Here is a 144,179-nt window from a genome sequence, read left to right on the forward strand (position 1 = left end):
TAGGCTTTGTGGTGATGCGTTTGCTTCTGCGTCCCCCATGCTCCAGGAAGCCCTCATCTACGCTGTGTGTGACCCTAATAAACCCATTTGTTCATCAAGCTAGACTGGAATGGAATTCTCTCTATGGCCTACAGCAGGGCCCCCCGACTTGAGTAGATGTGGGGTCGGGGAACTATGGGGCCTCAGGGAGCAGGCCCAGAGCAAGAGGAGGATGGAGGAATATCCAAACCCTAGAAATCCATCCTGAGATCAGTGGTAGCCAGGTTAAACTTCCTTTCCCCTTATCAGGCCACGTCCAGCAGCACTTGAAATTCTCCTTATGTAAAAGAGGCATTCCCAGCACCTTAGCCCTGGCCAATGATGTGCGCTCACCCTGAAAGCCTCTACCCATTGCCCAAAGGCTGGACTAGCCTTGTTTCCCCCCAGTTAAAGCAGCTTGGCAGTGAACCCAGGTGGGAAGGACTAGTGTACGTTTGCTCACAGCTCCCTGGGAAGCCGTGCAGCTCCTCTCAGGTGACCCAGGAACTTCTACATGTTCCCAGGAGAAGCCAGCTCTGAGCAGCTGGCCCAACAAGAAAAAAACCAAACCACTTCTAAGGCAGGTGGTGGTGAGTTCATGTGGCTGGGTTTTAAAACCTGTTGTGGAGCCTGAGCACAGAGCCATGGCTAGCGACTGGACAGTTGTCTAGTTGGATGGCTGTTCGTCCGTTTATGTCCTGGAGGAGTGGTGAGGAGGTCATTTGAGAGTCACAGCCTTGGGAACACTTGGTGGAGAACTGAGGTACACTGGGAAGGGTCCCCAGATAGGGCAAGTCCCCAAACAGTACAGGAGCCCAGTCCCCCTCCATGCCCAACAGAACGAATGAACCTGTAGTCAAGGTTTTTCCACCATGATGAAATAGCCTCTCTGAAAGAAAGGCTCCTGCCCACTGACCTTCCCTGCCCCTCCAGCAGGGATGGCCATCTAGACCAGAACCCACCCAAACCCACCCACCCAGGAGCCCCAGGAACCTCTTCCATAAGGGTAGCCTTCACTGCTCAGGATAAAGGGAAAGTGACCAGAAGGTGCCCTCAAGCCCTTAGCCAGCTGTGACCTCCCAGTCCCTGCTCTGCTTACACTCTTCCCCCATTCTGAGTAGACAACTGTCCAGTCCCCTGCCTCTGTGCCTTTCATCCCCAGCCACTGCTCTGTGCACAAGCCCCACAGCATGTCTTAAAAGCCAACATTTTTCTTTGTCCCCCAAACTCCCAACATTTATCCTTGGTTATATGGACCTAATAAAGGCAACTAGACCTGGGGGGGGAGGGGGTCAGGCTGGGACTAGGAGGGGTCAGGCTGGGACTAGGGGGGGTCAGGCTGGGACTAGGGGGGGTCAGGCTGGGACTAGGGGGGGTCAGGCTGGGACTAGGGGGGGTCAGGCTGGGACTAGGGGTGTCAGGCTGGGACTAGGAGGGGTCAGGCTGGGACTAGGGGGGGTCAGGCTGGGACTATTTCCCCTAGAAAGCTGTGTCCATGGGGCTGGTCCTGAACTGACACTACGATGGGACAGAGGTGTCATTCCATATTCTCAGACGTGCACCCTTGGATCCTTTCTCCTCCCTGGCTGTCCCCGTTCCTGCAGAGAGAAGTGTCATGCTTGACCCTGCACAGCTGAGAGAATGAGGGAACACTTACTCTGTGAGCAGGACTCTCTGCTGTCCAGACAGACACGAAGCATGTCTGTCAAGTTGTGAACATGAAGCTTGCATTTTGCCATCATCTTCCTTACCGTCAGGTGGGGGCCCAGTCACGTAGGCATGTGATCTATGTACCACGTCTCAATTCAGCCTTAAAAGCTTAAATGTCTTTCTGCCAGGGAGTTCCTGGGAATCCACTGATGCCCTGCCCCATGAAGCCTACTTTACATCACCTGTAGATCCTGGGAACCGGGCAGGTGCAAGGTGTGGCTCAGAATGTGAGAAAATAAATTCTCTCCCCAATCCTTGACAGTCAGAAAGGCAGGAGGGGCCAGACTGCATGTACCAGACAGCTGTCAGAACTTTGCCTTGGAGCTAGGAAAGGAACAAGGACCAAATCTGGGGGGTGGGGCTTGGTAAGCATGTCACCTGGCTGGACGTAACAGGATTGCCGGCTCTGTCTTCACAGTGAGCAAGCTGGCATGGAGAAGATAAATGGCTTACCCGAGACTCAGCGAGGGGCTGAGTCTAAAGGCTCCCCTTTGGCCTACCCACACAGGAATGGACTGAGATGAATGGGGTTCTGGGAACGAGCTGCAAGAGCTGTCTGTACAGGCAGAGGCAAGCCACAGAAAGGATGGCCCCATCTCCTGGGGTGGGGGGAAGTGCCTTGGGTCATGATCTCCATGTACTGGCTGAGGATGGACCTGTTAGACCTTCTGTGTACTCTCTGACCCGTGAGCAGCTCCAGCTCCTTCATTAGGAGATAGGCCATGTTCTCATGAAGCACCTCAGGATGGATGTGCTGACGGGCCCTGCCTAGCAGACATCATGAATCAGAAGTGGCTTCCGATGCCCCATAATGAATTCAGCAGAGAGTCCGCATGCCGGGAACGGTCTCCACTTCCCTTTCTAAAAGGATGGCTTGGTGTGCGTGCCTCCTGTGACTGGTGTTGTGTGGTCCAGCTGTCCCTTCTTGTCACTGTGGGTAATTGTGGATGAGAGGGTTAAGATGGCCCAGGAAGCCTAGAGGACACTTTGTGGCATGCCACTTTGTTGCCCTGGGCTTTAGTTTTACCAAACACTTGGAACTACAAAGTATAGGGATCTGGGACATAGTGACACAGACACAGCCCTTTAAGTCCAAACACACAGATGGTCATTTTCATCATATGCCTCACAGGCAGGTACATGCTCACTTAACCAAGGGCTTAATAGGGGTAATCTTACTACACAATACTCTACTTCCCTTTTTAAAATTTAGCTCCTCGTAGAAATAGGGCATTTTGGGTGGAGGGAATCATGCTAAAATAATGCATAAGACATAACAGGGAACCATTTTGTGGGTACCCAAGAAATAAACAGCCATGTTTTCACCTCATAAGCAAAAATAACACATTTAAGACTTAACATGGAATCCTTGTGGGCACCTGAGGGATAAGCAGTTGCAGTTTTAACTTGTGGCCGAGCGAGCAAGCAGCTGAAGGAAGGTGATAAGGAGAACACAGCAAATAGGGCTGGGTGCAGAGGAGAGCATAAGGCTGAGCCTTGGGGAGGTGGGCTGGAAAAGGGAGGTGGAAGGGAGGGGAGAGGAGGGGAGGGAAAGGGAGGGGAGGAAAGAGGGGGGGACTTCCCCTGCTTTCTGCCTTCTGCACCCCCCCCCCGCTTGTCCTATGAACTTCAAAGACCCAACTAAGTGTGATCACTTCTAGGGCTTGCAATATTCCAATGTTTCTCAGTTGGCATCTGTCAATCACCCACAGTAGTAACTGGTGTCCAAGTCTCACCACCTGGACTGTCCAGCTCCTATTCTCATGCCTGTTGTCCACTTCCATTCATGAGCATTAGCGGGGCTTGGGAAGGACAGTTGGGTCTCGGCAGCAGAGGCCCTGTGAGCCCCGGAAGGCTATTCTCACTGGTGTCCTCTTACCCCAAATTTCCCACCAAAGGAAAACCAGTCACATAACCCATAGCAACGCCAGCTTCCCAGTCTGCTTAGCGGGTCCCAGGGGCACCTGTGTCACCGCTCCAGGGCTGCACTCTTAACTGGGTAGGTGTAGAGTTGTGATACATTTCAGCATGTGGCAAAAGTGTCTTGAGAAAGTGTTTTTATCATTTATACAAAAAAACATAATTTAGGTTGGGTGAGGGCATGCATAGAAAAGCTACAGCTTGTAAAACTCGAATCTGGTACATCAGTGCCAAGAGCAAAACTCCAGGCCACCCACCGAGCACAGTCCCACAGCAGGAGGTGGCTGCTTCAGTGAGGGGTAGGAGGCCATCAGACTCCAGAAAATGTAAACAGCATATTGTCAACATAATTTACTACAGGTCTCTGCAGTGTATATAAAACGTCTTTGTGCAGTGGCTTACAAATAGCTTCTCCTTTAAAAAAAAAAAAAAGAAACAAACCAATAGTTCTCTACTTCATGCATGGATAGTCTTCTTACCCCATCTCTGTCTTCAACATGAACGCAGAGACACCATTGTTTGAAACAAATATGAAAACTGGCTACAGAAACACCACAATGAGAGAGGGTGTGGTCATATAGTGTCCTGGGACATGCCTAGCACAGTGGAGATGCTCATAAATGTGACACTGGAGAGGACAGATGTCAGGAGTCTCTCTTGAGTACTCTGATCTCGGAGGACCAAAGCCTCAACAGACAATATGCAGTGAAGCCTTCTAGCCACTTGAGGGCGCCATCACCATCTATCCGACAACACATGTCCATAGACCCAGCCACAGAGAGGTCCTGAGGGTTTTGGATTTTTCTTTTTTTCTTTTTTTTTTTTTTTTCCTGTTTTTTGTTTTTTCTTTTCTTTGTTTGTTTTCATAGAAAGCTCAGAGTTTAACCTTTGATTGCATACCCCAGCCCTGCAGAAAATACACGCAAAAAACGGTTGTTAAAATACTGACATAGATTTCTTTGCTCCTTGCAAACGTCCTGCGGTTGCTTTGCATATTTACTTGAGTTTTCTGCTGCTACAGAGCTGATCTGAAATCTTAATCCAGGCCAGCCCTCTGGCGTCAATCTTCCCTCATTGACTCAGCCTAAAACTCAGGAGTCAGCAACTACCCACCAAGAGCCCACACCCATGAATCGAAGGAACAGAACAAAAGACATTCTTTCTTCGTGACTGAGCCAATTTGGTCCCTCTGATGTGTTCGTGCAGCAAAAGTGAGAATCAGCAGGGCAGGCACAGGAGGATTAAGGTGGCGCTGCCTGGACACTTCTCAGAGAACAAGAGGGCCAGGAGAGAAGAGGAAAGATTGTCAGGCTACATCTTGCCTCCTGCCCTCTGCTCAGCACACGGCCCACACCTAGCAGACCTCTTGGAAGGATCCATAACAGCCTGGCCCAATGACCTGGAAGTCCTGCAGCCTTTGTGTTGTCTGTTTATTCTCAGGACAAGGCTTTGCAGAAATCACTCTTTAAATTTACTTCCACAATCTTGGGTACCTTTTTCCAAGGGGCTCTCTCTTGGGACTCAGAGTGCAAATTCCCCAGAGAAGATGTGGCCACTGAAGGATGGGGAAGAGAGGGTTCACAAGATGCTCAGAGTGACAAAAGGGAGGATTTACAATTGATGAGGCTCCAGGGCAGCTAAGCATCTGGCTTAACTGAGTGGAGGCAGTGGAGTTTGGATTTGGGGGATGAAAATTAAAAGCCACCAGTACAACCAAACAACACAAACACACACACACACACACACGCGCGCACACACACACACACACACACACACACACGCACGCACACATGCACTCTAACAAAGGAAAGTGACAGCTCCTGTTCTGAGTTGTCTGTTGAAAGCAGGGGGACAACAAGAATGGCAAAGGGCTGTGCCGGGTCCTATCCGAGGACAATTATCCCCATGGCACTGAGATTCGGGAAGCGCTGCCATGGATAAGGATGCCCTCACCGTCTCCGAGGAAAGGCTCACTGGAAGAAAGACAGAGGGAAGCCCTCCTCCCACCTCTCGACACCAGGCTCTAAGACGCCCTCCCACCGCTCTCCCACCGCTCCACTCTGCTAAGCTCAGTGTAGCAGCTCAGCACACTCCACCGGGCCTGTGCACAGGGGCCACTTTGGCCATAATGTTCCCTCCACTCAGGGCAGCCCCTTCAGGCTTCACTAGACATGTCCCCTTGAAAATTTGGCAAAGCACCTACAGAAGAAAGCTACCTGCCCAGGGGTAAGTCAAGAGACCAAGCTAGCCAAAGTCAAGCCAACAACCACCCACCCCCCTCATCCCCAGTCATTGCCTTTGATCAGGGCAACCCTCAGAAACTGGGTGCCGCCTGGAGCCCTTGACCCATCCTCCAAGTTGGCTCGTTTATTTTTTATTTTTTTGGCAATGATGGGACTGAGCCTTTTTGCCTCCCTGACGGACTGGTTGGCTGGCCACCATCTACTCCTAATGGGGTTCTGCAGGGTTTCTTCTGCACATGTGCAGTCAGTCTTTTGAAGCAAAATTCAATGCTTTCATCTTGACTATAAAGTGGTTCCAACAACTCCGGCTGAGGGAAGAGATAAGATACAAATTGGGCCCACACTACACATATTTTTCAAGTCTTGCTAAGAAAGTAAAAAAAAAAAAAGAAAAAAATGTTTGGGTATATTTTGATCCACGGGTGGCATTTTCAAATGTGCAAAAACAAAAACGTCTTGGAAGAGATTCCTTGTTACTATGAAGGCGTCTTCCTCTTGCTTATCAGTTGTGAGAGAAACTCTTCCACAACATTATGGGATCCAAACGGAGAGGACCCAAGGGGCTTAAAAGAGTACATTACACAGCACAGGAAACCCCGTAGCACCGATCTGAGAACGTGAGTTAGACTGGCGAGTAGATGCGGCACCTGGAGCTACGCACTAAGTTACCAAAACCAAAAACTAGGAACCTAGGACGTTGGCATCATGACACCTGGGTGTGATCAGCTAACCAGGGCCGCCGCCCAGAGGCAACCATCACCTCGACCGGAAGCTTCCAACAAGTTCCAGGTCTGACTGGTTCCTGCAGAGAAACTGCAGAGTTCAGGTGCTGTCGCCTGTCCAATCACAGAGCACGAAGCAATGAGGAAAAGCCCAGAGGGCTCCCCTGACCCGACCCTGCCATGGGCAACGTCTGCTGAGGGTGGGCAGCCTCTTTAGTCTATGGCTCCCGGGTGGATGCTGAGCACCGGAGGCTCCAGGCAAGTCGGGGAGTAGTTCAGGTGCGGCTCCTTGATCCACAACAGGGGCACCCCGTTCTTCCCCTCTGAGTTCTTGCTGGAGTTCCGGCTTTTGAAACGCACCAGCAGAATGGTGATGATGAGGATGCCAAAGATGGGGAAAGGGTAGAAGAAGACAAAGTAGAAGAGGGCATCGTTGGAGCAGATGAGCGACTGCAGGGTTGAACCTGGAAGGCAGCAAGGAACCATGAGGTGAAGCCTGGACTCTGTGTGCCTGCTCCCTGCTCCTGAGAGCTCTCCTGACCTGACTAAACTACCCCAGACACCCTCCTAGTCCTCCCCTGCCACCAGTGACTGGGAGACTTCTGCCTTGCTCTTTTTCTCATGGCACGCCAACCAATCATCTGACTCCTAAGTTCAGATGATGTAGTGCCCCCATTCCCACTGAGACCCATAACTTAGTCTGCTGGGAAAGCCATACACTGAAGTTGAGCTTATTGATTGTGAATGTGTAGGTGTCTAGGGTGGTGAAGAAGCTCACTCCCATTCCTTCTTACCCTCCTACGTGGTAAGAGGGTAGCTGGCATGTCCTTCTGTGCCTAGTGCTACTTAGACTTCCATCTCAGGGAATCTAGCACACTCCTTTCCTGCCTGCTTCAGGGACTGGCTGTCCTAGAAAAGGCACTTGCTGAACATTATCAACTCCCACTCTGTTGTGGACCACTGACAGTGTCTAGTGTCTGTGGCTCCGCAGGGTGGACTTACAGCTGGGTAGAGAAGAGAATCAAGCCTGGAGCCCTGATAGCAGCTCAGCACTGCTCGCTCATGTTAGCCTTGGCCTCTCAGTGATCCCTGTGTTGGTGAAGCTTAGTTACCCTAAGCGCCTCAGCGTGGGTCCACAGGTCAAGTGTGGCCTCAACACTCTCCCTCTCATTTCTGACACTGAATGCACATTCCATTCAGGTTTTCTCCATCCTCCTTCCCATTGTACTGGGGTACACCATCATGATGACGGAAAGGCAGCATACAGTTTACTCTTATGGTTTGCTAATGTATATCAAATTACTGATGGCCAACCACTTTCAACCCATAAAAATTTCAATTTCACTTAACATGGTGGAAAGGAGGTGGTACGGGCAAAAAAGGGAGCTGAGTAGCCCAACCCTCAGGAAGAGATGATGAGGTAGGGCATAGCAGCCTGACCCTCATGCTGAGATGATGAGGTAGGGCATTTTGACTAGAAAGAGGTCGGTGTCTGCATTCTGGGCCGATTCTACTAGAGCAGACACCATTTTGGGCCTGATCTACTCTACATTTTGACAGACGGCCAATCAAAAGAGACCTCCAGTCCACGGTTCAGAGTGAAAGCTCCTCACCAGATGGGAACTGAATTCGGGACCATTCGGAGGCAACAGGTTGCTCTTGCAGCTTCCAAACTCCCCCAGCTCTGGCCTCCTAGGCTGGTCCCAGTAACAAGGAAAATCTACTGCAGTTGCCACTAAGTAAAAGTGACCCAGAAACATGAGGGAAAGCATGAATAACAGGCTTTACCCCTTTTCTCCCTCATTCAAGTCCAGAAACACTTCAAGGCAGACTGGCTTGGCATTCTAATGTAAAACAAAGACACACTAAGCAAGACTTGCAAAATGAAATCTCACTGAAGTGGACTCAGGTCAGGTTGATCACAAGCGCCATATGGAATCTCTCATCACTTCAACTCCTGGCCCTGTTTTTTAGGCGTGGGTCAGCTATGTGGGTTAGTGTGTCAAATTCTACGTTTCAACCCCTGCTAACAAATGCCTACTGAAGTTAGGAAAACTCCATACTGACCCACAACCAAGCTCTACATATACATTACAGACACCACAGGGACAATGGTGACACCCTCTTCTGTAACTGGGGAAACTCACTTGTGTCCAGAACCCGGATGCCAATGGGGGCAGACTCCTCCTCTGTCAGCCGGTACCATTCCTTCTGAGGGCTGGGTAGCCACTCCTCCACATGGCACGAGTAGTTGCCTGTGTCTTGGGGGCTCGCCTCGAGCACAGTGAGCCGGTACAGCAGGGGCGAGAGCCTCTGGAACCGCAGCCTGCCCTCCCAAGGACTGCCTTCGGGACCAAAGACAGCATCAGGTCCCACGCTCAGCAGGACTGTCCTCTCTGTGGGATCTTCAGAGTCCTCTTCTTGCGATATCTCCTCCTCCTCCTCCTCCTCCTCCTCCTCCTGCTCATCAATGCCAAGGCTGCCTCTTTTCCCTCCACCTTTACTCCTTAGGGAATACCAGGCCACAGCAAAGCGGGAGTCCTGGCTCGATCGAGACAGGATGCTGCAGTCCAGTTGGAAAGCTGCCTTCTCAGTTACGGTGGCATTGGGGACCACTGTGTCCACCTGGAGGGCAGCATCTGGGGAGGGACAAGGAACAGAGAAGGGAGAAGGAGCTATTCATTTCCTCAGAACAAAAAAAAAAAAAAAAGAGCTTACCACACTGGGCTGAGAGCCTGAGTTCAAGGTGCCCAGGACCTGTGTCAGTAAGCCAGGCACCCCCCGTTCGCAGGAGGAAGGGGTATGCTGGAGAAATGGCTCCACACTTAGGAACACTTGTTGACCTTGCAGAGGACTGGTGCCGTTTCCAGTATCTAAATAGTGACCTAAAACCACCCTTAACTCCACTTTCTGCTGACGTCTGCAGGTACCAGGCACGTGGTAAACATACACACACACACCTCATACATGTAAAATAAAATTTAAAAATTTAAATATACCTTTAATCCCAGAACTTGGGAGGCAAAAGCAACCAAATCTCTGTAAGTTCAAGGCCAGCCTAGTCTAAAGAATTCCAGGACAGCCAGGGCTACACAGTGAGCCCTTGACTTACCACCCCCATAAATAAATTATTAAATAAATTATTAAATAAACAAGAGAGGGAGGGTGGGAGGGAAGAAAGATGGAGGGTAGATCTAGCCTATATACAGGATCTCAGGCTTGGAGCCTCATTGGGATCACACAGGTGGCAAGATGGCAGACGCTTGTGTCCACCCAGTTTCCTTATCAGCTGTGAAAAAATTCCCTTCAGGATTCATTTTAGGAAGACTAAACATCAGTCTAACTGGTAGGGACCTAGCTGGTTCTCCATAAATGTCTGTGTCCTCCCATTCCGCGAGACATGGGGTTTTAGGGGGCTACCCCGGTGATCTATCAAACAAGTGGAGTGGGAGTTGTGCCTTTCTCTGCACTTCCACAGGAAGGCAAACAGCAGCCTCCGGGCAAGCTTTAAAGCAGCAAGCAGCAGCAGCAAGACAGCCAAGTATATACACAGAAAATGATAATTCGGGGGGTGGGGGGAGGTCTCCTCCAGCATGGCCAAGTACAGGTGAAGGTGACTGACGCCCTTTTCCCACAATAGAGGTGGATGAATGGGACACAGCACAGCTGTGACCATAATGTGTCATCAAGGACAAGAGCAGCTCAGACTCGGTGGCCCGAGGAGAAGAACTTGCAACAGTATAAGGACAGAGAGACTGAACACCCAGAGGACACGGGGCAAAGCATTCACACTGACAGGCCACAAGTTCAATTCTGCTCCACGGCCTTTCTACTGGGATAAGGACCAGTGGTGCTGTGATGTTGCAGGAGACACGGGGACTCTGCTCAGCTTAGCCCTAATTATATGTTAAACGTAACAATAATTGCACCCAGTAATTATCTGCATTTTGCACACTTTAGGAACAGCAACAGAGGAACAAAAGGCCACATGGAAAAGTCATTAGTGCCAATAGAATTACCCGGAGCAGAGTGGGGGCTAGAGGTAGGGCCACTTTCTACTTAAACAATCCACTCTTTCCCACTGAAAACCCAGCGACCCAACTTCCCAGCACACAGCTACTGCTTCAAGACTTCCGTCACACCAGCCACACGTCCGACCAGAATGTATGCTTTAAAAAGAAAATGTTCTTGGGACCTAGAATAACTAATTGCTGGCTTTTATTCTAATTAAGAAACCTAATCACCTGAGGACAAAGCCAGATGTACAATTTTCCATTCATAGGGCAAACATGGTGAGAGAATTTAGAATGCAAATGTTCATATGCTTAACTGCAAATAATTTCTTAAGTAAACTCATTGTATTCAGGTCTGTGATAATTAACCCTTATTGACTATATTTGGAATCACCGAGGAGACAGATTGTTGAGCATGTCTGTGAGGGATTTTCAGAGAAGGATCCAGAGAAGACCCACTTACCTGGGATGTGGGCAGCACCACCCTATGGGCTGGGGCCCCAGACTGAACAGAAGGCAGAGAAGGAGAAAGCCACTAAGCGCCAGCATACACGTTCCTCTGCTTCTTACTGGATTCAGCACAGCCTGCTGCCTCACACTGTCAAATCCAGCCCTTCCTCCCTTAAGCTGGGTCGGGTCTTTGGTCACTGTAGTGAGATAAGTGCCCAATACAAGCATCCAAAATACTCTTAGCATGGAAACACCGAAGGCTAGGGCCTTACCAGGTCTCATGACTGTGACGGCTGTCTGTCCGGCTGTGTCCTCAGCCCTTTTATACCACACACCACTGGGGCTGGGCAGCCACTCCTCTACTCGGCAGCTGTAGGTCCCGCTGTCCTGTACCGCCACATTCTGGATGAAGAGCCTGTACACGCCGGAGGACGGGCTCTCTGCGTGCAGCCGCCCCTTCAGGTTATTTTTGGCAGCCTGTTCGCCATAGTGGAAGGTAGCATCTCGGCTCAGGTGGGCCACCACTTCTCGCTCTGGGTGGTTGGGCTTCCATACAAACCACTCCACCAGGAGCTGGGAGGCCACGCTGGTGCGGTTCAGGACCACACACTCCAGCTGTATCTGCCGGGTCTCCAGAACAGACAGGCTCCCCTGGACTTGGCTGAGCTTCAGGCGGCTGTCTGAACAGGGAGGAAAAAGACACTGTGGCAAGACAGCAAGCAGTGGGCAGCACCCTGGAGAGGGCAGCTGAACAGGTGCCCATGGAGCACAGGCAAGCGACTCAGATGTTTCTCAATGTTTCAGATGTTTCCCTGCGTGTGTTGAATACTGGGCCATGTGGGAGCCTAGTAACAGCTGTCTCTTGTTCAGATCCCTTGGGGGTTCAGATGTTGGGGGTGGGTGGACATAAGCAATGAAAGACTAACGACATAGCCTTTGCAGCATGTGTCTGATAGATGAGGTCCCTATCAAGAGAAGGGGTGGGTGAGGGCAGAGTGCCAGCTCCTCTCCCAGCAGGGATAAAGCTGAGGGTGAACCAGGGTCTTGCAAATGCCAGGCATGTACTGTACTACTAAAGTATCACTGCGGTGGTTTGAATGAGAAAGGCCCTCATGGGGTCATCTATTTCAATGCTTGGTTCCCAGTTGGTAGAACTATTTGAGAAGGATTAGGAGGTGTGGCCTTGCTGGAGGAGTTGTGTCACTGGGGGTGGGCTTTGGGGTTTCAAAAGCCTACACCATTCTCTGTCTGTCTTTCTTTGTCTCTGTGTCTGTCTGTCTCTATGTCTATCTGTCTCTCCCTCCCTCCCTCCCCACTTCCTGGGGTCTGTGGATCAGATGCAAGCTCTCAGCTACTGCTCCAGCTCTCTGCCTGCCTGCCGCCATGCTCCCCACCTTGATGGTCATGGATTCGCCCTCTGAACCTATAAGGAAGCCCCTAATCAAACACTTTCTTTTATAAGTTGTCTGGGTTACGGTGTCCGTTCACAGCAATAGAACAGGAAGCAGTACAATCACCAACGCTTTTCAAACTGTGTTTTGAGACAAGGTTTCACTATACTGCCCAGCCTAGCCTTGAGCTTCTGTAGCCTGGCAGGCCTTGAAATTGTGATTCCCCTCCCTCAGCTCTCTGATGACCAAGGACTACAGGCCCTCACCACCAGACCTGGGCTAGGAGAAACTTCTAAGTCTCACCATATGATAACTGGACCGTGCAGACCAGAACCACAGAGGAGCTGCCAAGGAAAACACAGTTTAGTATGCGTCAGCACTGTGCCTCCGAATTGCTTCCTTTTCGAGGTGGAGGGGGAACAATGTGACATCAGTGAAGACAGGACAGTACTGATGGGGTTGGTAGAACTAAACACCTGTGGACAAGGTTTCCCTCTGTGGCAGAAGCGTCACGAACCATAGCTCTTGCTGTAGCATGCCTGCAACACTGCAGAGGCCCCAATGAACCTCTCTAGGCCAGTAGATGGTAACAGCCACGATACTGTAAACATATAGAAGAACACAGCATCCCCGAGAGACTCGCGGGGCATGCTCACTCTCGCCACACTCCAGTGCTGTCTGCATGGTTCCTACTGCATAGAAGATCACTTGCAAATAAAAGGCTGAAAGCAAAACGAAGAAGGAAACCTATTTTCCAAGTTTGGCCAAAATACACATGTAAGCTGTTAGCTCTGGCACTGTCTCGGGTATCTGTGTGTCTGTGTGTGTGTGTCATTGTGGACCCCTCCCATTGCTTGCAATGGCTCAGTAATAAGTGCTTTTTCACCAGGAAAAGGGGAAAGGGGAACAAGAAACAGAAAAAGAAAGAGAAAGATGCAAACCATAAAATCAACTGAAAAAAGTCCAAGCTGTCACAGTGAGCGTCTTATGAGTTTTCTGTGCTAAAATTCACTACAGAAGAGATGTGGCCACGCTCGAGACAGGGATCCTTATGGCCTTCGGCACTGTCTCACTTAGGACCACAGCAGCCTCAGACGGGGAACCACCCCCCCCAAGAAAAACCAAGGGAGGAAAGGAAGAGAGCAGAGAAGAGACCTTGGAGGTGAGATCAGAGCACCAAGAACAGCGTTATCCTAATGGAGACAAACTGGCGTGGAAGGCAGAGGCAGAGTGAGGCAGAGAGCATGGTGGGCCAGAACACAGTCCTCAGCTCTCAGAAGGCCCGAGGCAGCACAGACTGCAACCCCAGCTTCTTGGGGGCTGAGGCAGGGGCATCTCAAGGTCAAGGCCTGCCTGGATCATGTGGTGAGTTGAGAGCAGCCTGAGGTTTGTAATGTGGCCCCGGTAGGCAGTCGGTGCCCCAGTCATGGTGACAGCCACAGGAAGCCCCTCAGACGAGTACCTCCTGCTCTACGCAGGAGGCATGGTTATCAGAAAATGTTGCTGTGTGGCAGAGGGGATCCTAGAACACGGAGTGAATAGAAGGAAATAGTGTCCTCTCACCCAGCATGGGTCTGGCTACATCTGGATTTCTGTCCCTCGTCCCATGGCTTTGCTGGGAGTCTGGTGAAGAAACAAAATCCCTGTACTCACTGAGGAAGCTTCATCTAGTGTAAGAGACAGGCAATGAATATATGTGTGAGTGATTTTGCGTGTGTGTGTGTGTGTGTGTGTGTGTGTGTGAGTGTGTGTATGATTGTGAGTGTGTGTTTGAATAGACAAATAACACATGGTAGCCGATAAGTGGGTTTTAAGAATAAACATGAAGAAGTGCTTCGTAATTATTTACATATGAATAAGTAAATGGACAGGATGGGGGCGGGCTATGTTTTGCAAAGGCAATGGGAAGAATAACCAGTGACGGGTGTTATTTAAGTCGGAAGGACCTGGGAATGACTGAGGACGGTGGAGGAACATGAGTATCTCTGTATGTTCCTCGCTGAAATAAGGCCCTGGGTTGCTTTTTTTTTTTTTAAAAAAACAAACACCATGAATTCATTCAGCACCCAGTACTTTCTAAGGATGCCATGCCAGCAGCTGCTGACATAAAAACACTCTCTGACCATACCATGCTTATAAGTACTGCAGAAGACATGCAGATAATTACCATACTGCGTTTATAAGGGGACTCTCCCTACAAAGATAGAGAAGAAATCAGAACAGGCTTCCTGGAAGTGGTGCTGAGTAAAGTCTTGGTGATGCAAGGAGGACAGGAGAAATGGCACAAGGGGCTCATCACAGGCACGGGGGACCACAGAAGCAAATGGGATTGTGTTCCTGCCCCTTAAGGAAGCACAGATGTGTACAATACACACAGGACACATGAAGGAAGAAGGTGGACAGTGCAGTGAAGGCCACCCTACAAGAATTCAGAAGCCATGTTAACTTAAGAGCAGAAGGTGGGAGGGGCACAGCCTTTCTATACTAGGGATGAAATAAGCAGGTTTGTCATGTATTGTTCTGGGGGCTGGAGTTCCGGGAGGAAGCTAGCCAGGGCTGTCAACCGCAGAACAGAGGCTTGCAGATCAGCTAGCGGTCCTGGATGTCATCTGCACTTTGGAGGCCTCAGCTGCCCTCGGAAGCTCACTGAAGATGCTCCCATGAGAGAGGTGACAATGGTGCTGAGCCTCGTGAGTATCAGGACCACGGCAGGTCCAGTAACAGGCCTGCAGGGCACCAGAGTTGACAGTTGACGCACCTGCAACCATATTCACATTATCTCTGTGGCAGTCTGTGTGTGTGCGCCTGAGTGCGTACATGCATGTGGGGTGTGGTGTGTGTGTGTGTGTGTGTGTGTGTGTGTGTGTACAGAGCTCTCCAAGCCCTAGAGTTTGTAAGAAACCCACGACGGCCACACCTTCCATTCTCACCTGGCTGCTTCACAGTGACCTCTGTGCGCCCTGAAACCTCCTCGGCCAGCTTGTACCAGGCATAGTTGGGACTCAGCAGCCACTCCTCCACGTGGCAGTAGTAGCTACCGCTGTCGCTGACCTCGGCTCGCTGCACAGTGAGGCTGAACAGGCCCCCCGACACATGCCTCTCGAACTGCAGCCGGCCTCGCAGGCCTTCCTCCTCGGCGTAGGTCCCGTACTCGAAGGCCGAGCTGTGCGTGGTTTTGAGGATGAGCTTGCCGTCCGCGTCTGAGGGTTTGTGAACATACCACAGCACGGCGAAGTGCGAGTTCGGGCTGGTCTGGGACTTGACTGAGCAGTTCAGCTGAATTGGCCAGTTTTCCACCAAGGTGAGGGTTCTCTTCGACTTGCTCACCTGGAGCTTTGTCACTGTGAAGGGAAGGAGTGACATAAGAGTCTGGGTCTGTCCCCAAGCTCACTTCTAGGCTGGAAGACTCAAGCTGTCCAGCAGGGAACAGAGCGTCAATGAGCATCCCCCAAAACCCATCCCCCAGTGTTAGATACCCACACCAACTGGCCATCTGTCACATCCAATGCCCTGTCCACTCTCCCTGTGCCACTGCCTGCACCCAGTCAAGACACCAATCTGCCCAGAGCTTGACCTTGTTTAAAATGTTCAACGGCTCCCCACTGTCTGTGCAATCTAAATAAGAATTCATTTGGCCAGCAAGAAGCCCCTCAGAGCCTGGCCCTTGCTCAACTGTCTTGGCTCATCTCCTAGGACTTGCCCTCTGCTCCTCTGCTCCTCTGCTCCTCCGACCTACACACTTTACCCTGAACCCTGGCCACGGTCCCCATTGTTCTGTCTTCTCTGCCACCTCCCTGCCAGACCCTGCTCTCCACTCAATCTCTGTCTGTCTCCCATTCCTCCCTTGGTGTTCTCTGACACCTGGCTCCTCCCTGTCTCTCCTCTCCCTTAGACCCTGAGCTCCCAGGAACAGAGATGAAGCTTTTCCATGCAGGCAGCTGATATTTCCCATCATCCCCTGCTTAGGGGACACCCCGAGAGTGGGACAGCCGCAGCCTCACCGTGCTCACTGCCAGCAGAATTTCTCACTCCTATACTGCAGAGCCTAGCCCAGTGCCCAGGCTTTGGAAAGCAGCAAAGGTCCCTCTCGGTGTTTGCTCCGATATGGAGATGTGGGAGCAGGCAGGTACAGGAGGCCAGTCCAGGTCCTGAAGCAGTGAGGGCAGTGATGGACAGAGCAGAGCCAGCACCAGCTCCCTCCCCTTTCTATCGCAGTCCATAAGCAACAGGGATGGCCAACTCCAGATAATGATAATAGAGAGCAAACTCCATAGGCTGCTGGGCTTGTAACAGAGCAGATGCTCATCTTTGAGTTGCCAAGAAGCCAAACCCAAGTAAAATGCATGTTGTTGGAGATTACTGGAGAATCTTCCCCTATATCATTATACTTCCCTGTGTTCCCTACTAACCAGAGAAGAAAGGAGAAGGCAATTCTCTTAATGAGCTGGTATTGAGAACAGCAGTCCACCCCCGCCTCCTCTCTTCATATCTTAATTCTGAGCCACCTTGCCAGCTGAGGAAAACCCAGGGTATGGTACAGGTCCCAGAGCGAGGGCTTCTGCCAATTGGCCAGGCCCACCTCCAGGCCCTGCTGAGTGAGAGCCCTTGCTTCCTTAAGACTGGATGGAGTCTGCCGCTGGATGTGCAGAAACTATCCAGGTGTATGACTGGGCCCCTGGTTGTACCCTGAGCTTCTGGCCAGTTAGCTGGCCTGCTTTGTTAAAGGCTTGCAGGGCTGAGACTCATGTGTAAGGAAGGAGAGCATTTGACAGCCACAGACTGCTCCTCGGTGTGCCCAGTAGCACACAGACGAACGTTCAGGATGGTTTTAAAGCTTTAGGGAGAAGGCATAACAGGGTCCCACAGTCAACACCATTACTACAAAAGCACCTCTGAGGACCTGTCTCGTGTTGCTGAGGCAGACTTTCCCCTCATGGAGGACCTTAGAATTCACACACAGACCTCTAGCCACAGAGAACACATCACATCAGATCAGCCATGGCCCATGCTACGTTTCCATCTGTTTGTACCAGCCAGTCTCTCCACTTTCCAGCTTCTTTAACCACAAGGACCGTCAGGGCACACTGGGAATCCTAGAGGCTGGACTGGCCCTGGCCTGCTGGTCAGCTTTCCTGAGCGGACTCCTGTGAGCCTGAAGCGACCTGTTCCCTTTTCATCCCGTTCCAACCCAATGCTCCACCTGCAAACGGGATCTCAGTCAGTCCAGACGGCACCTCCGGAATCATCTGGTGCTCGGCCAGATGAACTGGGTTGTTCTGTGTAGAGTAGAAAGAGCTTTAAAATGTATTATTAATTGGGGCCAGATTATTTTTTGCAACTGTTACTAAGGAAACCTCAATTGCTATAGTAACTGCATATGTTAAACTGGGATGCTATGACTCAACTTCTATTCAGTCACATGGTTAAAGAGCCACAAGCCAAGGAGGAGAAATATTTCAAAGCATTTCCAGTTTCTTCTTCTTCTATCTCTTTTTTAGCCATCCCATGTCAAAATATTATGAAGTATTGGGAAGCCTGAGAGAGAGGTACTTTTGAAATCTGACATGTAGGCAGGGGGTCAGCTCTTACTATAAGCTCTGCATTTCCTCTCCTATGGGGGGCAGGGGGTAAGGGAGGACACACCAGGGAGGCAGGAGGCCCCACAGCTCATTAGGAAGCACTCACAAGCCTGTCTCAGCATTGCCCTGGGCAAGGTACATCTGTGAGCTTCAGCTCCCTCCCCCTTAGGAGAACCTGGACTTTCCTAAAGACCAGTGTTTTCATCTGCAAACCAGAACGGACCAGAACGGCAAAGTGTGGATCTAATGCCCCCAGAGTGCCCTGCAGACCAAATGCATTAGCTCCAGAGGAGTTTAGTGGGAGGCTGAGTGGACCCTGAACAACAGTTCAGTTTGAGCTCTTCTCAATCCCTTTAGGTTTGTATTTGTGGTCCCGAGTTCAAAGCTCACAATAGGTGAGACATTGACAAACATGGTGGCACTCAACTTCTTCCTTTTTCTTTTCTTTTTTTCTTTTTGTTTTTCAAAACAGGGTTTCTCTGTGTAACAATCCCTGGATGTCCAAGACTTGCTTTGTAGACTGGGCTAGCCTTGAACTCACAGAGACCTGTCTACCTCTGCCTCCCGAGTGTTCATACTTGACACAACTAAACTTTTTATAATTCATTTTTATATTTACTTTATATCCCAATCACAGCCACCCTTCCCCCCCCCCCCAAACTTTTTAAAAGTATTGTAGACATAGCCATCAAGATGGCTCAGAGGATAAGGTGTTTGCTGCCATGCCTGGAGACCTGAGTTCAAACCTAAGGACCCAAGGAAGGAGAGAGCTGACTCCCAACAGTTGCCCTCCAACCCCCACATGTGTGCTATGTCACATACCTACTTCCTCCATACCATACATACACAAAATAAATAAATCAAATAGAATAAAATATATTCTAGGTCAGCAGAAACAGCTCAGCGGTTAAGAGCACTGGCTGTTCTTCCAGAAGGTCTAAGTTCAATTGCCAGCAGCCACATGGAGGCTCACAATTGTCTGTAACTGCAGGTCCAGGGTATCCAATAAATACCCTCTTGTGACACCAGACACACAAAGTATACAGACATACATGCAAGCAAAACACCCACATATATATAAAGTATTAAGCCGGGCGTGGTGGCGCACGCCTTTAATCCCAGCACTCGGGAGGCAGAGGCAGGCGGATTTCTGAGTTCTAGGCCAGCCTGGTCTACCGAGTGAGTTCCAGGACAGCCAGGGCTATACAGAGAAACCCTGTCTTGAAAAAACCAAAAAAAAAAAAAGTATTAATAAAAAACCAAATAGGGGCTGGTGAGATGGCTCAGTGGGTAAGAGCACCCGACTGCTCTTCCAAACGTCCGGAGTTCAAATCCCAGCAACCACATGGTGGCTCACAACCATCCGTAACGAGATCTGACTCCCTCTTCTGGAGTGTCTGAAGACAGCTACAGTGTACTTACATATAATCAATAAATAAATCTTTAAAAAAAATAATAAAAAATAAAAAACCAAATAATCCTAAGCAGTATGGATTAGTAGCATGAGATGCACTGGGTGAATTTCTCAGAGGCAGACTCTCAGACCTACTGCATCACCATCTCCATTAGAACAGGCTCTGTGGAGATCCAGACTTCCCTTCCACCAGGGAAGCCCTGGGTGTGGCTGCTGCTCAGCACACAAACTTGGAGAGTCAATGAATGCAGAGGAGAAAGTACGCAAAGATACGCAAAGGTAGGCTTGGTCAATCCCCTCCCTCGTGCAGCAGGAGGCAGGAGGAGGGCCAGGCAGGCTAGACGGCAATGCTGGCCCGTGTAGTCCATGGACACTGCAGCATCTGCCTTCTCAGAAGCTCCCATCATTTGAGGGAATGCCCTTTCTTGCTGCAGCTGGACAGTTAGTTCTCTGCCCAGGCTTTGGATCAAAGCTAAGACAATCAGTCAGTCTGGTAAAGGCTGCTCTGCTATGAGGCAGAAGTGGGCTACATGGAGGAAAGACAGTGGGATGAGGGGCTCAGCAGCAGAGAGCAGCAGCTGCTTCCCTAGCCCACCTACCTATCCTCTGGATGGGTTTATGTGTGCACCGCTCATGCAGAAGGCACTTACTCTTTCAGTAAATGATTCTCCTTAAACTCAGCCATAACTGCCTTACATCAAAGGCCACTTTTAAAAGGACTCCTCGTTTTGCAAATGCCTGGGCAAAAGAACTATGAACCAATCATTGCTAATCACATTAACTAATAGGTGATTGAATTAAAAACCCAATTAATCTTTTAAAAGAGGGGTCATTAATTCCGACTGTGATAAAAGAGAGAGGACCTTGCAAAAAGCTGTGATCCCTGAGCTGGGCTCTGAAAAATGAATGAGCTGGGGTCCAACAGATGAAGAACAAAAGGAAGAGATCACCCAGTGCAGGCAACAAGGTCAGATTCTCAGGTGTGGTGGATGCTGTCAGAAAGGGAAGTGGCCAAGACTGGGGGCGGGACCAGTTCTTAACTTTGCCCACTGTGGCTCTTAGGGAATATATGGTGGATGGCACAGCTACCTGGCAAGTTAGAATTATACTGGGTCAAACATGGGGGTAAGAGATGACTCCCAGTGACCTGTGGGTTTGAGAGCCTGCAGGCTCTTGTGTGTGGTCGATTCAGTGCAGGAGAGCAAGGGAAGAGCAGAAGAGCGTCGAGGAGAGATCAGGAAAGAATGAAGAGAAGGAAGGGAGACTCTTAAACATCTAACAGGAATGTCAGGGGTGGAGGAAGCCAGCGGCTGGGGCAGATAAGATCTTTCAAGTTCAAGGAATCAGGCCAACCAGAAGACTAGGGGACAACGGGGAGCTCTGGGGACACCCCTCACTCAAAATGCACACATACATGCGTGTACACTCTGGGAAGCAAGCAGAAAAATGTACCCATCACTCACGAAGTCACTGCACTTGAAGTGCCCATGTTCCTGTTCTTCTCCCTCTGCATGGCCAGGACCTATCTACCCAGTCCCTAATAAGCTCTTCCCCAGACCGCAGCCTGAAGACAAGTCTTCCAGCCTCGGTCTCAGCCAGGGAGATCTTTCTAAAGGGCAAGCAAGAGAGTGGTCACTTCCAAGCTGAGAGCCTGTCCCTGGGACCTCTGTTCTCCCTCCACAGGGCAGACAATGCCCCCATCCCCGTCCCCCTCAAATACAACCCCACATCATCGCAGGAATCCAGAGGCAGAAGGTCTTTTGATTTTTACATTGGTTTAGGGAGTAGGAGGTAGGTAGTGTCTCAAATCCTTTCCAATAAAGCTTTGTCCTGTGTCCTCTGTGACTTTCAAATAACCTTCATGAGAATTGTGCCTTTGAGCCTGGAGTCTACTTCGCTTTTCTAGTAAACACAGCACTCTTTCTTCTTTTTTTCCTTCTTCCTGTTTTTAATATATAGGGCCAACTAGGAGAGACCTTGTCTTTATCTACTTCAGTCACTCTTTGAAAAGGCTGTCACTCTGCAGTTGGGGGCAGCAGTCACAGCCCTTCCAGCCATGACTGAGTCCCTTGTCACTGTCCTAGCCAGGTGTGGTGGCACACGTCTATAATTCTAGAGCTTGGGAGTCTGAGGCAGGGAGACTGTGGGTTTGAGGCCAACAAAACCAAATGAAAATAAAAAAACAAAAAGTGCGCCAGGTGGGTGGGAGAGTTGATGGTGTTTAAAGATTATGTGACTAGAAATGTTGCATTCGGTTTTATTTAATTTCAGGATAGTAAAGACACACTGTCATTTAATCTGCCATTTAAAACTGAGTACACAGGCTGGAGAGGCAGCTCAGCACCTGAGAGTGTGAATTTTCAGTTCCCAGCATGGGTCGGGCAGCTCACAACCACCCCAGTTCCAGTCTGACGCCATCCTCTAGACTCTCCAAGTACCTGTATTCCTATGTGCACACACACAGACATACACACATAGCTAAAAATAGAAAGAAATACTTTTTTAAAAAGGTATATTAGCCTCACATGACCAAAGCCCAATTCCCCAGCTTAGGGGGCTCTGTCTTATCTTCTACCATACGTGCTTCACACATATTAACTATATGTTCCTCACTACTCCTATCAAGTAAATATTACTCCCAATTTCACAAAGATTCTTTCTCAGTCACAGAGCCAGTGATCTGGTAGACTTGGACTCCCACCAGGCCATGTGGCTCACCCTCACCTTTAACAAAAATGAACCGGGCCCTCCTGGCTCACACACATCCATTCCCAGTGTTGGTTCAACCTCCATTCTGGAAGGTCTAAACCCTTTCCCATCCACAGTCCACGGTGAAGTCCTGTGTGCCACACCCACACCTGCAGTGACACACCCACACCTACCATGCCAGCAGGTGCTCAAACATGCCACAGGGGCAGGGGCAGGTGGCAGAGGGAAATTGGCAAGGGTTGGGAAGTAAAAGAGCGAACTGAGAGAAGCCCAGGCACACCCTACCCTGCCCAACCTGTCTGCAGACAGAGCAGTGACCCTAACTGACTGCCGCCAGTAACTGACATTGGGCAGCCACCTGCAGCCACCATGGCAACGAGGCTAAAGCATGAATGGAGGGCTGAGACCTTCTCTAAGGGCTTGTTCACTCAGGCTTGCCCAGCCCTGCATAGACACCAGGCAGGCAGAAGCTGTGTGGGTTGGAAGGAGAACCCAGGCTGCCCAGGGAGAATGCAGGGCCACTTCTCTGGTCAGGACAGCCCATGCTCACATACCCAAGACTCTTGGCTAGCCCAATCTGCCAGGTCAGCAGAGAACATGAAGCAAACAGATTTGGCAACATGCAGAGGGCATTAAATATTCATCCCGACTGCCCATCAGTCTGATCCCAGCAGAACACACCCACTGACAAGCAGCCTTCTACCACCGGACGCTGCCTGCCTGGAGGCTTGTTTATTGCTTTGTCAATTTTAATGCACAATATTTAATAGCTAGACCGAGGGATAGTCATAAACATTTGCAAAGTGAGTGCTGACATTTCCCTTACTGCTTCTGTATTTAGCCATATGAAATTGGAGGGTGTTTTTTGGAACTGAAGAAAATCAGAAGGAAGCAAGATGATGCTTCACAACTAAAAGAAAAAACTGAACGAGAATGGAGCACATCAAACTGGCCAAGTCTTGCCTCAGTGCTCCATGGGGTAATAGTATGGGGTAGGACCAGACTAAATCAAGGACAGAAAGGGAGGCTATGGGGATCCTAGGATCCATAGCATGCTTATGGATTGGAAGTAGCCAATGATAAATCCACGGCAAGTCACTTCTGACGGCAAGGCGCCCACGCCAGCTAACCAGAGAGCTTAATGGAGAGAACAGTCACGCTGCAGTCCCCACCAGTGGCTCTGGCAGGAAGCAGTCTGGGTACAGGCTGCACAGAATGGAACGGAACGGGGACCAAGGCCTTCTTTGCAGCAGTGGAAGCCGATGGTAAATGGTCTGAGCTAGTCACCGGTGCCTGGGCTCCCTGGTGATTCTCCTCAGATAAGAAAATTCACTAAGATATTCGTTAGGGGCAGAGGCGTCTCTTTGGAAGATGCTAAACCAGGCTTGGAGAGGCAGGCTCCACAGGGAGGGTAGGACTAAGGAGGCTTGCCCTGCTTTTCCCTGGTCCTAGAGCCACCTTGTGGCAGAAGTTAAAAGAAATAAAGGAACCCAAAAGAGGTAGATACTTGGTTTCATCTTTAACAACTTATGCCTCAACGAAGCTCCAAATGCTTTGTGGCCTTAATGCTACAAAACCAAGACTCAGGGAACCCAGACCACAAACCAGAGTGTCCACTCAAGGAAAATACCTGGTGCCTGGCACCCCAGGAGGAGAATGCTTGCTTGCATACACAAAGCCCTTCATTCCATCTCTCTCTCTCTCTCTCTCTCTCTCTCTCTCTCTCTCTCTCTCTCTCTCCACACACACACACACACTCTCTCTCTCTCTCTAACATGCTCACATATATGTATGCATGCATGCATATACACACTGTACCATAGGTTACCAGGGAGAGAAGAAAGCATAAGTCAGTAAAACTTTGGCTCACTGTCTACAGAGTATATAATAAAATTTAGCTCTGGAGCCAGACTGCCTGTTTGGACTTGAATCCTGGCTCTGCCACTCATCGTGAATCATTGGGCAACTTATTCACCCTGGGTGGCAGAGTCCCCATCTGTAAGCAGCGTCAGGCACCACACACCCATTGACCCTGCATGGATTAAGGAAGAATCAAGTTAAGTTATCAGAAGGAAGGCGTTTACAATGCAGACAGCCACACATTGCTACTGTTATGTTAAATCCTACCACAGCTGAGGCTCCGGCACACCAGGGACCTGCAAGGGAAAACATGCTCCATAAGGGATGTCATGGGTTGAATGCAGAAGGAAAAAGATGAGATTACACGGTTTCAAAAAGAAAGGCAAAGTCTCCCCACCTACCAGCACTTTTCATCAAAGCATGCCTGGGTTTGAATCCCAATCTCCCACTCACCGCTGATGGTGGTGGAGTTGGGGGGCGCTGTTTGACTGTTTACTATCAGGTGATAGCTACATTCCTTCTACTTGGGGTTGCTGCAAAGACTTAGGGAGATAACACACTCCAAGAACCCAACACTGTCTCCAGCGTTCAGTCTCCCTTCCCCCAGACGAAAGCACCTGCACTAGCCGTGCATTTTAGAGAAAGCTCTTTGGAACATATTCGGTTTTGAGTGCATAAATAATTAGCACAAGACAGAGAGTAACACTTAGGGAGTGCACTCTCCCTTGTGCCTCAGCCGTGCTGGGAGTCAAACAGCTTTCCTTTGCTCTTCCCATTTACCAAGACCCAGGACATGTGTTACTGGCCACTTATAAGAGCAGGCCTTGAGATGGCTACTGCCAGGCCTCTCACCACAGGAAAGACAATACAACATCTCACTCCCTTAAGGTCCCCCAAACAAACCAGAATCCAATTCTACCGAAGTTTGCCTGGAAGAGCCAATGGTTTTATTTGGCTTACTGACAGAGAAATAGGCAAGGTGTCAATAGCAACAACATGACCTTGGAGTAGCCACATGGGAAGATCTGCACCTAGCAGGGATGGTGGCTTTTACCACAGCAATGTAAATGGAGTCCACTCTCCTAAGTCTTTTGGCCACGTATATACTCTACACTGTTCATGGACCACTTGTAATTAATGCCCAACTGTAATACAACTAGCTGCCGGGGGGGGGGGGGGATTCTCAGGGGTCCTGACCCCTCCCTCCTTCAGTGAGAGAAAGTCAACAGCCAACAAGCTCTGGTGTGATGATCATTTGCAAGCAGGCCCAGCAGCCTCCGGAAGGCAGCAGCAGATGCTCAAAGTCCCCAGTGCTAACCTCTACTCATACTCACGACCCAGTGAAACCGCACATAGTCTCAAAGTCAGGGGGACGCTCAGGCAGATGCTGTTGCTGGATTCAGCCTTCTCAATGGCAGTCCAAGTTTGCAAAGTGGGACCTGCCCCTCCCTAGACCCCTCCATTCCCTGAGCATGAGACAGGAAGACAGTCCTAACTCTGCAGTATGAAAGCCAATAAGATGATGGAAAGGGCAGAGGTAAAAATCAAAGGAATCTGGGCTCTAACCTCGGTTTGGGCTCTGCCATTTAACTAGCCTTTGTCAAGGCTCACGGTGCCTGAAATTGTCATCATGAATTTGAGTCAGGATCCAAACAAGGAGCACCTTAATGAACTAGCTGTGCACGTGTGCTTCAGGGCTCCAGCCTTCGATTCGGAGTGGTAACAGAGACAAGCAAACAGTAGGGACTTATTCAGCAGGGCAATGACAAGCAAGGTCTAGGGGTCATGCACGGTCTCTGCTACCTTCCCAAGCTGTAAAACCATGTGACAGGTACCTTGAGTGACAGGCAACAGAAATGCAGTTACCATCCCAAGGATCGACTCCATGAGGCAGCCGGCGGGGCGCTGCATCTTCCCCAAGTGCTAACATAAAATGGGGTCTCCATTTAACCCCCCATTAACCCGAACACCCACTTAAGAACAGCCTCTTCTCCAGCATCCTGTTGGCCCAATTCAGCTCTAATTGGCCAGATAAGAGTCTCAACATTTATAAATCCCATTTGTTCCCAATGTGGTACAGAAAAGGCTTCTGTGACAGGGTCAGGCGAGGGGAAGGATGACCTCAGACACTGCTGAGAACTTCCCTGTCAGTGGCCCTCGGAAGCAACCAGGCTGGGCACTAATCACTGCTGCTAGGATAGGAGGAAGGGTGAAAAATGGGTGGGTCAGAAAGACAGGAGAAACAAAAACAAAACAAAACACTCTCTGTAAGGCTCAATCAACACGCTGGCTGATGAAGGTGTCTGAAGGAACCTCCACTGCAGACTGGTCCCCAAATTAGCACCTTCTGGACCACTCAGCTTCCACAAGAAAAAGAGATTCCAACTCAGCCCACATGATAGGATCTGAGGCAGGCAAAGACTGGCCCCATGTATCCTCCAAAGACCAGCCTTGTGACCTAAGGCTACCCTTTAATTCTTCCAGGGAATGTGAATTCTAATCAAATAGCTGATCTTGCCCATGGAGGTCAAAGACACAACAAATGCAACTGTTTGTCCTTTCTCCTCTGAGTTCCTTTATCTAAACAAGAGACAGAACAACTCAAGGTGCTGTGTGATCTCTAATTGAAGTCTCCTTAGAGTTGTTGTTGGCACACTTGAGTGGGTGGGTGGGGTGCACATGGCTGATCGAATGGGGGATTCTGGGTAATGAGACTATACCAATGCCGAATTCCCTGTGACAATGGTGTTGTGGTTGGGTGGGACAATGTCCTATTCGTAGGGTCATTAGCTAGAGCGTTTATGAATGCCCTCATCAGAGTCCTCCACGTACTCAGAAAGGCAAAAGAGGAAAGGTGAATATCCAAGCAGGGAGAAAACACAGGCAGTGAGACATGAATGCAGGGGATATGAATTTCTCAGAGTTGGAAAACAGAAGGTGGGCCAGGGCTCAGGTTCTCCTGATTTTTCTTTCTTTCTTTACATCACCCAGTCATGCAAGCATATACCCTTCATGTCTTACCATGCCACATAAGCAGACATGGCTCATGTATCATGGAAGAACAGGCTCTCATATTATACTGTGTCAGGTAAGAATAAGCACTTGTATCTCGTGTCATATAAACACACATGTCTCATAACACATAAGCATGCATCCTTGCATGCCTCCTTGTGTCCTACGAGCGTACATCCCTGTGTCTAATGAGATCACATAAGCAGATATCCTCAAGTCTCTCTGTGTCATTTAAGAACACATCCTATGTCTCCCAGTACACAGGCATGCATCCCCACAGGCCTACTGGATCGTGTAAGTACACACCCATGTGCCTTGCTATGCTGTGCAGACACACATGGGCCCTGAGAGGCCCTGGAGCCTGAGCTGAGCACCCACCTGGCTGCAGCACCCGAATCTCCAGCAGATTGGACGTCCTCTCCGCCAGCCTTGTCCACGTATTGTTGTAATTCCTTCGCCACAGCTCTGCCACGCACTGGTACTTGCCTGCCTCTGTGTCACTGGCCCGGCTGATGCTCAGGCGGACATTGTTGCTGGACTCAGCCTTCTCAATGGCAGTCCGAGTTCGGAAAGTGGATGACTTGTCCCCCCACTGAACCCCTCCATCTCGCGTGAAGGTCACCAGGTCATGGAACTCCACTGTGCCCACTGGCTGGAACCTCCATGTCACAGACACGGGGACTCTGGCCGGGTAGTGGGGTTTGATGATGCACTGCAAGTCAAAGGAGTCACTGTAGGTGACCCCTGGTGTCCGGGAGATAGCTGTGACCGCAAAGCCGGTTTCTGTAGGGAGAGCAGAGACATGAACCAGGGACAGCATCTGGCATTTCTGGGACAGTGTGCTATCAAATATGGGCCTACTGGCAAAGCCAGCAGTCAGAGCAGAGGCTGGCCAGTTCTTAAGCCTTCTTGTCACAAAGAAGCTATTACTTTGGGTATTGTGTTGAGGCCCAACACAACAGTTCCTAAGACTTCACGGATCCAGGCTCTGAATAACCCAGGTCCGCTCCTTCCCATGAGACCTGAGATCCTGTGTGGGTTTACAGTACATCCTGCTCCAGGGTAAGCTGCTCTGTCTTACACCAGAACCTCTCTCCTAGCAATCCCAGAATTCTGTGCAAAAACAAGAGGAAAAAACAAGTTCCAAAAAGCCAAGTTCCTTCACTGCATGCACCCAACACCCAGATGCCTGTCCCTGGTCTTCTAGCGCATGGCATCCTGAAACAGGCAGGTAGGGACGCTGCCAGCCCCTCCTCAAATTCCCCAACAAAATCCGGGTTCAGATAGGTTTTAAGGGACATACAACAGGAAAGCCTAGTCTTTAGCGGATGGGTACCTGGGGTGAGGCATTCCCCTTAACCTCAGAGCCCTGAAGTCTCAGTGAGAATAGTCCTTACTGACTGGGGAGCGAGCGTTCTGACCTCTGATTCACAGCCCCTTCAGTGTGGATGAGCACACTGGCTATGATCATAAAAGTAATGGTGGCTGGGATGTGCGAATGCTACATGCCAAACCTAGTGTTGGAGGCTCTGCTTTCATCCCCTCTTACTAAGTCAACACTTGTAGGTCAGGCAGGCTTGTTATCCCTTTTGCAGGGCGCCGCAGAGAAGGCAAATAACTGCCTGATATTAAGTATAGAAAATGGTAGAGTCAGGCTACAGACCTATCCCTGTGCACCTCCCTCTAGGACCCACCTGGGGATGCTTTACCCAGGGAAACCATCAGTGTGGTTAAAGGCATCAACTCCCCAGCCGAGACACCTCCTAGTTCTATGACACTAAGCCAGTGGTCCTTCACCTTCCTAACGCGGCAACTCCTTAATACAATTCCTCATGTTGTGGTGTTCCCAACCCTAAAGTTATTTTGTTGCTACTTTGTAACTGTAATTTTGCTACTGTTATGAAACACAATATAACTATCTGACACACAAGATATCAGATTATGTGACCTCTGTGGGAGTCATGAGTCACAGGTTGAGAATCACTGTATCAAGCAAATGCTCCAAGTCCACTCTGCCTGTGTCTTCCTTTCTGTAAAGAGTTCTTGTGAAGGTTAAATGAGCGTGTATGTAGTCTAGAAAGTACATAGTTTGTTTAAGAAACAAAGAGGACAAAACATTTTAAACTCCACAGGAAAAACACAAGGCACAGAATCTTCTGTATTTCCCACGGGAATTATTAGAGAATAAGTTGGCACATTTTGCTGAACTCTCTGGATCTTCAACTCAAAAACAATGAAGAGAGAGAGAGCAGCCCTGTGTGGCCGTGATGGTCAGTAGTGTGTGGTACACGTGCCAAACGTTTGGTACAGATCAGGGACCGCAGGGACAGGCCCTGCACTGGGTATTCCTGACTTTACATAAGTGGACACAGACCAGAGTGCACATGGCCAAGGTGTCCCTCCACAGTCACAGTCTGTGGCCTATTAGTTCATCCACATACCTGTCACCGCTGAGGGGATCCATGCCTAATAGAAGCAATCCAGAAACTCGTGAGTGTTCATTGCTTACTGTAGACAATAGACTAGGACTAGTGAGACAACCTTGCTCCTAGTTCCAGAGGCAATGGAGAGGGGGGTCAGGTGAGCAGAGCTAGCCTCAGGGTCCCAGAGGAGTGCTACGCAGCACGTCCTGACTGTGGAAGTTGCCAGGCATGCATGGAATTTAAGAATACGCCAAGGACAGATAATCTGAAACCGTAAAATTACTTCCAGGGAAACAACCCCGAATCACCCTTCCCTGGGTACCCCTAACCTCCCAGGATGGGGAAAAACCATATGCAGCGTATCCCAGAGCCATTTCCCAAGTTCCCCTGCCTGGGTCCACAGCAGCGCCGAGCACAGGCACAGGGACTATGTTCAACTCTGGAGGGAGTTTCTAGGAACGGGAATCTGAGCTGCCTAATGCCTACACAAGGCAAGCCCTTCCTTGGCACTAAGCTTTCAGGAAGCAGATATAATCGCAATGACGTGGGGAGGATACAGAGGCTGCATCTGGGTTTACATGACGCCATGTCCGTCCCAAGTCCTCAACAGCAAGCCAGACTAACCAAATGGGTGCCATAATGGAATACCAGGGGTCCGGAGCTGTTTTCTTACCGTTTGCATGTTTGTTCTTCTTTGTTTTTACTGCATGCCTTGCTTGGGGGCGACACCTTGTTACCCTGAAAAGCTCAAGGATTTAACAGTGGCGTGAGACTTCCCCCTTTGTGAAGTAGCTGGAGGGAAGCCCTGGCATGGGGTGGGGGGTTAAACAGCACTCGGATCATGTTTTTACCACCATGCATTTGAAAACAGACGTTTGGGAATTAAGCAAAAGCAACCCAATCTTGGAAGGGAGAACACTGATGAGGTCTAGGGCAGATCTACCTTGGGCTGCCATCTTTATTAGGCAGGCGACAGCACCGCCAGCCCTATCTGAGGGAAGGTGGTGACAGAGTCTGGGCGAATGGAGACTGACAAAGCTTCCTGACAAATAGAAGGCTTGACATAATAAGTTATCTTCCCAGCAAAGTAGCAGGCTGGTCTTTTAAAATGTAATGGGCTGATTGCATCTGGCAGATAACAGGAGCAGAAACCTCTTTGGATAGCCTGTGAGCAGCAAATCTAACATTACTTGGTTTTAGCAAACCTCAAGGTATCTTCACTCCCTGGCAAATGAGGAAAGGTTTTTCTTAAGTGGGGGCTTTACAGAGGAGGAGATAAAAACACAGGCCTAAACGGAACAACCGAGCTCAGTGCTAAGAGTCAGGTAGGCGTGGGCCAAATGCTGTATCATTGGCAATGAGATCTCCATCCTGTTCAGCCACACTTTTGCAGGGCTGAGCTGTGAGCAGCTGGGCAAGACACCCTGTGAACTGGAGAGACTTGTCCCTGTACCCAGTCACTCCCCTCTTCCAGGCCAATGCTGTCCCAGCCATGCTCCTGCTGGTTGGTGGTAACAGCTCCCCAATGTCACTAGTTCCCTGTGCTCCACCACCTGCTGTTAGTTCCCCTGAAACCCTGCGCATATTACCATAGAGTCCCTTCAGAGAAACCCTCTGGAAGATACTATCATCTCCAATCAGAATTTGTCTTTTTGCTGTGTGTGTGTGTGTGTGTGTGTATAATGCACATATATGTATATGAATGTTTGTAGGTGCATGTTTGCACGTGCATATATGTGCATGCGTAGGCCCAAGTCTGTCATCTTTTTATTCTTCCACCTTACTTGCTGCGGCAGGGTCTCTCAATCAAACTCAGAGCTCACTGGTGTGGCTGGTCCTGACAGCTAGCTTGCTCTAAAGAGCCCATGTCTGCCTCTGAGACTGGAATTACAGGCATGACGCCAAGCCTACTCAACATTTTACTTGGGTCCTGTGAACCTCACGGCCAGATCCTCATGCTTGCCCAGTAAGCGCTTTAGCCACTGATGGCTCCCCAGACCCTCCAACCAGAACGCTGATGAGATAGGAAGGAGTCCGACAGGAAAATTTCTGCCACAGTCCTACTGCTCACTCACCAAGGGCTGTGATAGAGACCAGGGTACTGGCGCGGCGCTCTCCCACAATCTGCCACTCTCCATCTACGGCCCGAACCCACTCCGTCACGTGGCACTCATACTGGCCCTCATCTTCCTTCCTGCTGTTGAAGATGCCCAGGCTGAAGGAGTTGGGCTGCACCTGCTCCATCTGGATGCCTCCATAGCTGCTGCGCTCCCAGTATGCTGAGCCAGGCTGCAAGGTGCCGTCCCGGTCTAGCCACATGACATTGCTGCGGCGGTTCTGCCTATCCACGAGCTGCCAGATGACCGAGAAGCGGGCCTGCAGCCTGCCCACTGTGCGGACAGTACAGGAGAAGTGCAGGTCCTCACCCTCAAGGACGACACTGGCATTGCTGGCCACCTCCACGGAGATGCTGCTTTCTGGGGAGAAGAGAGAGGGCCACACTGGGGGTTTACCGTCTCCAGGATGCAGGAAGAAGAGTGCAAACCGAATCCCATGATTCTGACAGTGAAGCTCAAAGGACTCAAAAACTCTGATTTGTTTTGAACCACAACTTGCTGTTGTAAGGTCTGGCTGGTTGGAACTGGGCACTGCTCCCTAGATCTGGTAGCTGAGAATACCCTTTGCTTTGGGTAGTGGGTTGGGATAATGAGGTACTAAGGCCTAAAAGTAAATCAGAAACAGAATATGATACAATGACATGGTGTTTATGACAAAAAATTATTTATGGGTGACCTGCTCATCGGCAGCTCAGGGCTTCTGGCTTGGAGTTTCAGCGTGAGGAACTCCCAAACCCTACTGCCCCTCAATCTTCTACCACTTGAAGCTACAAGAGTCAAACCAAAGCTATACGCATCCTCAGCGTGCCATTTGAATCCTTCAGAGAATTATTAGGAAGTAGAAAAAAAAATGTCAGGAAGTATTCAGAAGACGGTGTGTGTGTGTGTGTGTGTGTGTGTGTGTGTGTGTGTGTGTGTGTGTAAAATGGGGCACAGATGGTCTAGTCTCACAGAGTGTGTGGAGAGCAGTTTCATGCTTTCGTTAATAGAGAAGCATGAGCCATGGCCAGTGGCTCACTGTCCAGTGCTCTCCTCTGAGACCCACTCAGCCTGGGGCACCTCTGCTCTCTACCCTGACAGTCTGCCAAACAAAGGTGGGGGTAAGAACTCCACTCCCTCCCTAGCTCAGTCTAGCCTTTGCCATGCCTTTGGATAGCTGATCTCAGTTGAGGGGATAATCTAAACTCTACAAGCCTCAGCTTTTTCTTCTGGAGGATGCTATTTTTAACCCACAAAAGATTAAACAGCAAACGAGACAATGCATACAGATTGTGCAGGACACAGTATGTGTTTAAAATGTGGTATCCACAGTCATGACTGATTTATCATACTTCGGGATATTTCGGCTCTCACAAACAGCATGGCTAACACTTTCTTAATTATGCATATGTTATTCTGTATAATTACCTATATTGAGTTCAATGAGTTCATAAGAATTAACACAATACATAGTGTCATAATCAATTTGGATCCAATTTTCTAGGCAACATTCACAATTGATTAAGTCAAGCCCCAGATCGAGAAGCGCACCCGATTACTGCAGCGTTCGGATCTACTTTATTCTTCTCCCCCTTAATTGTCCCCCACAGGCAGAAACAGCAAAGATGAGCACAGGGCTTCAGCACCTAGCCTTCGTCATAGAGAGCAATGCTGCGCTTGTTTCACAGGAACGGGGTCTGGACAAGATGGGCACAGCAATCTTCAGGACAGCCTGCCCAGGACAAGGCTCTTGTAGAGCCACTGCCCATGGCAGAAATGGTCTGCAGCTTGGCTGTACTGCCTCCCGACTGCGGGATTTTGGTATTCTTATTAGCGGAGCCTTCAATTTATCATGTGCAAAGTTGAGATCCTGCTAGTGCCTCCTTAGGGTCGTGACACCGAGGGGATGAGGCAGGAAGGCGGAGCAGTACTGAGGGCTGAACCGAAGGCTTCCGGAATGCTCTGCAGAGAGACATTCTACCGCTGAGTCCAGCCTGTGCTCGCCATCATACTCAGTATCCTTCCTCACTGATTTTACCTCAAGCTGAGAGATTCAGAAGGCAATTTTAGCACCGAGGAAGCAAACCTTTCCGTCTGTCTTACACAGACGAGTGGCCTGCAGGACATCAGTCATGTGCCCTCCTGTCACAACAGCAGACTCTTATGGACATTCTAGATGGCTATTTGGAGAAAGCCTGGAAAACCTAGGAAGAACGGAAACCCTCTGGCAGCCGAAGCATGGACAAACAGAGACCTGGTGCTGTGTAGCCCACTGTAACTATTTACACAGGTTCCCAGGCTTGTAAAAAGGTAGCCTACAAGGTCATCTCCTCCAGACTGAATGAAGACTGGGACAGAACTAATGAAAACCTGAGTGTGTGTTCACAAATGAAATTTCCAATCAGGAGGCTGCTGGCGGGGTCCAGGCTAAGCACAGAGCAGCGGGTTCGGAGTTAGAGCGAGTGTTCCCTAATGCAATTGCCGAGCTCAACCACAAAGTGAAAAACCGGATCAGACACTTCCTTGCGTGTGCTCTGACGTCTCCATTCATAAGATGGATGCAACACTGGCTTGTACAGGATTGCAGGATTGGGAGCAGAGAGATCATCTATGCAGAAGCACTTTGGGTTCTTAGGAGGAAAGGTGCCATTAAAATCCAGGGCGTTATCACCATTACCATTGATTGTTGTTCTTCAGTAGACTTACCCAAGTGGCCTTGGGGCAGGATCTGGTGCTGCTGGGGGACTTTAACTACCCAGTTATCTGCTGGAAAAGCAATATAGCAGGCCACAGATCATCAAACAAGTTCTCGGAAGGGCTGGGGGAAATCTTTTAGTACAAAAGATACAGGAAGCAAACAGTGTGGCTGCCCCTCATGCCATCCTTCTTAAACAACGAGGAATTAGTCTCAAGGTACAGAGTCTGTGATTATGGCAGGCACAGGAAAATAGTATAAAGTGGGCATTCAATCCAGTAGTTTCAACTAGACAGATACTTAGCAAGCACCTACTCTATGCAAAGCATCATGCATTGCGAGGAAAGCACAAGAAAGAGTTGAAGGTTACTCGAGTATATGTGAGTGTGTGTGTGTGTGTGTGTGTGTGTTCGTTCAAAATATAATAAGCATGACAGAAAACAAGCCTCCTCTATTTTAGACTTCAACAACAGAGAAACATTTCAAATAAATAAATGTGTAAATAAAAATGTAAAGAAACCAATGACAAGGCTAAGAGGAGGCACAGTCCTGGGAGCTGAGGAAAGGTTAAAGGTTAGTTCTTACACTGGACCATCTTATTTAAAATCAGAGCATTGTAAGTTTTGATTAACTTTCTGCTAAAAATAGAACTGTGAGAGAAAGAAGATTAATAAGTTAATCTTAACACTATGGATATTTAAACACGGCATGCATACACACTGTTCATCTCTGAAGTCCCAGAAAAGGGTTCCACCCATCCAGACACTGCATTGCCCATGGAGGCTGAGTCCCTGGAACAGCCTTGAGAGGTCCAAGCTCTCCTAGCACATCCCAGGAAGACATAGAGCCCATCCACTGACTGATGTATGTGTGTGTTAGGATGAACCTAACGCTGTGTGCACCCACTGACTTTTAACAATGCAATTTCAGTACAGAAGAGACAATTAGGGAAAGGCCTGCATTGATACCTGGAAGAACCCAGATGGCAAAGCCTTCTTAATAATGCAGTTGATGATGTTCAAGTCCTCCCATAAGAGTTGAGCTCTCCTTAAGTAAGATTTCAAGGCAGGCCTCTGCCCACTTCTGGGATTTAATTCTCCCAAAGGTGCAAATGACTTCCTGGTCTTACTCCTAACTGAGCTGGCAAGGCTGATGTCTTACACCAGCTTGAGCTGCTTGAGCTCAAGTATGGGTACCCTCTGCAGCCCAAGACATGCCCCTGCTGCTCTGCAGACCTGGCATGGATGGAGGGGGTGGAGAGGCCTCCTCTCTGGTCAGCTTAACCCCCAAATTCTGCCCCTTCTGCCTATACCTAGTCTCTCTCCCACTTTTCCACGATGTCACTAGTCACCACACCAGAAACTAGTAAGTGGCGCGCTTCTACTTACTGAGGGGGAGCACGACGATGGGGATGTTCTTGGGCCGCTTGCTCTCCTTGTCTATGAACTCGCCAGTGACAGTCTTCTCCCGCTCAGTCACCCTGCAGTTATATTTGCCACTGTCTTCCTGGCGGAGGTGGTATATCTTCAGCACAAAGACACCATCACTCTCTTTGGCCACCTTAAGCTGTCCCTTGGCTTCGCGGTGGGCAAATTCACTGTTGAGGACTGGCACAGCATTAGGCCCCATGGTGGCAATGAGTGAGCTGTTGAAGGCCCAGGAGACAGCAAAGTACCGGTCGGGAATGTTCTGAGCCTCTAGGATACATCTGAACTCCACCGGCTCACCCACCGTGTGCAGCCTCTTATCTGTTTCCAGACGCACGGTGAACTCTTTGTCTGGGAACACAAACAAACTGGATGCATTCTGGGCAAATAAGAGCTGCAACCTACCAAACTGCTTCAGGAAATCCTATTCCCCTGACCTTCCTGACAGTAACTACAGTGAAGACTCCGTATTCATCTTGAGAGAAAATCCAACTTTAGCCAAGGATATCTGAGTCCAAGCCAACCCATTAAATACCAGAATACCAGCCAAATCCAGGCTGTTTATTTTTGCTTAGCACTCGCACTGTTAGACCAACAGGGATCTGTCAGGAGGCACTCACAGTGGAAGTGAGGAACAGGAAGAGGAATTAAGACTAGGAGGAAGTGGCCTCATCTCTCCCTGCTGTGTGGGAGGCTTCAGCTCCTAACTCCTTCCAGTTCTAGCTATGTTCCTTGCAGAGAATATGGAGAGGAAACAATCACATCACAGTGGTGTGTGAACTTTCTTGACATTCATTAACCTCAACCACAACAGCCCTTCCTCTGTGGCCATTCCAGGCTATCACTATCACCTTTGGATCCATGCCTCGGCCATCCACAACCCATCCATCACACACTTCAAGCACGTAAGAGTAATCTTTTCCTGTGGAAACTGATCATGTGAGCCAAGCACGCACTTCTCCGCTCCAATCCAGCTCAGTGTCTATCCTTTATCTCCTCGTGCCTTTTCTTTATCTCCTCCATCCCACACAAGCCAGTCGCTTGAGCCAGATGTTTTTTTCTTGCCAGTGAACTAGCTCCTCCCTGTATCACCCAAACTTCCTGACAGATCAAAGCCCTCTCAGCCAGGGGTCAGGGAACCACGATGACTTCCAAACAGCTGGCCTCCTCCATCACCTCTCTCTCCTTCTGCCTCTGGCACCCAGTCTCACCTCCCAGGCCACCACCACAGCCTGGCCAAATGAGTTCTTTACAACCCTTTCTCTTGACTGCTAACCCAACCTTTCTCACCAACTTCCACATGTCCCCCTCCTCCACATCTCTGAGCTCTTCCTCCTAAATTACCCACTCAGGTGGCTAATCCCTGACTAAAGGGATTCCCTCCAGTGTGCATATTGAAAGTTCTTCAGGAGGTGTAAGGAGAGGGGCCTCCTTTATTTCATGTAAAACTTTCACTGCTCAATAGGGCAACTATCTGGCTGAAGCAAGAGAGGAGCTCACAGGTTCTCGCCTTTTCCCACTGGTACACACACATACACACACACACACACACACACACACACGAGTGAGCAAGTACACTCATCCACGTGTACCTCTCAGGCACACCCCCACAGACCTCCTAAAGCGCCAAGAAGAGACTCCTGGCCCACAGAGTCCAGCTCATGTTCTACCTCCCAGCTCCCAGCTGCAAGTGCCCTTCTTTCTCTACTGCTCAACCAAGAACCCACCATCAAGTCACGTGACTTTCTTCTGCCCACCAGCTTCTGAATGTCTGACGCCCTTCCCCACTTCCTGTGGCTGTCTGCTCAACCTTGACACAGCTCCAGTCTACTGAGGAACTAGAATTCCTAGATCTGTTGTAATAGCCATCTTATCCAGAGAAAACATAGAGCAAAAACAGCCTTCAGTATTCACACAGCACTTAGCACCTTAAGTGCACAGAGTGATGCCGTGCATCTTGGCATCCCCGAATGCCTCGCACGACACCTTCAGTGCTGTAAAGACTAATGTCTATTAAAATAAACATGAAGAAACAGACTCCAAGGTGGAGTTGCAACTCCTCAGTCTGAACTGGAACACACAGTGAAGCTATCAACATTTTTTCACTTCCATTAGAGTTTTCCTTTCTTAGCTCAGTCTGGATACATTTACAGGGCAAATTCAAATGTCCTAATTCCAAATTGGTAAGATTAAAATAAAGAAGATTAGCTGATGCAACCTAATTTAAAAGCATTAAGACTGGAAATTAGGCCCAGACTTTTTTGACACTGATCTTAAAACCAACCAGTAAGGAAACCGATAAACAGGAACTAAAGCCTCTTGGGTAAATTTCTTAATATTAGAAGATTCAGAAGCCAGTAAGAGCTCTGAGTCCTAAGTGTGGATCAAGACTGCCCTCTCACCATGATCCAATCTTCTTTTGCTCTCACATCCATTAGGTGTCCGGAGGATCCTATAAGCCCTGCCCCCTTCAGAGCTGTGTCAGATAAAATGTAGACAGGTGAAGAAAGACCAGGGATTACTTCAGACACAGCTTCCCAGCCTCGCCCAGGAGTCTCTGAACAGGGACTTCAGGGGTGTGTTCCAAAGTTTACTATTTGGTGACTCTGAAGCATTGTCTCAAATGTCAGAGTACCATGCACAGACCAAGGCAACTGACCACCAGGACAAGGAGGACAAGAGACAGGCAGGTTCTGACAGGAGTACTACCGCCTATAACATAAAAGCTTCATTCTCCTCATCAGAGAAGAGAAAAAGCCCTCCACAGCCACCTCGGTAACTGTATTATGACTGCCCTCCAACCAAGTCAGACCCACAGCTTAGCCTGAGAACCTGCCCAAGCTCAGCCAATGTCATCAACAACTGCTGTCAGTTCAAAATTGGAACCCTGTAGGCACAAGAACTAGGGGCGAACATAGAGTCACAGGAGACATCAAAAGAAGCTGTGGGGAGTGCAGTGTGCCAGGCCACCAAACTAAATAACCAAGGTGGGGTAGAAAACCCGGATTGGGATTAAAATTTTCTACAACCACCACCATTACCTCAGCTCTAAACATACTATTCTTTCCCCCTTGGGAAACCTACCCAGGTCTTCCCTTGACAAAGTGTCCATAGCAGGACCTAATACTCCACACTGGCCACATGGCACACACTCTGGGGTCACACCACAGGGTACTCTGCATCCAGCATGCTCACCCACAATGTGTGGATGCCATTGTGACTTGCCTTACAGACATGACAATGTGTGTTAAAGCACTTCAGAAGCCTTGTTTAAAATGGCAGAAATATTAATATAAAAATAATGGTGCGCTAACATCTCCTTAGCGCACTGTCTCATGCGTCCAACAGAAAACGCTCATCATCTCAAATGTCCTCTGTAACTGACACATCATCACACGGGTGGCATCCATGGCTAACAGGAATAAGAACCCAGAGTCATGAGACCAAGATTTTCTATAAAATCACTCACTTTAAAAATTTTTTAAACAACGATGTACTCTTTTTATGTGTGTTTTGCCTGCTGGTGTGCATCACATGTGTGCTCGGAGATCAAAAGAGAGCAAAGGAGACCCTGGTACTGAAGTTAGGAATAGTTGTGTGGACCACCACGTAGGAGCTAGGACTTGAACCTGGGTCCTCTGCAAGAGCAACAAATGCTCTTGACCACTAAACTATCTCTGCAGTCCCTTTTTTATTTTATTTTTGAAAAAAATCTCTCATTAAAAAAAGTTTTATTCAAGATAAAATACGACACCATCTAGTAGAGCAAACATGGCAATGAGCAGAGGCCAGTATGGGCAGCTGTCTGCAGCTCGTTGGAAGCTGGGTCTATGTGCCTGTTTTCTTCAGCCTAGGCTACAACTATCTCTAACCTCACTCAAAACCCTACCATATTGCTATGGTCATCAAACAAGGCATCCCCACAACCTCCTAGCATCTGACTCCCCACCAGGTAAAGGACAAGAAGCTGAGGGACACTGACCAGTGGGCTGGACGTTGACCACTGCACCCTCGGAGCGCTTCCTGGTCATGGCGTACCAAGAGCCATCTGGATCCTGGATCCACTCCGCAGCCTCGCAGTAGAACTCGCCCTGGTCGGAAGGCTGCAGGTGGAAGATGGTGAGGCGGAAGGTGCTTCTCCCCAGCTTGTCCAGCCGCACCTCGCCCAGGCTCTGCCTCTGGGCATATTCGCTGCTAGAGTGCAGGATGAAGTCTCGGCTCAGCGAAATGACCTCCACAGGGTTCTCGCCACCCTTCTGCCGCAGCCAGGATACTGAGAGATGGGTGTGCTGGATGGTCTCAGTGGCCACTTCGCAGCTGAGCTCCAGGGGATCCTGTTCCACTTTGTGCAGAGTCTGGGGGACAGCCGTGGTCTGCAGAGAATCTGGGATCACTGTAACATAGAATGTTCCCACGGAGGAAGGTTACGGTGCTATAGAATCTGAGACTCACTCCACACAGAAGCCACTGTTAACGCCACAACAGGGGCAGCCTCTGACAATTGATCCAGGGCCACACATAACCCCAAAAGGCATATAAACCTAAGTATACTCTTCTGTTGTGGTAGCTAAGAGAGTATTTTTTGGCACTGACACTTGCTTGGGATTTTAATGACGCTCAGAGCAAAGGTGGATTTTATTTTGAAAATGTATGAGAAGAGCTCTCTGAGAATACTGTGTAAGAACAACTGTTGACATCTAATAAGATTCCTTGTTGGGTATCACTTTGAGATAGCTCAACCTCACTTCTGACCCAGGAATGGCTCCTGAGGGGTGGAGTCCAGGGAATTACATCCCAAAACAGGGACGCTTGTTTGTTGATTACGTCACATTAAAATAAGTCTTTGCATAGTGGTGGATGCTCTAAGAAGAAATATTCCAGTGCCTGTCTACCCGAAGAACAGAACAGGCCTGCTGAAAAAGCTTTCGCTCATTAAACTCCTATCTACCGACAAGGAAATTAAAGAACACACTGTACATGGGCAGCTTCAGTCACAAGCTACTGTCTGTCTCTGTTCCCAAAAAGAGCCATTACCGCTGTCTGACAAACCGCCTGGGTGGTTCACTAAAATCACCTGTGATACCTCAAAATGGTCCTACCCCCTGCTTCTTGTCTCTCCCCTCTGAGCATCTGGAACTCACTGTGTGTTATCTGAGCAGACACTCCCCTGAGATTCCCCTCACTCACATTACTGCACTCCTGTAACGATCCTCCTGTCCCTGTGTGTCTACTGTCGCCTCACGCTGGGAGTTTTGCCCTTGCTAGGGTGTTGCCTCTCTTCCTGCTGGTCTCACCCACTTTCCCTTCCAAGTCACATCTTCAAATTATCACCCACAAATGTCCTTGTCACAGGGTAGTCCCTGCCTCAGCCTTCTGGATGCTGGGATTATAGGCATGAAGCCATCACACCTGGATCTTGCCTTGATAAATTCATTTTGCCTTTCACCAGCAAAGGTCTGCTTAACCACTGTGGTGATTGATGTTTGCACAAGAACTTTCCATGTGTCAGCCTTAGCCATCCAGGGTTCACAAGTGTACATAGGATTCAGGGTCACTCATGCTCCCTCATGCGGGTTTCTAAGGTATCTGGGGAATCATATTGATAGGCAACAAAAGCACATGGTAACATGAGGGACTCGGGCCTGACACTGGCCATGTGGAGGCAGAGTCACTTACCCACTAGGTTCATCTTGGCACTGTAACTCCCAAAGTAGCGCTCATCGGTGTTGGGGGTGTGACATTCATACTCGCCGGCATCCCGGGCTTGCAGGTCTGTGATGTGAAGTAAGGCTGAGTTGCCCTGGATCCTCTCCACGTAGATCTTCCCACCGCGGACTCGTTGGGTGTAGATGGCGTACGGGAAGGAAGAGTCCACCGTGCTAATGATCTGTACTTCACGCTCAGGAGCAGAGGGCAGGTAGATGGACCACTGGAAGTTCTGCTCAGAGGGACCCTGGTAACCACTCACGTTGCACCAGATGGTGATGTGGGAGCTCTCTGTGCGGTACAAGGGCCCTTCCTGGACGGTGACCTGTCGCTGCGCTGACACCACACCTAAGGGGAGACAGACACAGCAACCTGCTTACTTTTCTGACTGAATGCAAAACAGACAGCAGTCCCCAGAGGATTTGTTATTTGTGTGACATGATGGCAGTATAAGTAGGTTACTGGCCCTTTCCAAGGCACTTTGTGATTTATAAATATTAATTAAAACAGCGTGGTAAAGCTCTGTGTCTAATTTGCATATATGGGAATTTGATCGCGCAAGGACATGGCTCTGTTACTTATTCAACACTGACCCTTGTGAATTTCATTTGGGCTCGCTGTCATTTATACGGCAGCTTTATATCTATTTATTAATGCTGTTTATAAACTTTTTAATAAAATGAACAGGAAAAGTTGAGTCCTTGGCACAAATCCAGGCAAAAACAAATAAAAGCAGCCGCCTTGTAATCTGGCTGAAATTAAACATTTCTCCCATGATTAGCAGGGTTGGCCCAAGAAAGCCATTGAATCTTTTTATTGGGGCAGGGCTTGGGAGGGGTACTGTATTTTATTTCCATCCTATCCTAAGGAGCACCTCCTTTTTCCCTGTAGAAAGAGAGGCAAGCAGATCCTGCCACGGCTGCCAGTTTCCAAGGAGTGACCAGGAGTGGGAAGGCGTGCAGAGTCCCACCAGCTGACAAAGCAGAGAGGGACAGTGCGCAGGAAGATCTGAAACAAGGTCTCCTTCTGCTTACCCTCCCCACGTCCCTCCCGCTGCATCCTCTTGCAAGGGCAAAAATTAAATACGGAGATCCAAGTTTCTCATCCCATGTCATTTTCAACGCTTCTTTGGGCAAGGTCTAAGTGTGTCTCACAAGGGTTCATACACACATACACATACATATTCAAATCCTCCATCCCTGGCTTCCTGCCTCACCATAAGACGGCACCTTTTCCTGCCAGGATAGCATCTGCCTTGTAGTGACAAAGTCAAGGAGGCCCTCACCATAAGCAGAACACAAGGGCCAACCAACATTCTTTGGCCTTTACCTGTGGGCTAAGAAACAAAAACCCTCCTTTTAAAATAAAACACTCCACTTTAGGTACTTTGTTACAGCAATAGAAAACAGATTTGGGAATCAACACAGCACTGACTACCCCTATGCCACTCAAACATGGGCGAGACATCTCTCTGTTTGTTGGGTGTGGCAGATACCAGGGACAGCCACGCATGGCAGAAAGAGCATCTGAAGCTTGTCTTCTTCATACAGATCTGTCTCCAGACCTTGGCCTCATCTTACAGAAAGGACTTCAGAGAGGACCACTTGGTAATGCTGGCTTTGTTATCCACCAACTGAAACCTTGGATAAGTGACAGGGACTATGAGCCTCAGTGTCCCCAAGTGCAAGAGAGAAAAGATTGAATAAGATGTCTATAAAGGCCCTGACTTGGGGACTAAGACACAATTAGTACACAATAAAAAGATGCCATGTCTCAAACAGGCTAAGGCAGCCGATCCTGGTCAGTAACTGTTCAGGGGCGTGGCAGTAGCCTCCTGGGAGTGCCACATCTTGGCTGATCACATCTCTCCCCTTGCTGGGAAGGTGCAGACAGGTGCAGCTAGTTTAGCAGACTCAATCAGTGAGCTCCAGGCTCAGTAAGAGGTCCTGTCTCAAAGGCGTTAAAGCTGAAAGCAATCAAGGAAGACATTCAAGGAAGAATCCTGGCCTCAAGTGTATATACACACATGCACACTTGCATGTGTATCTACATACACACAGAGAGAGGGGAGGAAGAGGGAGAGAGACAGACAGAGAGAGAGAGAGACAGAGACAGAGAGAGAGACAGAGACAGAAAGAGAGGTCAGCCTTACAATGTCGACCACCCAGGTTCCCAAATGAATGGACACATCTAAGTGAAAGCTCTCAACAGTTTTAAGCCCGCAGTTTTGAGGATTTCACAAAGTGCCATTCTCCTCTTGTCCAAAGAAAACAGCTGGCCCCCATCTGATGCAATCTGATAATGAGCTTAACCACAGTGCATTCAGCTCACAGATCTTACACAAGCATGGATCCTATACCACACACACACACAGGAAAAACAGTCTTGAGTGGCCTAGATGAGCCAGGGCAGCTGGGTCAGAGCAACTCATGCAGGCCAGAAGCAGATGACAACCAGTCCTGATGAATAAACAAACTGTCCGCTCTTAGCCACAGCCAGCCATACCTGTTGGTTGGTTAACTATCACTGTCATTTCCCTCCCACCCTACAAATGGCTCTTCATCCCTGAAAAACAGGGCTGTTCTTAGAAAGTGGGTCTTTGTTTGTTTTCTTTTCCAGACAGGGTCTTGTTATACACAAGTGTTGGTTTTGAACCTCTGGCAATCCTCCTGGCTCAGGCTCTCAAATGCTGGGACTCCAGGCATGCACCACCATATGCAACAGCGAGTGCAGCTTGACACAGAGATAAAGTGAATTTATTTTCAACAGACCAATTCTCCTTTCACATCAAACTCTTCAATGTCCCGGGAAGTCTCTGCAATGCTAATTTCTGCTGCCTTCAAACAGACCAGGTCCCCAACTTTGCCCACGGCAGTTGCTGGACCACCTCCCTTAGTCTACAGCAGTAGGGTCCTCCCTGTGAGGGCTGTTTCTTTAAAAAAATAACCATTATAACTTCAGACATTCTGTACCCTTCGGGTTGCTCTTTAATAGGCAAATGCCACTTCTGCAGTGAGAAAAGACCCAGTCTCATCTGTAGAAAGGACTAGAAGGTAAACCCTGGGCCACAGGACAGGTAATTTTATTTCCCTTTTTATACTGCACTCCTCTGCAAGGCGTGTGAACCAAAGCTTTACTCCAAAATACAAACGACGCCTAACTGCTGTATAAAACTTCTTCTATAGCTACTAGTATAGTATAAAAAGCATTTGCATGCAATCCATGTATGCATATATATGCAATATACATATGCTTCACTTATATAGACACTTAGTCCATGCCCTAAGACCTGAGCTCCTAACTCCCTTGCACTATGAATGACAAGACGCTCCTGTATCCTGTGAACCTCGACATCAGAATTTGTGCTAATGAGATGACTCAAGGTAGCTCTTTAGCATTGCCAAAGTTGGCCATGAATTGCAGGTTGGGAATTTCAGCTCCAACGCAGACCTACAGGAACAGGAAAGGGGCTGGACACTACGTCTGGTCACCAATAGCCACTGATTCAATGATGCATGCCCATGTAACAAAACCGTACTCAGAAACCTTCAGTGATGGCCAAGCACGGTGTTATACACCTTTAATCCCAGCACTCCCAGAAGCAGAGGCAGAGGCAGAAATAGGAGAACCTCTGATTTTGAGGCCCAGCCTGGCCTACACAGCTGGTTCCAGGCAAGTCAGGGCTATACAGTGATACCACCTTAAAAAAAAAAAAAAACTAAGAAGAGGAGAAAAAGAACCCCTCAGTGGTAGATAAGGATGCCTTCCAGGTTCATAAACACAACGTGCCAGGAGGGTGGTGCCCAAGGCAGGCACAAAGGCCCTGCACTGGGGGCTCCATACTTTGCCTGACATCCTGAGTTCAGCTGACTTGTGGGGAAATAGGAAATGCAGAAACCATGCACTTAGCTTCTGAGGGTGGATCTGCCTGCTTTCCCAGACCACATAGTCTGTGTGAGGACATCAAAGCAGCCAGATGGGGGCCATCTGAGGCTTGGTGCCACTAGCTGACACTAACCTGTTAGCAGTGGACAGAGCCACCAAGAGTAGATCTTCCAACCCTAGTCAATCTTTCCCATGCCAGCTGGCCTTGAGAAGATCTGGGCTGTTGCTTCCTGAGGGCCTCCAAGCCTGAAATACTACTAAATTCGTGAGTCACAGAGGCACCCCACCCATACCCCACCACTGCTCTGAAATGTCAACATTTGTTGTTATTAGTTAGAGCTAACTCATCCTGAGGCTATACATACATACATACATACATACATATCCTCCTTCCAAGCCTAAGATTAAATGTATGACTGCATCATATGCATAGTTATATATTCTAGGAGGAAAGCCTATGTATTTCAAAAGACCCTCAAAAGAACTACTCAAGGCCCCAGAGAGCCATGGCCTCTGGGCAGGTGAAGTTATCTGTCTCAGCTGCTATCAGTCACCTAATTAGCTTCGCTATGTTAAAGTCCTAGTGAGCCTGGCTCAGGGTGACATGATTCAGCTAGTTCATGACCAGGGAGCAGCCAACACACCTCGCATTCATTTCTTGAAACATGACTTAGGATTCAGAGACATACACCTCTTCTTACAGAATCCATTGTTTTATGTTCAAGATGTATGACTGAGCACGACTCAAACAAGTAGGCCATGGGAACATGGCTCTCAAGTGACAGCTGTATCAGCGAAATGTTTGCAGTACAACTGGAGCGCCAGCCCCACTCTTAAATCCTTTTCCACGTGTGACTCAGGCACACTGACAGACCAGACTACCTAGAATATGGGAACAGGGTTCAGGTAATGGCTCAGCCAGCAGAGTGCTTGCCACTAAGTGTGAGGACTCAATTTTAATCCTCAGAACACACATTGAAAACAAAATGGAAAAAAATCTGAGTTCAAGGCCAGCCTGGTCTACTGAGTAAGTTCCAGGACAGCCAGGGCTACACAGAAAAATCCTGTCTTGAAAAAAAAAAAAAAAACAAAAACAAACAAACAAACAGAAGGCTGGCTGTGGGAATGCCCACTTTATTATTATTTTTTGTTTGTTTGATTGGTTGTTTTTTCGAGACAGGGTTTCTCTCTGTAGCCCTAGCTGTCCTGGAACTTACTCTGTAGACCAGGCTGGCCTTAAACTCAGAAATCTACCTGCCTCTGCCTCCCGAGTGCTGTGATTAAAGGCGTGTGCCACCACTGCCCTGGCAAGGGAATGCCCACTTTAAACCCCAGCTCTGGGGGTAGAGATGGGCAGATCGCTGGGCCTTGCTGGCCAGGCAGTCTAGCCTACTTGGTGAGCTATAAGCCAGTAAGAGACTCTATCTCAAAAAAACCACAGCTGATGGGGGTCAGAGAGCTAGCTCAGTAATAAGAGCCCTGGCTGCTCTCTAGAGGATTTGAGTTCAATTCCCAGCATCCACATGACGGCTCACAACCATCTGTTAATTCTAGTTCCAAGGAATCCAAAAACCTCTTCTGACATCCGCAGACACCAGGCACCCACATGGTGCACAGACACCCATAGACATAAAATAGAATTTAAAATAAAAAACAAAACAGTTGGTGGTGCTTGTGGAACAACACCGGAGGTTAACTTCTGACATCCAGGTGTGTGCATACACACACATGCACACACATACCTGCACATACATACATACATACATGTATAGAAATAGAACATGGGCATGATGTACCAGTTTCCTGGGGAACCCTGGAGAACAAATAATACTTGAAAACCAACAAATGAGTATTTTAAAATTTCATCTCCTACCAATATGACATATTGATCTAAAAATGGGTCTCGTGAAAGCTCTAAGTATAGAAGTATTAAAGGGAACATAACGTTTCACTTCGGGTTAAAGATGCAAAAGATACACAGAGCATATGTACATAGTGAGAATGTGTTGGAGCCCTGTCCCTGCAAAGTAACGAGGCACTCACAACACTGTACTGAGCGGCCGAGTGGTGAGGGCAGGGCTGCCTCTCTCCTGTTACAAGATCAGCGACGTCTCCTGTTCTCCATTTTCTTGTTTCCCCTCAGTTTTTAGATTAGCACCAAGTACATGGCACTTGAAGATGAAGATGAATGAGGCCGGTGAAGGGCCTGCCCTCACAGCTCTCCGAGAATCACCTCACCTGGACTCCTCCTCGATTGAATGAGGTTGATGTCATTACAGCCACACTTACCCGAGGAGGAAATGGCCTTCAAGGTTAAGTAACTTTCTCCATGACACCGAACATGACTAATGGCTTTCCCCGGCGCCGTGGCTTGGTGAATCTCCGAGATAAGTGATAAATTGTCCATCTGCCCCTTAGCCTAGCTTGCTCTAAAGGAAATGGTGGGGCACTCAGAGAGCCCGAAGTGTCCAGGGGAACCTAAACCAGGCCAGCTTCAAGACATACAGTCTCCGGATAGCAAAGGGCACAAAGGGTGTTAAAACCAACACATCGGTGACTGCAACGGGGAGTGGTCTCAACTGTGAGCCTTAGCCAAGGCTCCGGAAGTGTGTCAGACCCCTTCCAGGTCAGGGCACAGGCAGACACACTTGTGTCAGCTGGCCACATAGAGCCCTGGACAGTATGTGACACTGTTCTACATATTCTGCACTGATGACTTGACCTTCACAGCAAGTTCTGAGTTACACACACTTGGTGCTGGGACAGTGCAGAGGCAGAGCCTGCAGCAAGGACTGACTGGAGGGTGAGCCAAGTGGGGCTAGAGGCACCTGCACTAACCAGGCTCTAGATATGATGGGTGTGTGTGTGTGTGTGTGTGTGTGTGTGTGTGTGCAAGGATAGCCGAGGATCACTGTGTAATGCCACAGGCACATGGACCTGTATGCGTCTCACAACTGTCCCTTCAGAAGAAAACATGAGCAGAGGAGGTGAGAAAAGAGGGTACTGGGATTAGGGGTGGTCCTCCCTAGCTAAGGCCTCAGCCACACCTACTATGCTTATCCCAAACTTTCCAATCCACCAACTCTGCTGTAAGCTGCTGAGTCTTGGAGTGCTTTGTTACGCAGCAAAGCTAACCAGTGCAGAGGCTCCCCTCTCCCTCACTGTGGTTTCAGAGCCGATCATGCGACAGGCACTAAGGCACAAATGTGAGGGAAGGATAAATAAGATGGTTTCACCTAAGTTGGTATTCCCAATAGAAATGACAGCGACTACTATACTATACTATATGATTGGCAGTGGGGTACCAGGTGAAATCCCTCCAGCCTTGTCCAAAAAGCTTCCTAGAAGCTGGGGGGTAAGGGTGTATCTGGACTATGTCTCAAAGGATGTGGGGTGGAACTTGACACAGGACAGCATCACTGCTGTTCCAGGCTGAGCAGGAAGCCAGCCTAGATCTCTCCTGTGACTTCAGGGCACTTCCATTTCAGTTAGGAGAGGGCACTGAGGGACATATTAATAATCTTCCTCCAGGACCAGGGAGTTGAGGGAGGTAAACAGGGAGACGGATTGGATTCATATTTCTAAATCATTGCTCTAGGGGCAACTGGAAGACAGAGCAGAGGGCAAGGCTTTAGAAACAAGGATACCAAATTAAGGGTAGAAAGAACCAACAGGAGGCCTACCTACTGAGAGACTCAAGGGCAAGAGTATCACCCATTCATCTTTTCAGTCTTTAAAAAAAAAAAGTGAATCTCCTCCAGTAGGTACCCAAAATAGAAATGGCCTAGAGATGATTAATAAATGTTAAATTATTAATGCCACCTCTAAGAAGGTGTAACCATCAATGATTCACTTTGCCCCAGATGACTTTATGTCCCTGACACCTGCACTGCCCAGTGACCCAGCACACGGCCAGTCCACACGGACACTCAGCTCCTGTTTATGGGCTGGGTGGGTCTCTGCTCCCAGTGCTGAAGCTGCTAAACCACAGCCTGGAACCACTGGAGACACCGAGCTCCTTATTCTGTGCTGAACACCAGCTCCACTTGGAGTTTTTGTTTTTAATCAGGGTCTCACGAACTCTTCTGATTATAATACCAATTCCCTCTTCATCTCCTCAGACTGTCACCAATGAACCCAGGGGCGACTCACTCAGACTTTTGATAAAGGGTTGTGTGCATATAACCAGCAAAAACATACAGTCTTGTTCAAAACTTTTACACAACTATTATCCTTTAGAGTCTGAAGAGATGGCTCAGCCGTTAAGAGCACACGTTGTTCTTGAAGAGGACCCCAGATGAACTGCTATCATCCATGTGGTAGCTCGCAATCGGCCATGACTACAGGTCACGGGGATCCAGCACCCTCTTCTGACTGCCAAAGGCACTAGACATTCATGTGGTGCACAAAAACACATGAATAAAATAAATAAAATAAATCTTAAAGCATTAAAAAATATATACTTTATATTGATGTATATTTCTTTACATAGCTATATACCATACCATCAAAGGGTCATCTCCATTTGATGGATATTTGGATCATATATATGCATGCATGTATTTTTTTCTTAGTACTGACAAATTCCTTTTTATGTTCCTTGTCTTTTCCACATCTGAATTGATATGATTCCTTCACTTCTGTCTCAGTGACCATTTAGCGTGTGTTCCAGTAAAAGGACTTGGCTGCTCAGGCTTGCTTCCGGAGGTCCTCGCTTTTTCCTCCCGTGACGGGCTCAGCATCATATTGCCCAAAGACCACTCTGCCTGTCCGCTTGGCTCCTGAAGAGGTAGGGGAACAGAGTCCTACTTCCCCTCATCCCTCTCCTTCTCTCCCCATTACACCCATGCTAAAGATGACATAAAAGAAGCTTCTAGAAGGATGGGCAGCAGTGGGCAATTGGCAGCCTGTCTTAAAACCTAATGCCCACGGCCACAGGGCAGATACTTCTCTCGACCCCACTCGGAGTCAAAGCAGCTGTCAATCACAGCATTTGTGTCTGGATGTAAGTATCTGAATGCTTTCCATTTTCTAGACTGGAGGAAATTAAAGGAAGGATCAGATTCCTTGCCTGTAAATGCTCAACTTATAATTACCTTACCCACTCTTTCTCTGTCTGGTCTCAGAAATGACAGAAATAGGCAGGGTTTAGGCTGCTTGCTGCAAAGGGCAGCCTCCTGGCACCACGGTCTGGGCATAAGTGGACCACAGGCTTAGTGAGAGTTCCTGTAAAGGACTACTGCAGAAAACCAGTGCAGGCCAGGCTCCCCATCATAATGCATCCGTAACGCCTGCTACCACTATTTAGGGCCCTGGACACCAACCCCCCCCCCATCAGTCTCCCCAGATTCTCCATCCTGGCAGAGTGGCTGCATGTCTCTGCATCTTCACTGGCCCTAACACCTCACCCACATGAGGAGGCTCAGCAAAACTAACTCCACTTCATCTTCTGGCACTGTGGCATTTAGTCCTTCCTGTTGTCCTCCCAAAAGATGCATGCCCTTGGAGCATGATGCTCAATGTGGCCTCTAAAGGAGGCTGCCAGGCTTGGCCCAGGCTGAACACAAGCTGGGGTGCTTCCCGAGGTAGGAGGGAGGCAGCAGAACAAGAAGGGCTTCTCCCATGGCCTGCAAAACAAGGCCTGGCTATGAAGGAGTTACCACTGCTCTGAGAAACTCAGTCCGCTGTATCCATCAACATGTTGTCTTCACTCTGTCCCCCAGTACATAGGTAGTGGAGTTAGAAAACTGGGTATACAGCCCTCGAGGAGTAAAAGGTTTTCAGTAGGAATGGTCGGAGAATCGGACGGAGTCTTTCCTACTCCAGGAAGCCCCTCTATCTTTCAACCCTCCCACCCCACCCTCGTGCAAACCTCCAGTGCTCTCCTCACGCCATGCCAGGCTCTGGGGGTGTCCCAGGAGTCAGGTGGAGTGAGCAGGGATGAGCCCATACTGATGACTCCCGAGTGTCGGAGGTGAGTGAGGAGCACGGAGGGCAGACAGCAGGCCGTGCATGTGAACCGATGCACGGCAGGTTTTCAGAGCAGCCAAAAGGATCAATGTCACTTGTCAGCTGGGCGAGGAAGGAGAACTGCACCCCTGCCCATCCAAGGGTCTGTCACCTTGTCCCCCTGATGTAGGAGGCACAGCTTAGAGAAAGCATTGGGGGAACCAGACTTGTTAAACACTCAGGGCTATTTGCTTCAAATTCCTGCCACCCAGCCACCCAGAAGGCTGGAGTGGATGTCTGTCACCTGACAACCTGGTGATCTTTCGGCTGTTCTATGGAGCCAGCCTTCCTGAATCTTCCCGAGCCTTGTCTTGGCCCTGAGTTTTGTCTTTCAGTGAGAGCCCTCTTGTGAGAAGAGGCCTCGTGCACTCTGCTTTCTCCATCAAGAGAATCCAGCCTTATGTTCGTTATAAATCCTTCCTCCTCAGGCCCTTACCCCGAGCAAGGTTTACCAATCAACAGAACACATTCTTACAGTAGAGGTGAGTCACACGGGTACTTTGCTGACTTTGCTGGGGAGTTTCTATGTTGCTATACCTAAACATGAGTTGTGCTAATTGTCATGTGGAAACCTCCTTGCAAGGTTTTACTGCGCTTAAATGTGTCAAAAGAATAGACCGTGAGGTGAGATTCTGGAAGTTTTGACGCACGTCTGCTAACGTGGTGCTGACCCAAGTTTCATTCTTCACGCCATGCTGCTAGGTTCCCTGCAGGACTGGTAGCCTTCACCTGGCCAGAGTCTGAGCTCCAGGGGCTCAGCTTACGCCATTGTCATTAGCCACCATTGCTGATCTCAGTGCACGTGTGAACGTGTGTGTGTGTGTGATGTATGTGGGCAGGTGCACTATGGCCCATGTGTGGAAGTCATGCGGCAACTTTGTGAATCTGTTCTCTCCTCCACTGTGGGTACCAGGTCCCCAAGCTCGTGCAGCAAGCGCCTCAACCCCCTGAGCCATCTCAATGGCTCAGTTTTGGGGTTCCCCCAGCCTTTTCTTTCAAAATACTCCTCAATATCATGGGTTTGGATCCATTTATGGCATGGATTCGTTCTACCCAGGTTGAGCTATGTGTGGTCAGATGGGCACCTGGAGTCTGTCATCCAGACTTAACTGCCTAGGGCAGTGACTTAAGCATGGGTCAGGTCCCTGAAACACATCCAGCATTTTCCTGAGAGCAGTCTCTGCACTCAACTAAAAATGAATAGCTGTGAGCACCGGGCCCCTGGGGGATTCCCCTTCCCCCACCCCCACCCCCACGCACCTGTTGCTTGTGGCAACAGTCATCATTCCTCTTTCCCTCCATCCCTGGTGTTCACTTTTGGTGGTCCAGACTGATGCACACTGCCCTCACTTGTGGGAAGCCCTGGGATTGTACAAGTCAAGGAGGGCACGCTGAGTCTGACTCCACAGAGAGAGTGACCTCTGGGGCCCACCTGGCTTGTTCTTCTGAGGAACAAACATTAGTCTGCATCACAGACACACAAAGTAACCCTGGGGCAGAGAGAAATTCTGCAGCAATCCAAATAGGAGAGAATGGGGTGAGGATGGGTGGGTGTGGCAGACTGTACCGTGGGAGGAACTCACTAAAAAAGAGTGGTGGTGGTGGAGGAGGAGGAGGAGGAGGAGGAGGAGGTCGTCCATTAAGAAACAAGAGATCAGACAGGCTTGGTGGTGGCCAGCACTTGCTTGGCAGACTGAGGCAGAAGGATCAAGAACTTGAGGCCAGCCTGGGCTGTATAAGTGAGACCTTGTCTCAACTCCTTAGAATAACAACAACAACAAAAAAGCAAACCAAAACCGTATTGAGTAAATCACAGCATCTCCTCACTAGCGAAGTATTATCTGGCCATTGAAAAATCACAGAAAAGATACCTGGGGAGTTAGCTCTGAAGTAGAGTGCTTTGCAGAGATGTGTTGGAAGGCTCAGAGGGGATCAACATGGAATTGAAAGTTTACTAACTCAAAAAATAAGGAGTTCTCAAGAAAATGAATGAGCTCAGTCCCCCCACCAATCCCTCAAAAAAGTCATAGAGAAAAACATAAACACCTAAAACTGCTTTAAAGCATGTTGCCAGGGAAAAGGGAAAAGAAGTTATAAAAGTAAGCTGAAAGTAATTTCCCCGAAGAAAACTACTCCCCCACCTTCCACGTGCACGGGGACCAATGGGCTTCTCTGCCACTGGAGGAGAAAGGGGGGTGGGGGGTGGGGCTGCACTCCTTCCCTGCACTGTGTGTTCTAATTCCATACCATGCCAGCTTGGTCGCCTGATGATCACAGCAACGGATCAGGCCAATTTCTCAAATCACCTGCTTTGCAGAGCCCACAAAAGGAGTCAGAAGGCAGTTATTTTGATGCAGACCACTCTGAGGTTTGTGTAAATGTGACAGGAATTGTGACGGAAGGCGAGAGGTGGGAACTAGGAACAGAGATAGGAAGAAAAGGATGTCCGGACCCAGCAAGGCCATCCCAGTAAGCCGGACAAGCTGGGCACGTGAGTGGGCGTCAGCGGCCCTCGGCTGCAAATTCTAGCTGCTGCCTAGAAGGACAGATGTGACCTCATTTACTTAAAATTTTAAGCCCAGTCTCTTTCCTGAAAACTCCTTATTTTCTGAGTTATTAAACTTTCAATTCCATGTTGATCCCCTCTGAGCATTCTAAAACATCTCTGTTGTTGACATCTCCCAGTCGGATGCCTCCAGACAGCATTAACAGATGCCAGAGCCCAGATTCAGATCACCCTTCCAGGACAGAGAGAGAATATCCGACTAGAAGATGCGCCTCACCCCCTTGCCCAGCGGTGGTGGTACACGCCTTTAATCCCAACACTTGGGAGGCAGAGGCAGGCTGATTTCTGAGTTCGAGGCCAGCCTGGTCTACAGAGTGAGTTCCAGGACAACCAGGGCTACAGAGAGAAACACTGTCTCAAAAAAAAAGAAAAAAAGAAAACCAAACTAATAAAAACCAAACCAGGGCTGGTGAGATGGCTCAGTGGGTAAGAGCACCCGACTGCTCTTCCGAAGGTCCAGAGTTCAAATCCCAGCAACCACATGGTGGCTCACAACCACCGGAGGTGGGATCTGATGCCCTCTTCTGGTGTGTCTGAAGACAGCTACAGTGTACTTACATATAGTAAATAAATAAATATTAAAAAAAAAAAAACCAAAAAAAAAAAAAAAAAAAAAGAATATGCCCCCACCGCCTCCCCCCATCCTGCAATCCTGAGAAGGCAGAAGCTGGAGCATTTATGAGCGGGCTTCCTCTGACAGGCCAAGGATGGGACACACACCACAGGGCTCTTTCTAAACTCCTGCAACAACAGAGTTCACAGGATTTGAGCTGTGAATGAACATCTACAGAACACAGATGACCCAGCAGTGAGGGTTCAAAACCTCCACCCACCATGATGTAGATTCGGCTCCCCAACGTGCACCCTCCTATTTCAGAGTAGCTTAAGCCTTCTCTAGAAGACACAAAAGGCTGGAGAAGCGGTTATCTGAAGCAAGCCACTCTTGCCAGGGTTCTGTCTGTTTTTGGTGCTGGGAGTGGGGCTTGTTTTTGGTTTTGTTTTTTGTTTCTTTCTTTCTTTTTTTTTTTTTTTTTTTTTTGAGATAGGATATAAACCAGACTGGCCTCCAGCTCACAGAAATCAGCCTGCCTCAGTAGCCGTGCTCCTGAGTGTTACCCTGAAAGGAGTGAGCCCTGCGGCTACATCCTAAAAGCCTGAATAGGGAAATGAGGGAACAAATAAAAGACAAATTCAGATACAGCAAAACTGAGATAGGCTGGGTGTGGCGCTCTGTGGGAGACACACCAGCAGCGACTCAAACTGGTTTAACTCTGAATTGAGTGAACCGATTTCTACAGCGAGTAGGAGGCAGGATTAGCTAATCTCGGTAGGGGGTGTCTGCAAGGGCAAATCTCAGGTTGTAAACATCCCAGAGGAAGAAACTGCAGGGAAATTTTCTGTAAACAAGGTCAGTAGGTCAGTAGCTGTCCTGGGACCAGAAGGCGGCTTTGCCATGGGTCTGGGGCATTGGGGACAGGGAGGGGGTCGGGGGGAGGTCCTTCCCATGGCTGTGCTCAGGTCCGGTCCAAACACATCCTTTCAAGATTTCACCCACTTTCTAGAGGCATGCCCGCCTCGCCCAGCTAAGGTTTTCCCTAGGACAAACGGCCTGAGGAGCTATCATTCTAGGCACCATCCAAATTATCCTAGCACTTCCGTGCCTCCTCACGGAAACTCAGTAAGTATTGTGTGGAAAGTGTGTGGCTCCACTTTACAGACTGAAGGGACTCTAGCCAGCCCAGCATGCCAAACATGGCTCTCCCCAGTCCCTCTGTGTGGTGATTTGGATATGCTTGGCCCAGGGAGTGGCACTATTTGGAGGTGTGGCCTTGTTGGAGTAGGCGTGGCCTTGTTGGAGGAAGTGTGTCACTGTGGGCATAGGCTTTGAAACCCTAGTCCCAGCTGCCTAGAAGCCAGTCTTGTGTTTACCTCCTGAGCCATGCTTGCCTGGATGCTGCCATGCTCCCACCTTGATGATAATGGACTAAACCTCTGAACCTGTAAGCCAGCCCTAATTAAATATTGTCCCTTATAAGAGTTGCCTTGGGCCGGGTGTGGTGGCGCACGCCTTTAATCCCAGCACTCGGGAGGCAGAGGCAGGCGGATTTCTGAGTTCGAGGCCAGCCTGGTCTACAAAGTGAGCTCCAGGAAGCCAGGGCTATACAGAGAAACCCTGTCTCGAAAAACCAAAAAAAAAAAAAAAAAAAAAGAGTTGCCTTGGTCATGGTGTCTCTTCACAGCAATGAAACTTTAAGATACTCTGTCAGGCTAAAAACCATTAGATAACATTCCTAAAGCTAGCTGCCAAGGCCTACTGCCTTATTTAACCACCTCCTTTTCCTGCGGCTGCCGATCAAGGTCCAGCTATTAAAGGATTAAAGTCCAGCAATTAAAGACCCCTTTGGCAGCCCTAATTAACAGGCCCAATTAAAAGAAAATACCTCATCCAAACACGGGGTTCCCCCTTTACCTTTATAAACTTGTCACTTGCCTATGGGCCACGGCTGAATCCAGATTGCTGTGTGAGCCCTCCCCCACTCCCACAAATACTTAGTGCCTCTTCCCTGCTGAACAAGATGCTATGTGGTCAAACTACAAGACCATCTCCTCAGTCTAGGAAGGAGAAAAGGTATATAAATGGTGCTTTGAAGAACACATCTTTGACTAAGTGAGGAGTCCTTCCCCAAAAGGGTGCAGAGTCAAAAAAAAAAAAAAAAAAAAAGCCCGCAGAGGGGGTGGGGTAAGTAGGAAGGGGCAGAGTCAAAAAGGCCTCACAGAAGGGTTGCTATTTCCACAGGGGGACACAGGATCTCAAGGTAGCCTAGAGATAACGGAGCCACACTGTGGACCTGGAGGTACAGAGAACAATGGCTTGTATTGTTGAGTGCAGGTATACACAGGCTTAAAGGAAAACCATGAAGCAGCAGGGCACAGCAGCCAGATCTAGGGGCCCAGGACGCTGGCTGCTGAGCTGCAGCCTGTGCACAGGAGAGGCCAACTGAGGAGGAACTCAGGGGGTGAGGGGCACTTCAAAGGAATGATCAAGTCTAGAGTTGCTGGGGTCTCAGAGCAGTCAGGGCTGGAATGGGGGGGGGGTAGGGGGAGTGAGCAGTCTGCAGGGGAGATGTGACAGAAGTGTGGTCAGGAGGCAGGAGTCATAGGGATGTCTTGAGAGCCTTCGGGAACTCCTCCCAGGTTTTGAGTGACTGCTGCAGGGAAGAGATCCACCCGGCCTTGTGGCTCTAAAAACCATCATCTGCAGTCAGCGCTCAGCAAGGCAGAAGGAGAAGAGACAACAGTCACAGAGCTGACAGGAGGGCAAGCACTCTGACAGCAGGTGCCTTCACAGGCCACAATAACCTGCCCATCGACTGCAGGAGGATGCCAGAAGACAGTCAATTCAAGGCCACTTTAAAATACCTGCCATCCAGCCCCTCACGGTCCCTACCAGCTGCATACCCTGAAGCTCCCACAGAGCTTGGCTGGCCACAAAGGTCAAGACAGAGGAAGAGTCAGTCACCAAGGCAGGGCCTGTTCCTGGAAAGCAGTGGACTCCAAATTTACACATTCAACCAAGAAAGTGCTCACTGAGAGGAGGCATTCAGGCTGGAAAATAACCCTGGCAGGAGGGAGGGGGTGGCCTCAGTGGCAGGCCATGCGCTTACTCTAGGGGAGAGGACTGAATTCCATCTCCAGCAACATATACACACCATGCCAAACGGGGCGAGGGAGACAAAACAATCCCACGAATGACTGACAGCTGTAAAGGCTGACACTCTGACGGGGCTGCACGTCTGAAATGCCTTTTTTTTTTTTTTTTTGAGAACCAAAACTCAGAACCCCCAGAGGACTCCCACTCTCTCTGCTGCTGATGGGAAGAAGAAAAGGAGCTCTTTTGTGTACAGCAAGGTAAGATAGGGATCTGAGGAGGGGGCCAGCATCCCGTGGTGACGGCAACAAGGCAGACTGCTATCACTGCTATCGGGCAGTGCGCGAGAGATAGCATTTAAGCAGCGTCTCCAGCACCAGCTCCAACATAACTGCCACCTAAGGCTTCAGCATTCATAATGAGCAGCCCGGGGGCGGGGTGGGGGTGGGGCAGCACAGACCCACAGAGCAGTGAATGGGTATGTGCATCCGAAGGGTAAGTTCAATTCTCCTCTCAGTCCTTTCTCCAGACTTAGGAGAGACACCAAAGAAAGTCTGGCTCTAGCAGGTAAAAAAAAAAAAGAGAGAGATTATGCCCATTAATTGTTGCTGACCTTGTCTGGCAGGATTAGCTGGCCATACCTGTACAGCCACAGGGCTCAACCCCAGTGCATGGAGGAAGCAGGCCAAGCCCAGGAAAATGAAAGGCCACCCGTGAGGGACAGCCAAGGCCACAGAAAGAAGCGGCTTTGGAGAAGTTCACAAGTGTGTTTACTGGGTATTTGATTTACCTGCCAAGGCAAAATTCCAGGAGAGAGAGAGCCTGGGACCCGTGTAGAGTTTACGGCTGCTGCAGTCCCTGCCAGGCTCATTGTAAAGTAATGAATTTTGTGGACGCTTGCAGAGAAAAATAGCTTCAAATGCTATGGATCGATGGTGAGCACTGCAGAAACACAGCTCTCTGCTTCCTCGAGCTACTTTTGGGTATTGCCCAGAGTTCAATGGCGATCTGTCCTTTGAAGGCCAGCTAAGAAGTCAGCCCCAGGCCTAGGCAGGGCACACAGTCCCACAATCCAGCTACTGTGGATGCCCAAGGCGCAAGCATTCCTCTCATAGCTGAATTGAGCGTTTCCCTCCTCTTCCAGGATATTGGTTGGGGGAGGAGCCTCACAGAAAGTCACAATCTACCACATACTATTCCACCAGGGTTCCTTTGAGTGTGAGGACATTGTGTGTTGCAGGGGTGGAGATGTGACATTATAAGTTACTTTCTAGGGATGAATTCTCTATATACCATTAAAAAAAAAATAAAGGAACATAGATAATCCTTAAAAATCTCATCTGAGCTCCAAGACTGTGTGAATTCCAAGAACTGTGCAATTCAAAGCACCTGTGTTTCCTAACTTACTCCTCTCTGCCAGAAAAAGACTCTCCCTTACGTGACGGGAGGGGGACGTGCCGACTCATGGTCTCGGGATCAAAACAACTCGGAGAAACCACAGAAAGCCAGATGAAGAACAGCGTGGAAGGCTCTGACTGGAGTTAGAAGCAGCAGCACTTAAAACTGCAGGTTTGGGAACGGCTGGACAGAATCCAGAGCTGAGATATCCCTGAGCCTGCAGTCTCTGCCTTCTCTGAAGATGGGTAGCCTGGTCTGGAGGGGATGCCTATGGCCCTGGCAAGGCTTCCATGCTAGGGGGGGCTGAAGCCAAAGGCTCAAGATGGGCTCAGCTCAGGTGTGGGCAGTTGACGAAAGAGTTAACACTGGTGGGGGGCATACACAGAACCCAGATGTGGGGAGCGTTCAGACCGGCATGAGAAGCTGACTTAATCCAGACCTGATTACATTTTGTTTTTGTTTTTTGGGTTGTTTGTTTGCTTGTTTGTTTTGTCTTTTGAGGCAGGGTCCCACTACACTGCTCCTTGGAACACACTGTGAACCTGGCTGGCCTTAATCTCAGAGAGATCCACCTATCTCTGCCTCCCACGTGATGGGGTAAAAGGCTTGTGTCACCCCCACCCAGCTTTCTTACACTCCTTTTAGGTAAGAACACATGTGTGCATGCATTGCCTACTCAAAAATACATGAATAAAAATTCCAGCTAAAGTAAACCAGGGAGAGGGTAAAAAACGGGCAAAAATAATTTTAAACCTTTTCTAATAAAATACTGCTTAAAAAAAACGTTGGGTAACAAAAAGACAAAAACAAAAAAGAAAGAAAAGAAAAGGAAAGAAAAGAAGAGAAGAGAAGAGAAGAGAAAAGAAAAGAAAAGAAAAGAAAAGAAAAGAAAAGAAAAGAAAAAAGAAAAGGAACTAGAGGTTGAGGGGGTGACTGGAGCAAGCATAGAAAACAAGAGCACTGGCCGACCCAGCCCGCCTCACTTGCCCACATCAAACACCCACATCTACCCTGGCTTGTGCCCAGGATGCCTCCTGATTTCCCTCCATCCCCCACACAGCCCGGGTCGTCTGCTGCTTTCCTGTCTCCTGGCACCACCAAGCCTCGGCCAATGCCTTGCACTTTCCTCCACTTCTACCATGCAATGAGGCAGCTCCCCTGGTCACACCATTTTCCCACCTAAGCCAAGGGCTTGCTTCTCAAGGAGCCTGCTTCTTCACCCAGCTGACTGGTGACAGACACTGATTCCTGGCCAGCCAGAGAGGTGGGCCCCGTGTAGTCTGCCGAGCTAGGATCCTAGCAGAAGTCACACACTGGGACTTCAAGTCTAGATATACAGCTACACGATTTCTGCAGGCAATCTAGGATGCTCATCTGGAGCCCGGAACTACCATGCATACTCAGGCTCTAAAGAAGCCTGAGCCAGCCCCGGACTCCTGTTCCCAGGGTCCCCAGATCTGTCTGCAACCTGAGCCAGAACCAGCTCATGAAAGCCACTAAGGCTTAAGGCCTTAATCCCAGCACTTGGGAGGCAGAGGCAGGTGGGTTTCTGAGGCCAGCCTGGTCTACAGAGTGAGTTCCAGGACAGCCAGGGCTACACAGAGAAACCCTGTGTTGAAAAACAAAACAAAACAAAAGGTAACTGAGAAGGTCTTCCTTCTGCCTCTAAGCAGGGGATGCTCCATCACTCATTCTGTCTTACTGGACTCAAGACCTAGAGACACAGCTCCAGACACTAGATAAATTCTCTACCACAGCTTGCTCTGCCTACGACAGTCCTTCCTCGCGGCTTCCCCTTGCTCTCTTTCAAGCCCCCCGGATTCAGTTAAGTTCTCCCCTCCCTGACCTCACTTAAGAATTGGCCCTACCTCTACTCATTCCTAACACCTGGTAGCCAGCCCTGCCCATCCTTCTCCCTCTGTCACAGCCTGGCTACCTCCCCGGGCACCTGCACCTGGGGCTGTCTCAGCCGTCTTCCAGAACATCACCCTTTCCAACTCCCCACACACACAGAGAAAAAAAAAAAGACTTTTTTATTTCCCACCCACAGTGTTCCAGAAAGGACTTAAGGCAACGGCTCACACATCAAGAATGCTCCTCTTCGAACACTATAATGCCCATCGTTTGGGAGCATTGAGCTATAGAGCCATCATTGCAAGCATTAAATGAATACCTGCCCATGGAGTCTTTGGCCTGCATCCACAACAGGATAGGGAACCCAAAGCACTAGAAGTCCTTCGCCTGGGACAAGGCCTGTTCTCCATGCTTTGGGTAGTTAACCATTTAAAGCCCTTCTGTTTACTCTGCTAGGAAACTGCCTGCACTTCCTCCCCTAGGAAGTCCTCCAGAGCTGTGAGTCCACACTACACTGAAATTTCTCCCCATACCTACTCACTGTGTTGAAGAAGGCCACCACCACACAGAGCCTTATCTTACCTCATCCCATGTCCCCCTCCGTGCCCCAGGAGGTCAGTGCCCAATAGAAATGCTTTTAGGATGAATCACCAGCCTTTCTCCTGCAGCCCCAAGCCCAGTTACACCAGCAGTACAAACAACAGCACTCCCTGTCCCAGGTCCTCCCTGCAGGCAACCTATCAAACCACACCCTGTCCAGTCCCCAGAGCCCAGTCCCTGGGAAGGAGCCCTCCCCCAGCTAGCTCTACCTTTCTCTGTGTCGCAAGTCTACCCTGCTATCCACATGTCATGATCGCTTCTTTCCCATTAAGGCTTCAAACAAGAGCAAAGGCCAGAGACTTCTGAGCTCAGGTGCTATGTATGAAGAAAGGCACTTAAGTCACTAATAAAATAAGGGTGATATATAGTAGCATGTTGGATCTAAAGGCTAGAAATACTGGCACTAGATCCCCAGTCCCTAGGGTGTAATGTCCCATATAATAAGACCTCAAAAAAAAAAAAATCAGTTGGTTGAATGAATGAATGAATGAATGAATGAACGAACGAGTAGTCATCCTGCTTCAGAGAGGATGGGGTCTGCCCTGCCCCTCCGCACCAAGCACCACGGCAATCACCAGCAAGCCCACGAGGGGACAGCAGGTACGTGTTGCTGGCAACCCAGCACCCTCCCCTGATCAGCCCTGATTTCTCACCACCCACCCCTTCCATGATCCAAATGCAGGATTCCATGGGAGGGTCTGGACAGCATCCAGAACTATTTATCTTCCAGGCTTTAAAACAAAGTGTGACAAATGGCGCTGCAGATCTACTGGGCCATGGTACAGAGCAGATGGAACCACACAATTTACACTGCTAGCTCAAATTCTATCTAATACTCTTTCAAATTAGGGCATTTTATCTAGAAATTTTATAAAAAGCATTGTTTGGGGGTAGGATTACGCTTGTAAGTTTGCCAGCAGCCCTCACTGACCAGAGAGTTCCCTCAATCTCCTTTATGTCCCCTGACCAAAAAGCCTAAGTGCGAAGAAGGATGGGTTTCTATGGTGCAGAGTTGTAAAGTAACCCCACCCCCCCCCACACACACACCCCAACCACCCCACAGCCACAAGCTTGATTGTCCTGTCTGTATAGGCATCTCTCCATGAAAGGGAGGTCTCTACTGACAACAGCCCAGACGAGGGGCTCTTCTTCCTTTGGGACAGGGGACATTGCTCAGTGGTAAAGAACTTGGTTAGCATATGTAAGACCCACGCCAGGTTCCAGCCAGGGAAAGGAAGGAGGAGGGAAAAGAAAGGGAAAGAAGAGGGGAAGAATGGGTAGGAGGGAAGAGGAGAGGAAGGGAGGGAGTAGAAGGTGGGAGAGGGGGAAAAGAGGTAAGAGGAAAGAATGGGGGAGGAGAGAGGAGGGGGGGGGGCGGAGAGGGGAATAGCAGAAGAGAGGGAAAGAAAAGTCCTCTTTTGAGCCAACACCAACAGGGCTCTGAGGTCTTGGATCCAGGACAAGCTCAACCTCATGTATCTATTCCGTGGGTAGCAGCTGAGTGGGTCCTCCAACAGGCTGCTGGCACCAGTACAAACACTCCAGGACATCATGGGCACAGTCTGCTCTTACGGGCCAGCCCCACTCCCCACCTCTTACAAACAGGCTCCAGCCTGTCGATGGCCCTCTGTGTGTTTTCAGAACTGCGTGCTGTTTCTCTCCAGATCTGACCAGGATGGAGCCAGCAGACCCAGGGACACAAGATGGCATTGTTTGGGGACTTCATTGCACAGGCGATGCCTGCCAAGTAACACCCCCCCCCCCACTATCCCATCAGTCTCCACCGCACACAAGTGTGTATCTGGATTCAGAATCCAATAGACCCAAACTGTCTACCAATCTGAACAGCAGCTGCCCTTCTTGCTTTAGAACCATACAGATAAGGGCTGGGCATATGGCCTGGTGTAGAGCGCTCAACTAACATGGTGAGACTCTGGATTTAATTCCTAAGACCATGAAGGCCAACAGACACAGACACTTTCATCAAACTTCCTAGGAAAATGCAGTTAAGAGTAAACTCCCTCGACACCAAGACAGGATTCTGAAACCCTCTTTCTCTGCTGTATTCAAGGTCTTTCTGAATTTTGGAGGTAGTCCGCACTGGCTCCATCAATCCATCCCACCAATCACGACCAGGCAGGTCCAGTGTGGGAGGGGCTAAACACCAAGTACAAACTTCTTATCTGGATACCCGAGGCTTAATTAGTATCTCGTGTAGCCCAGGCTGGCCAGAAACTCATGATAAAGCTGCAGATAATCCTGCCACCTGAGCCTCTAGGTAGCTGGGATGAATTTGATTTTCTGGCCCCACTCCACCTCTGCTGCCCGACTCCCACTACCCCCTCCAGACACTATTCTGTGACCTGGTGAGCGGAAAGCCATCACCCCCAAGCCCACCATTTATAAATCATAGCTCTAGTTTTTCCGTATACTGTCATTTGTGGGCAACCCCCCCCCCAAAAAAAAAACAAAAAAAAAAAAAAACAAGAAGGAAGAGAAAGGAAGAGACAAACTACAGAAGGAAGAGGGGACAGAAGAAGGGACAACCGGGAAGACAGCAACCGGCTCTGACAGGCCAGGCCCTCCACTAAGGGCCTCCACTTACACGCGACTGCATTCAGCTCCACTTCAGCCACACATGGAGATACCACAAGTCCAGCCAGGCCGGCATATCTGCCCAGGGTCCCACAGAGCATGTGCAGCCTGAGCCATTCCACCCATGTGGCTTCCCAGGGAAGTCCCAGGAAAGGAGACAAGCGTGGGATTTAGGACAAAAGCAGAGCTGGTGCCAGTGTACGGTGGGAGGGAGGCTCACCCAGGAGACACCTTGGCCAGAGTCTGGAGTAAGTGAGCAGGCAGGTCTCACAGCCCAGGAGCAGGTACCAGGGAGCACCATTCCCTTCTACATGATCGGTCAGAACCCTTGTGGAGCTGAGGATAACAGTTCAACCACTAAGACGGGATGTGGGGTACGCTGGAAGTGGGTGAACACGGGAAGCAGCAGAGGTGAGCAGACAGCCAGGAAGTCCTGTTGGTGAGCAGCTAGAGACAGATCAGATCCTCTACCGGGTAACATCTATTCAACCCTTCCTTCTCACCCGTCTAGAGCCTACTGTTCCCCAGCAAGGCTCAGTTTAGTCCCATTTCTTCCACACCCATCCTCCCTACTTGTGTGCAAACCACAGGTGTGGAGACAGGTGTGAGCCAACTGTAGGTGACAGACGGAAGCCGCTTTTCAGATCCGACTCGCAGAAGCCTGGAGCACTCCTGGCTCAGCCTTCTGCCTCCACTGTTCCTACCTTCTCCAGGAGGAAAGGTGAAAACCCGGCAACAAGGCTTCCCCAGATCACCAGGCTGTGTAACTCTGCTTTCTCCACCCCTTGATGCAGACGGCTAGGAAATACCTGGAGGCACGGGCCTCTAGGACCTCAAAGCCACGAGTTATCCTTGGGTGATAAGGAAATATGCTTCCTCAGGATCAGAAAACCAAAAGATGCTGCGTTATCTGACCTCAGTCTAGAGAGTAGCCCCAGAAGACACAGTGCCCCTTCCCCATCCCCCTTTTTGGAGATAAGGGTCCCCTACATTGCTTATTTTGATCAGGCTGGTCTTAAATTTACAACTGTCCTACCTCAGCCTCCCTCAATAGCTGAGACTACTATAGGCACATGCACCCTACCCATCCAGCAGCCATCTCAAGCCATTTATTTTAAATTCTTTATTATGTACGTATGTGGGTGGGTGCGTGTATGTAGGTGCATGTAGCACATGTCACAGAACATGGTGTCAGAGGACACTCACAGGAGTCAGCTCACTCCTTCAATCAACTGGGTCCTGGGAATCAGACTCTAGATTATCAGCCTTACCCAGTGGGCCATCTCTCCAGCCTTTATTTTCGAGTCAGGGTTTTGCTACGTTGCCCAGACTGGCCTGAAACTTCTTCCTCTACCTCTGAGTAGCCGGGACTACAGACAAGCACCACTATGCTTGGCTTACTTTTTCAATAGGGAAGATTTTAAACATTCACAAAGTATAAATATCAAATACCCACGCCATCCATGGTATGCCAAATCCTAACATTTTGCTCTCTTTGCTCTAGGCCAGTGGTTCTCAATCTTCCTCATGCTGCAACCCTTAATACAGTCCATATTCTGGTGACCCCCAACCATAAAATTATTTCATTAGCACTTCATATATCTGATATGCAGGCAGTCTTAGCTGACCCCTGTGAAAGAATCATTCGTCCCCCAAAGGGGTTATGACCCACAGGTTGGGAATCGCTGCTCTAAGCTTTGTCTCCAGGAGGGAAAAACACTGTAGATTCGGCTCAGGTTGCTGTTTTGCCAGTTTTCCAACCCTGTCGGTCCCGCCTGCCCCGGAGCAGCCATAGTTATCAGTCTTGCACACTTACACTTTCACTGCACAGTTGTAAACAAGGCAGAGCTTTGCATGTCTTAAAACCGGCCTTAAAACTGTCAAAAAATGGCATCACTCTGCAGGTACCAATCTGCATCATTCTTTTTTGACTTGAGGAAGCATTTTCTACAGTAATCGTGTTGACACAGGTCAAAGCATTTGTTTCAATTGCTGTGTGTCAGAGCCTGCTATACTAACAGTGGGTGCTGCCCAGTGAACTCATTTTCCAGCCGATGAACTTTCATCTGGCCCGAGACTTACCAGTGCAATCTTGAGTCTTCTAACTGTCCCCGAGGGAACCTCTCGCCCCCACCAGGCACCGTTCAGATCTCTGCAACTATGCTGCCCTGATTTATAGTCCCCAGACAGCATTCCAGTGTTCTGAACTTGTGTCTTCCGCAACTCCAACTATTGTTTGACATTTCCACTGATCTAGCGGGATTGAAAGGTTACCTTCTTGTTACTCTGAAAATGAATTTTTAAGTGGAAAAATAAATTCCTAATACATTCAGCTTAACAGACGAGAGTTTTGAACAGTTCATGGGAATACACTAGCAGACCTTGTATTTTCTTGAACATCATGAGGGGTGGGGGCGCGCATGTAAAGCAAGTTGAGCCACGAGCTGACAACTGTGAGAAGCCGTGACATGGAGTTTCATTATCTTTTGGTACCCATTTGACATTTTCCACAGTAGTAAAGGAAGGAGAGCTGTGATATACCTGCCCAGACTGTCCAGAGAAGGCAGTGGGAGGCAGACATGTCTACAAGTAGAGGTGGTGTCTGCAGGTGAGGCTAAAGGGCGGGAAAGGGAGGCCAGGAGAGGTTGGTGAGTTGTGTTATTTTCATTCAGAAGTTACCAACGCTAGCAAACTCACATTCCTGGTGTCCCTGTATAACCTGGCAACATTCAGCAAAAGGTTTAGAGATGTTATAAAACCCCTGAAGCTGGAGAGATGGCTCAGTGGTTAAGAGCATGCGCTGTTCTTAAGTTCAGTTTCTAGCATCCACATTAGAAAACCCACAACTACATCTCTACCAACTCTGACACCTCTGCCCTCTATGGACACCTGCACTCTTATGCACAAGCGCACACACACACACACATACACATACACACAGAGTTAAAAGTAAAATGAATTTGAAAACTAAATAAATCTTTTCTTTAAAAAAAAAAATCACTAAAGCCAGGGACTGTGACATACACTGTCAGAGACAGACACAGGCAGATCTCTCTAAGTTCAAGCAAGCATAGTCTACATAGTAGAATCCTGAAGAAAGAAAGAAGGAAGGAAGGAAGGAAGGAAGGAAGGAAGGAAGAAAGAAAGAAAGAAAGAAAGAAAGAAAGAAAGAAAGAAAGAAAGAAAGAAAGAAAGAGAAGGAACTCAAATTCTTAGCACTAAAATGTTTTATTTGAAATACAGACCATTTAATTTTGTTTTTATATTCTGCATTTAAAAAAACCCACCTGTCTGAATTATTATCTGAAACAGAGGCCAGAGAAATGTCTCCACATGTGAAATCGCTTGCCACATGAGCCTAGCAACCCAAGCACAATCCCCAGAGCCCACAGTGTGCTGGGGAGCAGCTGCAATCCCAGCACTCAGGGCAGAGGTGGGACAAGCACCTGGAAGTCGCAGGCCAGCGACACACAAACAGCAGAACCAGGGGGCCAGGAAGAACCCATTATCGAAACCTGTCCTCTAACCTCCACATCTGCACACAAGTCTGGAAAAGCACGAGGATGCACACACACATTTATAGATACAAAACTCTTCATCTTGGGGGAGGGACATTTGAGTTGGCTGTGTTCTGGGAGGAGGGTAAGCCTCGGGTTGGCAAGGATAAGAGGTCTAGCGATCATCTTCCAAATGGAACTGCAATGATGGTCAAGAACACCAGAATTCTGAAGCCTAATGAAAGGGGTCCAGGAGCTGGAGTTGGTCAGGACTCCCAGGAGGAGCTGGGGGACATCAAACAGAACAGCAGAGCCAGGTGAGTCACATCAGTGACCCAGGACTGGGAAGAGAGGCTGAGGCAGGAAGACTATGAATTTCAGGCCATCCTGGGCCACAAAGTGAGATCCTATCTAAAATAACAACCAGAGTGGGATTCAAAACATTTGCCCTGGAAGGAAACAAAAGTTCTTCTTGCATCAGTAAGTAGCACACTGGCTCAACGAGGCAAGAAGTTACACAAGGAAAAAGCCCTAACGTAATTTGAGCCCATGGACTGGAACAGGGAACACGGAGACCATCAGCTGGTATCCAGAAGCCAGGGCCCTGGCATGCAGTGGGCACGGCTCAGGGCTGCTCTGCAGAAGGGCTTCTGCGGCAGTGCCGTCCATCACTTCCCTGTGCTAGACCCTGGGAGCCCCGGGAGCAGATGTCAGCAGGGCCGTCGTCAGGGCCGTTCGCCTAGACCCTATGAACAAAACTGCTGAGTAACATCTTTCTTGGGTGCCTCTGTCCAGTGTGGTCTGACAGCATCTCCCTACCTGGACCCTCTCTGTCCCAAAGTGGGCAGTCCTCCCAACCCCACTTCTGCCCCTGAAGCAATTATCTACTAATCACAGGGACTTCCCACCCAAGAGGTTGCTAGAGGAGGCAGCACCTCTCTGTAGCTTTACTCCCTGGTGCAATGAGATCATTTGATTCTATTCTCTCATCTTAGAGAAAAGGAACTGTGAGCCCAACCTCTGCAAGGTCCCCTTGCCCCTCCTAACTCCCAAGAGGGCCCAGGAACCTAGGTTTCCAGTCTCTGCTCTCAAGACCCATCTAGAAACCTCTCCTTTATGTGACATCACATCCATTTCTCCCAAATACTTCCAGGCCACTGGCATTTCCACACCTTCCTATGCTCAAAGGCAAGAAGGAAGCCAGCCTGCCAAAATCAATCCTGGGCACACGGTCCTCTTGGATGGACAGGCACAGGGACCAATGGGTCGCAGGAAGAGACAGTAGGTGGCTTTCTGAGTGCTGCCTTTGCCTCCAGTTAATAAGCACATGCTCAGAGACAGGGCCACCTCTAGATGTCACACTGTCACATAGGTTAAAATGCTTCTGCTGTGACACACGCTCTCTCCCCTTGTGAGACTAAATAGCACTTCTATCCATGGTAAGGAAGGCAAAGTCTGGAAAGGCCAGGTCAACCCACAGTTGCTGGTACTGGCAGGAATAGGGGCCAGGAAGAGCTTTCAATCTCAGATCTTCATCCCAGCAGGCAGGCACACTCACTTGCCTGCCTCTGTCTTTCTTAAACATGCATTAGCTTGGTGAGGCTGCTTCCAGACGCACAGACTGCAGGATGACCTCCACAGCAGGCACACTGGCCTGGCTGCAACAACAGTCCTTTAGAAAACAAGATTTGTGCTTTACTTCACTGGGACCTCGGGAATCAGAGAAAGCCTAATTATCAGTGGCTCCCCTCAGGAAGTGCTGCCTCAAATAAGAAAAGAAGAAAAAAAAAAGTAAATCCAACCACATGTTCCTAGGTCCCCTCTCCTTTTCAGACTCCACACCAAGCAGAGCTGTAACCTGATAGCGCCCTGTCTAGTTTTGGCTCTTTCAAAACACAAGGGACCTAGCAGGAAAGCAATGCAGGAAACTACAGTCTGGTTGCCAGTCAAGAGGAGCCCTGGACAGGGAGAGCCAGGCCTGAAATGGGCCATAAAGCAGGGACAGCCCTTCACAGCCTGCACACCAGCAATCAGCATGCGCAGGCACACAGCTATAGAGGTGCTAAAGCAGTGTCCCCGCATCTCATAGCTTCTTCGCTCAGATGTCTGTAACTCCATCTCTGGCCAGGAGCCAGCATCTTAGGTGCCCACAAAAACATGGGAAGTGAGCCACACAGCACAGATTGTTCCAGTGTCCACAGAGTACAAGTGGGTCCCCATCTGAGCAACTCCACCAGTGAATCTTAGTGACAGCCAAGGCCATAACAGAGATGAAAGCCACCAGCGGGAGGGGGTAGCCTTTGGGGAAAGCAGCCCTGTACTAGTTAAGGGTTTCCTGAAGGATACATCTCCACCATCGACTGGCTCCCTGGGACTTAACACTCTCCCTAATACCCTATGGTAAAAGGGAGGCTCACAGCACAGGGACACTCATCAGCCAGGGACACTGTAATGTTAACAGGTGAGGCTCTGGGTTCTAAGTCAGATTTCAGGTTCTTTCCTTATAGGACTGATGAACGTGTGGGTTGGCATGGCCACTTTGGAAAACAGCCTGGATATTCCCTATCAAGTTAAGCATAAAGTTACTGAATGGCAGCAATCACACCCCCAGGCATTTACCCAAGAAAAACAAAAACCTAGGTCCACTCAAACACCCAAGTGTCACAACAGCTTCCCTCTTAATAGCCACAAACTAGAAGCAACACAAATGTCCAGTTGCTTCTGGTTGGAAAACATGTGGCCCAGAAGCCATGGACTTGGGAAATCCCTGGACTCAGGGAAGCCATGGATGTTGGGAAACCAAGGACACATGGAAGTCAGAAGACACACAGAAGTGCTGCTTGCTGGGGTGTGAGTGACAGGGACAGCACAAAGCAGCAGTTTGGTGGCGACAGCCCGACCCCTCTACTCAGGGTCAACCACTTGGCCTCAGCATCTCATTTCCTGGACCCTTAACGAGGGGTTGTGCACATGCCCTGCCCTGCCCTACCCCAAGTGCAGCACAAAGTTCCCTTCATAACTCGCTGTGACCTGCAGCTTGCCCCCCCTTGTTCCATTTGACCCCTGCAGCTGCAGCATGGGACACAGGCTTCAGCAGTTCCGTCATCTCCCACAGGCATCAGTGCAAACAGAGTACTCCTTGGTCTAGCCTTGAGTGGAATGCCTTTTTATCCAGGCTTTGTGGGAGATGAGCCCCACACAGAACAGCTCTAGACACTTCAAGGAACTTGAAAACCTGAGGACACACGAGGTCACACACGGCAAGCAGCAGAGCTCACGCCTCTTAGCACAACACGACTTAACCATCAAGACCACGGCAGCGCTTGGCTCACCGACGGGAAGACAAATTTCCTCAATTAACTGAAAGAGAGCTGGAACCAGTGTTGAAGCACATTCCAGGTGTCCCAGATGGCCAGAGGCAGAAGTGAGTGAATTGTCATCAGAAGATGGAACTCAGCAAAGATGTGAAAGACCGCTGAGAGAACATGCCTGAGGCCACCGCCACCAGCCAGGACAGCCTGCGGGTGGGCCTGCCTGCCTGCCCATTACCTGCCTATACCGCACCTCTAACTCAGGGCAGAGCGACCCCACCCACCTCCCAGTGATCAATCACGGACTTTCCCCAGATCACCTCTACTAAGTGCTCTACCACTGCCCTACACTCAAGAGGGCAATGCTGGTTCCAGCCTCACACACAGCCTAGGACATGAGGGATCAGCCCTGTTCAGGGTACAGGGAGAATGGCAAACAAAAGAAATCCCTGCCACCATGCCAAAGGACATGACTGCCAGGAGGCTGAAAAGACAAAGAAGGGTAGAAGTAGAAATGTTCAAATGGCAAGTGCACACTGAAGGGCAACAGAGACTCAGGCAGTGAGGCCCTAACCAGGATGCTTCAGTGCCACCTAGACGCTGCCTGCACTCACCTGTCACATTCCATACTGGCAAGCACTCAGTGGCCACCAAATATGGGCCCTGCCTTCTGGAGTGCGGTCACAATGGCCTTATCAAAGTCTGAAACGAGAAAGAAATCCCAAGGAAGGTAGCAATATGATCAAAGGTCACATCTTTATGGCTTGAGACTATGTACTAGGGCATAAATCCAAGCTCCAAATAGCCATTGCATGCTGAAGACAACCTGTGGCTCATCAGCTGAGCAGGGTGGCAACCCTGGCCTGGCCAACACTCATGGTGCCTACCACCAACTAGGGCAGGAGCTGTGCGGAGGAGCCTGTGCAGCAGGCCCCAGGCCAAGTGCTTTCTCCGAGGAATCCAGCTAACTCTCATCAACGCTCACATCTCCTCGTTTACTGGCTAGGAAAAGGGGCTCAGTGATTTGCCCAAAGTCATGCTGCTGTCTCTAAATGTTTGCTGAATGCTGGATGGGTGGATGACTAGAAAGACAGACAGACAACTTAAAGACTAGGTGGGCTGATCATATTGCCCTATTCCAAGGATTAAACCTAGATGTGGGCTGTCAGAAAAAAGAAGAGAGCTCAGGGCATAACGTATGAGTGGCTGCCAGGGAGCAAGATGGCCTTGACAAACACTTGTGATGCTCTGGGTTCTGGGAGAGCAGGGGGAACAGCGCTCCATTAGGAAGACAGACAGTGTTGGGCCCATCTTTCCATTTTTCAACTCCAGTGTGCAATGCATCTGTCTCCCTGGCCTTTGGGTGCTTCTGGAGTCAACAACGGGAGCTCCCAGAGCCAAGAAGGAGAAGGAGAGGGGCTCGCTGCCTCTGCCTCTGCCTTGGCTTTGTTTAGAGAAAGAGCCCAGACTCCCCCACATGCACTGGGGCACTCGCTTGCTGCCTGATGAAAACCAGATGCCAAGTGTCCCCCACCCCCACCCCAGCACTCACGGGGCCCTGTGCTTTTAGGAAAGTAATGGGAGCCAGACAGCAGACAGATTACACCTTAACTAGGTGTGGAGTGCAAGCTGACAGACAGCACCTAGCTCTGGGCTCCAGACCCTCTAACAAAGGGTGCCTTTTGGATGCTTGCAAAGCCGGGAAATACAAGATGTGAGTGAAAATTCAGCCTCGCTGGGACTAGTGCTTTTTCCTAAAGCTGCACACTTCACTGCCTGGCAAGCCTGTTATGGTTACCAACAGACACCAGTCACCACCAGTCACCCTGCAAGGCACTTGACTTTCTACTGACCCATGGAGACAGCAGCTGGGTCACTCATGAACAAGGATCCCCTCCCTGCATAGCTGAAGGGACCTGAAGCCAGGACGAAAACCTGCTGTTCAAGACATTGAGAATCCCAAGGATAAAATGAAGTTGGCCTGGAAGCTCTACTCCTTTGCTGCAGAGCCCTGAGGAAATCCAGGCTGTGGTAAACAACCACAGCCTGAAGACCACGTGCCACTCAGACCCTGCACCAACCACTGCCAATAGTGTCCTCTACGGGTCAGCGTGTCTACAGATCCATGGTTTGTCATGTCACAGTAGCTCCTGGCCTCTCATTCAGAGTCTAGTTCATTGTTTCACTGAATTCAAGGTCTCTTTACTTGGATCTCAAAGCCCCAGTGGCAAAAACCAAATACCATCTCCCTAAAATCCACCGCCTCCAAATTTCCATTGCATGCCATTTTCCAAGTCATTACACGCACGCCCCCAGAGTCAGCTTGCAGATCTCACTGGCCCTCAGCCGCCAAGCCGCTGTTCCATGGCTGCTCTATTCCTTTACAGTCTTCCTGAGGTACCTTCACCACCACCCTCTTTCCCTACACCGCCCAACTCAGAACTCACCCCTACAAATGAATGCTTCCACTGGCCACTTAGCTTTGCCCCCCTCCCCTTCCAGTCAGTCTAGTTCACAGCTCCTTAATCCTATTCCCACCCCAGGGTCCCTGCTCACTCCCCTCTCCCCTGCCCAAGGGCCCACAACACTTCATGTAGAAATCAAACGTCTAAGTCTACATGCTCGATCTGAGGTACTGTAGAATCCTGATGATGAAATCGAGACCTAATGCCGCTGGTCCGTGCCCCTTCCACATCCACGCCTGTCTCGACGGGTCTGCTCATGCTAGCCCCCTCCTCAGATGCCCCCTTCTCTCCTCTTCCACACAAATCCTAATCCCTCTTCAGAACCCACTCCAGATGCAATCTCCTCGCTCCTGTGTACCCCGTCAGTCAGCGCATTTTCCGCTTCTCTTTCCGGCTTACTGCAGGGCTGAGCACTTGCTCCAAACAATATGCTTTTTGATGACAATCTGAATGGCACTGTTTTATGAAAAGAAATCCCATTTCATGCTCACTCAGGGAGTGTCTGATATAGGTTGCCTCCAACTATGAGCAGTCAAAAATATCAACTCGTGTGATAAACACGGAGAACAGAAAGTATGGAGGCTGGACCACTCGGTCTGAGACCTCAGTCAAGCACCAGAATTCCGCGCAGTTTCTTCTCTGCCCATCTTGACAAGCTTGCCTCCCTCCTGGTGACAAAACAGCTGCCTCATCTCCAAGCATCTAGTGGGAGGAGCTTTCCCCTTCCCTATGATTCCTGTGAGAAAACGTTTTTCCCAGAATCCCTCAGCAGACTTCTCAAGTCCCGTTGGCCAGCTTCATTGGCCCGAATCTGAGGGATGCACTGCTGTGGCTTGCTCAGATGGGTCAGCCCTTACTCCAGAGCTTGAAGGAGGATCATCTTTCTTGGAGTGGTATGCAGGCAGAGGCAGCATCCAAACCAAATTAGGGCCCACCAGCAGGAAGAGAAGCAAAGAGAAGAGCTGTTACATGAACAATCAGTTGTCCCTGGACCAGTAGAGGCCAGGTCATACATCTGCGTTTCCCCTCATGCTGCAGCCCCATCCTGTGCTGGCACGGGAGGACGCTCAGCAAATAACTGTGGGCTTGAGCAGAACTCAAAATTACCCCGTGTGTGTCAGAAAATGCTGAGCACCATAGCATAGTGGTACAATTGGACATTTGTGTACAGAAACCACAAAGACAGCCATGAAATCCTAACAGATGCAAAGACGTTTTCATAAGAGAAGGTTGGGGTAGCTCTGATCCAACTCTAGCCTGGGCCCAACTCCCAGTTCTACAGATAGGAACTGGGACCCTGGCCAGAAGCTGGGCTTCCAACAGGCCCAGCTGGGCTTTTTCCCTCAGTTCAACTCTTGCCTCTGATGGACCAGTGGGCCCCAAACCAGCCCATAACTCACCACACAGAAGCTCCAGGCTCAAAGGAGGCTCACAAGGAGGAATGTGAATGTCCATCAAACACCTGAGCATCTTGTGGAAACCTGTGGCTCTCCTAACTGTGACAGATGGTTGAGACAATCAACGTGAAGAAAGAAAGGCTCCTTTGAGCTCCAGATTTCAGATGTCATAGCTGGTTGGTCCTTCTGCTTCCTCCAGGCTTGTGGAAAGGCACAATACCATGACAGGGAGCAAAGGTAGAACCAAGGGGCCAGCCTCATGGGGCTACGAAATAACCGCAGGAAGAGCATGGCTCCGAAGACCTAACTTTCTCCCATTAAGCCACGCCCCCTACAAGGTCCCATGGCTTCCCAGTATTATCAAAGGCTAGAGACCCAATCTTTGTATCACCTGGGCCTTTGAGGGACAGCCAAGATTGAAATCACAGCTCTGTGGCCACACCAATCTGCCGGAACACACACAAGCACAGGAGTGCTGTCCTTCTCTTTTCTCTGCCCAGGCCTTCCAGCGCAAACTTCCTGCATGCTCTCCCAGATTCTCTGGCTACTGACAGCACCCCAGACCTCAAATACACATGTCCCCACGTGGGGCTATAAGGGACCTAAAAACTTCATGGGAAACACATAGGAAGAAGCAAGGCTCTCCAGCATCTCTTCTTGCCCGCATTTCTCCAAGCTGCATCAACAGACGACATACGCTAGCTACTTGAGGTGTAGAGGATCCTTTCTAAATACTGTAGCTGACAGTTCCCTGGCTAAAGAGAGTTGCAGGAAATACTAAGCTGTAAACCAGCAGGCCTGTGCAGCCCACAGCCCACAGCCCACAGCCTGCATGAGTATGGCCCAGCACAACATCACAAACTCATTCAAAGCATTATTAAACTTGACTGCGCCATTTTCTGGCATCGCTTTTGTAAATGACAAGGTCACGTTGCAATATCTAAAGGTTGGACACACCTGGATCATGCATTCAGCCTTCAATACATATTAACTGAGCAAGTACTAGGTTGAACCCCATGGCCCGGCTGATACTTGGCTTCTTTCCTGACCTTTGAAACTGGTAACATCACATGGTTCATCATAATATCACCCCGGTGCCAGGCAAGATCGAGAACCTTGAAATGCTACAAGAAGTAACAGATACAGTCTCTGAAAGAATAAGGGTGTACAGCCTAGTGTTAAACCATTAATTACAAAAGTCACCGACAGTATACTGGGTTACTGGATCCTCAGTGTCACCAATGGCAAGTGCACCAGTCATCTATAAATGGCATCCTGTGGACTGCCTGCTAGGGCTGCAGAGGCTGGCACTGACGGCTGAGTCCCCTCCATATGCATGCACACTGCCAAGCACACAGAACACTCAACACATGCACCAAATGTATAATATCAGGACCGACATATATGGGTGCATGGAAGCATTTGGAAGGGAAAACGAACCTAATCTTTAGGAGACAAGGACTGGAGGCATCACTAACATGAAATCTCTGATGCTGCCGACATGCCTGAGTTACGTCTTCACAATACAGATCTTACCACAGCATACAAACTACCCGCACCCGGGAGTTTCACGGGGACTATTTAAAATACTTAGGAGAACAAACGGTTCTCAGGCACAATCTAGTATCACAGAAACTCCATTTGCATCAACAATGGGTCTGCTAATTGCAAATCATTCCTCCTTCTCTCCTATAGCGGGTCCCCCAAGGATCTTTATTTGGCACTCCATTAGCCTAGTCTGAGTTACAATATTTACTTACAAGTAATAACGGTGAATTTCTTGAAAAATATTTGGTAATTCAGGCATTTCACTAATTTGAACTAATCTTCCTCATTAGTCTCAATTGGTAGGGATTCAATCATTCTACCAAGAGAAATGACTGGGGCTGGCTGCCCTCGGGCGGGGTCCTGGCCACCAAATTCTTTCAAAGAATACCTGTGGTAGTGGGAACGTGAGCTCACATTCAAAGTGGGTGGAAACAGAAAATCAATACCCGACAACTTAAAGAGCCACCGTGATCCAATTTGGTCCAGCACACAGCATCTGTGTGAAGTGACATCCAAACCATAAAAGCAAAGCACATGGAAATGTCAGATCCTGCCCTCTGATGTTTGATCAACCCAATCTCATTTGTGGGCAGTGGGCCTCTCGTGTACTTAGCTGCATCTTCTCTGGAAGCCCGCTCCAGACACACACTGCAGAACCATGAGTGAGCTTCACTCCAGTTTGGCTTCTTACTGTTCTGGATACCGGTATGGGGGGTTTAGAAGCACACTGGTCACATTCATGGGGCATCCTGAACTCTCTTGGCATGGCAAATGAATATTAGGCCTTGTCCCTGTGCCAGTGACACTCAAAAACCTGACGCTAGACAGAAAGACACCCGGCCTTTCCAAAGAATGCCAGGCCCTATCCATCCTCCTCTGCAGAGCCCTTACAAATCTCCCAGATGCAGGCAGGATGCTCATGGGCTGGGAAGATTACGTTCTGAATGTCTTAAGAGATTAGTTACTTAAAATCCTCTCCGTGACTTCAGTCATCCTTGCCACAGATCACGGAGTAAAAGCCTCCTTGATTAAAGCCAATGCCTACGCACTGGCAGAAGGGAAAATATGCACAAGAAAACCAGAGTCGGATTCCTGATGGGCACAGGACCAGCTCCAGGATGGGAGCTGAATAACAGGGACAGGGAGGCATGCATAGGAACCGTACATTCAGCAACAACCCCAGGCTCCTGTATTCCTTTCCTTTCCCCTGAAACAGAGATATCAGAGATGGAATCTGGATTTATTCCCAAATGAGGCCCTGTTCTCCCCAAAACTCCTCCATGGTGGGGCTAAGAGTGGAAAGGCAGTTTATCTGGTGTGGGGTTTTAAGTACAACAAAGCCGATGTGCAGAGATGATGTTAGGGGAATTTTCCAGGTCTCCTTCCATCCCTTCCCTCTCCTCCCTCAAGACCACCACCAGCCTTTCCTTCAGCTCTAGGATAATTTACCCCTATAATTAAGAGGACTGCACAGGAGATCTGCCAGGATTCTTCGGAAGTAAATTCAAGTCTAGGGACACATTAGTTCTGGGTTTACCTTCTCCTTCCCATAAGGCCACTGTTCTAGTTTATTCCCAGAGAGGCACAGAGGACAAGCCAGGCTGGGTCCTCAGAATGGGACCTTGTTTTTTCTTCATAACAAAATACCACAAGACAGCCTTCAAGACTGTCCAGTGTACATGTTTTCGTTCTTAAACACTAGAAGACAATACAAAACGGTCCAGCAAATCATCTCTAAGCAGAGTCCAAAAGGGGCTTTCTAGTTTGGGGGTAAGCCTGGAACAGATGCATAATATCCCAACCCCCAGCCAACAACATAACAAGTGTATGTGCCTCTGTCCAGCAGAATTCCCACTGCCAAAGAAAGCCAATGAGGAAAACCAGAAAGGCCTCAGGCAAGCACTGCTCACAGCAAGAAAGCAGACCTGGCACACAGGGTCTCAGGGGCAGCAGCTGCCTATGTTGGGCCACAGCCATGTCCACCAGGCATAGTTTAAACAGCTTGAACTTTCAGACTTAAGAGATTCCTGGAGAAGAGAGAAGTCCCTGGCTACCCTGGAGTCCAACAGGAACATAGGAAAAGTGCAGAGGCACGCCTTCTCAGAGTTGCCACCAAGGCTGTAAGTATGCCCAGCAAGGATAGAGCCCAACAGTGGTGTGGCTGTTCTGACACAAGTCCCATGGCAGACTGGGAGAGATGGAAGATGCAGAAAAGGAACCAACCCTACCACCAAAACTCTAAGACCTGGAGAAAGCCGGGTGTGGGTGCGGTCTCCCATTTAATGCATGCCTCTTTTCTACTTCTCTTTAATCCTGGTTTCCTAGGAATTCCGAGACAAGGGGGAAACTCCCAGTTCCCACAAGGAAGATGGCACTCCTGACAGTCAATAAAAAGTCAGTCTCCCCTACCCCCATGGAAAAGTTAGGGGAAGGGCTGAAGGAGCTGAAGGGGATTACAACTCCATAGGAAGAGCAACAGTATCAATCAGCCCGGCCCCTCAGAGTTCCCAGGGATTAAACCACCAACCAAAGAGTGTACATGGTCTGATCCATGGCTCCAGATACATATGTAGCAAAGAACTGCCTCATGTGGCATCAGTGGGAGGGGAGCAGCTTGATCCTATGGAGGCTTGATGGCCCAGAGAAGGGGGATGCTAGAGGAGTGAGGTGGGAGTGGGTGGTGGGTGGGGTAGTACCCTCTTAGAGGCAAATGGGAGGGGGGGGGTGGTTCATGGAGAGGAGACTGGAAGGTGAGTAACATTTAAAATGTAAACAAATAAAATGATTAATAAAAAAAGAGTCAGTCCCCACACCAGACAGCATCCCAGCCAAGATAACAATACCCATATCTAGACAGCATCCCCAAGAGTCAGTAACAACAGTCAGTCCCTATATCCAAACAGCATCCCCAGCAGGCAACAGGAAGAGTTTACATACCCAGGGCTCAAGATAGTTGCAAACTTTCAACAGGAAGAATTTCCCCTGTATGTCTATTATTTCCATCTCCCAACATTCAGCAATATTCTAAATCCTTTCCCTAAAGGTCTCGGTCATGGCTGCCCTGGGTATTGGTAATCCATGACCATTAAAAAGCTGAGGGGCAAAAACCACCAAGCAAACAGGAAGTAAGGATGTCAACGTGACAGCCAAAGAGCAGGCTTACTTTAGGGATGGAGATGGAGGGGGAGGGGAAGGAGGGGAGGTGGGGAGGTGGAAAGATAGACTGTGTTGCATCAGAGTGTTTTAAATTAATCCCCCTATTTATTAACGATTAAAAATACTTATCAGGTGACCACTGAAAATGTTCTTCATGGTGCTAACTTTATTTCTGTAGCACTGGAGACAAAGGGGGCAATGAACACTTGGAGCAGACACTCAAACGTCTGCTGGGTGAGTGGATAAAAGGGTTCAGGGAGTCTTAAAGTAGATTCGAACACAAAGGGGCTCCTCCGGTGGTCTCGGGAAGGTGACAGAAGGTCAGACTCTGATGCTTAAGACGTTCCACTAGGATATGTGAATCCGACCACCATCCAGTGCTCCAAAACAGCAGCTATTTTTAAGGCAGTGGAAAGGTGAGCCAGGCTCTGCAAAGTCATACCGGTGAGCCTGAGAAGTAACCCAGGCTCTGAGGCAGAGAAGAGAATGTCGCAGCAGCAGCAGCAGCAGCAGCAGCAGCAGCAGCAGCAGCAGCAGCAGCCACACTGCAGGCAGCAGCGGGAAGATGAGCCTTTAGTGCAGGGTCATCCACCACCCCTAGCTTGGAGGCCAGTTGCCTTCACTGCGAGTTGGGGGAGTCATGTGGAAATGGAAAACTCAGGGTTTTTTTTCCAGCTCACAAACAAACAAGAACATTTGACTGAGTCAGACACAAACCTCAGTGTTTACTGCTGTCTCCTTAAATTCTCAACGCGTTTCGCTTTAATCTTAACGTTATTTCAACATTATGACAAACTGGTCAGTAAAACACGAAAGTACTTAATTTGTCAAATTTATGTGTTTTTCAGAGAAAATATTCAGGATAAACAAGTCGATTATTCTCATTAACTTACACTAACGTTTAAGGCCAGTGTTTTTCTTCTGACTCTTGGCTGCCTGATGACGGGGAGACGAAATTATTCCATTGTATAGCTACTGAATGAGTTCATGATTCCCCAATGACTTTACAAATTACAGCTTCAGCTAGCTATAAAATAAGCAAATCATTTCTGATATGACTATAAAATTAAGCCTGAAAAAAAAAAAGAACTGAGGTAAATCACCCCTTTAAAATCATGTTGTAGAACAGAACACTCTGTACGGTTCCATTTATGTCAGAAAAATGTGCACTTGAGTATACACACAGAAGTGTTTGAGAGACTATATACTATCATAAGGAAGATATATCAAAACCAATAAGGGGTGTGGGACAAAGACTGCAATGTGCACATTTTTTAATTTCTATTTCTCCTTTTTCTCTTTCGGTGTTAGGGATGGCGCTCAGCCACCCCCAAGGAAAGCAGGTGCTATACCCCCGGGCCAGCCCCCAGCCTCCACTTCCTATCTTACAACAGAGTTATATTCTTAAAAAACAAAGGCCTCAAAATTAAAAAATAATAAAGTAAATATACGCTATCATCTAAATTAAAACCAGTATCTCATCTTCTTACTTTTATACAATACTCTAGCCTACAGCATTTTATTAACTGTTTTAAATTATGGCGTAATTCAAACCAAATGCTCTGTTAAAAAAAAAAAAAAAACAATACAACAACAAAAAAAACCTCTACATTTCCTGTGGGTGGATCCTAGCTAAGAGACTGACATTTCACTCTCTGAAAGTCTCTTTCCCTTTCTCTCCTTGCCTCCCCTTTGGACGGATGGAACAGTCACGCATATTTACGGAGTCGACTCCGCTGTTTTGATTGCACAATGTGTACATTCTCTAGAAGTCTTTTAGCAAACAGTGGGAGAGTCCTCAGGGCTGGGCTGGGCTGGGCTGGGCAGGGCAAGAGCAGCCTGACCTGAAGCACCAGGTGATAACTCAGCTGTCTGCTCCTCTCCCTCTCTCCATGGAAAGTACTTCCTGGCTAAGTCAATTGAGGTCAGTAACACACATAAGGGATTCACGCTATTGACTTACCCCAGGTCCTAGAGGCCTCAAGCGACACTGTGGTCAGGTTGGCCACCTTTAAGGTGATTTCAAAATACTTGAGAGTGCCGCCACTCTAAGACCAGGGCCAAGGTGCCAACACTCCCATATACAGGTGCATGTAGACTTTAGCCATCTTTGCTGCCCACAGCAAAGGCCTAACAGCAGGATCATATGAAAGTGAGCTACCACCAGGCAATGGTGGCGCACGCCTTTAATTCTGGCACTTGGGAGGCAGAGGCAGGCAGATTTCTGAGTTCAAGGCCAGCCTAGTCTACAGAAAAAGAAAAAAAGAAAAAAGAAAAAGAAAAAGAAAGTGAGCTACCCTACTGATTATCACATAGGAAAGGTACACTAATTATTACTGAATAGACATTGTCTCTGCGAAAAAAGATGTCAGAATGGGCAGCTCTCAGGAATGAAGGAACGGCAGAAAACAGGACCCTTGAGAAATACGGAGTTTGGAAGCCTGCTCTAGACTCAGGTCCTGCAGAGAACAGAGGTCACCACACACAGGCAGTGGCAGTGCACAACACTCTGAAGTCTCAGATAATGATGCTATAGGCAAACACTGATCTGTATGCAAATAAGACCAACCTAAGCCAGCCCTGGACACAGCATCAGAAAATCCCCACTAAAAGAACACAGAGCCAGCATCACTTTGGGATTTTTTTTTCCTATTTCAGTAAAGAGTGTTCATTTATATGAGCACCTGCAGACAAATGGGGCAACACAAGACACTACCTTCTTTGAATTCCCAGTTCTGTGGCTGCTTTTATTCTGATTATCCAGTGATGAACACAGACTCAGGGGCAGGCAGGTACCTTCCCTTCTACCTCTGGACTCCTCTACCTCTGGCGACCACCTTGGAAATAACTCCCTGACCACTTCTCTCAGTGATCCAATAGGATTCCCACTGACAACTTTCTGGTCTCTTCCACCTGCCTTTGACCCCAAAACCCGGTTTCCATACCGACCGTCTGCTCCAGTTCTTACTAACTGGCACCACCAGGACCTGGCTCTCTGACAGTCTTCCCTGCCCTCCTAGAAGTTCCCACAATCCTGCCAGAAATGTCCCTCCCCGAAAATGTCTACAGTGTAAGCTGTTTCAGAAAATATTTCCAGATGGAACAAGGACCAGCTTTCTCTAGCATCTTCCTCTCCTGAAAAAAGTCTCTTTGCTGCTCCTGCAACCACACCAGCCTTGCTTCCCCGCCCCCAACGCAAGCCACCCACCCTCTAAGAGTGTGTGATGTCAGGATTGGCCAGTCTATTTGCCAATCAATTTACCATTTCTCTGGTGGCCTTTGACCAGTGGTTCTCAACCTGTGAGTGGAGACCTGTCTGGGTCACATGTCAGATATCCTGTACATCATAATAACAGCAAAGTTACAGCTATGAAGTGGCAATGAAAATAAGTTTATGGATAGAGGGTCAACATGACATGAGGGACTGTATTAAAGGCATTTTAATATAATAACAGCGTTAGGAAAGTTGAGAACCAGTGCCTTGGATTATCATGTCCTAGAGAACTGGGCATGCTCAGCGAAGCCTCGCCTGGATGCTGGAGAAGACACTATCCCGTGAGCTTAATTAAAGGGCTGGCCAGAAACTTCGCCTGAACTCTCATTATTATAAAACCTATTAGAAAGCTTTTTTAGAATGTACCTGACCACCTTCAAGCCAGGTAGAGTTAATATAATTCAATCTTCGATTTAGGATCTTGCAGGGTCCCAGGCTCATCATTCTCTCCTGTTACTATAATTACGGATGCAGATTGTACGAGAGACTAGGTGGACAATTGCTTGGAGACTAAACTGTATAGTACGTCTCTAGCTTGTGAGTTTTGCCCTCCTGAAGGCAGAATTAAGGAAAACAAGCTCCACTTTGGGGTAAAGGGGGGGTCCTCTGCTAAGATCTCTGTTAAGTACCTGCCTCTGTGATTCACAATTAGTCACTTAAAGGGTTCTTGGTGAGGGAATTTGGCAACATGTGATTTCCAACAACTACACGCTTGATTTTTATGTAACTGTTCATTTCTCTGAAAATCAGGGGGGCATTCACACACAGGTGTCCTAAATTTCCTTAAATTGAAAAATCAACGTTTTATGAGGAATTGCTGTGTCTCACTGTGAAGCCACAAAGAAACAGGTGTCTGCTTGTGGCAAATGCTGAACTCCCAAAGGAAGCTAAAACCGTGGGCCTGGGAGTGATGCCCAGGAGGGATGCCTGGGAGCAGCCCAGTTCTCACCTGGCTCCCCCACCCCCACCCCCCTCAGTGAGAGCAGGCTGGGCTCTGGATTCTAAGTCCAAATCCCAAATTCATTCCAAACTACAACCATGCTCCTCCTAGCTTCATCCAACCTAAACCGGAAGCTTCCACTTCAACCTCAGGTCTCTGGGTCATCATCAGCCCCTAAACCGTCACCCCCATCATTCAATATTGTTAACTGCTCGCTCCTGTCCACCCCTCCACACCGTGCCCATTCTAAACACGGGGAAAAGGCCCTGCATTAGAGAGACTTTGAAAATCAAGGAGGCATTCATATGCAGGTGATCTAAATTTCCTGAAACTGCATAGCCAACATTTAGGAATTAGATTATCCAGGCATCTCCCCCAACCAGCACTACATAGCTCTGCTGGGCTTGCTTTTGTGCCCTGCCAGCCTGCAGGGAGAATTCAGAGTGTATGTAAACCTGAAGTGGGGCAAATCGTATCTTTATTCACACTAGCCTCTAAGTGAACTTTAACAATCCCTTTGATTGCCCCAGTTTTCTAATGTTTCTAGAATCAGTGGTTTCTCCAAGTACAAATCACATACTTTCAAACTCAGTGAAGTAGATACACCCCCAAAATACCAAACACTGTCACCATACCAACACTGATGCATATTAGACCCGCTGTTAGGGGTTGTTAGTTTAATAGCAGGCATGCTACTATATCACAGTTCTTTTTAAATATTTCGATAGCTCTCTTTAAATATAACTGATTTCCTTGGGGTCGGGTGAGACTGCCCAAAGGATTCTCACAGAACAGAAAAGAGCCAGCAGTCATGTTTGGTAGATTGTAGGCTTGAGTGCCACAGTCCAAAACACATGGGTTCAAATCCAGACCCTGCCAACTTCCAGCTCTTTTTAGAGCAAAATTACTTCCTCTCTCCCTCAACTTTGAATTTCCTCAGTGTAAGCATGCCAGCTAATGGGAAAACGGTATTTACTTTGCGAGGGCTGGGAACGTAGCTCAGTGGTACTCAAAGCACCTTGGGTGTCCCAGGTGTCCCTGGAATCTATCCCTAGCATTGCAAAGCTAACCAAACAAAAGCGTGCATATTTACCTTGCGAACCCACTGACCACAATTAACTGCACCCCTACTTACTTGGTGGCAGGCACAAGACAGTTCTGGCACTGGTGTACAGACACCATCCTTAAGCACTTTCTACAGAAAGCCACTGTACTGGAAGTGTTGGCTCAGAACACCCTATAAACACAGGACTCACTTCAAACGTCACAAATGCTCCTTGTAATTATATGCTAGCTTATGTTGCTTCCTCAGCAACAACTGTTGGTTCGTCTAGCTCATGTCTTCCCAATAAGGCTCCTTATTGGCCAGAGCCTGGGCCTCATTCACAGAAGGTACTGCTTGTTTAAGAAAAGAATGCAGGACTTGATACTGACAGTCCTGGCTTCAATACTCTACTCTGCCACTTACAAGCTTGTGGCTATAGTAGAGCTGATATTTGTCAGGCAAAACCTGCACTCCCTTTAAAGCAATACAACCCCATGTTAGAAGCATGGCCCTAGCACTTAGAATGAACATGCTTCCCAGCCATCCTTGCAGTTAAGTATAGCCATTATGTTCAAGTTCAAGCCAATGAGAATATAAGCAGAAATGCACATACCTTCCAGGAAGTATCCTTAATATACAAATTTCATCATGAATCCTTCATTAATCCTTTCTTCCCTCCCGATGGCTGGAGCCAGAATGGCCATTTTGGACCCTGAGGTAATACTAGGAATAAATGCCATGCACAGGAAACAAGCCAGAAGGAGCCTGGGGCCCAAATACTGTGCAATACATTAGCCTGGCCAGCAATCCATCTTAGGGAAGTTAAATCTTCTTGGACTTCAGGATCGCCATCTATAAAAGGATGGAAATGTAAGGTGCCTATTGCCTAGGGTTGCTCTGGAGACTGAATGATGGGCTTGGTTCATAATAAGGGCTGGAGTTCAGAGAGCAGATATTACCACTGCTATAGAAATAACTGCAGCTCTGCTGCAGTGGACACTCTAGCAAAGGGGGCAGAACACAGCCCTGGGTATAGAGAGGTGACTCAACCATTTTACAGTCTAAAGATGCTATTGTTTGGATCTTAAATGACCCTTATACAGCCAAAGGTTTGGAGCATGGGGTGGTCATATTGGGAGAAGATGGCACCTTTCAGAGACAGGGCTTAGTGGGAAGTCTTGGGGTCACTGAGAACAGGCCCTTAGAAGTACAGTATAGCCCAGCTCCTTCCCCTCCTTTTCATTCCTCAACAAGGAGTTGCCTGTTTTTGCCTGCCCCTCCCCCAAAACTGCTCCACCATCATGATGCTCTGCCCAAAAGCAACAACCGAGAGAGAGCCCAAATGAACCTGTTCTGAGTTAGTTCTGTCAGATGTTTTGTTATAGCGATGGAAAGCAGACTAGCACAAGAGGCAAGCTAGCCAGTCCTGGCAAGAATTCCTTCCTCCAGCACCGTCATCATATAGTCTTAAGAAGCAAAGCGTCCCACCTTTTCAACAGTGTTAGGCCCCAGTAGTGCTGGTTCATCCATTAATCACGCTGCCCATCCCAGCTACCTACTCCCAATGATGTAAACCCCCTCCTCTGTCATCTGCTTCCTCCTTCTCCTCTGCCTTTGATCACCTTGATCCTGCCTCTGAGTCCATGCCTATCAAGACATCAAAGTTTCCTTCCATCTCTTGTGGAAGCACCCTCTGCTCTCTGCCTAATCACTGGAAGTGATAACTTGATCCCATCCTGTTCAATCACGAGGCTTCCCGAACTCTATAAACAAGTGTGTGGGTTCACTGGAGAAGAACACAAACGCCTACTAACCATCCAGAGGCTCTCCTCTGCGGATTGTCTTGTTTGCAACATCTGCACTGGTCTGGGAGTGTGTGTCTTCATGGTACACAAAATCGAACCATGCTTTCTGCGTTTACAGCCTACATGCATCTTTCCGGAGTGGTTTCTTCCTATTCAAAGGGACACAGCTCCTACCTTCTTCTCTCATGCTGCTGCCATCTTTCCATGTCACAGTTACTCACATGGCTTCATCCAGGCACAGACACGGTGCCATTCACCCCAGCTCACACTCAGATGATCTCTCTCTCTCTCTCTCTCTCTCTGTGTCTGTCTCTCTCTCTCTCTCTGTCTCTCTGTCTCTCTCTCTGTCTGTCTGTCTCTCTCTCTCTCTCTGTCTCTCTCTCTCTCTCTCTCTCTCTCTCTCCTGCCCCTCTGACTCCATCCATTCCAGCCAGTGAAGACTCTGCTGTTCACCAGCCCAGGCCTAAGATGGCTTTGGAATGGAAATGAGGAGGTCGTAGCAGCCAATGGATGAGCTTGGAGGAGCCACCTGGGACTCCAAAGGATAGGAGACTCAGCAGTCAGGAGAATAGGGACAAAGACTTGAATCATTAGTGTCCTAAACAGGCAATAAAAGCCTGTTTTATTGAACCAAACTCCAGACACTGGCAGAGTGGAAGGGAGCAGAAACGCACAAGCCTGCCGGTCACATACATCTCACAGATTCACCCAGTGGCCCTCCTCCCAGGGTCACAAGATTTTCTACCTCGGATTTGCAGTCTCTGGAAGGTCATTTCCTCTACCTGTCTTCTTTCCACGCCACTTAGACCGACTCAACTTTTAAACAGTTTTATTCCAGGTATGTGATCCACATAGGTTCAAAACCTTGGATTCTTTATTACTGTTTCAAACTCACACTAGGCATTAATTCACATCACACAGCAGGAATGCTAACTACATGAATCAGACCATGCCAGGAGGCTACCAGACCGGAGTGTGTTTTTGTTCTCTCACCAAACGTGCTGTGCTTCTTCCAGGTTAAGACTACGAGGACAAGGCAGGCCTCCCAAACCATGCAGTCAGCTCTCAGATGATTGGCCGGGAGCTTGAGAGTCCCTCAGAGGGGCTCAGAATGGGGTAGGCATTAGTGTGCCTGTCCAGGGTTCCAAATCTCTCCACTGTCACACAGATCTGGCCTTCTGCCCCAGGAACCCTTTCCAGTCACCTGGAGACTTAGCTTCCTCCAGGGCCTCTCTGGGGTGGGTGGGATGGGGTAGAGAGAGGGAAAATGACTGCATTCACTGGATGCCAGGGTCCCAGCTCCCCTCCACAGAGGGACCTGGAGAGGGGACAGCAGGGAGACCAGCAGGCAGCATCACATTTCCTCAACAGCCAAAAAGGGAAAGAAAGAAAGAAAGAAAGAAAGAAAGAAAGAAAGAAAGAAAGAAAGAAAAGAAACAAAAGGCACAAATGTCATAGTTCCCTGTCTTCCCATTGGTGGCTCCTTCTGCCCAGAGCCCCACCCTCAATCACACAGCCAAGCCTGGGGAAGTGCGGTGCGGGGGTGGGGCTTTCCCAGTTTGTGTCCTTTTCAATCTCCATGAATCACCAACTGCTGATTCAAGCTGAGACACTGTGACAAATACTGTACAACACATATAAATATAGTCTCATAAAGAGGCTGGCCAAGAGAAGCCTGGCTCCTAACTTCCTTCACCTGAGCACACAGGAGACATGGAGATTCTGTCACCTAACAGGACAAACCGACTAACCGCACAGCCAGCCACACATGTGTGCCTGTGCACATGTGCTGGGCCGGGAAGGGCTGCCACTAATGAACTCACAATCCAGGGAATTTGGTTTCACCGCTCTGAGGTGGTCGCCAGAATATCAAGATTTTTTTTTTTTTAAGATGCCTTAAAGATACCAACTTATGCCTAAGTGTGAGCACCTCCGAATGAGCACTGATTGGAGTTTCAAACATGTTGTGAAGCAATCAAGATTTTTTTTTCTTTTTTAGGATACTTTACATCCCTTAAATGCAGACTTGGGATGTCTTACTGGGACTCACATGTGAATCAAGATGAAGCTGAGATGGGAATTCAAGACTAAAGTCCATCCTCATTCCGGACGCCAGTTAACTTTTATAAGGGTGCAGATAATTCAGAGGCAACTTCACGGATAAATCCTGTAAGTGCAAGAAACCTAGAATGGAGAAGCAAGCGACCAGCTGCAGGAACTTCTCTGAATGCAGAGAAGGGAGGGGGTGTGTCCATTCTTGAGGACTGAGGTGAGAAGGCACCAGGTGCCAGCTATGAAGTTTAGGAGACACCAGAGCATTGGAAAATACATAGTGGAGATTGCTCAACATCATACCAGGGGATGGCGGCCTGCAGAGAGGACTGGGGTCTCACTTCTGAGACCACGGTTTCTCCCTCCTACTCTGAGACTTCAGCCTTCTTTCTCTGAGGGCATGAAAACCAATCCTAACACAACCCCTGGCCAGGCAGCACCCTGCCTTCAGCTTCACCTCCCACAAGGACTATGAGCTGGGCTTCCTTGGTGAGGAGACACAGAACCAGTGTCTTCAATACACACTTAGCCTACAGACTTCTTAGGGAAAACAAAGCAGCCCTTCAGCCCCCATCCCACCCACTCCCACCTTTCCCCTCCAAAAACAACAACAACAAAAAAGCACCATTATTCATGAAAGCACCATTCCCAACACAGTAAGAATTATGTTGTAACTTCCCTGGGACCTATGCAGACACACACAAAAGTAAAGACACTGGAAGCCCTCAATCCACACACCAACCCTAAGCCACAGCCTTGCAAGTGAGAGGCTTTACCCAAAAGCCCAGGACAGCTTAAAGACAACCAGTATGCCACCGTTCTTGATGGGTCAGAAACAAACAGACCCTCTTGGTACTTTAAGCCACTCTGTCACACTCTGGCTAACCCCCTCTGCCTCCCGAAATGCTGTGTTGATGGGAGAGAACCACAAGGAATTAGCAATGAGATCGGGTTAAACTTTCACAGCTATAGAACTGATAAGCAGTCACTTACCCAGCACAGCCAGACAGCTCAACACTGGGAAAAAGCACTTCATGTTGGCGGCGGCGGCAGCAGGAAAAGGACACAGCACAGGGCACCGTGCTTTTCCCACCGCCTAATCTCTCATTACTGCCAATCCACTTATAGCTCCAGGGAACAGTTTGGAAACAGAACTTCACGGGGAAAATGAGAGCCAGTCAAAGACAGAGTAGTCAGAAGGAGGGAGTTGGGGGCAGGGGAGGGGAGTGGCGTATGCAATAGAGTCCTCTATGCCTAAGGCAGGGTCCAGAGCAATTCCGAAGGCGCTCAAGGTTTCTGCCACATTGTATATGCCTCGCAGTCTCCACCGGAACTATGGATTCTGGTGGATTAATCCTCGAGGAAAACGGGAGGAAAGGGTCTGAGAAAATCCTTTCATGCGCTGATTATACAGAAATGTCCTTGGCTTCGCAGTGAAGGTGTCTGAGATCGCTCATTCGGATCCCCCAAAGGGAACCAAGCAGGTTTTGTCAAAACCCAAGACAGCCAAAACACCCTGATTGGTAAAGACATTTCGGATTTCTTCATCAAAAAGTCCATCTCCATCCATGGTGAGAGGTCACAGTGCCGTCACCTGCCCCAGAACCTCCCAGGGCACACGAAGTAAGCTGGCATTTGGTAGCTCGAGAGTGGTCCCACAAAAGCCCGCAGATTCCTAAAACAAACACAACAGACATTTATCTAAGGCCAACACAACCGCCGCAAAACCGAGAGAGGCCAAAGCACCCGACTGGCCAGCCGAGCCACCTGGGTCCCTTCCCTGGGCGAGGGCAGCCCATGTGTGCATCCTGACCTTGTACAAATCTTACCTTCCGTGCCCCACGCCTCAGTTTCCCCGCCCAGAGCAGGGCAATTATGATTGTTCTCAAAACACTTTCACCAAATGCCTCTCACTCGCGGGCTTTTCCCATCGCGGTCTACGGAGCGGGGCGCGGCGGGCAGCCCCACCCTCGGCAGCGCGGGTCGCCACGGGGCTGGCGCGGGGCCGCGACTCGGGGCGCCGGCCGTGGGAGCCGGGGCGCGCCGCGTCCCAGGTGGCCCGCTATTGTTTTACCTCCCCGGCGGTTGAGTCTGAGACACTGGCAAAGAAAAAGGTCCGAGAAAGGGGCTCAGGGCTCCGCTTGCCGCAAGCTGAGCCCGCCCGGCGCGATCCGGCTCCGACGGAGAAAGGGGCTTGGGCCCGGGGCGGGACGCCGATCGCCACGCCACAGTCCCCGCGCCCCCGACCCGGATCCGCGCCCGCCCGCGCTCACCTCGCCCGGGGCCCCGCAGCTCCCAGCAACCGAACGCTCACCCGTTCTGTGTCCCGCACGCCTCCCAAGACGCACGGCTTCCTCCTCGCCTCCCGCAGCGGCTCAGGCCGTCCTGCTCCCGCCCCGCCCCAGGCCCCGCCCTCCAGCTCCGGCCTGGCCCGCAGCTCCCCGCGAGGCGAGCAAGGGCGAAGGCGGTGGCCTCACGGGGACACGCCCCCGGAACGCCCCGCCCACCAACCCGGCGCTCTCTGGCTGCACCCGAACGCAGCTGCGGACCACCTGGGATGAGCTGATGGGAAGTTAACCCGGGGTTCGCGCCCCAAGGGCCCTTCCCAAAGCCCAGGCTCCCGGGGGCGCGTCCTTCGCCCGGTAAACAATAGCAAAACGCTTCGCTGGAGACTTGAGTCTATTTCTATAACAAACCTCCACATTGTGCTTCACTCTAACATAATCTGGACCCCAGAGACAGCCTGGGTTCATAGCCTTAGCTTCTGTGTTGCTTAACCTCTCTGGGCCTCAGTCTGCTCATCTGTCACAAAGAGTAAATAAGCTCTGCTTAATAGGGTTATGTGAGGTGTCCACGTCATACTTGTAAAGCACTTAGCGGAATGCCTCATATGTCAAAAGCACTCAGTTACAAATGAACTGTCATTAGTTTCTTAACAGTGCTATCCATGCAAGTGGCACCATACTTACTCAACATTACCAAACACAAGGTGCTAAAAACGACTCGTTACAGGAGCAGGTTGGATCGTACTGCCCTTGCAGACTTGTGATCTACGTGGGAACACTAACAGTAGGCCATACGTAAATGGTGTGGAATGAACCCATTCCAACCCTGTGTTCCTGGGTGAAGTGCTGGGCAGGGTAAGGTCCAGGAAGCCTTGTCCTAGAGAAAACGGAGTATAAAACCACGGAACAAGGGAGGAGGGGTACAGAGGACAATGATAGGCCCTGGAAACATAACTTTATATGCCCAGAGAAGAAAGACTCAGTACCTATGAGAAAAAGCCCTGTGGGGCCCTAACTAGACTGGAGGGAAGACTGACAGGAAGAGTTATAACAAAAAATTGGAAGCCGGGGGGCAAGGGCTGGACTTTAAGCTTACGCCCAGGAGAAAGCCCCCGAATGGTTTGAGTAAGAACCTGTAGCAATCAGAGCTCCATTTTAGAAAAATCACTTGACCTAGGATTGGAAGGTGGGTGGGAGAGTTTTCCAGGAATATTGAAGATGTTGTGGTGGATCATGGCTGAAAAATCCAGGAAATAGAAGTAACCACACAGGCAGCTACGGGGACAGCTACTGGCAATCAGGGGGGTGGGTTCCATGGAATGTCTAGGTGGGTGTGAGAGAGGCTCAGTGTCTGAGATCAGGATTCAGAGACAGAAGGATGACGGTTGGAGTTTGAGGGGTCCAAGCCCTTTATCTGACTGACAGCCATGTCCAAAGACACCACCAGTGGATTTCAGAGCTCAGAGAGGGGCTTACTAAGTGTTTTCATCCTATTGGACTGAGTGACAGCAGAACACTGTACTGAAAGAATGCGTTGATGGGCTGGGAAGATGGCTTGTTTGCTAAAGCGCCTGCCATGGAATCATGAGGGCCTGAGTTTGGTTCTCAGAATCCACGTTAAAAACAAAATAGAAGAAAATGTGACTGATACTTGAGGGACCATGCCTGAGGTTGTTGTCCTCTGGGTTCTCCACACATGGCCATTTAGATGGACATATATCCATACACAAAATGAATATACTGATAACGCACTCATCCCCCCAATTCAATACCTCTATTGTACAAGACAATGAAGATCTTGCCACAGTGGAGGCCCAGATAACTGTGAAGTCTTTATCTGTCCTTTCCCCTCCCCCATGGCTGTAAATTTCTTGAAGGCAGTCTGCCCCGTAATTATCCTGTATCCCCAAACAACTGTTGGAATTTGATCTGCATATGTAATTGAACTATAAATATTGCCTATCATATCAAATTGAATATTTATCACATATTTAAAGTATTGTATTTAAAAAAAAATCTCCTCTTGTATGTTGCATATTCCCTCTTTGCCCCAAGACAACAGTGGCCCTGGTGTCTCTCAGCTCTTGCCTACTGGATCCCTGTGCTTATTTCCTAAACATCGATGTGTGAAGCCATGTCTCTGTTCTCTTAGTACCTTCTTGTGAGAAACACGGACAATGAAGCAAATAAATATATAACACAATGACATGTGTTCTAAAGAAAGTAAGGTGACGGAATAGTGTGTGTGTGTGTGTGTGTGTGTGTGTGTGTGTGTGTGTGTGTATCTAGTGGGTGAGGTGGGGAGAGGAGTTCTATTCTAGGTGGGATGGTGAAGGAGGATTTCTCAGAGAGGTATTAGAACAGAAACCTGATTTAGAGTCAGGGAGGAGGAGAAAATGGCAATGTCTGAAGGAAGAGTCCCAGCTGGAGGAGACAGCATGTGCTAGGCCGGCTAACCTGTTCTGAAATTAAAAGTATTTCTAACATAGCATGAAGAAGAATTGGGAGGAGTGGATCTGAGAAGCCCAGAGAGAACACAGACCCTAAGACCTTGCGGTCTGGGAAGCACTTCAGGTCATGGGCTACTGAGAAAGGTTAGCAGTGGGAACAGAAAAGGAAGGAAGATGACAGGCAGAGGCCTCTGACATGATGGCAATGGGAACAGAAAAGGAAGGAAGATGACAGGCAGAGGCCTCTGACATGATGCAGGTGAGTTAGGTGAGCGTCAGAGCTTGGCTAAGGGTAGTACAGTGAAAGCTGTAACGGATGTCTGGGAGCCTCTCAATTGTACTCTCTAAAGAACTGAATATGGAGAGGAGAGAGATGGGGGAGGGAGGGGAGAGAGAGGGAGGGAGGGAGAGAGAGAGAGAGAGAGAGAGAGAGAGAGAGAGAGAGAGAGAGAGAGAGAGAGAGGAACCTTCCATATCAGCCAGCTTTAGAGCTCTCTGGCCCTATCAAGCTGCCGTACCCCTTCTCAAAACTCAGTTTCCTGGGTCATCTCCCTGGGCCTCCAATCTTTACCCTCTTCACTTCATAATCCCTTGTCTGTTCCCAGGTTTTCCTTTCTCCATCTGCCCGGATGCACGGCCGGCGACTTCCTCTTTCAGCTTTTGGCCTGCACCACCATAGCAGATTCCCAGTCCTAGGTTCTTTCTACGGCTATGCAGAGAATGGTGCTAACTGCTGGGAGAGAAAGGCACAATTAAAAGAATTCCTTTGTTTCCCAGACTCAGAAGCCATGAGATGAAGTCAGTGTGAGCCGGAACCTGGTGGCCCCTCCAGGGACTCAGCAGCAGGTTCAGGACTGAGCTGGGCAGGGTCTTTAGGGAAGCAAAGACATCAACAGAAAGGAAGGGCCAGAAGACTAGTCAGGAAATCCACCCTGTGCCGCCACCACCACCCACCCCATTCTCCCCACCACCCCCAGCCCAGCCTCCACCCCATCCACCCACGGCCCCACCCCCATCTGCACATTAGGGGCTTCTTCACAACGCTTTACAATTCAACTTCCAGTCCTCTCCTGAATTGGCCTGGAACAAGGCTGGTACTTTGGAGCCTTGGAAGACCCCTTCATCTCCATCAGAGAGCTCAACACAGATGGAGCCAGATGAAAAAAACAGTAACGAGGAGAGCTGGGGTGGGGCACACTGAAGACATAGCCCCTAAGAATCTCAACCAAGGACAACCACTGGGCGTGAAGGATCCCTGTCCCTGAATTTCCTACTTCAAGAGAGTCAGGAACTCTAGACTTTCCTAGAATCTTTCCTGATTTCTAATTCTTTAAAACGTTTATTATTTTGTGTGCATGTGTGGAGATCGAAGAACAAGGTATAGGAGCCATTTTTCTCCTCTACCGTGTGTGTTCTGGATGTCACACTCAGGTCATGGGGACTGGCAGCAAACCCCCTTGCCCACTAAACCATATCAATAGCCAAAGTTGAAAATTAGCGTGTTCTTCATTGTTGCTTTGACAATCCTGGGAACTGAATAGGGCTGCCCACACACTAGGCAAGTACTCTACCACTGATATACACCCACAGACCCCTTTTGATTTTGAGGCAGGGGTACTAGGTTACCCACTCTGATGTAGAATCGCCTGAGGCTCCTGAGTAGCTGAGGTTGCAGGCTTGCCTGCCCCACAGACCCAGTGTTTAAATCAAATGCTGTGGGGAACAAAATTTATTATTGGGTAAGGTATGACCAAGAGATTCTGTGAGTTTGCGACTTCCAGATCCACAGACCGTTACAATCAAAAAGATCAGTTATAAATCAAAGCAGCAAAAAGTTCGAGTTTTAAGGAAAAACATACAGGGTAGTCTTCCGAAGTCATCCTGTCACATGAAAGAAAGTTGGGGAGGCACTTTTGTCTAAAGATAAGCAGTCACAGACTAAGCCTCACCCCAACCCCTACCCCCACCCCTACCCCCCACCCCTCCACTGTTAGTGTGGACTGCTCTTCAATGGGCCAGTAAGTGTCCTGTGAAAAGAGCAGAGAACCTCCTACCTCACAGCTCAGCCTAAGCGAAGCTCACCGCGTGTGCCGAACGTTCTCCCGAAAGTCAGCCTTCCTCAGTGATTACCCTCCTACACAGACAAGGATCCCCGGAGATGAGACTAGGAATAGCTTACACTGGCTGCCATCTGTCTTCCAACACACAGAGACTATAATATCTTGAGACCAGGGTAGAGAGTGGGTAGTCCCCAAAGGCTTCGCCCACAGGTGGGTGCTCAGAACCTGGGGTGCGCCACCTAGCGTTACAGAAGTGAGTAGGTTTGCCTCCGGGAGCTCTGATGGCTGGATTATCCCAGAGGTTAAGTCTGGTTCTATTGAGAGAACATTCTCCATTCTCCACAAAACTGAGCTCGCTTCTTTCGTTCCTGATAGAGAACAGTGCTTCTAAAAGATAACGCAGGTGCCCAGGTCCGCGTTTATTGACACCTAACTCTTTGTCAAGCTGTTTTGTTTTGAGATAGGTTCTTACTCTGTATCCCAGACTTCCTGGAACTCACTACTTGATCCATGTTAACCTCGAACTTGAAGCAGTTCTTATGCCCCAAGTGCAAGGATTTTGAGTGTGAGCCTCCATTCTCAACTACTTATCCTTTGTGGCCCGAGGTTCCTCTTTATAAATGTGGGCTACAGTAGAAGCCACCCTCAAGTGAGGTTGCAAGTGTTAGTGGTCTGATGAGTGGAAAGAACCTATGCCTCACGAACTATTCTCTATACTGGCGTGTACTGACCAACCTCCAATGTGCACTGGGCCCAGAGACAGAAATTCCAGCTTCCCATCCAGACGTTGATACTTAAGTGATGCTCTAAGAACCCTCTGGACCCCAACTTCTGCAAAATGAGGTTGCTTATTCTAGCTAGAAAGTCTTAAACTGACTATGCATGAGCTACTGCAGACACAGTTAAAAGAATAGGTTCAATGAGTGGTGGTGGCACACACCTTTAATCCCAGCATTCAGAGGCAGAGGCAGGCTGATCTCTAAGTTCAAAGTCAGCCTGGTCTACAGAGTCAGTGCCAGGGCTACACAGAGAAACCCTGTCTCATAAAACCAAAACAAGTACAAGTCCCCTGGCCAATCTAGAAGATTCTATTTCTCAAGAGCTGATTGAAACTTGGCTTCAGAAGACGTTTAAAGGCCAAAACGTTGGGATGTGCTGGCTGTGGTTTGAATGTGATTCCTTGAAAATTGGCTGCCAGTGGCATGCTGTTGAGAGGTGGTGGGACCATGAAGAAGTGATTAGATCGTGGGTCTCCACTTCTGTGAGGGGGTCACATCACAGGAACAAAAGCAGGCTGCATAAGGCTCGCTGCTTGCCCTCTAGCTCTGTCTCCCACAAAAGCTTTCTGGCACATTCCCGTTCCCACTCTACTTTGTCAACACGTACGTATGTCACAGGACCCTCACCAGAAGCTCATGTCAATGCCACTGTCTTAGATCCCCCAAACCACAAGCTAAATGAAAATGTATAAATCATCCAGTCCTTTTTTACCCCCTGATTGTGGTAGTGGGTATTTGCCTCACTATATAAACCAAACTGTCTTCAAACTCACAAAGATCCACCTGGCTCTGCCTCCTGAGTGCTGTGATTAAGGGTGCATGTGGCTGTCTTTTGCTACTTTGTGGGTTCTTCTTTCTTCCTCCCTTCTCCACCCTTTCAATCCCCAAACACTAGATAGGAAAGAAGAAGGAAAAAAGGCAGGGTTATCATTAGACTCCTTCCTGCTGATTTGGGGCAAGTTTGATCTTCAACATCAGGATATTTATATTCTTTCTTCTCCTTCTCCTTCTCCTCCTCCTCCTCCTCCTCCTCTGACTTCTTAAACCTCTAACAGCAGCAACCAACCACCAACCCACTACCTTCTCTCGGGGCCCTAACATTTATATACCCTCTGAAAAGTCCCTAGGTTTCCAAATGTCACACAATTGCAAAAACTGTCTGCAGCTGGCAAATTCACGCCCCTGCTAGAGCATGAAGCATCGGAGTTGCTGTGCACAGTCTGAAGCAGCCCCATATCCTATACCTGGGATTAAAAGGAAAACACATTCTTATAGTGTATAGTGTTTCTGTGGTTTTTGAAAGCAACCGATATTCTGAAATTGTCACTACAGGCGTGTGCCACTGGTTTATCACATAGCCTGGTTTATCACGTAGTCTTAGGAGGTATTTTACAGCAATGGAAAGACTGAAAACAGATTGCCAATCACATCCTCTGTGGTTTGACTTAAGGAGCCCTCTCGGCTACATAGCATCACCTGGAGCCAAAGAATCAAAAAAAGCCAGTGTTAGTCCCAAGTATGGTCTAGAGAACATCCTTGCTCCCAACCTCAAACACTGAGCATTTGATTGGTCCCTGTACTGGCTGGTTTTGTGTGTCAACTTGACACAGGCTGAAGTTATCACAATGGAAGGAGCTTCAGTTGGGAAATACCTCCACAAGATCCAGCTGTAAGGCATTTTCTCAACTAGTGATCAAGGGGAAAAGGCCCCTTGTGGGTGGGATCATCTCTGGGCTGGTAGTCTTGGCTCTATAAGAGAGCAGGCTGAGCAAGCCAGAGGAAGTAAGCCAATAAAGAACATCCCTCCATGGCCTCTGTATCAGCTCCTGCTTCCTGACCTGCTTGAGTTCCAGTCCTGCATCCTTTGGTGATCAACAGCAGTATGGAAATGTAAGCCGAATAAACCCTTTCCTCCCCAACTTGCTTCTTGGTCATGATGTTTGTGCAGGAATAGAAACCCTGACTAAGACAGTCCCCGCTCCCGAATCACAATCTCAGCATATCCTCTTTTGTTTTGTTTGTAACCTAACAGCCTTAGATCACCTCCCAGCTCTTTCCCTTTGTGAGATTCCTCCCTTTGCTAAAATACTGGAGAGGCCCTAGAGGCTGCGGGTAGGCTAGACGCCACGCTGCTTGTCATGTCAGAGTGACTTCCCGGCATTAGATTGGCTGATCCCCAAGCTTTCTCCTGCTCCTCGTCGCAGGGCTGCTGGGCTGAGTGCCCATGCTGGCTGCCACTTTCAGCCATGCTGTGGTCCAGGTGAAGAACTCTGAAGGATTTTGTCTTGGTCTCTCTGGTAAGGAAAAAACCTTGGATCATAATGCCTCTCCTTGTACACAGGGAGGTGTGTCAGCACAGGTCTGGGATTTCTAAGAATCCCAACCTTGAGTGCAAAGCCTAGCAGAACCTTTGTATGGGGTGATTTTTCTGAGACATCTGTTACCCCATGATCGCCAGGGCTGTCTGGGCTGATTTGGCTGGCATGCTGCCTCTCCCCGTAAAAGAGTGCAAAGACTTTGGCAAAACCTCCCCCAAATATACATGAGCCTGGCTGTCAGTTTCAAAGTTCACTTGCAAGTTAATTATTTGGAACTCAGAGCATATTTTCCCATAACAGTAATATGATAGATGCCGATTATATTTCCAGAATGACATGCAAGTGTGCTTAACCCTTCACACGCCTAAATGTTGTTGCCTATTCAAGAAGGGGAAAAGAAGCAGCGAACCAACAATGGAGTTGAAACATCAGGAATTCCAGAATACTGGTAAATAACACAGATGCAAGACATTCATCTTTTGAAAAGGAGAAAGACTAAATATCCAGTTTCCTGAGAACAATGCTCTATGTCCTGGGGTGTTTAAGAAGGCAGTCCTAGGAGCTGGAGAGATCACTCAGCAGTTAGGAGCAGTGCTGCTCTTCAGAGGACCCAAATTTGGTTTGGGCAAAACCCTACATCAGGCAATTCACAGCTACCTGTGCTTCCAGCTCTAGGGGATCCGATGCCTTCTGGCTTCCACTGAGACCCACAGCATGCAGCATACAGACACACAGAGGTCCACACACACACAGATACATAGAAACAAATCTTAATGAAAACAAAACAAAACAAAAATGGCTGTCTTGATTTCTATCCCTGTGGGACTCTGTTTCTGTGCGCTTCTCTGTTTTTTGTGTCTTCCCAGGAGGATGGAAGCTCGGGGTAGCTAGTTCTGTCTTGCCTGGTTCTCCAGGGTGTGCTCAACATTGAGAATCAAGGCTAGTGCACAGCCTGTGCTCAACAAATACTAGTCAAATGAATCAGTAAAGTCTAGCTGGGGAGAGAGATGACAAGTCAGCAAAGAGAGGTGATCTCGAAGCTGGATGTGGTGACATCCAGGAGGCAGAGGCAAGGGGATCTCTGAGTTCAAGGTCAGCCTGGTCTATAGCAAGCTCCAGGTCATCTGGGGCTATATAGTGAGACCGTGTATTTTTTCTTTTTCTTTTTTTTTTTTTTTTTTTTTTTTGTGGTTTTTTCGAGACAGGGTTTCTCTGTATAGCCCTGGCTGTCCTGGAACTCACTTTGTAGACCAGGCTGGCCTCGAACTCAGAAATCCGCCTGCCTCTGCCTCCCGAGTGCTGGGATTAAAGGCGTGCGCCACCACGCCCGGCGAGACCGTGTATTTTTAAAAAAGAGAAGTTCAAACAATGTTCGCAGAAACACAAACCTCTACTAGGATGGATGGGGGCGTTTTCATGGTAAGAGGACAATTGGGAAGGCCAGGCTCGGCCTATTAGAGAAAGTTAGAGTGGTGGGAATGATGGGGGCTGGAGGGAGGTATGGGAGGAAGGCAAAGGCAGGTCATGTGGGTCTTGGGGGATTCTGGGTTTTATCCTGTGTGGGGATGGAGGCAGGTGGGAGGGAGGGGGAACCATCAGATACTTCAGAGCCGTGATGTGGCAAGGCTTGATTTATGTTTGAGTGCTCACTGTCTTGCATTCTATCTCAGGACTCCAGGCTGGTGAAGCAGTGGTAAGTACTATGCCAGTTTAGGTTAGCCTAGGCTACGTAGTTGAGATCCTGACTCAAACCAAACCAAAAGAACCATCCCCAACAGGGTGTACATGTTTGTAAAGCACCCTTTAGACAGGACCCTCTGAGGCTGCCACATGCTTAGGGAAGACTCAGGCTTCCTCCAGTAGGCTCTGAGCATCTCCCCAGACTCCTTGGTTGCTCCCCAACTTCCCTATGCTCTTGGTTCTGCCTGTCATGAACTGGAGTTACCAGTCAGCTATGGTTTCTGAGCCATGCCTGTGCGTGTGCCAGGTATTCTGTGAGGTGAGTGTTGCCTTCTGCGGCTGCTGGCACTAGCTTGGCAAACTCTTACCCTTTTTATGGGTGGAAAAAAAAAACCTAAAAACAAAAACCCACCTCTCCTCCCCTTCTTCCGGAGTGAGTTCATGTCTTCACCAGCTCTGTGCTGGGCAGAGATGTCCAGGGCCGTGCCTTGCCATTGACTTAGGCTCTTTGTTTAATGTGTGGTTTTTCCTGGTAAGTTTCTCGAGGTCAGAGACTGCCCACGGTAGCTGTGTAAGCATGCAGGCACTCGACGGAAGCATTACAGAATGGATTCGGGATGATTAACTGATCCCATGAATGAATGCCCTTGAACTCACTTTCGCCACAGAGTGGGCCGCTAGCCCCCCGGGCTCGATGATGCTTAGGTAGCTGGGGTGAGGAAATCTTGTAAGTTTTCAAGTTGGATGACTTGACCACAGTATCTGACTCCCTCCTTGGCAGCTGTGGGAGGTGATTCAACAGACACTCATGATCAGACTTGTACAAAGAACTTTAATTACTGATCGCTCTCTTTAGTTCATCTATCAAAGCTGGGAAGGACCATGTGCTGGGGATCTCCAGATCTCATACCCAGCCTAGTCTCAAGAGGGCTTGGGAAGTAACTGGCAGCAGGGACAGTGGCATCCTTCCCCTCCCCCTCCCTTTCCCCCAGGCTCCAGTGCTGCCTGGTGCTTAGGAGCCCACACGTGGACCTTACGTTCACAGTGCAAATGATCCCATGTGGATGCCAACAAGCTTTCCCCAAAGTCACTTGTAATTTTCACAATACCCAGTGATCCCTCAGCATCCCCTTCTCTTTATTTACTTGTGATTTGCTATTTATGGATGAGGGCTGGGGAGCCGCAGAAAAGGAAGAAGATTGCTGGGAAAAGAAAGGGCAAAACCAAAGGAGAACTGGAAGGGGCCAATGCAGAGAGGATCAGGAGGGCCGGAAAAGAAAAGAGAAGAGGAGGAAGAGCAAAGGAGGGAGGGAGGGAGGAGGGAGGCTTGAAGTAACCACGGATATCTGTGAAATATGTCTGAAGTATTTCAAACTCAGCAGGGACCTCACAGCAGATCTTCCACAATTAATTGCCCAGAGAATCCAGCACAGAACAAAGCCATTTTTTTAGCGATCGCTCATATGATAACCCAAATGCAGGAAATGCTATTTTTCTCCAGACTCTATCAACTACAGCCATCTGTCTTGGTCCTGAGCTGTTCAAATGCATTTTTTTCCTTCACATATGAGTGCGTCTCTCTCTCTCTCTCTCTCTCTCTCTCTCTCTCTCTCTCTCTCTCTCTCTCTCTTTCTCCACACACTTGGTGTGTGTGTGTGTGTGTGTGTTATCAACACAACAGCAGGGCCAAAATACCCTTTACTACAGCCATGGCTGCCTTGTGGGATTCCTCAGTAACTCTCCTAGCCTCCCCTGACCACCAGTCAGGCAAGCGGGCCTTCCTTTCATCCTCACCTACCTCAGAGCCATTTTTAGCTTCGTGGTGGAGGGGTTCACAAACATTTGTGGTTTCCACCACAAATGAGGCCTGCTATTTTGAATGAAGCCCGATCTTGCCGGAGGCCTGCCATGGAGGACAGAGAGCAGAGTCACTGGGACGAGGAGTGGACAAGGGGAGATTTGTGCCAAAGGTTCAGCTGCTGCTGCTTGATGAACGCTTGCTCTGTCTGGGAGGCTGGCCATTGTCACCAGGAGAGAATGAGGAAGAACACAAGGCCAGGACGTGTGTGCAGCCCCGTAAGCAGAGGACGGGGAGGAGAGCAGGGACCAGGGTTCCCTCCCTGTTTGCCAAGTGGCTTTTTTTTCTCTCTCAACTGTACACTAGGACCCGTATGATCCTAAGACATCCCTTCAACCAGCTTCTCCATCTTTTTCTCTTCCGATTTCTGTATGAATGTATGTTGTACCCACCCCCCTCCCTTTTTTCTTCTTTCTTTTCTTTCATAGCTGCTGACTTATAGTAACAGAATCCGAGTGAGGTAGTCAGATATCCTACCACACAAATACACTTCTACCAATCAGAGGGCCACAGAGCTGGCCATCCTTCTGCGAGGATATGAGGGGACAGATGAAGACAGGTGACATTATGCTCAACAGTTAACTCAGACGACACTTCCTCTGTTAACTGTCAAATTGACAGCTAGAAGACAAGCCTCTAGCCATGCCTCTGAGGGACCTTCCTTCCCCCCTCCCTTCCTACCCCTCTCTCACCGTGTAAGCCTGGCCAGCCAGGAATTTAAAATATAGACCAGGTTGGCCTTGAACTAACTCACAAAGACCCAGATGGCTCTGTTTCCCTCCCAAGTGCTAGAAGTAAAGGCATTTGCCCCCTCCACAAGGCCTGACTGGGATTATCCTGATTATGTTAATTGGTGTGCAAAACCCATCATAACTGTGGAAGGGGATCCTGAACTGTGTGAAATGGGAAGAGGGAGCCAAACACAAGCAGCCATTGGTTGCCCTCAGTGACTTGACTATGGATACACTGTAGCTGTGACCAACTGCTTTAAGCTCCTCTGGCTTAGCCTTCTCCACCGGAATGCCTTGAACTGGGACCCAGAACAGACCTTTTCTTCCTTAAGCCGCTCCTGTCAGGATATTTTATCACAGAAACAGAGAGGAAAAAAATTAAAACAACTAAGACATTCTATTTCACTGGTGGAAGGGTAAAAAAAAAAAAAAAAAAGTTTCTCCTGCCCCTCAAAGGTTCATTGAAATGCATAAACAATAGACAGATTAATAGAAAGAAAAGGAATATAAATTCATTAACAGGAACAGGAGGTAGAAAGAAATCACAGTGCATATAAGCTCTGAGTCTCCCCAAGGGCCAGATGGTGAAGGCTTAAGTAACTTCTGAGCTTGAACGCTGGGATGCAAGAAAGGTCATCTTATTATGCAGATGCAGTCTCCGGAGTCAGATGCAGGTCTAGGCAACTGGTCCTAGGGCTGAGAGACTTCCTTCTCTTTCTAGGGAGTCTTAAGCTTTCCTGGATATTCAGTGAGATTCCTCCAGAGCAGACAGAAGACAATTACCTTTTTGTTTTTTTCTCCTTCTGGAAAAAGCTTTCCAGTCATACAAAGGAGTTCCTGAGAAAGTCCCTCCCTGCATGTAGTAAAACTGGGGAAGGGCTGGTCAGAGAGAGCTTGATCCTGAGGCAAATCCTAACCCTTTCAGCTGGGTCAGAGGGTCAATCATTAAAGCATCATTTTCTGGGTTTTTAACATTGGTTGTATGACCTCAGAATTTTTGTTTGTTTGTTTGTTTTGATTTTGGTGTTTGGAGACAGAGTTTCTCTGTGTAACAGCCCTTGCTGTCCTAGAACAGAGATCTGCCTGCTTCTGTCTCTCCAGTGATGTGATTCACTGCTACCCAGCTAGAACTTTCTTCTTCTTCTTCTTCTTCTTCTTCTCCTTCTTCTCCTTCTTCTCCTTCTTCTCCTTCTTCTCCTTCTTCTCCTTCTTCTCCTTCTTCTCCTTCTTCTCCTTCTTCTCCTTCTTCTCCTTCTTCTCCTTCTTCTCCTTCTTCTCCTTCTTCTCCTTCTTCTCCTCCTCCTCCTCCTCTTCCTCTTCCTCTTCCTCTTCCTCCTTCTCCTTCTTCTGGAACTAACATGTAGGTACTGGGAACCAAACCTGTGTCCTGCGAAACTAAAAACCAGCAAATGTTCTTAACTGATGAACCATTTCTTCTCCCTTTCCTCACTTAAAAAAAAGCTTTATTTTAGTTTGATGTATTTGAACATGTCTGTGTGTATGACTGAAGAGGTTGAGAATCATTCAGTGTGGATGCTGGAGACAGAACTCCAGCCTCTGGAGGACCAGCGAACGCTGTTAGCCACAGAGCGGTCTCTCCAGCCCCTGGGAGAATGACCTTAGTCAGCCTGAGAGGAGGTAATCATCTGAGAGTGGAGACCAGAACATCTGCTTTATCCGGAGCAGGGTCAGAGACGGGGCTTGTCTTCCCCTGCAGCTTGGCTTGGAGTTGCCTAGGGGACATCCAGAGGTGTGTCTCTGAGGGGTTTCCTGAGAATGTGAGGTGGGGAGACACACCCTGAGCATGGGTGGCACCGATCCCTGAGCTGAGGTCCTGCACTGAGGAAAAAGAAGCTGAGCACTGGGTACATCTCACCCTGCTTCCTGCAGGTAAAACACACTGACCAGCCACAGCCTGCTCCCACCGCCATCACTTCCTGCTAGAAAGGAGCATAATCCGTACATCTACCTTAAGTTGCCTTTGCCCACCATTTTGTCACAGTATTGAAAAGAGCGACTGATAAAGTTAGCATGGGAAATGGCAGCACTCAGGACATGTTCAGGATCAGCCACTTAACAGATGTGGTTAGGCGCCTGCTAAGTGCAGTGTGTTCTATTCCAGGCACCACTCAACGAAGAAATGACAGAAAGACACCCTGCCCTCATGGAACTAGCACTCCACAAGAATGAACGAGCCAACACATAACTAAAATGTGCGATATATTAAAGGGGAAACCCCTAAACTATAAACCCTAAACTATATAAACTACTTTCCATCACACCAGATGATGGAAAATGCTTTGAAAAGAGCCACAAAGGGGAATAAAGGAAGACCATAGTACTTGGTGTGGGGCTTCAGGAGGCCACCATGGACTGTAGAATAAAATCCTGCTTAAAAACTAAACAAAAAACTAAAGTGGAAACTTAAGGGTTCTTTGGAAAGTCAGTTGTGTTGGGTGGTGTGTTTGCTGGGGCAAACACATGAAGATGTGTTTCCCTGAAGTGGACACAGGTGAAAGGATGCCCTCCTAAGCAAGCACATGAAAGGACACGTGATGAAGGATTCTCTGCTAACGACATGCATGGATTGGTCCGCCTCACATTGCATAGTTGAGCTCCATTTGTCGGGACTCCATAGAGTTCTGTTTCAAAAACAAAAAACCAAACCAAACCAAACCAAAACCAAAAAACCAAGCAGACAACAACAAAACCCCCTCACAATCTGGTCACAAAACCATGAGCATTCTTGATGCAAGCTGGGTATGAGTGGGGACTTGCACTGGGGGAGATAAACTTCAAAATAGCCAATCTTAAATCTGCTGACGAATAGGGATACGGATAGATGATACAATTAAATGACACAGAACAAGCTTCAAGCAAGTAGGCTGATCAGGCCCGAGGACACACCCCTTTAATCCCAATGCTCAGGAGACAGAGGCAGGTGGATATCTCTGAGTCTGATGCCAGTCTGATCCACATAGCAAGTTGCAGGCCAACTGGGTTACATAGTGAGACCCTGTCTTGAAAAATACAAATGTCAACAGAGAGAGAGAGAGAGAGAGAGAGAGAGAGAGAGAGAGAGAGAGAGAGAGAGAGAGAGACGATCCATGAAGCCTGGGCCTTGTGGGCTGACCCTCCCCCTTCTGCTCCTGTCTACAAGAGTATGCTTTTCCTCTAATACACTCTGCTTGCTCAGATTCTGTGGGTCCTAGTGAAATCTCAGTGGGAACATAGGATTTCAATTCTCCCCATACCAAGTGAAGCAGATTTGGGCTTGGTGGTTGTAGTGGTTTGCAAGAAAATGGCTCCAATGGGCTCAGAGGGAGTGGCACTATTAGGAGGTATGGCCTTGTTGGAGAAAGCGTGTCAGTGGAGGCAGACTTTGAGGTCTCAGAAGCTCAAGACAGGCCAGTGTGTCTCAGTCATTTTCTGCTGCCTGGGGACCAAGATTTAGAATTCGGTTACCTGTCCAGCACCATGTCTACCTGCACGCTGCCATGCTTTCTTTCATGATGAGAATGGACTAAACCTCTGAACTGTAAGCCAGCCCCAAGTAAACGTCTTTATGAGAGTCATGGTGTCTCTTCTCAGCAACAGAACCCTAACTAAAACAGTGGTGGAGTAGAAAATGTCAGAGGTTATCAATTTTTCTTGGACTTTGTGAGAAGTTATTAACTTTACCAGCCCCTCCAAAATCACTCCCTGGGATCTACACACTGGTGTGTTACTTTGAATGCAGCCTTAATCACATGAGAGCCTCTGGCTATTCTGCAGGAACTCTACTGAAGGAAAAGAGGAGGCAAAGGTTAGCGGCAGGCCTAATCAATGGGCCTCATAAACCACCTAGCCTCAGTACCACATCAGTGGACTTCTGATGTATGGGTAAAACCAGGGGAGGTCAGAGTCGTGGGGCCAAGCCAAGCCCAATTTGTCACTAAAATTCACACTGTTTTAGTAGTCATCACTAACTGGTGCAATAATGTGACATTTGAGATGTTAGGTGGACATTTAAATTAAGGTGCCATGTAGGCAGATGGTTGGCTGAGTTTAGAATCCAGGAAAGATATCCAGACTGAAAAGACACATTGAGAGTCCTGAGCATATGGACAAGAGTTTAATCACAAGGGCGATGCAAACACCGAAGAAGGACAAAGTCCAAGGACAGAGACCTGGAGCCCAGGAAGGGGGACTCTGTACATGTGACAAGCAGGGCCATCCAACAGGTAAACACTAGGCACCTGTGAGAACAAAACACCCAATGAGTTTCTGGGAGAAAGGAAAACTCGTTGTGTTGAAAATCTCCAAGTAATTACATAAGAGGCTGCGGTGACTAATCTTCATCGACCTGTTAGATTTAGAACCACTGTGGAAACTCATTTCTGGGGTGTCTACGAGGGTGTTTCCAGAAAGACTTTGCTGGAGAGAGAAGAGTCATCCTAAATGTGGGTGGCTCCACCCCCCAGAGTCTGGGTTCCTGGTCTGAATACAAAGGAGAAAGCCATCAGCCCACCGGCACTCATCTCTGTCTGCTCCTTGATTGCAACGTGAACTTCCAAGCCCCTGTCCTCATGTCTTCCCCACCGTCGTGGACTGCATGCCTTCAAACTTCCAACCCATATAACCCCTTTAGTTGCTTTGATGGGTATGTTGCCCTATCAATGAGAAGAGTAAAGGAAATAGGCAGGAACCAAGAATGAATCACTGGACTTGGCCACTGAATGCTTTGGTACGTTGAAAGTTTCAGTAGAGGAAGTGTGGAAGCCTTCCCAGGAGAAGTTACAGAAAGAACAGAGTGAAGGAGTTAGAATTAAGATGACGGATAACCCCTTTGAGAAATTCTAGACATTTTCGTTTTACAAATGGAAAAGAGAAATGGTTCCTAGCAAGAGAAAGACGTGAGGTTAGAGAGTGTTTAAAGGTTCAGAGCATGTTGTCTATGGACAGAAGTTAGACAGGCATTTAGACGCTTCTTGCCTAAACCAAACCAGCCAAATAAAAACACTGAGTCCCTTGCTTGGGTCCACACACAGCTTACGTAACAAAGCACAGACGAAAGCCTGGCACCTTTGTTTGGTGTCTGGCTCCTTCACTGTGGCTCACCCACTTATTTCTGCAGGTCAGCATAGTCATCACTCAAGGAATATATTTCTAGGCCTGCCCCACCCCTTCAAGGCTGCAAACACAGAAATTAATCACCTCAAACTTGAAATTATCTTCAGTTCCTGGTAGAAGAAGACTTGACAGGATGGACCTTCCCCAATTGAGGGCAGTCATCTGTGTAAGGGAGCTTGTGTCCTGGAGCAGAAGTGACCATCTTGGAGCAACCCCTCAAGTGATGGCAAGTGTAAGAACTTCTTTGGATCACCTTGCCAAACCAGAACAGAGACAACAATGGGCTGGACCACACCTTTACCAGGACTGCTTAATTGTGAGACTTCCTGCCCCCTTTCCTAATTCTTCCCCTATGAAGCCTAAACCTCACGGTAGCAGACCCCAGACCCCAAAGACAGACTTAGGGGCTCTACTCCTTTATTTGTTTTTTTTTCCCAATATGACCACATTGAATAAATTTCTTTGATTTTCAATGTTACTCCTCTCTCCCTCTCTCTCTCTCTCTCTCTCTCTCTCTCTCTCTCTCTCTCTCTCTCTCTCGTTTTTCAAGAAGACAGGGTTTCTTTGTGTAGCCCCTGCTGTCTGAGAACACTCTCTGTAGAGCAGGCTGGCCAAGAACTCAATAGAGATCAGCCTGCTTCTCCCTCCCAAGTGCTGGGATTAAAGGCGTGTACCACCACTGCCAGCCACTCTTCTCTTTCATTGGCCTAATGGAACGAGTGACCAAGCTTAACCTGTCAGACAGACCTGCTGGAGTCCTGGCTTTTTACCCTACAGACTTTGGTAGCAGAAGGGTCTGATAGGGAGGAGAATATCAGTGATGCAGGAGACAGGAAGATAATCAAATGGATGATGTCCTTGAGTAAGTGATTGGACTGGGGCATCTGTAAACACTGGCCTGAGCTGGAAGCAAGAGTATCACATGGAATGCTGGAGGAAAGGCAGTACAGTCACTAATGTATTTAACCTCCTGGGTAGCTGTAGGTACAAGAATGTGAGATTTCTTGGCAGAGATGAGGATGGAGGAGGAAATTTTAGAGGATTCAGGAGATGGAGATAGGAACATCAGGAGTATTTGTTGCTATGATATCCTCCCTGTAAAGGGCAAAGGTTCCCAGTGAAGGCTAGCAACGTTCCCCGGGCATCGGCTTTTACTCTCCCCCGAAGCTCTGCATCATTACATTAAACTCAATAAACACAAAAGGCCTGAGCCACAGGAAAGGAAGAATGGGAAAAACAATAGCAACACATTTTGGGGAACTGGAAAAAGCAGATGAAGGTTGATAGCTAAGAGACTCTAAAAGTTGAGTCGACACCATTTTAGTTCTCAATTGCTGTGAGAAAACACCAGAACCAAGGCAACTTATAAAAGAAAGCACTTAATTTGAGGTTCACAGGTCCAGAGGGTGAGAGTCCATGACCATCATGGCGGGGAGCATGGCAGCAGGCATGGTGCTGGAACAGCAATTGAGAGCTTATATCTGACTCACAAGCATGAGGCAGATGGAGCTAACAGGGAATAGCATGGGCTTTCTGGAAATTCAAGGGTACCCCAGTGTGACCCACCCCCCATGACACTGACATATCTTCTCCAATAAGGCCACCCCTCTTAATCCTTCCCAAACAGTTGCACCAAATGGGGACCAAACATTCAAAGATATGAGCCCATGTTGCCATCCCCCATTTAAACTACCACAAGCCTCATCTTTTTCAGACTCGTGATGGACATGGGCTTAGGCAAATCTAATCTTTTTTTTTTCCTGACCAAAGCTGTTGATCTTGACTAATGTGAGTCGATCAAAAGAATTCTAGTTCCTGAGCCAGGAATGCATTGCAATTCTGATCAATAATACAGAAGTCTCCTGGCTCGTTCTTGGTAAAGATAAAAAGATTGTCCTAGAAGTACTGGCTTCTTTGTTTTTCACTGCTGTGTACAAACAGAAATAGGGCTTGCAGCAACTATAGTGTGACCAAGGCTGGCCAATAGCCTGGCAGGCTTTAATGATGCTGTTGAACATCAGGGGCAATCCTGGAGCCTCCCTCCCTCCAGATCTCTTTATATGTTACATTTTTTTTATATGATACGGTTACATATTTTTCTCACTGACAGTGCCCTTTTGTATTGACTGATGTGTGATTTGCAACGGGAAGAATCAAGATACAGAAGGTTGGCAAGACAAATGCAGAATCCAGTCTAGCATCATTGAGGACAGAAATTGAATTTGGTCTAAACAAAATCGGAGCAACATGCCAGACACAGTCTAGACCCCGCTGCGTAACCTCCTTACCATGATTACTCTGTACAGAAGTCTGTAGCACAGAGTTGGGATAACAAAATGTAGAAACTGAAAAAGCAGACAATGTTAGGGACCTTGAAAGAGATTAGAGACGTCAAAGAAGCTGTGGGGTAGTGTTCATCAAGGGAACGGGGGATCCCTAGAAACTAGGACATGGTAACAACAAATGAAGGAACAATTTCTGGGTGCTCTGGAAAATCAAGTGGTCGGCCCAGCTTGGCCGACTGACAGCCTCGGTATGAAGAAGCCATGGAGATAATGACCCAGAGCTGCCAAGGCCCAGGATTGGAGAGGCCTTAAAAACTACACCAAGAAATCAAAGCTTGGTTTAGATTGGAAACAGTGTTTTTGATTTTTGAGACAGGATCTTACTATGTAGCTCTGGCTGGATTTTTTTTTTTTCTTTTGTAGAGAAGGAATAGAAGCTGAGCTGAGCATGGTAGAAGGGGAAGGGGAGGCGCTTCTTTGTCATCCAATAAGAAATAATTGTTTTAGACATTAACCACACTCTCAGAATCCACAGATGTGGACGATAGACACACCTAAAGCCTCAATAAGGGTAAACACAATAGAATTACATTTTAGACCCAAGCAGTGGGAGGGGCAAGGAGTTGGGGGGGGGCGGGGAGCTGAAAATTCAACTCGGACAAACTCTTCCTGCCCTTTTCTCTGTATCTTATGGGCTCCCGCTCCACATAGCCCTGTGGTTCCCCATCCAACCAGAATGCATCTCCCATCCCAACTTGCTCAAGTGTTTTCATACCACAAGCCTGTCCAATCCGTTACACTGCCCTTACAGAGCGCTGTGAAATACTGATAGATTCAAGTCAAGTTGCAACCTATGAATTAGCACAAAATGATATATTTAGCACCTTCATGCTTAAGTTGCTTAAAAATGTTAAATTTAATTAAATTTACAGACACTAGCAGGCAATATAAAACCACAACCATAAGCCCAAACACCTGTTTGTATAAAAAAAAACCAAAAAACCAACCAATCTGTCAATCTGAGCACCGTGGGTTGGGTCTGGTCCCATTAATATTCATTTGCTACTTGCTAATTCTCCTTGTCATCTGGCCAGTGGACAAGTAATAGCAGGTGCCAAAGATTTAATAAAAATGTAGTAAGAAAGAACACTAAAAGCAGAAGAAATTCTATCCATTAACTTAATTTTTCTGGGAATTAATATATTTATATATTCGCTTGGAGATTGATTGAGCAGTTACCGTGTGCCAGGCTCCGAGCCAAACACAGAAAGCAGTCTGGAACCAGTCCTGACTTCCAGAAGATGGTGGGAAGAGCCCAGTCTGGTGGCGTAGGCCTATGATTCCCACTGAGGGCAGAGTGTAAGCTTGAGTGACTGCCTGGGCTAACTGGGGTTCAAAGCCAGCCTGGGGAACTTGGTGAGTCTCTGCTTCAAAACAAACAAACTCTGAAAAGAGAACTGACAATGTGGCTCAGTAGGACAGCGCTTACTCACATGGGTTCTGTCCCCAACAGTGACTGTGGAATCCCAGAAAGGGAGTGCTGTACTCTAGAGGGAGAAACACTGGGACCTGAGGAGTCAAGGGGCTGGAATTAGATGAGAGGATGAGCCAGAAGACTTGTCTGTCTAAGCCAGTGTTTCTCTCACTGATTACACAGACCAGCCCATTGTCCGCGGAGTTGGGGGAAGGGCCGTCAGGGCCAACTCAGGGTTATCAATTTTTGCCATTTTGTGGACCATTTCCTCAAATGGCCATCTGCTAGGGTCACAGTTTTAGAGGGGAAAGGGCATTCTTACTTCGTCAGAGGACAAAATCGAAGCAAATCTAAAGCCTTCCCTTTGCCTTGTGATTCTAGTTTCAGGCACCTTTGCTTCGCAGAGTAGACTGTGTTCCAATGGACTGAGCCGATGAGCTCGGTTTCCTAGAAAGAAAAGGCAGGAGAAAGCAGAAACAAAGCACAGAAGGCAGATGGGCCGTTCCAAAGCCCTGGCCGTGTAAGGCAGGGGTGAGTGACAAAGCAACAGAAAAATAAGGGACTCCTTAACTTTAGGTACTTTGGAGGGGGGGGGGTGTTTCGGATTAGGGCACAGTAGCCTTCATTATTCTGCTGCCTGAACCTGGCTGTTGCAAGCTATCATCTCTGTCGCCCTGATTCCTGACAAGGTCAGATAAACAGCTTAGTCTCACTTTGGTGACGCGGAACTTCCTTTTAAACGACTGGTTTTTATTTTTAGCCTGGTCTGTCGGGACCTTCTGCAGGAGGTTACACCAAAACAGCTCTCCCATCACTTATAGCTCAGCACTGCCAAAAAGAGAAACAAAATATTAAAGGACATTACTTCGGGTAAAAGAGCTGTCCTTTAATTGTCCTTTAAAATGCAGCTTTGTGCAAAACCCACCACACCACACCACACCACACCAGCCCAGCTCTGATCCTTACACTCGGACGCACTGGTGTGTGGTGGGAGGGGAGCTGAGGAGGTGTTTCAAACACAAGGGAGTCAGGGCAGAGGGCCCCACGCACCCATCCTCCAAGTTTTTGTGATTTTACTGGTTTGGTTGTTGTTGTTTGGGGTTTTGTTTATTTTTGGTTTGTTTGTTTGTTTGTTTGAGACACGGTCTCACTTTGTATGTAGCTCAGGCTCGCCTGGAACGGGCTTTGTAAACTAGGCTGATCTTGAACTCAGAGTTCTGATTACTTTTGCCTCCAGAGATCTGGGATTAAAGGTGTTTGCCAACATGCTTGGCTCCATGGTTTTTTGTTTTTTGTTTTCTTTGTTGTTGCTGTTGCTAAGATTCTACCCCAAGTGTGGGAGGAAGAGTCAGGGGAATGGAGCAAACAGCCTATGCCCGGGTTATATACTTTGTTTGAAGTATGTATGTGTTAAAAGTGAGCAGGGCTTTGTGGATAAAAGTAATAAAAATATTGTGTCTGCACTGGTGTTATAGAAGACTATTAACCTTCAGCCCGCCAAGTTTTTAATGTGTGGGTCTGTGACCCAGTCCATCATATAAGTCATTCCTGACAATTCTAAATTTTAGGCATCAGCCAGTGGTATGGCCAGGATCCCCAAGAGGCTTTGTGTATCAGAATCTCCCCCAACCCCTGTGCAGCCCCAAAAGAAGGACAGGGACTTGGGGAACAAGTAACACAAGAGAAAAGGCTGAGGATCAAATCAACAAGATGCCACAGCGGTACCCACAGATACACATGGCTGAGACTCAAGCTTGACCAGGACTTGTTGTCCACAGGGCAAAGGGCTCCTTGCCAATGGCTGCTGGGACAGGCTGCCCACTTCTGGCCCTGGGGACTGGAAGCAGCAAGGACCTGCTGTCTAGAAACTGCCAGATGGCCTGGCATTCTGGACTGGGCTTGATCTACATTTTATCAGCCAGGGCCAGGCCACAACCCAGAGCCCCTCCTTCCTTACAGGCCAGTTCCCTCTGTGGCCTGGGACTGGATAACTAAGGATTTCAGTTAGTCTATCTGACCTGGGCTTATGCTTCAGGGGTCTGTGTGTGGTGAATAGGTTGCCTATGAGATCAGCTTCTGCTCAAAGCAAGTCTTATCTAGGATAAATGCAGCTGAAGGGCAGGAACCAAGGTCGTTTAAAAGCGTTGGAGATCAGTGGCAGAAAGACATTGGGGACAGAAAAGAAGAAAGGAGAATAGAAGGTAAGGAGGTGGAGAGGAGGAGGAAGCAGAAGGGGAGGTGGAAGCAAGGAGACACCTAGAAATACACAGCAGGAGCCTGGAAGATTATGCAGCCTCAAAAATTCATGTGATACATAGCCCTGGGTTTCTACTTGACCTAACAGCAAAGTCTAAAGATAGTCATGTGCTGATGAAAAGTGAGAATTAATGTACGTGTGTGATGACATCCTTTTGAAACTGTCACTGTGTATGCCAGTAAAATTTTATATTAATAAAAAAAAGTCAGAGTAAAATCAGACAAGATCGGGTGCTTTCAATGTGGTTTGGTCACAGATGGTCAAGGGAATCAGAATGGGCAAAATGTGTCTGATTAGAACAGTGGCTCAGCCGGCAAGCTTAGTTTCAATCACTGTTAAATCTCTCCCAACTTCTTATGAACGAAAAGGCTCAAAGCTTCAGAAAACACGGAGATTGGGTAAATATTGTGTATTCCCTTCCTGAGCATCACTTTTTTTTCCATCCTTCACTTAGGGTTTCTGTTGCTGTGAAGAGACACCATGGAAAGAACTCTTACAAAGGAAAACATTTAAGTGGAGCTAGCTTACAGGTTCAGAGTTTTAATCCATTATCATGGTAGGGAAGTGTGGTAACATACAGGCAGACATGGTACTGGAGAAGTAGTTGAGAGTTCTACATCTGGATCACCAGGCAGCAGGAAGAGACAGTGAGACACTGGGCCTGGCTTGAGCTTCTGGGACCACAAAGCCCACCTCCTAGTGATGTACTTCCTCCAGCAAAGCCACACCTCCTCCAAAAGGCCACACCTCCTAATAATACCAGACCTTATGGGTTTAGGGGTGCTATTTTTATTCAAACCACTACACAGTCCTTATCCTTTGTGCTTGTATGACCTGCATATATACATATGTGTGCATGCACATAAGTAGCCATATGTATACATGTGTTTTTTTGCTAAAGTATTTCAAAGTAAGCCACATACATTGTGACACTTCACTCTGGAGCTACTAAGAATAAGGATAGGTCTTCTTTTTTAAGATGTATTTTTCAAGCACTCAAGAGATGGGAGCAGGTGGATCCCTGTGAATTCTAGGCTAGCCTGGTCTACATATATCTTAGTCAGCCAGGGCTATGTAGTGAGACTCTGCCTCAAAGGTAAAAATAATATTTTTATTGATGTGTAATGTATGTATGTATGTTTTTATGCCATGTGCATTCAGGTACCCAGAGGCCAGACAGGGTGCTGGATGCCATGAGCTGGAGTTACAGGAGGTTGTGAGTTCATCCTACCAGCGATCAGCACAAGGCCTTTGTCTTGTGGGATGCTGGCTGTGACTGAACTCCTGTCCCAGCCATGTGCTTCTGCGGCCACCTCTGTGTCATCTTCTGGACTCATTTCTCAGCTCTCAGTTCAGTGCTCTGGAAGAACAGTGGGCACTCTCAACCATGGGACTGTCTCTCCAGGGACCCAATAAGAAAGAATACTTCTAAAAATATAAATTTAATATTAATGTAGTAGCATTCTTTGATGTAGAACCCAACTACCTAAAAATGTGTTTTATTTCATTTGTATTACTCATGACAATTTGATTGGTATATTTCAGTTTGGTTTTTTGGGGTTTTTTTGTTTGTTTGTTTGTTTGTTTTTTGTTTTCTAATCTAGGAGAGCTACTCCTGGCTTTGTTTGTTTGTTTGTTGTGCTTTTTTGTTTTTGTTTTTGTTTTCTTAAGTTATCTGACTGGTTAATGACACTGCCACTATTTAAAGAGTCCAGCAGCTGTCTTGAAAGTCTCACAATTTGTTTTTTTGTTCACTGATTTTTTTTTTTTCAGGATGACAAGCAAGCTAAATGGCTGGGGGAAAAGTATGAAACATGTGGGCAGTACTCTAGACTGTGCGCTTGCTCAAAACTGCAATAAGAGCCGGGCGTGGTGGCACAGGCCTTTAATCCCAGCACTTGGGAGGCAGAAGTAGGCAGATTTCTGAGTTCGAGGCCAGCCTGGTCGACAGAGTGAGTTCCAGGACAGCCAGGGCTACACAGAGAAACCCTGTCTCGAAAAAACCAAAATAAATAAATAAATAAAATGCAATAAGACAGGAAAACACACAACAACAAACCAACAAAAACTACATGAAAGCAAAACCAAAATACTTTCCTTGATGATACAGAGGCCAAAGCTCTCCCCTTTCCCCTGTCTGAAGTCCCTTCAGGCTTAAGGGACTTGCTCCTGTGTGTGTGGTGTTTTGTCCTTTGCTGTTTGTTTGCTTGAGAAGATTCTTGCTTGGTGCTCCAGGTTGGCTTTAAATTCTCAATCCTCCTGCCTCAGATTCTTACTGCAGAGTGCTGGTCACCATACCTGGAAAGCTGAATTATTTGGCTGAGGCCATGGATCCTCAGATTTCTCCTCTGTGGCTATACCTTTATGCCTTTGTAATGAAGAGTTGACACTGTGGGTGTTAAAGTCCAAGTCCCTCCAGGGAAAACATCAGCCACCTTTTTAGGGAAAGCCTCCTTCTTCCCTTATCCCTTCAACACCCCAACGGAATGAAATTGGGAGAGCTTGCCCAGCATCCAAGGGGCTGCTCCTCCTGGCGTGAAGATTTTCGAAGGTAATAATTAAGACTCATAACATTTCCTAAAGTTTTCATACCATTTTACAGTTTATACAGCATCTTCACACATACTGCAGCTTTGATCTCCCTCTAATTTTCTCTTCCTTGCCTAGGAGTGAGCCCATTCAGAGCATTCATTTACTCTGTCACCGGTTCAAAACACCTAGGAGGCACTGGGTTAGCTGCAGGGGGCCTGATCTGGGATGGGTCACAGGTGAAGACACCGGCACAGGCCCCTTCCCAAACTTCAGCAGGTATGCCAGTGGAGAAGGTCTTGGTGTGGAGATCCTGGGGAAGAGAGGAACTAATCTAGAGGATAATCATACGCTGTGTGTGGTAGTGCACGCCTTTAATCCCAGCACTGGGAAAGCAGAAGCAAGAGAATCTTTGAGGTCATGATGAGTTCTCTGGGACAGCCAGGGCTCTACAGAGGAAGACCTTGTCTCAAAAACAAAAAATGAATAAAAAGGACACACATGCATCCAAGCTCCCACGCATACACGTAATGCAGGGCCACGGGAACAGTAAAAGCAACTCTCTCCTTTCTAAAGCCCTGTACACTGGGGTCTGGTACCTGCAGCTAATTCTCCTACCTGGTGGGCATCCCAACATGGCAGGCATGGGAATCAAGGTCCCTGAAGTAAAATGATTTTTCCTGCCCCGCCCCCTCAGTATGACACTTAGCTTATATGTGTCAGCGTGGCAGTTGGCTCCAACTCTCTCTTTGTTGTTTGCACACTATGGTGTCTCATGGGGATGTGCATGTGAAGTCCCTGTGGGAGCTGAGCTCCTTTCCTGGCAGTCCACGTCCATACACAGAGCAGAGATGGCAGGACAAAAGGAAGGTGCCTAGTGACATCACCCGGCAGCCAGAGCGGAGGGAGAGATGGAGAGCCACTTCATTAAGTTCAGTATGGCTCACCTGGACAAGGAGCGGGTGCCTCCAGTTAATCAGCCCAAACAGATGAGTGGTCTGTCTGAGGCCACGGGGTGCCCCATGAATAATTCCCCCATAAGCAAGAATCCAATGTTCAGGTTTCAGAGGGGCTGACTGCCCATGTGAAAGACAGTTCAGGGCACGGGGAGCTAATGGAAGGGAGGAATCTATTGGGGTTGAGGCCAAAGTGTAGGCTCAGTGTAGCCAAGAGCGAGACTTGGAGCCTGCTGTGAATTTGAAATACAGGGGCAATTAGGTGTGAGCTATTTGCAGACAGAGGGAAAAGGTGAGCCAAACTGCTTCGTGTCTCATGCAGCTGGATGCTGAGCCCTGTCACCATCAATAGAGGTTCTGAAATGATGCTGAGGGGGCACTCTGGGCCCAAAGTCAGAAACACTTAAAGTATACCTACTGGGTTTTAAAAGAGACATCCTATATACGGGGCAACAAAGAGGTCAGGATTTCTAAAACCGTGCCTGCTAATTGTCCCCCTTTACCTTAAGTTAATTTTGCTACAGAATGCTAACAACCTGTATTTGTGTGTGTGTATGTGTGTGTGTGTGTGTGTGTGTAGGAGAGAAAGAGAAAACTATGGCTTTTGTTGTTGTTGTTGCTAGCATTTGCCTTTTTTTGGAGGTCCTCCTCCCACGTGCTGCTCTCCACCCCTACAATAAGCTGAGCCAGTGTAAGTTACAATTTATTAGCTGGTTGCCATGGGTTACGCCAGTGCTCCACAGATATTCCCTGCAGAAATAGTAACATTTAATGTAATGTAAAACAGAACCACAGCATCACCACTCCTGGCTTCTGCTGGCTTGCAATATTATATCCTTCCCTGCTGGGACAGAAGCCTCAGGAAATTAGCTGGTCCCCTTATTTTATTATGATGAGGGTGTCTTGCATGCCTCCTCCCCATTCACAGAAAGGGGAGCTTGCAAGCCAAGGGCATGTGAAGATCTGGGGCACCTGCTTTGGGGGGTGGGGCACATGGTTCCCCAAACCAACATTTGTTTCATCTGCTACTTTGTAATTTAAGGCGGGTTTCTCAAAGAGAGTCCCTGGGGGCACCTGGCCTGCTATCTTTTCAAGGAGGCTAGTTGTAACTGCTGATGGGTTTTATCTATTTTGCCATCTGGATAATATTTGTGGCAAGTAGGTTTAACAAAAATTTGTGGGCTGGCAAATTGTTAGGATAATGTTTAGCTTCAAGGGTGATTTAAACGAGAAAGCTTGGGAGATGGGGACCCCTGAGCCTGGCCATTCAATTAGAAGACACTGATGTTTCTGTATGGCCTGCATTCTCTCTTCTCTGCCCCTATCCTGCACCTACTCACCTGAACATATTCCCCTCCTGCCTGCTGTTCCCAAAGAGGTGTGTTTTCTCTCACCTGTCAATCACTGGGTCAATCTATTCGTGTTTCCTACACATTGATATACTCCTGCTGAGGTGAGGGAATGATATGGGCTCCCCAGCCAGAAGACTGTGGGTATTTCAAAAGCCCAGCTCTGCCACTTTCAGTCTGTGATGCAGCCAGTCCCTTGGTACTTACAGCCTTGGCTTTCATATTGTAAACAGGGGTGAGCTTATTCATCTTCTACGCACATAGTAAGAATTACCGGGGGAGACATATATGAAATCACCTCTCACAGATCCTTGCTCAAAAGAGGTCCTGCTTACTCTGGGATTCGGCATCCCATCTCTAACGGAGAGATTAGTGCCTGTACTGGCTGGTTTTGTGTGTCAACTTGACACAGCTGGAGTTATCACAGAGAAAGGAGCTTCAGTTGAGGAAATGCCTCCATGAGATCCAACTGTAAGGCATTTTCTCAATTAGTGATCAAGGGGGAAAGGCCCCTTGTGGGTGGGACTATCCCTGGGCTGGTAGTCTTGGGTTCTATAAGAGAGTAGGCTGAGCAAGCCAGGGGAGGTAAGCCAGTAAAGAACATCCCTCCATGGCCTCTGTATCAGCTCCTGCTCCCTGACCTGTCTGAGTTCCAGTCCTGACTTCCTTTGGTGATGAACAGCAGCATGGAAGTGTAAGCCGAATAAACCCTTTCCTCCCCAACTTGCTTCTTGGTCATGATGTTTGTGCAGGAATAGAAACCCTGACTAAGACAGTGCCTAATTCATCCACCTACATAATTCCTGCTTTCCATTCAAGCTTCAGCTCAAATATAAGCTGTTTCCTGAAAATAGCCCCTCACCCCACTTCCCCTTTGTCTGCTCCACCCATGCTCAGCCAGTGTGGGGGCTTCTTGTGCATGCCTCTACCGAATCATGCCATTCTGCCCTGCCAGGCTCGGCCCTTGTCTTCCCCTCTCTGGATTCTAGGGCTATGATGAGTCAATATTCATTGACAAGTTAACTGGATTGGGAATCACCTGGGAAACACACCTCTGGGCATGTCTGTGAGGGTCTGAAGAGGTTTTAAATGGAAGAGAAGGAAACACCAACCCTGAATGTGAGAGGAACCATCCTGTGGCCTGGAGTTCCAGGAAGGGGGTGGGGGTGGGGCAGGGCTAGTGAGAGATAAGCACCAGCATTTGGAAGAATTCCTGCTTCTCAACTGCGGATGCAATGTGACCAGCTGTCCCAGGCTCCTGTTGCCACACCTTCCCTGCCAATCAATGGAGTGTGTTTCTAAAATGTGAGACCCTACTTTAAGTTGCTTTTATCAGATATTTTGTATCAGAGGTGAGAACTAATGCAAGAGTCTTTCTTTAGTCTCTCTTTACAGTGAATGCGGGAACATTCATTGATGGATGAGTGTGTGCTTGATGTGTGAATGATGCCAAGGAACCAGTGTACAAACTCATCTTCACTTGACATGACACCTGGCAGACAAAGCCAGTGGGATCCACTCTCCAGGTAGGGAAGCCACCAAGGGACATCACCTACATGCCTTTGGATGTTACAAGAGAAACCTGCTACAAATAGTGTAAAAGCAATGGCGTTTCTTACACTCTAGACAAGAGAAGTCCAGGTATGGAGGCTCCAGGTCTGGTTAATTGAGTTCCTCATGACACCCCAAGGACATTCCCCTTCTCCCGTGTTCTGCTGTCTCCATCAGTTTGGAATTTACTTCCTCATAACTGCTGGGGGAGAGGGAGTTGGGCACATCTGTGGACGCAGTCTTCTGCTAGGAGGGGCAAGCAAGGCCTCTTCAGAGCCCTGCCCTTACCCAGTGGATTCCTGTTTGTGCTTCTGGTCCTTTCTGAAGCCAGCTGTTGCCTCAGGACAGGGGAGCATCAAGGGTAGTTTAGGGAGTGTGTTGTGAGTGGGGTGCATTGCCAGATAGGAGGGAGTTCTGGAAGGAGCAGAGAATCTGGTGTCTGCCTGGGTGTCGACCAGACCACTGCGCTTTCTGCTCTGTGCATTCCCTCCCTCCCTCCTCTGGGTCACCCGATGGGGATGGGTTGGGGATGGGTAAGATGGGAGTGTACTAAATGTCTGCCACATGTCAGCCCTGTGCTGGAGGTTATGAACAACAGTAAACATGACAGAAGAGCCTTCTCCCTTGCAGGAACTAACCTCCCAAAGGGAACAAAGCCAGGATCCTGTAAACAAACAAACGGGCTAATTACAGGTTAGCTATAGCTGAGATCTGAAGTGTTTCCAAAAGGACTTTGTGTTGCTTGGAACCAGGAGAAGGTAGATGAACCCAGAGGTAAGACCCAGTGGGAGGCTTCAGGTCCCTGGGGACCACACCCTTGGAGGGAACTCTTTAGACTCCCATCTCTCCCATCCCTCTCTTCCATGTTGGCCAGGGGGAACAAACAGTCTGACGTCACACTTATTCTGCTTTATCACAGGCCAAAAACAGTCATGTTCAGAAACCTCTGGAACACGCAAGATGAGCCTTTATTCAAGTTGATCAGCTCAAGCATTTTATTACAGTAACAGACGGTGCCCAACAGTGTCCTGTGAGTGTAAAAAAGGCAGCCCATATTACAGAGGGTGAAGAGGGGCTACTCTAGAGGTAGTTACAGAAGGTTGTCTTCTGAAAGGCAGCATTGGAGGGAGTAGGGAGTCAAGCGATGTTCAGTGAAGAGGAGGATTCCAGGTAGACAGACAAGCAAGCATAAAGGTCCCAAGGCAAGAAAGAGGTGGTTGGTGTGGCTGCAACTTCTCTGTGCCTATGACTGATCAGAAATTGCTCATGGCACCCAGCCCAGCTCCTGCCCCAGGCTCCAAACATCACAGCTCTTGATTCCAGAGCTTCCCCTGCCCAGACTTGTAGCTCTACTTGGGGCACAGACACAGCTGTGAGACCACAGAACAATGGGCTTGGCCCTGGGAAGTGGGGAGAAGCTACCATGAGTGGGTCAAAGGCTTTGGCGAATACTGCCTACTTTATGTAGCAATTTCTGGCCCTTCAGCTAGCAGGAAATACAAAAGGACCATGTAATGGTGAAACTTCTTTCTCTCTGTCACCTTATACCTCTCTCCCATGGACTTATCCACCTTACCTCCTCCACTGTGGTAGACCATGACTAGTAGCTCCTCTTCCATCTGGAGGTAGGGGAATTCCACTGCTGAGTGTAGCAGTTCTGCCAAGGCCGGAGGAGAGAGGCTAGACTCCTTGCTATGTGGGTGTCACCCCTGCTACTTTTCTGCAGCTACCTCCCAAGATAGGCGTTATGTTGGTTGGCTCACTGGGCTCCAGGGTTTGTAGATCCCCTCACGTACCATGAAAACCTTTTGCGGAGGCATAACCTGTTCCTGCTGGGACCTACACAGGGAAAGGAAAGACCAGGTCTCACTACCTGCTTCAAGGGCACTCCCCCAGTGACGTCACTTGCTCCCTGTCCCTAGGCTCTAAAGGTAGGTTTGTCTCCTACCACCTAAAGGTTCAGCTGCCTCTCAGTGGCACCACATGTTGTTGGGTAAACATTCAGTACATGGACCTTTGGGGAACATCTACAAACTAAAACCATAGAAATAGGATATTAACAGACATTATGCTGCCAAGGCTGGCCTCCAACTCCTGGGCTCAAGCGATCCTCTTGCCTCAGCCTCCTGAATATCTAGGGTGACAAGCATGTGTTTTCACTTCTGGTACTAGATTCAAATTCTTCTCTTGTTGTCTCCCATCCCACTTCCCCTCCTCTGTCCTCTCCTCTCTTTCTCTTATGCTGGTAATTAACCCAGGGTGCCATGCGTGCCGGGAGGTGGTTCTACCATGGAGCTAATCTCTAGCCCCAACAAATTCATTTTAGATCTTTTTTCCTTTGTGGCATTTGTGACACTAGTGGATCATATACACAAGGCGACATCAGTCTAAGGCCCTTTCCTGTGCTTCAGGTCACCAACATGCTAGTGTGGTCCAGTCTTCTGTGTCCCCTTTTCTGTGAGCCCTGAAGATATCCTTCTCACAACTGCACACAGCAGGCCTTCCGGGCCTTTGGCTCTTGGCGTGTGAAAGTCTACAGAACTGAAGAGCTCCTACCCTCAACATGACAGAATGTCTGGGACCTGAGGGCAGGATTGTTTGTCACTCAGGATGAGGTGTTTGGACGGGTTACTTCCAGGGTGGCTGGTGATAGTAGGGGTCATAAAGTTGAGCTTTCTCAAGAGGGTCCCAGTTTGGCTTCTGTCACCAGTCTCCCTACTTCTCACCTCTCTGGGCTAGTCCCAATTCTGAACCCAGGTAGAGGTGGAGGATGGGCTAGAAGGCATTGCTGCACCATTCAGCTAAGTCTGAATCCTGCCTCTCTACCCAAGTCGCTTAGGAAATCAGCACAAGAGGGGCGTGGTGGTCGTTAAGCCAACCTTATTTTGCAAATGAGAAAATAGAGGCCAGAAAGGTGACCAAGTTACATGAGGTCCTGGACTCAGAATTCAAAGTGGGGTGAACTAAGTCACCTGGGGCTCAGGGTTGCCTCTCTCACTTCTGAATCTTAACATTGTCTTCTACACTGGGACACTTCTTCCTGCCTCCTCCCCACGTCTGATATGGGGCCTAGGCTGTGATTGGCATTCTTGATTTGTCTTAAAGCAAATGTTGCTTCCTCTTTAAGTACAGATGGAGGGCCAACAAATGACTATTGAATCAATGAGTGTCATTTCCCACTTGGTACTTACCCCATCGCATATAAATAGGACTTCTGTAAAAATAAAAGTGCATATGTTTGGCTCGCATAATTAGGTAAAAGCAGCTTCAATGGGTGTTTCACTGTAGGACTTAGATCTTACCATCGGCTGAATGACAGTCTGGTTGTGGTCACCTAATTGAAGGCAGCGAAAGGTGCTCTCTGTGTCTTGTGCTATGAAAGGGCTCAGGGCAGATGTGTGGAAACCCAGGGGGTTGCCTCCTGAGAAGGGGCCCTGGTCTCCTGTGCACCTCGAGATCTGAGTCATCACAGGGACAGTCTGCGACAGAGCTCAGTCAGGTCCCTACTCAACCACACAGCAGGCCATCTAGAGTGGCTCCCGATTCCTGGAACAGGGCAGGGAATAAGGCAGGGCTTTGGCCCAGGAGACCAGGCACAGACCACGAGTTGTCTTCCAACAGGCGCTCTTCTGGCTTTCTCTTTAAGTGGTCTTTTGACTGTAGGATAGGGTTAAAACATTGAATTTCAATTTTGTACATACAACCCTAAGGGCCCTCGGGCAATGGGGGTGTTTGAAATGAGCCCTAGCCCTAGGATTCTACCTGCCAAGTGTTCGATTAAGCTGCGTAAGTCTGTTTCCACCACCCTGTCTTTCAAATATTTATGTGGCAGATTATGGGCAAGCTTCAAAGGCAAGGAAATGCAAATCTGCTCTATAAATCATAGAATAACACAGCTGCTGTCTTCCTCAGAGTGACAGCTATGAACACCGGCATTTCTGCCTACAGAAGAAGTGGTGGGAGGTGGCCTCTCATGAGCAGTTAGGCCAGAGTATTTCTATAATTGTGTGTGTGTGGTATGTGTGTACATGTGTATGCTGTCTTTATATATGTGTGTCTATATTCACATGTGTTCATTTGTGTGTGCGCACATGTATGTGCATGTTTGTAAATCTGTCCACTGGGGGGGGGAGAACACAAGGTTCTAGTGATATTTTTATTTTTGCAGAACAGCAGATTAACAATAAAAAATTTCCCAGCAGTTAAAGAGTTAATCCCGCGCGCGCGCGCGCGCGCGCGCGCCCCCCCCCCCCCCCCCCCCCCGGGTGAATCTTCAAAAACTGTGCAGAGAGAAAGTATTACCTGATATCTGAGACTCTTGAGGACTTGAGGTGTTGGGGGACTGGAGACAAAAGCAGCTTTAGATTTGGGAAAATGTACCCAGGGCCTCACCCCAATGGGAAACATCAACAAGCAACTCTGAGAATTCCAAAATGAATTTAATTTAGCTTGAGTGAATAAAAAAGAAACTGTGCATTGCAAATAGTTATGCAAATTAACTTCTGCCCCCAGGGTCTCAGCAATCTGCCAGTGGAGGCCCCAGCGTGCCAACGATGAGGCTTCTGTGGGCTCCCTTCTGCTGTTGCCATGACACAGCCATTTGGTACATTGGTGCTCAGTGACACATTAACATCCACCAAGACTAACACTAGAGTTGATGGTCCTTGCCACCAGCTGGTCTGGGCCTGGTGGTGTCCTGTGGGCATACCTGGGGAAGGCTGCGGTACAAAGGGTGGAGGCTGGAGGGTAGGTGGCATGGGGCTGGGGCCATGCATGGAAAGGGTTGGCAGGCCTTACTCAGGATTCTGTGTAAGTGACTCAAGATCACCTAGGCAATAGTGGGAAATCTCTGGGTCATGGAAGGGACTGTTGAATAACCAATTCATGGGGAGGGAAGGGATGTAGCAGGGCTCAAGAATAGCTGGGTGAGGACGGGACTTCAGCCAGAGCTCTCTTGCATCACCTGTCTTTAATTGTTCTTGGTGCAGGTTTCTAAGAAAACTGCCAACAACTAGCAGATTTTGTACCCGATAACTTTTGACACTGACAGATTCCTAGTTGACTAATCCCAGAGACGAAATATATTTGGCTGAACTAGGATCAGGTGTCTACACCTGGACCAATCAACCACGGGGAAAGGACTCTGGGCCATATACACACTCAGCTCATAAGGTGGCCCTATGGTAATGATATGAGAGGGCTTTCTAGCAGAAGGGGTGATGAAGCTCTGAACAGGCCTAGAAACTATGTCCTCTGGCCTAGAGGAAGCTGGGTAAGGAGAACAGACAAAGTAAGGGAAGGGCCATGAGACCATAGGACCCATGAGTTGCAAAGACTACAATGAGCTATCATTGAAGCTTAGTATTTCTCAGAACTTAATGACAGTACATTCTCTCCCCCTCTCTTCTCTCCTTCCTCACATGTCTTTCCCCAGCCCCCAACCCCAGCTCCTCTTCTGTGTACTTGATTGCTCTGGATCATCATCTTTTCTGCACTGAGAAGCTCCTCAAAATTGCAAACGCTCAGAGCGGGAGAGCTGGTTCAATGATTAAAAATGTTTACTGCTCTTGCAGAGAGAGAATCGGGTTCAGTTCCCAGCACCCACATGGCAGCTCACAGCAGTTTGTAACTCCAGCTCCAGGGCATCTGACACCCTCTACTGGCCTCCAGGAGCACTGCACATGTGTGGTATACATACATAAATGCAGGCAAAGAACTCACACACATTTAAATAAATATTAATTTAAAAAGATTGTAAGCTTTTTGCTATCTTGCCTTGTGTTAGCCAACTTTCTGTTATTATGATACAATGATGGAGGAAACCAATTTATAAGAAAGAAAGGTTATTTTGTCCATGGTTTCAGAGGTTTCAGTCCATGGTTGGCTCACTATTGCTTTGGAGGCTGTGGTGAGACAGGGGAGGTATGATAGGTGTTCACCTCAGAATTCCTGGGAAATGAACAGGGTCCCTGTATCTTGTTCAAGGACACAGACTCATAACCAGGTTTTCAACCAGGCTTAAAGATTTCCACAACATACCAATTGTGCCAAGGTGAACATCAAGCTTCTGCCACACAGGCCTTAGAGGACAGTCAGGATCCACACCACAGCACATCTTGACAAGATGGATGATGGACAGCCTCTTCTGGCTGCATGAAAGCCACTCCCTGGCAGGAGCCCCCTGCACTTTCCACTCTCGGGTTTTCATTAGTCACTTTTACTACCTTGCTGCAGAAAATGTCCCTAAGCCAGCCATCTCAGAATCACCTGGGAGCTTGTTAAAAATGCAGAATGTGGTTCTGCGAGCAAAGTGTTTGCCATGCAAATATGGGGACTTCAGTTTGACCCTGAACACCAGGAAAGAGACAGGTGTGATGTGCCCTGGGTTAGAAATAGCTATTAGGATCCATTTTCAGGATGAGGTGTGTTTAGGACACATCAGAGAAGCATAGGCCCCTGCCCTCCCTCGCTGGCTGCTGCTTCTCTAGGCATTCTCTGTCCATCCAAGGGTTGACAAGTTCCAGGCAGTCTGCTCTGTGGTTGAGCCGATGTATCAGAGAAGGAGGGAATCTTGAGCCCCAGAATATACATTAGATAAGGCTTCTTGTTGGGAACCAACAGGATGGGGAACTGAGGAGGGAGGTAAGGAGGGAGAGGAGGAGAAGGAAGAGGGCAATACTGGACACCTCCCCAGAGAACTTAGGCCAGTGAAAAATCCAGGGTTCAGAAAACCTGACTTGTCCCAAACCAGCATACCAGCCATTATCTTTTCTCTAAGCTGATGCTAGGCTTGGCAAGGTCAAAAAACTAACGGCTTTGCTTTTGATGCTCTGAGTCTCCAGTACTCTTATTCTAAAGGAAGGAGCATGGTTTCTCACACCTGTAACCAACACTGTTGAGGTAGAAACTTTGTATCCTGGACCACTTGCTGGCCAGTGTGAGTTTAGCCAAAATGACCAGCCCCGAGCTGGTGAAAGTCCCTGTCTCAAAATGAAAGGGGAGAGTTGAGCTAGCAAGCTGTGTCAATGGGTGAAAGTGTTCACCACACAGGACTGGAGATCGGAGTGTGATCCTGAGAACCCATGTTAAAAGCCGATGCAACGACACGCGTATGTCGTCTCTGCATTCTTACACAGAGAAGGGAAATGGATACACGAGAACCCCGTAGAAGCTCGAGGGCCAGTTAGCCTGGCAAACACACCATGACAGAGACAAGAGAGACCCTGCCTCAATAAGGGGGAAGGGGAGAACCGACTCCTAAGAGCTGTCCTCTGACCTAAAACATGTGCGTTTGGTGTGATAGCACACACAGAAAATAATTAGTTTAAAACTGCAACGGAGATCAATAGAGAAAAGGACTTGAAATCAACCTCTTGTGTTCGCATACATACATGTAAACATGCAAGCAAGCACACACATGCACACCACACATACACATGCACACATACACATGCACACAAGCACTAACACACATTCACCCCACAAACACATACACACACAAGCAGAGAAGAAAAGAAGAAATGTAGACTGTTGTTCCTCTACTCTCACATCGCTGACTGAGAACCTGCGTTCTAAGAAGACACCAGGGCTATAGGCTGGAGAGATGGCTCAGCCTTAGGTGCTAGGCTCACCACCAAAAGTGTGTGACATCAGAGCTAGGATTTGGAAGGCTCTCAAAGGTTCCGTCGTCGTCGCAGAAGCTTATGTTTAGTGCAATGCTGTTGAGGAGGTGGGGCAAACCAAGGAGGCAGTGCCTCTGAAAGGGATTAATGCAGTTGTTGCAGGACTGATGGGCTGCCCCAAGGGAGGGACCCTGGATACCTCCCACTTTCCTGCTTCCTGTTCACACACGTTCTCCTTTACACACTGCTATGCCACACTGAGGTGGACCATGACCGTATGCTGCTTAGCCTTTCTAGATGACAGGAACGCACCCTTTTTTTGTACATCACTGAGCATTGGTTATTTCATCCTAGCATCAGAAGACAAGGGCAACCGGTCGGTTTTGAAGGTCATCAATTTGAAAAGCACCGGTCCTGGGCACGCTGGTGCACGCCTTTAATTCCGGCACTTGGAAGGTGGAAGCAGGTGACTGATGAGTTTGAGGCCAGCCTGCTGTACACCATGAGTTCCCTATCTCAGACTAAAAATAAATAAAATAAAAATAAAAGCACGGTTTTAAACACTTGCAAATGGAACTTATAACCTTTGTTTACAATGCCTGAATCGATATTTCTTCACAAATTTCCCACCATATCTAGGGCAATCCTATCTAAGAACCCAGACTTTCCTATTGTTATCATCCCCAACCAATCCACCACCAGACTTTTCTACGGTTATTACCCCCGGCCAATCCACCACCACTCATTTAGCGCTCCCTTCCACTGTCTCATTGGTTTTCCCTTCCTAACTAGTTAGCCTTTCTGCCTCTCACAGGCTCTAGCAGATGCACATGTCAGTGAGCCTCCTCATTTATAAAGTGGGTTAAACAAGACTTATGATGCCTCATTTGCATATTTACACACCATCCAACTTTAATGTATAATTATCTTCTTTCCAGTAGGACCAGTTTTCAATGGCGGCTTTGTGAGGAATTGTGAAGGATGTCGCAAGTACCCTACTATTAATTATGAAGTGCTGTAATTTGTGGACAATTTATGTTTTTTAAAAGAAATTAGAAGGGATTAAAGATTGTTTCTAGAGTGACTCTGGTGTACCTGTGTTCTAATATGCTATAATGAGGAGTAGGGATCGTGGTGACCTCATGCCTGGTGGGCTAAGAAATGCAGTAGCTGTATGTTATACACAGGCGTTCAGCATCACGAGGTCAGCAAACTATTTCTGTACGGACCAGATGTTACTTAAGACCTTGTGGGCCATATGGTTCCTGCTCTAAGTCCTCAGCTTTGCCACTAATGTGGGAAAGCAGATGAGGACAGTTACTTACAGTTCAAACAAGTGTGTATGTGTGTGTGTGTGTGTGTGTGTAGGTCAGCGGCCTATGTTGGGTGCCTTTCTCAACCACACTACACCCACCCTCTCTTTTAAAGACAGGGTCTCTCACTGAACCAGAATCCTACTAGTTTCAGCTGGACTGACTGGCAGAATGCTCAGAGTCCTCCTGCCTCTCAATGCAGGGTTACAGGAGCATGCAGCCATGCTCAGCTTCTTATGTGGGCACTGGGGATTCGAACTAAGGTCTTCATGTTTGCAGACTAGGTGCTCTTATTCACTTGAGCATCTCCCCAGCCCCCAAATGGTTGTTTAAAAAGAAAAGGTGCTGAGGCTTGGAGAGCTGGTTCCATTAAGAGTGCTTACTGCACCCGTAGACGACCCCATTCATCTCTTAGCACACTGCATGTGCCTCCAGCTCTAGGGGATCCAGTACCCCTTTCTGGCTTCAGAGAACCCCTGAATACTTGTGATGTTCACTCACTCAGACATCATACATACACATAAATAAAAATAAGAATAAGGAGAGAGAGAGAGAGAGAGAGACTGTTTAATCTGTAGATCATTTGGGCAGAGCTGACAGCTTAATAATACCAAGTTTTTTGATTTTTAGATATGGAAGATCTCATATTTCTTTCATTGGGTCTCTATGGTTTTTAGTGTATAAGTCTTGTTTGTTTGTCTTTAAGGTTTGTTTGTTTTTTTGGTGAATGTATATATGGGTGTTTTACCTGTATTGTATGTATGTGTACAGGGCATTTTCCTGCATGTATGTGCACTGTGTGTGAGCTTGGTGCTTATAAAAGCCAGAAGACAGCATTGGATCCCCTGGAGATGGAATTACAGATGGTCCTGAGCTACCATGTGAGTGCTAGGAATTGAACCCTGGTCTGCTTGAAGAGCAGCCAGTGCTCTTAAGTGCTGCGCCATCTCTCCAGCTCACAGCTACAAGTCTTCTACGTGCTTCATAGAATCCGTGCCTCGGTATTGTATCACGTATTTTGTTGCTATTATGAAAGGCATTTTACAGCTTACTTTCTACTTGTTTCCTGCCAGTGTTCAGAATGCAATTGATTTTGTGTATTGATCTTGTTCTCTGTGATCCTACCAAGGCCAGTTATTAATCTCATATCCTTTTTTGGTAAATTGATTAGTACTTAATAGGTACACAATGTTGTCCTGTGTGAATAAGAAACAGCTTAACTGCTCTTGAACCAATCTGTAAGTCTTGATTTTTCAGTTCTTAAATTTATTTATTTACTGGCTAATGTAGGAATATATGGTTAAATGAAAGAGAATCAGTAAATATTCTTATCTTAAAATCTTATTTATTTTGTGTGTACATGTGTGGTGTGCATGTGGGAGTCAGAGGACAATATATGGTCTTTTTCCTTCTACCCTGTGAATCCCAGGGATTGAAGTCAGGTCACCAGGCTTGACCGCAAGCATTCTTACCTGTGAGGCATCTTGATGGCCTAACATATCACGATCTTTATATTGGTGAGAAAGATTTTTTTTTGCATTGCATACAGATTTAAAATATATAGATAAAGAATGTGAATACAATTAAAATTACAGAGGTTTGATTTTCTTAAAAGTTTATTCTTACTAAGTAGACAAATGTTATTCATTATAAAAAGTTTACATTTTTTTTCAGGGCTGGGAGAGGCCTCTGGATAAGATATGTGCCTTGTAAGCGTGATGGCTGGGGTTTGGACCCCCTGAGCCCACACAGAAGCCAGGCAGCTGTGCTGTTTGCTAGATTGCTGGAGTCAGCAAGCTCAGGGCTCCCAGAGAGACCCTGTCTCAATAAACAAAGAGGAGACTGAATGAGGAAGACACTCAGCCTCAACTTCATGCCACCACAATTATACACACACTTAACACATGCACACATACACACCAGACATAAATATACACGTAAAAATAAAAAGAGAAAGTAAAACAAAAGATTGCTAAAGACACTTTTTTTCTTTTTTTCTTAACAGAGTTTTAATTTGGGACTGAGATTTATTCAGTCTTTCACTAAAAATGTTCTTATAACTTTTCTTTTATTTCTGGTTTTGAATTTTTTTTTTTTTTTTTTGCGGGAGTTGGGAGTGGGAGACATGGTCTGTCTGTCTAGCCTTAGCTGTCCTGGTGCTCACTATATAAATGAAGCTAAAATCAAACTCACAGAGATCCATCTGCCTCTGCCTCCTGAGTGCTGGCATTAAAGGCATGCACTACTTGAGTTACACGTGGTTGTGAGGCACCTGTGGGTGCTGGGAATCAGGTCCAGGTCCTCTGGGAGAGCAGCCATTGCTCTTGACCGCTGAGCCATATCTCCAGGGCCCTCTGTAAACTTTTGCAGTCACATTTTGATTGCATACTCAATGACTTCCACTTCCTGTCACAATGACATTGGAATGTTTTCAGTAGCAAGGCTGGAAGGAAATTCAGTCTTCCCTCTGGCTTCTTGGACCTGGAGTTCATATCTCATGATCTTTCATGACAGATGGTCGCAGTGATGCTGGGGATTCTAGCCCTAAAATGGAAGGTGTGATGAATTCAGTCACCTACAAGAAATCAAACTGGACCAAAGAAGCCGGGCATGCTGGGGCTCCCCTCTCATCCCAGCCCTTGGGAGACTGAGGCAGCTCTAGTTCAAAGTTAGCTTGAGCTACTTAATGAGACCCTTTCTCAACAAACAGGCAGATAGACACACAAACAAGTTGGGACTTGTTTCCTGTCTATTTTCTGAAGGAGTATGGTGAAGATTAGCATCTTTTTCTTCCTTTTAATTTTGATAGGATTGATTATTTAACCTACCCAGGCCTTGAATTTAGCAGAATATTTTAAACAATGATTCTGATTTCTTTAATACACTATATATTTCACCTAGGTCCCTGGATTTTTCTTTGACCAAACACAGTTCATAAATCCTGGTTGCTGTTTGATGTCAACTTGATTCAGGCTAGAGTTATTTGGGAACGGAATCCTCAGTGGAGAAATACTTCCCTCAGACGGCCTGTGGGCAAGTGTGTAGAGTCCTTTCTTGATTAACGATTGATGTGGGTGGGCCCAGCTCACTGTGGCCATGGGTTGTATAAGAAAGCAGGCTGAGCAAGTCAGAGGAAGCAAGTCAGTAAGCAGTGTTCCTTCATGGCCTCTGCTTCAGTTCCTGCCTACAGGTTCCTGCCTCTACTTTCCTCGTAGGCTATGGCCCAGGATACACAAGCCTAAGAAACCCTTTCCTCCCTACGTTGCTTCTGGGTCATGGTCTGCAGCCTGACTAGGAAATAATGACCCTGGATTATTTTTCGCAATGACTATAAGGTTTGTAGTTCTGTCCTCTGGATTATTATTGTCATTTACTTTTATGGTTTTATTCTTTGCTACTTTCATCTATTTTGCTAGTTTATTTCATTGATTTTTTTTCAAACAATGACCTTTTAGGTTTATCCTTTTTGTTGTTTTCTGCTACATAAGATTTCCTTTCTTACCTCCTTTTCTTACCTCCATTTACTTGAGGGTTGGCTTGCTTATTTTTCTTCCCTAGTTTTGTTAAGGCAGAACCTAAATTGTTGATTTTTATTTTAATTAAAAAGGTTTTTTTGGACAGGGGTCCACTGTGAGACCTTGCTGGTCTGGAACTCGCACTGTAGTCCAGGCTGGCCTCTAACTCACAGAGCTCTTCCTGTCTCTGCCTCCACAGTTCTGAAACTAAAGAGAGTGTTCCCACTCTCAGCCAGATCATTGATTTAAGCCACTCTTCATTTTCTCTTTTCCTTTTTTAAAGGTTTATTTATTTTATGTATGTGAGTACACTGTAGCTGTCTTCAGACACACCAGAAGAGGGCACCAGATCCCATTACAGATGGTTGTGAGCCACCATGTGGTTGCTGGGAATTAAACTCAGGACCTCTAGAAGAACAGTCAGTGCTCTTAACCACTAAGCCATCTCTCCAGCCCTCCATTCTTCATTTCCTAATGTTGGCATTAAAGCTACAAATTTCCTATTAGGCATGAGTTTATGTACCATCCATCTATCGTCTATCATCATCTATAGATGATCAATCTATCAATCATCTATCTATCTATCTATCTATCTATCTATCTATCTATCTATCTATCTATCTATCTATCTATTTTTATGTTTGAGACAGGGTTTCTCTGTGTAGCCCCGACTATCCTGGAACTCAACCCGTAGACCAGGCTGGCCTCAAACTGCCTGCCTCTGTCTTCCTGAGTGGTAGGATTAAAGGTGTGTGCCACCACTGCCCAGCTCCAACATATTTCTTAACTTTCCAAAATATTGTCTCAGTTGACCTATAGGCTTTTTAAAATGTCTTTTGTTTTGTTTCCAAATTTGAGGATTTTGCAGATTTTCTTGTAATTGCTTTCTGACTTAATTCAATTATATTCTGGTGAGAGACCATGCTTTATATACTTTGGACACTTTAAATTTATTGAAAGTTGATTTATAAACCAGTGTGTGTTCCTGAGTCCTCTAAGATAAATATTTCTTGAAGAGAGCATGTGTTTTGCAGTTGTTGTGTGGAATGTTCTAGAAATATCAATAGAATTGATTGGTTGAGAGTGTGATTTGAGCCCTCCTTATCCTTAGTGATTTTCTGTCTCTGATTCTTCCAAGTTCTAGGACAGGAATATTAAAATACACAGATACACATTTTATATTGTTTACCTTATCTTTCTTTCTCTTTTTCTCTCTTTCTCTCTTTCTCTCTTTCTCTCTTTCTTTCTTTCTTTCTTTATTTCTCTCTCTCTCTCTCTCTCTCTCTCTCTCTCTCTCTCTCTCTCTTTCTACCTGCAGACCTGTAATTTCCTTTTCTTTGTATTGTCAAGCTTTGTCACTGGATCATGCACCCTGTATACCATATGTACCCCTTATGGTTCACCATTCAATCATAACAAAATACCTCTCTTTATCTCTGGGAATATTTTTTTCTGTGAAATGTACTTTGGTAACTCGCCGCCCTCTTTCTCTAGCTTTCTTAGAATAGTGTTTGTTTGAAAGACTTTTCTTTTACTTCCGAACTATTTATTCCCTTTCAGTTGTGAGTCTGTGCGTGTCTGTGGGTGGGTCTGTGCAAGTGTGCGTGTCTGTGGGTGGGTCTGTGCAAGTGTGCGTGTCTGTGGGTGGGTCTGTGCAAGTGTGTTTGGCTGCTGGCTGAGGCTGGAAGAAGGTGTTAGAGTCCCTGGAGCTGGGGTTGGTTGAGGGCCACCCAGTGTAAACATTAGGAACTGAACCAAGTTTCTCTGCAAGAGCAGCACAATTTCTTAACCCCTGAGACATCTCTCCAGCCCCTCCTTTACCATCTACCATGCAGGTCTGTCTTAGTTAATTATCAGTTGCTGTAACAAAATCTCTGAGAAAAGAGAGATTTAACTCAGAGTTCCGGGAGTCTACAAACATCCTACCATCACCTGCTATGTACCTGGTGAGGACTTCATAGTGAGAGGGTGTCACTTGCAGGAGTGTGAAAGACCATGTGACTAGAGAGGAGTCAAAAGTGTAAGGTGTGGAAGCTGTACACTGTAGTGACCATTCTCATAATAACCAACCCACCTCACGACAACCAACCTACCTCATGACAACCAGCCCACTCTCATGATAACCAACCCATTCTCATGAAAACCAACCCACCTCACAACAGCCAACCCACTCTCATAATAACCAACCCACTCTCAAATAACCAACCTACTTTTGTGGGAACTGAATTAGTCCCTTTGTAAAGGTGGAGCCTCCATGACCTCATAAAGATCCCATCTCCTCTCAATACCTTCACATTGCTAATCAAATTTCAGCACAGTTTGTGGTGAAGTAAGCTATGTCTAACCAAGAGATATGAATTTATATTAAAATATAATATGTTAAAATAATAAAATAATAAGCCAGGCATGATGGAACACACCTGTAATCTCAGAATTTGAAAAATGGAGGCAGGAGGTCAAGGTTAGACTTAAAAAAAAAAAGTCTTATATAGCTGAGCATGGTGATGCAGACCTCTAATCCCAGCAGCCTGGTGGCAGAGGCAGGTGGATTTCAGAGTCTGAGGCCAGCCTGGTCTGCCGAGTGACTTCTATGGTAGCCAAAGCTACACAGAGAACCCCTGTCTCAAAACAAACAAACAAAGAAAGAAACAAACAAAAAAACCCCAAAACAAAACCAACAAAAAAGTTTTATAGAAAGTACGGCATTTTCTCTCCCTTTGCTATGAACTATGGTAAAATTTGCCTTTTAATAGATGGTTTTATTAATTTCATTTCATATAATTAAGACTGTAGCTACATAGCTGTAGTGTGAAGTGGAAACTTAAGGGTTCTCTAGAGAGTCAGTTGTGTTGGATGGTGTTTTGCTGAAGCAGACACAGGAGAGGATGTTCTGCTAAAGCAAGTGTGTGAAAAGACACAGGATGAAGGATTCTTCCCTAACAACGTGCATGGATTGGTCCAACTTACTTTGCATAGTTGAGCTCCATTTGCCAGGACTCCATAGAGAGAAACGTGCCCCAAAAAACTTCTGGTGGCATGCTGTAGTTTCTTGTCGCTTCCTCAGACTTGGCTGATTAGCAGTTATGTCAGCTGAGACAGACAAACGTGCTGAGGTAAGACATGTGATGATTGGAGGGTATAAATAGAACTTGAGGAACAGTGACAGAGGCTGAGCTATGATTTGCTTATAGAGCTAGCTGTGCAATGCTTGTTGGTCTCGAGTCTTCACTGATCTGTGCTTCTCTGAGAGAAGTACAGCCTAGAACTTCTTCTTCTTCTTTTTTTTTTTAAAGATTTATTTATTTATTATATGTAAGTACACTGTAGCTGTCTTCAGACACTCCAGAAGAGGGAGTCAGATCTCGTTACAGATGGTTGTGAGCCACCATGTGGTTGCTGGGATTTGAACTCTGGACCTTCGGAAGAGCAGTCAGGTGCTCTTACCCACTGAGCCATCTCACCAGCCCAGCCTAGAACTTCTGGTATTCCTCCTGGTCCCTCCTGCTGACGGGAGCCGAGGCTGAGGCCTGGCTGTCTCTGCTAGGTAGTGCCACTGCTACTGATTCGTGTTTGCTATCCCAACTCTACTAAACTGGATGGCTGGCATATCCGAGAAGTGTTTGCAAGTGGATCGAGCTGCCGCTGCCTGTTGACCTGTTAGTGAACTGCTGGTTTCTAGACAACACAGATGAGAGTTGCTCCAAAGAACCTTTCTAAACAGGTCCACTTTCCCCATATCCTTTCTTCTCCACTACCCCTGTGAGTGGTGGGCTGAAGGGAGGTTAAAGCATTTAAGAACCATCATTAAAAATAGGTTTTGAAAAAAATTAAAGTTGCAGTAGTGAGTCAGTTTGTCTTGTTTTATTTTCTTCCATTATTTTGGATTAAGAACTTCCTATTACTCTATTTACTTTCACTGTTGCCTTACTAGCTTTGATTAAAAAAAAAAAAAAAAAAAGTTGAGCCGGGCGTGGTGGTGCACGCCTTTAATCCCAGCACTCGGGAGGGAGAGGCAGGCGGATTTCTGAGTTCGAGGCCAGCCTTGTCTACAAAATGAGTTTCAGGACAGCCAGGGCTACATAGAGAAACCCTGTCTCGAAAAAAGAAAAAAAAAGTTTCTCAAATTTACAGAATTTGTTTTCCAACATACTATGGCTTGAATTTAAGTATGATAGCATTTTATGTGTCATGTGAAACATTACTTTCTTGGTTCCTGTGTAGTTTTTATTGGATTTTTTTCTCCCTTAAGGTATACACACACACACACACATATGTATAGACAAGTATGCATTCTCCTTTTTACAAAATTGAGAAGATGATAGTCTCTCTCTTTCCCCCCTCACTCTCAATTTATTTATGTATTTTATGTATAAGTACACTGTAGCTGTCTTCAGACACCAGAAGAGGGCATCAGATCCTGTTAGAGATGGTTGTGAGTCACCATGTGGTTGCTGGGATCTGAACTCAGGACCTCTGGAAGAGCAGTCAATGCTTTCAACCACTGAGCCATCTCTCCAGGCTCAGAAAGTCTGTCTCTTAAGTACTCTTCCTGAAGTCCCACCCTCTGCTCCACTCTCTCTGGTAATCCTGTCTCCTGAGCACTGGGCCTTTGCATTTCTCTTGGCCTCCCCCCACCATACCATATGCCTTGATTTAGAAGTTCTTCTCCTTCACTGTCTTCAAGCTCACCAACCTTTCCTACAGTGTGGAATATGCGTTTGAGCCTGATTACATTTTGAGGAGTTGTTTGTTGCCTAGCTTCAGTTTGTTGCCTTTAGTAACTTTTCAGTTACTCGGTCATCATACTCGTGCTCAGTCATTGCACTCATGCTTTCTCTGAAATCCTTTAACACACCCAAGAACATATTTATCTTTATCTGCTCATTCATTGTCATTCTCTCTAGATTTGCTTCTATTCACTGATTACCCCCCCCCTTATATATGCTACATTCTTTGGTTTTGACAAAACTAATGATTTTGGTTGAATATTAGACATTACAAATGTTATAATGTTGGTCAAAAATTTTGGGTCCCTTTAAAGGTCATTTATTTTGGTGAAGAAGTCAATTTAGTTTCAGATCAGCTGGATGTCTTTAAGCTTTTTAACCCTGTCATATCTGAACTCATATTTCTTTGCCAATCCTGGGCAAACTCTAGACTAAACTGGTAGCTTTGTGTTTACCTCTCTTTGATAGTTGTTATTTCCTGGACTTTCAGGGCTTTTACCTCCAGCATATGCATTTTATAGTTCATCTGAGGGCTTGGAGACTTCTAGAACTTCTTCCAGGTTGCTTTTCTCATCTGTCAATCAATTCCAGTGGCCTCAGCCTTCTTGAGCTCTCCTGTCTGACTCTGAAGTTCAGCTAGACTGCCATATCCTAGGCTGGATCCCTTCATCCTGGTGCATGCTGGGATTCATCCTGGTGCATGCTGGGACAGACTGTGTTGACATGAAGGCTAGAATTGTGGGAGCCATGAGGAGGGCTGTAGCAGGGCTGGGCCTTGAAATGCCTGCATCTCAGAAGCTGAAAATACCCCGTTCATCCATTTTGCCAGCTTTCCAGTCGTTTGCCCTACTTCATACTGGTTGCTTAGGATTGGCTAGGAGTAGTCCTGCTCCAATGTAACGTTTATGTCTCCTGCATAAATACTCTGTCCTAAGCAACATAAAGTGTTTCTTTATCCCTGTATACAACTGAATGTTTGGTTAACTCTTCTAGAATGGGCTTTTTATGCCTTAACTGTTAACAAAACTTTCTCAAAATTCACCTTTTCCTAGAGGTGATAGATTATGCCTGTAGTCCTAGTACTTGGAAAACAGAGACAGGATTACAAATATAAGTCCAGTCTTGACTAGGTGGGGATCCCTGTCATACACACAGAAAACCCCAAACAAAACCAACCAAATGAGAGTTTCATCCTTTCCTGAATACCTCCTTGATTAATCTGTTCATTTTATTTAGGTGATAACCCTTTGTTGCAGTCTATAATTAGTTTCTGCTATGTTAAATTGCACTGTTAGCCATATGGTATATGATATGTGTGTGTGTGTATGTGTGTCTGTCTGTTTATGTGTAGGTTAAATGGCAACGATCACTATTGGGTGTCTTCCTCAACTGTGTTCCATCTTATTTTTTTGAGACAAAGTCTCTGTCTTAGTGTTACTATTGCTACAGTGATGCACCACAACCAAAGGCAAGATGGAGAGAAAAGGTTGATTCTCTCCCTATGATAAGATTGTACTTCCATACCATAGTCTTCATTGAAAGAAGTCAGGACAGGAACTTTTAAACAGGGCCAAAAACTGGAGGCAGGAGCTGATGCAGAGGCCTTGGAGGGGTGCTGCTCACTGGCTTGCTCCCCATGGCTTGATCAGCCTGCTTTCTTATAAAATCCAGGACCACCAGCCTAGGGATGGCACCACTCACAATGGGCTAAGCCCTACCACATCAATCACTAATTAAGAAATTCCCTATAGGTTTGCCTACAACCTGATCTGATGGAGACATTTTCTCAATTCAGGTTTCTTCCTTTGATGACTCTATATTGGTTCAAATTGACATAAAACTAACCAATACAGTCTCTTACTCTACCTTGAGCTCTCACCTGTTTGGCTAGACTGGTCGGCCCATGAGCCTCTGGGAGCCTCCTATCTCTGATCCTTCCATCCCTAGCTTTGGGGGTCTCAGGTTCACATCACCATGTGGCTTTTTATGTGGGTCTTGGGGATCAGAATTCAGATCCTTATATTGCTGAACTAGTCAGGGTTCTCTAGAGGTATAAAATGAATAGAATATATGTATGTGTATGTGTGTATATAATAATAAATAATATATATGAACATATGGGACATATATGTAATTTATTATAATGCCTTACAAGCTGAGGTCTAGTTAGTCCAACAATGCTGTCTACCAACAGAAAGCCCAAGAATCCAGTAGTTGTTCAGGTCACAAGGCTGAATGTCTTAGCTGGTCTTCACACCGGAATCCTGAAGAAGTAGGCTCCAATGCCAGAGAAGGAAAGAACTTCCCAGCAAGAGGTAGGACAAGCAGGCAAAGAGCATAAACTTATTTCTTCCTTCTTCTTTATATCAGCTGCTGCGTGAAGGTGTGGCCTACATTTAGGGTGGGTCTTTTGACCTCAAATGATCTAATTAACTGAAAATCACTCACAGGTGTGCCCAGAAAGTTGCGTTTTAAAATGAATTCCAGATGTAGCCAAGTTGACAACCCAGAATAGCCATCGCACTTGCCTACTAAGCAGTTTCTCCACTGAGCCCTCTCCAGCAGCTCACGGCCATGTATTTTTGTAAACACTCGGGGCAGTATTTTTATGTGTGACTTTGCTGATGATTCTAAACAGAAACCTAGAAATAGAAACGGCCCATCTTCTTTTTGCTCCCTTTGTTGAAAACCCACTGAAGACGACATGGCCCTTCCTCCTTACATGGGTACTGACTGTCCCCATAGTAAAGTTTGGCAGGGATGCAATGTCCATGAAACAGACAAAGCTGAACCGCAAAGGTTCATTCAATGGGCAGTTTCAAGGCCCTGGGGGAGGGGTCCCCAATATCTTTTTATATGGGAATTGTGTCTATTCGTTTATCTTAAAGGTTTAAGTTTTTGTGTCTTACTGTTTTGCACGCCTGTGTGTATGTGCACCACGTGTGGGCCTGGTGCCCTTGGAGACCAGAAATGGGTATCAGATTCTGGGGAACTTATATTACGGGCAGTTGTGAGTTTATAAGTGTGCAAAGGACAGCTATTTAAACCATGGTGAAGTGAGTTACTCTCTTTCCATTTTGAGTTATTTTCAGCCAGTCTTCTCTTGGTCGGATAATTTGGACTGGCAGAGCACATTATACACATAACTGAGGAAAGTTGAATTGGTGATGGTGAAGTTGATGGCATTAGAGCATCGGGTCTCAACAGAATGACTCTTTCTCAGGGGTCACCATCAGATAGTGTATATATATATATATATGCATTACAACTGGACAGTAACAAAATTACAAATATGAGGTAGCAATGAAAATTTTATGGTTGAATGTGGTGGTTTGAATGAAAATGGCACCCATGGGCTCCTAGGGAATGGCACAGTTAGGAGGTGTGGCCTTATTGGAATAGGTGTGGCCTTGTTGGAGGAATCATGCCATTGGAGGTGGGCTTTGCGATTTCAGAAGCTCAAGCTAGGCCCAGCATTGCTTTCCCTTCCTGCTGCCTGCCAATCCAGATGTAGAACTCTCAGCTACCTCTCAGCACCATGTCTACCTGCATGCTGCCATGCTTTCCGCCATCATGATAATGAATTAAACTCCAAGCCAGCCCCAGTTAAATGTTTTTCTTCCTAAGAGTTGCTGTGGTCAGGGTGTGTCATCACAACAAGAAAACCCTAACAAATGCCACTGGGGTCAGCACAGCCAGAGGGACTATAGTAGAAGGTCACAGTGTGAAGAGTGCTGAGAACAATTGCATGAGAGGGAGACATGCCTGTGGTTTCCAGACATGTCCTTGTATTGTTACCTTGTTCCCAGCTGCTGTGTGAAGGACTTTTCTTACTGCCCTATTGTGGCTTGAGATGTCCCTGAAGCTCAGGCGTGGGGGTTGGTAGCCAGATGATTGGCTTTTGGAACAGTTTGCATCCTGGGTGCTCTGATCTAAGCAGTGAATAATCCCTTGATGAATTCCTAATGTGATGGCATCCTTAAGAGGCAAGCTGCACTGGGGGAAATGGGTCCCTGGAGGCATACCCCGAAAGACATGCCTTACCCCTTTGTCTTCCTGCCTGTTGCTCTCTACTTCCTGTTAGCCGAGAGGTGAACAACTTTGATCCCCGCACAGTCTTGCCTGCCCACCATAGCCCTGCAGCCACAGATTCAAACTCAGTTGTCTTGTTCAGCTGTTTATTAAACTTGGGGGTTTTGTTACAGCAATAATAATCTGGCTAATACATACCTACCAGGAACACTTACCTAGGGATCTGAAAGACGCTGTAAGACCAGAGGGAATGTGAACTTGCCCTACAGTGGAAGTCCAGGGAGAGAAGAAATGTCTAGTTGTGCAAAGCCAGAAGCTAGTCTGTGGAAGTCCCTCAACCCAAGCATTGCCAATTGCAAGTGAAGGAATCTGCTCCATGCAGTTCCTAGGGAAGGAGATGTCAGGAACAGTCTGGATGCAGTGTGTATGATTATAAATGGCCCACAAGTTTTCTGTTTGGGAGATAGTATGCAAAGGAATTCGCTCAGAATTCCTCTATGTTTAGGGCACAATCCTGGGGAAGAGCAAATGGGGGAGCTTGTCTGTCGTCATTGCTTTCTATTTAAAAAACGAATTTAAAATTTAAATTTAAAATTTAAAATTTGATAACACTTTTTTTTTTTTTTTTTTTTTTTTTTTTTTTTATCAATCAAGTTAGAGGAAGCCTGAATTATCTTATATTCTCTAGTAGGCATTGTAAAATGGTTGTTGTTCAATGAGGCCAATTAGATTGTGTACCTAAAACTGAAGTGCTGTACATGGGAGAGGCATCTCAGCCATTAACTGCTAGAGCAGAATCACAGGTGGATTTGCTTTGCATCATTTTCTACCTTTAACATTTTAAATTGCTCTTGAAGTCTATAACTATCCACTTTTCCGGAGGGGGCAGGGTCTCACTGTGTGGTCTCTGTGGCGTTAAGCTCCCTACATAGACCAATGTAGCCAAGATCTGGAGGAGATCAGATGTCTGCCTTTGCCTCCTCAGTGCTAAAACCAAAGGCCTAAAACTTACAGCTGCTTTGTCACTGGGTCCTGTGGCTCTAGGACTTCGCATGGAGGGAGGCAGGAGGGAAGCTTTGCCACAGCATGTGTAGCCTGGCCTCTTCATTAGGGTTCTGCTCACTGTGTCCTTAGTGACAAATAGAGATCTGGGGGATTTCAAATGCTGACTCTATGGCCATAGCTCAAGCACTGAGAATCTGTCTCCATGGCCAGTCTCCATTCATTGTCACAACCAAAGGCCAAGGACATGTGTCTTAGTTAGGGTTTTACTGGTGTGAACAGATACCATGACCACGGCAAGTGTTATAAAGGACAACATTTAATTGGGCTGGCTTATAGGTTAAGAAGTTCAGTCCGTCATCATCAAGGTGGAAGCAGGGCAGCATCCAGGCAGGCAGGGTGCAGGAGGAGTTGAGGGTTCTACATCTTCATCTGAAGGCTGCTAGTGGAAGACTGACTTCCAGGAAGCTAGGATGAGAGTCTTATAGCCCACCAACACAGTGACACACCTATTTTAACAGAGCCACACCTACTCCAACAGGGCCACACCTTGTAATAGTGCCACTCCCTGGGCCGAGCATACACCAACCATCCGGACATGTTTACGATAGTTTATGTGAGCTGTGAAAAGCGCAGGCCAGGGGGTCCTCCACCCACTCCGCTCCCATCCCTACTGATGTTTTATGCAACCTCACAGCAAAGAAAAGCTGTGTCCAAGGGTTATCCAACCTCACAACCAAGTTGCCAAGGCAGAAGACATCTGGGACACACATCTGGGACAGGAGACTGAGGGGAACAAATGAAGGATGCGCAGAGCAGGATATACTTAACCCTGATGTCTGGGGGGGCTTTTATCTGTCAACGGCTTTACTCTACCATCGTTTCCCTTCTTGTATTTATTCTTTATTTTCGAGCCAGCAACCCTAGTCCAGGTTGGCTTCCAATTCAGCTGCCTAGGAGCCAGCAGGGGAGAGACCGAGCAGTGGGTGGGAGAGCCAGGGCTGTCCAGGCTCCCAGCTCACCACCGTCGCTCATGGCCTGTCCTGCTCCAGCCCTTCTTGTCTGCTTGCGTGAATCCACAAATTCTTCATTTCTGGAGCTTGTGCAAGCTTATGCGGAGCTTCATTGCTGGAGCTTTTTAAACCAGGGGTAAAAGAAATTAATAATAATAATAAAAAAAATAAAGTCCTAAATAGTGTACCAGCTAAGGCAGCAAAATTACCAAGCTTGATAAAAGAAAGGCAAATAAAGATGAATAGGAAAGATAGCTGGTAATTCACAGGAACAAAATAACCACAGGGTACCAAATGTGCCGTCTGGGGTGTCGACACTGCAGGGTACAGAGCATCCTGGGGCCCTGTGGAGGGAGGCTCTGGGATAAGCTCCGGGAGATCTTGGCAACTTTGATGATTTCACTGTGAAGGCAGCTGAGCTGCAGAACGGAAGGCGCTCCTTCCTCAGAGAGAGCTACGAGGAAGGAGGAAGAGACTTGAGTGGAGATGTGACACCCATGGGAGGCAGGCAGAATGAAAGGAGCATGACGCTCTTAGGTGAGGCTTGAGAAGTTGAGAAGGCTTAGTGCAAATAAAAGGGAGAGCGCATCATCCAGGGGCAGCTGGATAGGCCCTGACTGCACTGCACCATGAGAGGGGGAGGGAGAGAGAGAGAGAGAGAGAGAGAGAGAGAGAGAGAGAGAGAGAGAGAGAGAGAGAGAGAGAGAAGAAGAAGAAGAAGAAGAAGAAGAAGAAGAAGAAGAAGAAGAAGAAGAAGAAGAAGGAGGAGGAGGAGGAGGAGGAGGAGGAGGAGGAGGAGGAGGAGGAGGAGGAGGAGGAGGAGGAAGAAAAAGAGGAGGAGGAGGAG

General features: G+C 47.9%; 1 protein-coding gene across 6 annotated transcripts; it reads right to left on the minus strand.

The window, feature by feature from the left end:
* Positions 1–3,382: 3,382 nt before the first annotated feature.
* Igsf3 (immunoglobulin superfamily member 3) lies at positions 3,383–90,830 on the minus strand. 6 transcript variants are annotated; one of them, XM_085835612.1, is made up of 13 exons: positions 90,749–90,830; positions 90,264–90,533; positions 89,428–90,109; positions 41,359–41,736; positions 39,665–40,075; positions 35,644–36,033; positions 34,267–34,323; positions 31,540–31,941; positions 27,420–27,824; positions 15,398–15,808; positions 11,349–11,756; positions 8,761–9,252; positions 3,383–7,077 (listed from the first exon to the last, which is right to left on the minus strand). In XM_085835612.1, the coding sequence occupies exons 3-13, from the start codon at positions 89,468–89,470 to the stop codon at positions 6,827–6,829; spliced, it is 3,648 nt and encodes a 1,215-aa protein (XP_085691738.1). In that variant the 5' UTR covers positions 89,471–90,109; positions 90,264–90,533; positions 90,749–90,830; the 3' UTR covers positions 3,383–6,826. The 6 variants fall into 6 exon arrangements, with proteins under 6 accessions (XP_085691738.1, XP_085691736.1, XP_085691737.1 ...); XM_085835610.1 differs by having other exon boundaries at positions 34,267–34,326; XM_085835611.1 differs by having other exon boundaries at positions 34,267–34,326; positions 90,708–90,778.
* Positions 90,831–144,179: the final 53,349 nt, after the last annotated feature.

Source organism: Mus caroli, unplaced genomic scaffold (genome assembly GCF_978045245.1).
Source record: "Mus caroli unplaced genomic scaffold, Mus_caroli_1 scaffold_3, whole genome shotgun sequence".
Classification (NCBI taxonomy): Eukaryota; Metazoa; Chordata; class Mammalia; order Rodentia; family Muridae; genus Mus; species Mus caroli.

What these genes read in the sequence shown, in the direction of transcription:
- Igsf3 (XM_085835610.1), bottom strand. Translation starts at nt 89,470, where the DNA reads ATGAAGTGCTTTTTCCCAGTGTTGAGCTGTCTGGCTGTGCTGG. An exon ending in GAGCTGTCTGGCTGTGCTGG is followed by an intron (nt 41,737 to 89,427) that starts GTAAGTGACTGC and finishes GTCTCCCCTTAG; the next exon opens with GTGTGGTGTCAGCGCAGCGA. An exon ending in GATTCGGGTGCTGCAGCCAG is followed by an intron (nt 15,809 to 27,419) that starts GTGGGTGCTCAG and finishes TTCCCTTCACAG; the next exon opens with TGACAAAGCTCCAGGTGAGC.